General features: G+C 40.3%; 4 protein-coding genes and 1 long non-coding RNA gene across 11 annotated transcripts; 2 read left to right on the top strand and 3 right to left on the bottom strand.

Annotated features, from left to right (window-relative positions):
• Positions 1-6661: 6661 nt before the first annotated feature.
• On the top strand, positions 6662-50205 carry GPR155 (G protein-coupled receptor 155). 3 transcript variants are annotated; one of them, XM_025460231.3, is made up of 16 exons: positions 6662-6913; positions 11237-11733; positions 19116-19515; positions 21596-21761; positions 22963-23118; positions 24922-25005; positions 25565-25682; positions 29502-29586; positions 29676-29766; positions 30827-31037; positions 35384-35488; positions 40238-40374; positions 42436-42531; positions 44466-44530; positions 45807-45944; positions 48273-50205. In XM_025460231.3, exons 2-16 carry the CDS (start codon positions 11268-11270, stop codon positions 48562-48564), a joined length of 2610 nt encoding a protein of 869 aa, XP_025316016.3. In that variant the 5' UTR covers positions 6662-6913; positions 11237-11267; the 3' UTR covers positions 48565-50205. The 3 variants fall into 3 exon arrangements, with proteins under 3 accessions (XP_025316016.3, XP_025316018.3, XP_025316017.3); XM_025460233.3 differs by having other exon boundaries at positions 6693-6913; positions 48220-50205; XM_025460232.3 differs by lacking the exon at positions 6662-6913 and adding an exon at positions 7101-7580.
• A 4132-nt stretch (positions 50206-54337) lies between these two features.
• Positions 54338-78830, bottom strand: SCRN3 (secernin 3). Of its 2 annotated transcripts, XR_004803856.2 has the most exons (9): positions 78584-78800; positions 75718-75890; positions 73122-73303; positions 71671-71870; positions 71013-71225; positions 63906-64068; positions 62753-62933; positions 61272-61439; positions 57556-57692 (listed from the first exon to the last, which is right to left on the bottom strand). XR_004803856.2 is itself a non-coding variant. In XM_025460230.3 (8 exons), the coding sequence occupies exons 1-8, from the start codon at positions 78600-78602 to the stop codon at positions 57522-57524; spliced, it is 1302 nt and encodes a 433-aa protein (XP_025316015.3). In that variant the 5' UTR covers positions 78603-78830; the 3' UTR covers positions 54338-57521. The 2 variants fall into 2 exon arrangements, 1 of the variants encoding a protein (XP_025316015.3); XM_025460230.3 differs by lacking the exon at positions 61272-61439 and having other exon boundaries at positions 54338-57692; positions 78584-78830.
• Positions 78831-78871: 41 nt separating this feature from the next.
• Positions 78872-118412, top strand: CIR1 (corepressor interacting with RBPJ, CIR1). Of its 4 annotated transcripts, none has more exons than XM_049106287.1 (10): positions 78872-79043; positions 83691-83785; positions 90221-90294; positions 91205-91269; positions 91652-91700; positions 92807-92924; positions 103618-103713; positions 114466-114572; positions 115892-115977; positions 117356-118412. In XM_049106287.1, exons 3-10 carry the CDS (start codon positions 90250-90252, stop codon positions 118107-118109), a joined length of 1320 nt encoding a protein of 439 aa, XP_048962244.1. In that variant the 5' UTR covers positions 78872-79043; positions 83691-83785; positions 90221-90249; the 3' UTR covers positions 118110-118412. The 4 variants fall into 4 exon arrangements, with proteins under 4 accessions (XP_048962244.1, XP_025316013.1, XP_048962245.1 ...); XM_025460228.3 differs by lacking the exon at positions 103618-103713 and adding an exon at positions 91108-91118 and having other exon boundaries at positions 78875-79043; XM_049106288.1 differs by lacking the exon at positions 103618-103713 and having other exon boundaries at positions 78876-79043.
• A 9131-nt stretch (positions 118413-127543) lies between these two features.
• Positions 127544-131446, bottom strand: SP9 (Sp9 transcription factor). The gene is made up of 2 exons (XM_025460226.3): positions 131279-131446; positions 127544-130211 (listed from the first exon to the last, which is right to left on the bottom strand). Exons 1-2 carry the CDS (start codon positions 131297-131299, stop codon positions 128775-128777), a joined length of 1458 nt encoding a protein of 485 aa, XP_025316011.3. The 5' UTR covers positions 131300-131446; the 3' UTR covers positions 127544-128774.
• Positions 131447-136736: 5290 nt separating this feature from the next.
• On the bottom strand, positions 136737-138419 carry LOC125754446 (uncharacterized). Its single transcript, XR_007408703.1, has 2 exons — positions 138190-138419; positions 136737-137940 (listed from the first exon to the last, which is right to left on the bottom strand). It is a non-coding gene; the product is annotated as an uncharacterized LOC125754446 (long non-coding RNA).
• Between the last annotated feature and the right edge of the window lie 5760 nt (positions 138420-144179).

Raw genomic sequence — 144179 nt, 5'->3', positions numbered from 1 at the left:
TAGCTCTTAAATAGTGATTTGCATGAGAATCATCTGCAGAGGGGATCCCTGGGTGGCTCAGCGGTTTAGCGCCTGCCTTTGGCCCAGGGCGCAATCCTGGAGTCCCAGGATGAGTCCCACGTCAGGCTCCCGGCATGATGGAGCCTGCTTCTCCCTCTTCCTGTCTCTGCCCCTCTCTCTATGTATATCATAAATAAGTAAATCTTTTTTTTTTTTTTTTTTTTTTTTTAAAGAATCATCTGCAGAATCTAGAAAAAAAGTTCACATCTTGGACCCAATCCCAGGGACGTTGATTTAGTGGGTTTGGCTGCGGCCCTGGCATCTACATTTTTAAAATTTATATTCCCCAAGTGATTCTGGTATGAAGCCCTGATTGAAAACAACTCCTACAGACCTTTGGACTCCTATGATTAAGCATTTTGTTTTTTACCACTCTGTACCTCAGTCCTTATGACTGATCCCCGCCCTTATGTTTTTCACCTATTTGCTCACTTGACTCTCCCATGTCCTCGATCAGTAACCCAATACTTATATGTAAATCAGATTAACAAATAATGTGTACAGCAAGCAGGCAGCCTGTTAGCACCAACTTGCTGGCTTATAATAATGAAATGGAAAGACTGAGAAGATGAGAAAATGCTAAGAGAAAGAATGACAGAGTGCTTGAAAGCATATGAAGAAGAGAGACCTAAAAGAGGAGACAATGAAACAGCGCTTGTCAGATGGGAAGAAGTGTCTAAAATCTAGCCCTCCTCCCTTTATCTTTTTGTAGAATATCATTTATAGCATAATCTCTGCACCAGCTGTCTCCTTCCCAACAGCTTCCCTGTTGGTTGTCTAATCTCAGTGGAACTGATACAAAATTTCTCTTATTTCTCTTTCTGGGAGCAAAGAAGACAAACTCCTCTTTCTCAGATTACTTTGTAATTACTTCCACTAATGCACTGCATTTTTTGAAATGTCTAGCTATGCCCCTGAAAGTTTTTTTCCTCCAACCTCTCTCACCGGCTAAACTCCTTGAAGCGTAAATCACCTTCCTTTCCTGCTTACCACCTTCTCAAGTTAGCACAGGAATTTTAGACATATCATACTCTAATTTTTGACACACATGATTGGATAAGCAAGATTACAGTGTTGAAAAGAGATATTCAGGGAGATGTTTCTTCATTGGGATCACTGGTTATGGTTCCAAGATGTCTAAAAACTGTTTCAATTGCCCTCAAGGATAATCTTCTTTTGCCTCTAAAATATACAACTCCATTCACTAGGGCAAACATTGGGCTTGAATTCTTGATACTTATTCTTGGTTTGACAAAGACCTTTATGTCTATTAAAAAAAAAAAAAAAAAGGCCTTAACTAGCTATGGGCAACACATGAAAGAAATTTCTAAGAACCTTCTAAGAATTTTATCAAATTTTAACATTACTATGAACATCTTGTCTCCAAAATATTTGAGTATAATAAATCCATGTGAGTGGGTTTGAGTTAGGCCATTAAAATGAATAAGTCAGACTTAAGGATATAGGTAACCATCCTACTAGCTATAGAAGCCTAGGTTGCAAGTAAGGCTGTATGGAAAAGCCTACTTATATCAACTTTAATCTCTAAGAAAAATCATCTCCAACTTTAGTGTCTAGGCCTCTTTCCAACTTGGTTCTTAAATAAGTTTTGGAATTCTGGGGACATATAAATATTTGTAGAATTAACTACTGGGACACTATTTATCCTACTTAGTCTATATCACAACCAAAGATGATACTCCCATGAGTGATTGTGTTTCAATCATTGTCAATCAATCATGATCTAGTTCCTCTGTTGCCACACAGAGACTTGAGTTCTTATCCTTCTTCTCTGTCAGTTATTTTGGTTAATAGTTGAAAGAAGTAGAATAAGAGTAGGTATTTCCCTTCTAAGCGATTCTCTAAATACAGAAACTTCACAAACTTGCTTAGCCGGCATTCCAAGAGTTAGTAGGTCAACATATATTTATCAAGTGTCTACTATGTGCCAAGCACTGAGGATTCTATGGAAATTAACACAGATAGAACACCTGCCCATCCAAAGAGGGAAGGAGGCTAGAACTCCTGGTGTACATATTCTACTGGAAGAATGCTTCTGTGGTCTGTGCTTACTTGTTTGCTGAGGATGTGTTAGACTTCTTTTGAGCTATTTACTCAAAAAATTCTACTCATACATTACCTAGAGTAATAATTTCTTACTGCAAAGTCAAATCTAAATCTGCAGTTTTCTCCACTTCCTCTTTATATATATATAAAAAAATTTATATATAACATCTTACATATATAATATATATAAATATATATACAACATTGGTTAGTTTTATAGGTTTTCATCATAGAGATTACTTAAATTACAGAATCCTTACACATTTATGACTCTTTCTTTAATAACAGACTATAAAATAAATTTTGTCTGTGAGCACATTTTTAAGTGAGCAAACCAGCAGTAAAACCAGGAGTATTTTTTTGTTTTTCATTTTCATGTTTCTGATCTCCAACTCTTTTCCAAAAAAAAAAAAAAAAAAGTAGTCAACACAAAACCACAGATATAAAGAAGCTAAGTCCTGAAACAAATTGGATGGGCCCCCAATGCCATCATACTTCTATTATGTGACTTCTGTACCCTATCTTACCTAAGTCATTTAACTTTCAGTTTCATAATCTAATAATTCTGGTTTCATTGTTCTTCTTAACTTCTTAAATGCTTGCCCAGAAAAGCCTCTGCCTATTTAAGCACATTTGAGCCTTACCCAACATTAATAAGTTCAATAACAAGGTGAGATGTTTAGATTCCACTTTTCCTCACTGCTTTTGTAAAAATACACACACATATATATATACAATACATATATACACATATATATTGCATTTACCAGTTCATTATAAAGGAATATGATAAAGGATACAGATGGAACAGATGTAGATGAGGTGTGTGGGAAAGGGCGCTGAGCTTCCATGCCCTCTCCGGGAATGCCAGTCTTGTAGCACCTCCACGTGTTCACCAACCTGGAATCTCTGTAAGAATATTTTAAGAGTAGATTGAAAAGGGGGTAGTAATTATGTATTTTAAAAAAATACAAACAGGGCAGCCCGTGTGGCTCAGGAGTTTAGCGTCGCCTTCAGCTCAGTGCATGATCCTGGAGACCCAGGATCCAGTCCCACGCTGGGCTCCCTGCATGAAGCCTGCTTCTCCCTCTGCCTGTGTCTCTGCCTCTCTCTCTCTGTCTCTAATGAATAAATAAATAAAATCTTAAAAAAACAACAACCATAAGCAGACATCCATGCATATGTGTATATATTTTTTATATGTGTATATTAAAAGGTAAGTTTCAGGGTTTTATCTTGACAGACCAGAAATTAAATTATTTAATTATAGCATTTAAAGTAACCAAACACCTCCCCACAAGAATAATTTGGGAGAATATTTAAATAAGGCTATAAACCTGGGCCAAGTTAAATGCTGGAAAAAATAAGAAATACGGCTACTCTAAAAAAGCTATGCCACAGTTGCTTATATCAGTTAGTTCCAATTGAATAAAAAGTAAGTTTTAACAGCCTGATAGCTTGTAGGCAATTCTGTTTTAGTCAATTATTCAAAAACCATTTACAGGGGCCCCTGGGTGGCTCACCGGTTGAGCATCTGCCTTCAGTTCAGGTCTTGATCCTGGGCTCCTGGGATGGAGTCCCTCATCAGGCTCCCTACAGGGAGCCTGCTTCTCCCTCTGCCTATGTCTCTGCCTCTCTGTATAAAATCTTAAAACACACACACACACACACACACACACACATTTATGGAACACCTAAGAATACAAAGATTAACTTTGTAAAGAATTAGCCTTAACCTTGTATAAATTCATATATTACATGGTTATCAATGCTCTTAAATTGTTCTATTTTACGGATGGATTTTATATACCTACATAGTTTAATATACAGTAGTGACTTTTAAATTTTAGAAAAATACTATATTATTCACCATTTGCACATAACCAAAATATATACTTTATGACTTATTTCATGCTTTTTCTTGATAACATTAATGTATTTTTTATAGAAATTCTGAGAACTATTCTACAAAGAAAAAAATCATGTGTATTTTTACCACTCAGATATACTCTTGGCATTTTCTTTTCTTTTTAAAGATTTTATTATAATGGAGAGGATGATGACAACTCCTTCAAGAAGATAGATTGAGGGATGCCTGGGTGGCTCAGTGGTTGAGCGTCTCTGCCTCTGGCTCAGAGTCTGATCCTGGAGTCCTGGGATTGAGTCCCACATCAGGCTCCCTGCATGGAGCTTGCTTCTCCCTCTGCCTGTGTCTCTGCTTCTCTCTCTCTGTCTCTCATGAATAATAAATAGAAAAAGAAAGAAAGAAAGAAAGAAAGAAAGAAAGAAAGAAAGAAAGAAAGAAAGAAAGAAAGAAAGAAAGAAGAAAGAAAGAAAGAACTAGATAATTTGTTAGGGCTTTAGATTTTAGACCTATAATCAAATTATTTTCTTGTAGCTACTTCTCTCATTTGAAATATTTCTTCATCTTCAGATAATAGAATGGTAGAAAATAATGGAACTTTAGAACTAGGAAGGCTGTTAGAGGCTGTCTGACTCAATTCCTCTTCCTTATTGTAATGGAGTAAGGACTTCTGTTCACTGTCTTATCCCTCTTCTTTGGCCCTATAAGTAATCCAGTCCCATCAGCACTTCCTTTGTAATGTCTCTCAGGCTGTTCCTACTTTTTTCATTATCATCGCTCCAAAGTACATGTTTTCATTTCCTAGTGTGTAGGTTCTTTCCAAAGTCATCTGCTTTTCTTGCCTTCAGTCTCTTTCTCAACTAATCCTGGGAAAGCTTCCAGGTTACATATACAAAAACAATGTGATCATTATGACACATTCCCGTCAAAACATATTTAATGGTTTTACTGTGGTCAGAGGATAAGGCAAGACCCAAACTCTAAGCCTAACCTAAAGAACCTCTTAGGGATGCCTGGGTGGCTCAGCCGTTGAGCATCTGCCTTTGGCCCAGGGTGTGATCCCAGGGTTCTGGGATTGACTCCCATGTTGGGCTCCCTGCAGGGAGCCTGCTTCTCCCTCTGCCTGTGTCTCTGCTTCTCTCTCTCTCTTTCTGTGTGTGTCTCTCATGAATAGATAAATAAAATATTAAAAAAAAAAATAAAGAACCTCTTAGAGGCTGGCTTTAACTTCCCTTTCCAGGTATATCTTCAAGTATTCTCCTAAAAATCAAAACGCCATATTTACCTAGTTGAATCTTTATACTTTCTAAACAAATATCCTTTTAGCCTTGAGATAATATATTCAGAAGATTAAAAAAAAATAGCCAGGTTCAAGGGGAAAAAAAGAAGGCAGTTAAGAGTGAAGATGGAGAACAAAGGTGAAGCGAGAACAGGAAGAGAATGTATGGCTTTTCTATGGTTTCTTTCTGCTCATTTTTCTCCTTAGTTTTCAGAACCTTTAACGAATCCTTAGCTTACTGTGACTTTTCAAATCATACATTTTTGTATCTTTACACAAAGACTACTAAGATGATGGGAAGGCATCTAAAGTTGCCAGACCAAAAAAAAAACAAAACAAAACAGTTAAATGCAAGGCAAAATCAAGGCTTTACAAAGGACAGGTGCCTGTCATATTCAGTGGAATATCATATATATATATAAAGATTTTATGTATTTATTCATGAGAGACACACACAGAGAGAGGCAGAGACACAGGCAGAGGGAGAAGCAGGCTCCACGCAGGGAGGCCCAGGCGGGACTTGACCCCGGGTCTCCAGGGTCACGCCCTGGGGCTGAAGGCAGGCGCTCAACCTTGAGCCACCGGGACTGCCCCGGAATATCCTAAACATCTTAGACTTGAAGAGAATGTTGACTCCAAAAGATTAATACAAATACAGGGTTTCTTCGAGTTTCAAAATGGAGCTCTGCACGCGCGACGCCTTCATTGCAAGCTCAGCAAGTTTCCCAGCCACCGAAGGGGTTTCTTCCCAGCACCCGGGGGATGGACACGTGGTCTCCCCCACAGCGGGGCCGCAGGTGTCCCTCTCCATGTGGGCGCACGTTCTATCCAGATCCAGCCCAGGCCCCTGCTTGGGAAGGTCAAGGGCACACACAGGCCTCGGCGAACGGGGAAAGCAGGATTCTGACCCGGATCTGATTTTTAAACTCTTTGCTATAAAATGACTAGTCACACCGACGTATGAACTAGCGGATCACAAGACGCTGGGCGTCAGGCTGAAAAAAAACCAGAGGCTTCCAATTCCGTCTGAATTTACGGCGAGGAAGACGAGCCTAGCAGGGTCCCCGCGGCAGCCGCCATGTTGGGAGCGCCGGCGGCCGGAAGTGTCGGCGGCGAGCGCTGGGAGGCGGCGGCGCGGGGGCGGAGCCGGGGATCTGTGTTCCCCCCCCCACCCCCGAGCCCCTCCCCTCCTCCCGCCCCCGCCACATCCCGGCTGCCGGGGGCGGAGCCTCAGGGCGGGCCCGGGGACCCTGCGGCTCCGAGCCCTGCGGCAGGGGCGGGGCCTCGTGGCGGGGGCGGGGCCTGGAGGCGGGACCCGCGCTGCGAGGCTCGGAGGTGCCCTGGCGGCGCGGCTTGCGGCCTGGGGCGGGGGCGGGGCCCGATGGAGGGGCGGGGCCTGGTGGAGGGGCGGGGCCTAGGGCGGGGCGGGGCCGCGCGGCGGGCGCGGGGAGGAGCTGACCCGGTCCCCGCGCTCCTGCACCTCGCTTTCTCGGAACGTGACAGAGCTGCTGTAGCCGGCCGCCAGCAGCCCGCAGCTCTCGGAGGAGAGAGCTGGGGTGGGAGATGACGGTGATTTCCTCCCTGCTCGGCCCATCACGAGCATCGACTCCCTTCTTGCGGCCTCGGGGCTGCAGACGTAGCAGGTGAGATGGGGCCCCGGGGGCGCCCCCGCCCCGCCCCGCCCCGCTCGGCCTGGCGTACCCTGGATGCCCCCATCCTCGCCCCGCGGGCCTGGGCCGGGGTGGAGGGGCAGTGCCCCGCCCTTAGCACCCCGGCGTGCAGCCCGCGGCCGGAGCCTACCCGCTGTTAGGACCCCGGGAGCCACCCAAGAAGACTTAGCCTAGGGGAAGGGACCGCTTGTCCCCTCCAGCGACAAGCGCGGAGCCCAGTTCGAGGAGCGCCTCCTTGCACGGCCACGCGTGTCATTCTCGGACTCTGCCTTTTATCCCGAGGGGGCGGCCTCAGTATCTGCCCTCCTGGGAGCTCCTGCCCGGTACCTGGAGCGCTGCACCAAATTTTCTCCCTTGCCCCTTTTTGGAGCATGTCAGGTACCGTGACGTTGTGACCCCCACGCCCCGGGGGAGCTGAGAGACCAACTTTCTATCCCAGGCGCAGACCCCAGGCGGCCTTTCCGCTGCCACCGCTGGCTGCCCGGGCCCTGGGTGGCAGCCGGTCTCGGGGCAGGCTGTTTGGTTAAGGACGCTCCGCATCCTTATCTTGGGGGGCCAAAGTCTGCCCCTGCCGACGCGGGAAGAGGCCGTGCTTGGCTCCCACCCGAGGTCTCTAGGGAGGACATTTGGTCCTCTGCAGGTAGGTGGGAGTGGGCGGGTGGTGTGACTGCTGATGTGCAAGATGCTGTAATAATACCAGGCTGTGTTAGGTTTGTTCCCCCGCAGGATAATGGATATTGGCTGTTTGAGGACAGACAGGCTAAGAGTTTAAAGCTTTCTCTGCAATAAATCAGAACCCTCTTCCCCATTTTCACTTAACAGGGGGTAGTGTTTACGGTTTCCTTCGTGTTATCGCCACCAACTGTCAGTGGCTGGCAGCCCTTTGTATATAGCATTTCTCTCCTCCTCATCCCACTAAGCGGCCACCGAGCAGTCTTTTTTATCGGGACAGGTCAACTTGTGCCATTAGCAACTCTTGTTTTTAACGAGATGAAAAGACTGGATACAATTTTTTAAAACTTCCATTGCTTGTGGTTCCTGTTCATGTTCACAGAATGCTTTAAAAAGCTTATACTCTTCCCTATTGGGGGCAAAAAAAAAAAAAAAAAAAGAAAAGAAAAGAGAGAGATGAGAAACCTTTGTAAGTGCTATTTTGGTTGTTTCGACATTCCCTCTATTGACAAGTATTGCTTTTATACTGTTGAGGAACATTAAAAGAATATTTCGGGGATGGGACAGGTTACTTTTCAAAGTTTTTCTCTTTAATTTTTAACTAACTTAAAGTTAATCCTGGGCAGTGCTACAACTATTTGACCATCACCTTGATAAAAATGAAGAACTCTCCCTTCCCTGCTAAAAACTGTTTTAAGTTCAGACTGGATTAAATTGAATTCCTTTTAGTTGTTCCGTATAAAAGAGAAGCTGTTAATCTATGACCCTTCCCGTTTCTCTTATTTTCTTGGAGAATCTTTAATGCCAAGTTTGAAGAGTGGGCATAAGGCATTGAATTATATTTAATGTGTTACCAGTCTCATTATGACCACACTCCTAAGGTTGAAGAAGCTAAGTTTCAGAGAGGATATTTAATTTGACCAAGAGACTTGATAAGTGATAGGGCCCCAAATTGGGTTCAGGTCTATTGACGCTTTGAAATGAACAATTGCTATTTTTTTTTTTAAGATTTTATTTATTTATTCATGAGAGACACAGAGAGAGAGGAGTGAGGCAGAGACGTAGGCAGAGGGAGCAGCAGGCTTCCTGAGAGGAACCGATGCGGGACTTGATCCTAGGACCCCGGGATCACAACCTGAGCCAAAGGCAGACAGACACTCAACCACTGAGCCATCCACGTGCCCTGAACAACTGCTATGTTAGTTAAAACTTGGTTAAAAAATTATTGTAATAATTGATTTGTACTACATACAATACTACATATCAATTATTACAAATAAGGGGTAGTGAACAGTATGAGTTACTAATATTCCAGGCGAAGAAATATAGGGAACTTTAAAAAATAATGTAAGACTGCAAAAGTTCATCACCTTATTTTTTAACTTGTCCTTTTCAAGTCCACACCTTTTTGGGCTCCAAATGTTTAACACCTTTGTTTACCAGCTTCTTACTTCAACTAATGGTACCTGTCCCAACCATTAGCTTCCCCAGGATATAATTTGATGCTTATTTGGTAAACTTCAAGTATGTGATTATTGTAGGTTTATGTATATTAACCACTCCTATCTAATCCTGGTAGAAAAATACTTGTGCTGATCCAGATTAATTGTAAGGTTTTAAATGGTTCAGTTTATACGAGGGTAGCACAGAGAAAATTATCTTGTCCACACCCCATGTATCAGTTGTTGCTGGTTGGTCTCTGGCCTGCTACCTGAGTCTTCTTTATGTCCTGTGGGTGTTTGAAAACTTACCCGTTGGCATTGTAAATTTCAGGAATCATGAGTGTTTTTACTTTCTACATTATATAAGGCCACTTTAGACGGTTAACCCAGAATAATCACTTAGAAATTGACAATTGTCACCATATTAATTTCAAGTTACTAATTAAGGCTGATTAGTTGTGAAGTTGCCCAAACCTCATATTCATTGTGACCCTGGCAGCAAGAAGGGAGTCTGATAAGTATTGTAATGCTAACATAAAATTTTTTTCCTGCTTTAGCATTTTCTGAACATCGTTAAAGCATTTTACAACACATTTTGTGTTCTTTAACATTTATGAACAGCTTTAGAACACTTTAGAACACATCTTGTGGTCCTGAGTCTGTTGCTATAGTGAAAGCTTATAATGCTTTATTATTCAGGAAAAAGATTTCTGTCCATGAACTAGAAAGTTCCTAAAAGAGGACATTGGTCCACTAAAAGGTGAGAGATTTAAAAGCAGATTAATATTTTAATCATTCATCAAAAATATATATATCTATTTTTTAATATTTTTTTATTTATTCATGAGAGACATAGAGAGAGAGAGGCAGAGACACAGGCAGAGGGAGAAGCAGGCTCCATGCAGGGAGCCCACCATGAGACTTGATCCCGGGTTTCCAGGATCAGGCCCTGAGCTGAAGGCGGCATTAAACCGTTGAGCCACCAGGCTGCCCAAAATTATATATATTTTATATATATAATTATGTAGTGTATATTGATAGGTATATATATATATATACCCACACACTCTAACATATATGTTTGTGTCTCCTGTGTACCAGGCACTGTGATAGGTGTTAGGGCTACAATAGTGAGCAAAATATGCAGAGTCCGTACTTCTGTGGCACTTAAAGTCTAATGAAAAGATAGATGGACATAAATTAAATAGTCACTCTCATGCATGGTATAATTACAAAGTAAGAAAAGTAGCCTGCAGGTAAGGAACATGATTCTACTTGAGAAAGCCCTAGCTATGGGATTAGTGAAGCCTCATGTGGTAAAGCAATTCCTGAACTATATGATTTAGAGGGTGAACAGGAATTATTATATAGACAGTGGCAAGGAGAGAAGAGACTATTTTATACTGAACTGCATGTACAAAGTCCCAGTGACACAAAGGGACTATGGGACATTCAAGAAGCCAAATATATAAGACCGCTATAAAAGGAGCTAAGGGTACCCTGGTGGGATGCCATCACTTTTTTAAAGTTCTCTTTTAATGGGCTACCAAACGTTGTATTTAACTTTTTTTAAGTGATTACTTTGTGCCAGATGTGATTATAAGGACTTGAATAACCTCAAGTCCCAATGAGATAGGTACTATTATTGCCATTTCACAGATGAGGAAAGTTACTGAATAAAGTTACTCTGTGATACTCTTCTATATTCTTCTTCCTGTCCTATATTCAGGTATGACCAGAGAGACAGAACTCTCCTATCCTAAGGTAGTCTTGATAATTGAAATTTCCAGAGAATTTGGATGCAGGTAGACATTCAGGAGAAGCTCTCTGGGTGCCATGCTCTTACCCACAAGGTGGAGCTCAAGTGTGGATCATGGAGAGAGCCATGGGGTATCACTGCAACTGTCGTATTTGTGGATCTTATTTTATTCATGTTTGATACTGAAAATAGGACAGCAACATAAATATTTTGACCCACCTTTGAGAGTAAAGAGGTTATTATTACCAAACACTCACTTTTTTTTTTTCCATTGTATTTTTCTCTGGTGGTTGTTGAAAGAAAATACGTGTATTTCTTTGGCTATTTGATATGTCTGGGCTTACCAGTATATACTTTCAACTAGAATTCTTCTCATTATTGTTTGTCTGAATTGGTTGACTGAATCTTTTCCTTTCTTTCCAGAGATCTGGTTGGAGTTGGAGGGTGAAAGAAAATGGCTTCTTTTTCTGATTTACCTGCAGAGAACCTAACCATTGCAGTCAATATCACCAAGACTTTGTCCTCAACAGCAATGCATAGATTTAATTCCACTAATGACCCACCTTCAATGTCAATAACAAGGCTTTTTCCAGCCTTACTAGAATGTTTTGGCATAGTCCTTTGTGGCTACATAGCAGGAAGAGCCAATGTCATAACATCAACACAGGCCAAAGGACTAGGAAATTTTGTCTCCAGATTTGCACTTCCAGCTTTATTATTCAAAAATATGGTTGTACTTAATTTTTCCAATGTGGATTGGTCTTTCCTATATAGCATTTTGATTGCCAAAGCTTCTGTATTTTTCATTGTATGTGTATTAACCTTATTGGTTGCCAGTCCAGACAGTCGATTTAGCAAAGCTGGACTATTCCCTATTTTTGCTACACAAAGTAATGACTTTGCATTGGGATATCCTATAGGTAAGTTATTTTTTTTTCAAGTTTTTAAAAAAATTCAAGTGTTTTAGGAAGTAGCAAAATATAATCCTTTAATTTGTCTAAGCATTTTTTAGTGACAGATATTTACTTATATCTAAAAAAAAGAAAAATCTCTTGGGGCACCTGACTGGCTCAGTTGGTAGAGCATGTGACTTGACCTTGGGGCCTGTGAATTTGAGCGCCATGTTAGAGGTAGAGTTTACTTTAAAAAAAAACAAAAGTCACAAAGCCTCATTCCAAATCTCTGTACTTTGTACCACCCCACAATGCCTACCCCCAAAAGGGACTAAATCTTAAAAAAAATTCAAATAAAAAGATCTCTTATATTTTTTCTTAAATATTTCTTACATTAGGGTGAATTCTATTTTTTCCTCAAACTCAAGAGTTTGAAGCTCTTTCAGATGTTGATCTAAAATAAAGAGTCATACCTAAATAAACTCTATAAATCATCCTTCTAATACATTCTTTTTCTTCTCAGCAACCACATGAAAGAAGTTTAGGTTCCAGAAGGGATTAGAGTCTGATTTAAATTATACTAGAAAGATAGACACATGTCTGTATAAAAATAGTTATTAAATGTTAGCAGTGCAAATTTACGAGACTTTTCTCCCCTCCATCATTTTTCTTGCCATCCAGAATATATATTGCTTTACATTAAATCTTGTTGTTGAGTTTATTATTTAAAATGTCCGTGTATTTCCATTGAAGTTAATTTCTTGTATAAGAACAAAAATGGTGAGAGCTTTGCACCTTTTCAACAATTCCTTCCTAGCCTTTCCAACTCTTTAGGCAGCCTAATTTTATGTTTCTATGTGTGTTTTCCTGATGAAACCTTTGGGATGGTGAGATATCGTGAATGTATTCTTTTTTTCCAAAACACTCTATCACTAAGAACATATCTACCTAGTAGCTACTTTTTATATTTTTATATTTATTTTTTTTAAAGATTTATTTATTTATTTATGATACACGGAGAGAGAGAGAGAGAGAGGCAGAGACACAGGAGGAGGGAGAAGCAGGCTCCATGCCGGGAGCCCGATGCGGGACTCGATCCCGGGACTCCAGGATCGTGCCCTGGGCCAAAGGCAGGCGCTAAACTGCTGAGCCACCCAGGGATCCCCAATATTTTTCCCCCAATATATTTTTATATTTAAATTAAAGTTTATGTTGTACTTTGACCACGTGTCATGATATGAGGACTTGAATATTATGGATGTAGTCATTCATTCATTCACGCATTCATAGGGACCTGTTACATATTAACGATTGTGCTAACAGATGGGAATATACCAGTCAACAAAGTTCTCAAACATTTTGAACTTACATCTTAATGTGAAAATAAAAGAAAAATTAAAATAAATCAGGTAATGACAGAGTCATAAAAATAAAGTAGCATAGAGGGCTAGGAATGACGAGGTACTATCTGACATAAGGGTCAGTAAAGACCTCTCTGATATATCTTCTGAGCAGAGACTGAAAGAAATTTATTGAAATGGACAGCTGAAAACCACCATTAACTCCCAGATTCCTTATTCAGTAGTTTTAAAACTTTCTCCTCACCCAAACTGTTAATTATTTCCCTTTTCTCCTCCTTTGCCCTTCCTCCATCTCACTAACCAGAAATAGAGCTAAATTATAGAAATTAAATGCTAGGAGTAAAGCAGGAAGTTTATGAGAGAAGAGAAACTGGGCTCTTAGATGAGTGAGCTATAAATAGTAACTATAAAGGTGTTCCTTTAAGGTTATTGAATTTTAAAATTAAGGATGAACCAAGCATTTAAATAAAGACTTTGGAAATAAAATAAGTCCATCTCCTCAGGAGCATTAATAATGTAGATTTGTCAAGGTATTTATGACATAAAGACCTTATAAGTGGCTCGGTATCATAGTGTTAAGTATTTAACAAATATTACATTATCTTAATTTAGTCATGAACTATAAGTATATAGTTTCAGGTTCTCGTAGATTAGTAAGTACATAACTAAACAACTAACATTTGTAACTTAATACTTTATAGAGTATTTTCTTATATACTTAGGTAGGGCAGATACTTTTAATCCTCATTTTCAAATAAGGACACAGGCCTTCAGAGAATTTAATTGTTATATCCCAGGTCACACAGCTAATGTGACTGAGATCCAAACCTAGGTCTTTTGGTTCTAAATCCTAGGCATTCTCTTATGCCACACAGTTATATAACATGCCCATTTAATCTTCGGAAGACCTAACTAGCCTGTAACTCATAAATATCAGAGGGAAGTCAAACATTTTTTTATCTTTAGATTATTCTAAAGGTATTCCATAAAATGAATAGCAGTGGAAAAAGATGTATTAGATGAGCTTATGCATTTTCATGTTAAAGCAGCATCTCCAAATCAAAATGTAGTCAGCCGTTTTCATTACTGTTTTTCTTATGTCCCACCTTGGATCACTGAATCTGGCAATAATCATGTTCCCAGCAGTGTGCTAGTCCAATTTCCCTGATGATTATCCTTCTAAATTTTGAGTAGTCATTTTTTGTTTTTAAGTCACAAATAATATAAGAGCTCTTGTAACATTAGGTTGCAGACAATAACCTTACCAGAAACCAACAGTATACACAAAAGTGCTTACTTATATATCTGCAGATTGGAAGGTGTGGTACAGAACTGTAGGGCTGTGTATCTGCTCCAGTGAGCTTATTTATTATTGCTGCCCATGCCCATCTGCCTTCTGGGGCTTTTCAGGATGAACAGAGAAGACTGTGTCTCTAGAGAGAAGACCCGTTCTTTCTGTTTGTTACGTGATGTCTCCCAGGAATTCCCACTCTCTTGTTAACAGATAAGCATCATAGCTTATGAGAAATGTCCTTTTTAAGACTGCTTTTGTTCCACAGAATCAGTCCAATTTACAGGTGACTCGGGAGAAGGCAGATAAGTTAATGATAAAGAAAAAGGACATTCAAGTTTCCTTTTTCTCTATATTCTGACAGTTATAACAGCCTGTAATATTATATTAAAATGGTGTATCTATATTCAAGTGGAAGAAGGCTGCAGTGCATTTAACAGAGTAAGAGAGAAGCTCGCTGTTTTTTAGAACAATTCTTTTCAAAGGTACTTTAAGAAATACGAGTTCGAGAAGAAACCAAGAATCTACCACGGTGAAATGTTGATTTCAGCAAGTCAGAATGGTTCCCTACCTCTGTCATCAAAAGATACTAATAAGGCATAGTTAAGTCCTATAATTTATTCTTCAAACAATGCTGATAGCATAAGTGCCTCGACTAATCATAATTATGCTCTAGTGCTTGAGCTGTAAACAGAAAGGAAATGAAGCATTTAACTATATGCCATTAAATAATAGGATGATCTTGTCTGGGTCTTTGTGTTATTTGCTAGGGATTGAAGCCCGGCAGGAATCAAAATAGGAGCCGCAGTGGGTGGTTAATTTTGTCTCTTAGTTCCTCATAGTGGGATTCTCTCCTCCTCCCCCCCACCAAGAGCTTTATTTGTAAGTGTTAATTAATTAGAACTTAATAGTTGATATAATCATTATAAATCTAATTTGTTAGTATAGGTCACTGGTTTTCATATGTGGTTTTCATATTTGAAAAATCATCTTTTGATTGGTGATAAAAGCACTGCCAATTCATAGATAAATATGTAACTTTAATTATGCAAACGAATGGCAGAAGTGTACTGAAATCTCCACACTGAACCCTGTTCTAGTGATTTAACAAGTATTTATTAATTCCCAATTTTTGCTCTCCCACTAGATTGGACCTTTTTTACCTTCATATACTTATTCAACTGACTCAAAATACCCTAATAGTAACCTGCTTCATAAGTATTCAGAATATGAAAAAAGAAAAAAATCGGATATAAAAAGAAACAAGTCTAAGAGAGAACAATTAGATATAAATTGCTGTGTGTTACAAAATACATTTTTACTTTGAAAACTTTGACATTCGTTGATGTGATAATTCCATTCAGGGAGTATTTTCAGATTTGCTCAGCCCTGCGCGAGGGACTGGGTGGGAGTTCTGAAGAGATGCCTTCAAGGGACATTGTGATGAGGTGGCACTAGTAGGACACAAGGTGCCAGAGCCATCCAGAAGAGAGGAGATCCATGATATAGATTGAAGACTTGGTGGAGGCATTGGTACCTGACACAGGCCTTAAACTGTAGGCAAGATTTAAGTAAGAGAGGAGAGACTTCAAGAAGTTGGGGAATGATGATCAGCACGTAGAACGGGTGGTTACAAACCTGGTGTTAGTCCGGCATAACTGCCATCTTTGGCTGGTGGAGGCTTTGCCTTAAGGAATAGTGAGAGATGAACTGAGTAAGTAAAGGACCACTTGTGGAGACTGGACTGTGAATGTCAAAAGAAAGGCTTTATTGCTGTTCTTGTGGGAGGTGAGAACTGTGGGAAAATCCTAAGTTTGGAAAGTTAAAATTTAGATGATATTGTCAGCAGCGAATAGAATGGATCCAGGGAGTGGTCAAGAAAAACCAAAAGAATATAAATTGGCAAACACAATTAATCCAATTTTGAGATTTCTGACTAGTGGTTCAAGAGAAAATACAAAAGATCCTGAAAGAAGACAATAGTTGGTGATTGGTTCAACATAGATCATAAAAGACTGCTGCTCAAATTTGCATTGAGCTTTTAAAACAATCTAAAGTCCATTATCAGATGGTGATTAAGTATTAAGAGTGCCGGGAAAGTAAATTTCTGGAAAAAGGCATTGACTTAAGGGACTTTGTGTGCTGAAAGTTGTTAAAGGAAACACCTTATGCATTTAATTTTGGCCACTTGGGAAAGTATCTGTACTCAGATTGAAAACACAAGGCTTTTCCAAAAATTTGCTATTTTAAAAATTGAGTGGTGGGCAGGTATGGAAGGCTTGCTCTTAGAGATGGAATGTCTGATCAGAAGGAGGGGAGCTGTCTAGAAATAGTTACCAAAAAAAAAAATGATGCTTTTTTGTACTTTAAAAGATGAAACCTTAATGAAACATGAAAGAAAACCAGTAGGAGATATACAGCTCGGATATCTAATTTGGAAATCAGTGGAAAGAATTCGTGAAATTTTATGTAATCAAATAGGTTTTGTTTAGCCACTGCTTCATTTCGGGGATATTATAGACCTCTGTATGTGCTTAGCTGAGAAAAAAAAAGGGGAATCGAATCCTACACAAAAGTAGGTTTTAGCTAATGAGAGCCAGGTAAATTTCTAAAGGTTATATAATCTTGTTACATAACTTTAACAGGACATGTGCATGACATTAACTGAACTTATGTATCCTGAGTAAGTAAACTAATATATTTTCCTACCTGTGGAACTTTATCTTAATGTAAATTGAGAAATCTAATCTTTTACATTTTTTCACACGATCGCTTCTGTCTTTGCGAATGATTGTGGCTGTTTTTGTTGTTGTTTTTAATCTTTCTTTCTCAACCTTCAATCATCTATGAATCATCCTTTATATGTATTAGGTTGAATTTCACACCTCGTTGCCAAAAAATGTGCCTAAAGACCAGGTTGGTTACTCTAAGGCTCTAGGTTGCTCTGATCAACCCAAGACCAGGCCACCAACTCTCATGTCCATCAACAAACAACTAGAAGGCTGATCCAACCTACCTGCCCCCTTCCAAGGAGACTCTTTATTTATTTTATTTTATTTATTATTTATTTATTTATTATTTTTATTTTAATTTTTTTTAGGAGACTCATTTTATGCACTGGTTAGGTTCTAAAGTCATCATGTATAGTCAAATCCTTGAAAATCCCTTAAATCACCCACAAAATGCAACGCACATACTTTGTGCATTTTGTACCATTTCTCATAAGTCTAGCAGCCAGATTTGTTTTTCTCTAGCGTTTTTCTTCAATGAACAGGTGAAATAATTAGTTTGCATTTGGGAACATGCCTGATGGGGGAGAAAATAAATCTTTTGTTTTCCTAAGAGTGTATAGTTGAGTTTGTGTTAGTTAAATATGCATTGACATGACTCTATTCCCTTCCCGAATATTCCTTAGACCCACCTTTTCATTCCTAATTCTTCAGCATCTTCACAGGTCTTCCTAAGGCATTCATTCCTTGTTTCTCTCAAATGGAGGCTGTTTATTTTCTCTTCACCTGCATCCCACGTGAGCAATAGTACAATAGGTGATAGGTGGAGCCGGCATCCTCATAGCCATCTAGTACCTCTGCTAGGCCATTATTCTCTGCTCTTTTGTAGGAACTGCTTCTTCGGGGTACGTACTGCCTACCTAGACTGTTCATCCTCCTTGCTGTCATCACTGACCTCATTCTGATCATTCTTCCTCATTTAGTGAAGATTTTAATATCTGGCTCATTGTCATCTCGACTTCCAAGTTTTGCCATTATCTTGTTTGAATTTAAGCATCAATGGGAACTACCCGTTAAATCCTCCCCTTTCTCAGTTCCCTGACTTCTCCATCTCCAGTGATGTTTTCCTCTGCTCCCTTTCAGCCACCAACTCCTACAGCACATCCTGGACCTCAGCATCTAGGAAAAATTAAATTCAGTAGGTCAACTATCTGACTTTGAACTCCTGACCTTCCAACTACTTGTCATCTTTGGATTTTGGAGGGACTCCAGTCCCTGACTCCTCTGCTTTTTATCTGAGAGCCACCTCCCATCTTCATTTCTTTTCCATTAGAGCTTGGACTCTATGCCTCCAGTGCTACTCCCTTCTCTAACCTTTGTAGTCTGGTTTTGGTTCCCTACTCCAGTGCAACCTCTCTCAAGGGAACCAAACCACCTTGTTGCTATTACTACTTGTATAATTTCTTACTAGATTTGTACTTGGAATTGTTTCTTTTAAGAATTCCTGCCCCTTTACTGAGACTAGTCTTAGCCTCTACATATTAAAAATTAGTGGGTTTCACTAACAGTGATTTTTTTTAAAGATTTTATTTATTTATTTATTTATTTATTTATTTATTTATTTGAGAGAAAGAGGGAGAGGGAGGAAGGGGGAGGGGCAGAGGGAGAAGCAGGATCCCCGCTGAGCAGGGAGCCCAACTGAGGGCTCAATCCCCCAGGACCCTGAGATCATGACCTGAGCATAAGTCAGGTGCTTAACTGACTGAGCCACCCAGGGATCCCCACTAACAATAATATTTTAAGTTGATTATTATTTTATAAGCTAAATACCATTTAATATAGTGTGCTTTTCTTCCTTTTCACCTTTATTTCTAAAATTTACTTTTCCAAAGTAGGCTAATGAGGTTATTGTGCACTATTTATATTAATTTAAAATATGTTATAATTAAGCATAGAAAACATTATGTAATTTATTAATGCATTTCTGTGGTGATCATTTTTAAAACACTTTTAATTCATGTTTTGCAGTTGAAGCTTTATATCAAACTACATACCCAGAATATCTCCAGTACATTTACTTGGTGGCACCAATATCTCTTATGATGTTAAACCCTATAGGGTTTATCTTCTGTGAAATCCAGAAGTGGAAAGACACTCAAAATGCGTCTCAAAACAAAGTGAAAATTGTGGGACTTGGACTTCTGCGTGTATTACAGAACCCAATAGTATTTATGGTTTTCATTGGTATTGCCTTCAATTTTATTCTTGATCAAAAGGTGCCCGTATATATGGAAAATTTTCTTGATGGACTTGCAAATTCTTTTTCGGGATCAGCTCTATTTTATCTTGGTCTTACAATGGTGGGAAAAATCAAGAAACTGAAGAAGTCAGCATTTGTTGTGCTAATTCTTCTCATCACAGCTAAACTGTAAGTTTAATTTATTTAACTTGGGAGCTGTATTTTGGGAAAGCCTTATTTAGCCAGTTCATTAGATGTGTCTGCAACTATTTTCTCATTTAAATACTCTGGTAGTAATACTCCCTCCTGAGTAGTTGTGATTTAAAGGAAAATGATGTTGGTATATTGTGGAAAGTTATTGCCTTATTCTGTATAGGCTATTCTTTCCATTTTATTGCCAGAAGATAAAGACTGTTGGCTTCCCCTTAACTTTTATATAGTTTTACTTAGTATCTCCTAATATCCCAGTTTGATCATATATTTAAAGGCAATTTTAGGACAGCCCGGGTGGCTCAGTGGTTTAGTGCCACCTTCAGCCCAGGGCGTGATCCTGGAGATCTGGGATCCAGTCCCACATCAGGCTCCCTGCATGGAGCCTGCTTCTCCCTCTGCCTGTGCCTCTGCCTCTCTCTCTATGTCTCTCATGCATAAATAAATACAATCTTAAATAAATAAATAAATAAATAAATAAATAAATAAATAAATGCAATTTTACAGGATTTCTGAATCTTCCAAATCTTTTAAAACCCTATTAGTAATGATGAAAACAATAATTTTGAATATAAGCTTTTTTTTCATGCATTTTGGAGAAATATTCTATAATTTTGTGGGTAATTGAACTTTCTAAATAGGGAAGTCCGTACAAATGATTATTACTATCTGATCATAGCCTATCAAATGAAGTTTTTATCAGCTCCCTAGTTAACAGTTCCTTAGCTTATTTAGCTCATTAGCCATAGAACTACACTTCATGGTGCAGGTGACATAATTTTACTGCGACACTACCCCAAGGAACTTGGGGCATACTTAAATATCAGAATTAGCTCTTGTATAGACAGTTAAATTCATGAAAGCAGTGCAATATGAAATAGTATCTATATTTTCAAAATAACAAAAATGAATATAACTTTTGAAAATTTTTTATAATGTGGTGTTATGCTCCTTGGAAACAAAGTATTTTTTTTTTAAGATTTTTATGTATTTATTTATGAGAGACACAGAGAGAGACAGAGACATAGGCATGTAGGACTCAATCCCAGGACCCCAGGATCACAATCTGAGCCGAAGGCACTCAACCCCTGAGCCACCCAAGTGCCCTGGAAACAAAGTATTAATTAGAATTGCCTCAGTAATGAACATGATTCTAATGTTAATAGTGTTGTCAACTTCAACTGAAATATTCTCATTTTAAAAATTTTTTGTCTTAAAAAATGTTTTTTTTCTGGATCTTTGATCCCTATTAGATATTTTTAATCTTTTTCCTTAACTAAAAATACATATAAGAGCAGTTTCGTATTTCATACTAGAGCATATCTCTAGGTGCTGCTATGACAATGTTATCAACCCTGGCCTCATTCTTCTTAAAGGAAAGCTTCATTAGCTCAGCTTCCCTTTTATTCTCTTTCTATGGAATCCTGAAAGATTTGTTTAATAATTGACTCTTCACCAGGTCTGGATTTCACTACTTTTCTGCTCTATCTTGGTTGTTTCAGTTACTTCTTTTTGTCTTTATAGTGATGAAGAGGTAATTGTAAGATGTCGATTTTTCTCGTGGCTTTCAGAATCTAATGGAGCCACATTGTTATCAATACCTGAACAATTTAAACCCCAAATCAAAATAAAGATCAGGGTTCTTTCCAAAAAGAAGTTTAGTAATTTTCTTGAAAAAAGTTTACTCAGATTATCAGTCTTTTTCTTTTAACATTTCAATTTTCTAGTAGAGGAAACAAAAATAGCAGTTACAGTTAAAACTTCTAAAAAATTTTTTAAGAAAATTATTTGTAGAACCAAAGCTGAGTTTGTTTCCTCCTAATCCTTGATGTTGAAAGTATTTCTTAGAATATTGTTACATCTAAATGACTTTAGTTGAATTCTTGATTCTTTCAAAATGTTCGCAAGTAGGCATGCAGAGACTCCGTGCATGCAAATAGATATACCTTCTGGGGAAAAGAGGAATATAACCTAATGCCAGGTTCACTAGAACAGTCTCCCCCTTGGGGACCACTGTGCTTTAATATCAAGTGAATGACACGTTACTTGTTTTTTTCAGCCTGGTGCTGCCACTTCTGTGCAGAGAAATGGTGGAACTCTTGGACAAGGGCGACAGTGTAGTGAACCATACAAGTTTATCAAATTATGCATTTTTGTATGGTGTCTTTCCTGTAGCACCAGGAGTGGCTATCTTTGCAACACAGTTCAACATGGAAGTAGAGATTGTATGTATATTACTACTTTCTAAGTTTGATTGTACAGTTAGTAGAAAAAATGAATTTTTAAAACACAGAGATCAGCATTCTTTAATGAGAATTTGATAAGTGAAAGCTACTTCATTGTAAATAAGGAGGCATCATGTAACATCAGGTAATAATAGAGTTATTTAATCTGGGGTCTTTTTTTAGCCATAACTTTTTTTGTTAGTCTTTTTTTGTTTAAGGATTTTATTGTTACGCTAAAGCTTAAAGATTTATTTATAAAGAATGATAACTTTTGAAGTTTTGGGTAAAAATAATCTGATTCATTCACTGATAATTCACCAGATGCAGAACACTACATAATCAATTGCAGTAAATAGCTATAATCAATTAACACTATATTATTAGCTGTGTCTAAGCATATTGTACATGTTATCTATACCATTAAATGTTTTTGAAATATAACATGAAGGAACTTCATTTGTTCTAAATTGTTTAACAAAGGATAGTTCCATTATTTAATCTGTAAAATATTTATGTGGTAATTTTTTTCAAATTGATTTTATTGCTTTATATTTTATGAAATAGTGTGGAAGGAAACTGGCCATCAGTTTTTTTTAAAATTTATTTTTTATTGGTGTTCAATTTACCAACATACAGAATAACCCCCAGTGCCCGTCACCCATTCACTCCCACCCCCCGCCCTCCTCCCCTTCTACCACCCCTAGTTTGTTTCCCAGAGTTAGCAGTCTTTACGTTCTGTCTCCCTTTCTGATATTTCCCACACATTTCTTCTCCCTTCCCTTATATTCCCTTTCACTATTATTTATATTCCCCACATGAATGAGAACATATAATGTTTGTCCTTCTCCGACTGACTTACTTCACTCAGCGTAATACCCTCCAGTGGCCGTCAGTTTAGTTAGATCATTAATATGGCTTACTTTTGAGAACCTAGAAGATAACCATTAGCTTGGGATGTCTAGTTCTGGCTATGTGCAAATATTAATTGAGCATGGATTGGGAGAGGAATCAAAGGAACTTTCTTTTAAGAACTCTCAGAAAGGGGGAGAATGGTATTAGAGAACATGCTGGAATTTAGAATGTCTTTTTATTTATTGACTCTTGCTTTTATTTTAGAATGTACTGTGGCTATTTAAAATTTAGGGTCATTGTTTAATTGAGGCTATGAGTCTTTTCTCAATTTGATTTCATTTTTTTGCAGATAACCTCAGGGATGGTAATTAGCACGTTTGTGTCTGCACCAATCATGTATGTTTCTGCCTGGTTACTAACCTTTCCCACTATGGACCCTAAGCCATTGGCATATGCCATCCAGAATGTTAGTTTTGATATAAGTATTATCAGCCTTGTCTCCTTGGTAAGTACGTTTCAGTGTAAATATGAGTGAAAACAGAATGAGTTTGAAAATAGCTTGGTAACCAGAAAGTTAGGGATTTAAAAATCTATTTTTAAAAATCTCTTATGCCATAGAGAAAGCTAAAGCCTGCCCGTAAAATATAATACCAGCCTTCTGAGTTGTGTCTTTCGTTTTGAGAGTTAGAGTCATGTAGCAGACAAGGCATGAGATTTAGTCAGACCTGGATTGGCTCTTGGCCCTATCACAAACTAGCTGTATGTCTCAGCCTTTCTAAGCTCCAGTTTTCTCAGGTAGGAGCTAGGGATACTAAGTTTACCTATTTCCACAGGTTGTTTTAAGGATTACCTAATGACGATATATGTGAAAAGCATCTGCAAGTGGCAAATCACTATACAAATACTACTAGTATTAGCTAATTGTAGAAGCATGGGGTTGGAAGAAATCGTCCAACCACCCATTTAATGTTAATGAAACTTTCTGGATAGATCTAGTTCAAATTAAATACTTAAACATTTGATGACTAGAGTATCTTGTAGCTCGAGTTGCCTGTGGAGTTCAAGCAATATTCTGGTTGAAAAACAAAAACAACACCTTGTTAAAGGAAGGAGGTAGGGATGAACATGTATATGGACAATGAATAAATGTGTGTCTAATGTATTTTTTAGGAAATTTTACTTCTGTTACATATTCTTAAAATCTGTGTTCTTTGATAAGAGGACAGTCTGGGGAGAGAAGTGATATAAATTTTAATTGATAAGGAGGGGAGAAGAAAGAAAGACATCAACCAGTATACTTAGCTGGGCACTTCAGAAGGAGAATAGAAACTCCATCCTTTTAAATATGAGGAGTGCAAGGCAATTCATCTTAACGTGGGCAATATGTATTGTTTGAAGAAAGACTGCCTGGAATTTAGATACCTCATGAACCAATGGTGGAATCAAAAGAAGAAAACTTAGAAGAGGACTTGTAACTGTATCTCACACTAAAGATCTTTTCCTGAATAGTTGACACTGAGCCTGTGTCCTAACCGAGCCACACAAGTACGGGAAGTCAGAACGTGGCCTTGGTCAAGACATTAGTTCTTAAAGACCTTGTCATTTCTAAACAGTTAATTTATGATAGGATCTCTCCAAAATACAATGACATGTAATTATTAGGTCTTAAAGACCTTGTCATTTCTAAACAGTTAATTTATGATAGGATCTTCCCAAAATACAATGACATGTAATTATTAGTTTCAGGAGAATATCATAGTGATTCAATGTCTTTATACATTATGAAGTGATCCTCATGATACGTCAAGTTACCGTTTGTCACTTATTGAAGTTATTACGATGTTACTATATTCCCTATGCTGTACATTACATCCCCAGGACTTACTTATTTTATAAGTGTACTTCTCAGTCCCTCTCTACCCTTCACCTGCCACCCAACTCCTCCCCTTTCTGGTGACCAGCAGTTTCCTGTATCTATGAGTCTGTTTCTGTTTTGTTTTGTTGGTTTATTTGCACACAGAAGTGAAATCATAGAGTATTTGTGTTTCTCTCTCTATTTCACTTAGCATAATACCTCCTAGGTCCATCCATGTTACTGCATCTCCATGCTATTTATTTTACTTTGGATATAGTAATTTACCTTAATATTCTGTTGGGAACTAGGCAGATTAACATTAAGTAAAATATTGGAATTTCTTTCTGAGCCAAGATAAAGAGAATCCTTTAAAGAAGCTAATCAATGAGTTATTTGATAAGTAGCTATAAAAGTTAAGAAACCTGAATAACTTTTGAACCTTTTGTCTTTAAGATCTGGTCTCTGGCTATTCTTCTTTTGAGTAAGAAATATAAACAGCTCCCACATATGCTCACAACTAATTTACTCATCGCTCAGGTTAGTAAACCTACAGATACTTAGAACTATGCTTTTTTCATTGACTGTTCTACTATAGAGGGGAAAATTATTTTCCTGGGTTTTTCCAGTTATAAGTTTGAAAGTATTTTTTATGAAATGCAATCAATCACAGCTTGATTACAATGAATTTATGCCTAACTTATTATATACCACAGTAGGGCTTGAACTAATAATGTCGTTCAGTGATCACTTTGCATTTTTTAATAGAAACAATTAAGTCCTTAAAAATTGAACTCTCACAATCTTATTCTTCTAGTCAAATCTTTGCAAGTCTCAGTTTATGATGGAAAGAGGTTTAGCATTTTTCATGTAAACCATTACTAAATATAAGGTTAATATTTAGAATGTTTGTTTCAATTGAATATGTATACTGTTAAAGACTATAAGAAGGGCTTTTATCATAAAACTTGAACGTTTAGTATAACTAGCATGATAATCATTCAGCAATCTTTTAAGAAGAATAATTATAATAAATTTGCTGCAAATCAAACATTTGTCTGACTCACATGAATGACTGACTTTGTAATTTTTTCTTTAGTCTATTGTCTGTGCTGGAATGATGATATGGAATTTCGTTAAAGAAAAAAATTTTGTTGGACAAATTCTGGTGTTTGTTCTATTGTACAGCTCCCTCTATAGTACCTACCTGTGGACAGGTAAGATGGATAATTATTGGAAATTTAGGTCTTCTATCATTAGAAGCTATTTGAAATCTGGCAATCCAGGACTAACACATTCTCTCAGGCTCTTACGCTCACTACCATAGGCAGTCTGCAAAGTCAAGTTCTGTTTCCATGATATAGAGAAATAGTACTCTATTTCTGCCTGGGTTTGGGGTTTCCAGTCACATGGTCTTTTTCCTCAGGATCTTTGGCTCTTGGCCACAGTCAGCACAGCTCCCTTTTGGAAACACCAAGATATTTGGTACTAGAAGCAAGTCGAGAAAGGAGGGAGAGAATGGGAGAGAAGTGGGAGATATGTCCCAGAGCTCACTATGAGAATCCAACTGAACTGAGTGAAAAATTCTGACTCTGCTGTCAGCAAACAGTTTAGCTTTTGAAATCTCAGTTTCCTCATCCATGAGACAGGATTATCACACCTTTCAGTTACTTTGAGAGCTAAATGAGATAAGGGGATTTATGCCTGGTACACAGTAGGCAGTCAACAACTGAAACTGTATTATTAAACAGAGGGGAAATGATTACACAAGAACAAGAAAAGTAAGGACTACAAGGGAATGGAAATACAAGAGTACCCAGTAAGAAACTATTTCTCGTTTCAACTGGCTCCAAAAAAAGATACTCAAATATTTTAGCTTATTGTCATTTTGAAGTATAATATTTATTTGGAGGCATACATTCTGGTATGTTTGCCAAACAATCTGTGTGGCTGTTTTGTATTCAGACCACAAACGTGAACCTATAAAATGGCACATAAAAGGAAATTGTAGCATGGTAGGGCTGGTGATAGCCACTTTTGGGAGGCAGGTGTCAGGAAATGGCTTCGAGGGACAGGCCTTTGATTTCATGCCTTCGAGATCAAAAGCAGGGCCCATCTAAGTCAATAGCCTTTTGAGGTGAAGCAACAATGTGGGGAGGAATAATAGAATGAAAAATTCAGTGCTAACAGGAGAAGGTGTGTGCTTTTTAAAGGCAGTACATCTGTAACCAAACCAACGTTGAGTTGGCTCCTTGGTGAGTCACAGATAGAAACCACCAGGTGAGTTGTCGCACAAAGGAAACTTTATTTGCAGCAAATAAGGAGACCACAGGGAATAGCTTCCAAAGCTGTGACTCCCCAAGCAAGGGTGAATGGGTTCCTTTTGTCTAGGGTTAGGGTGAATATTTAGATAGGGAAGCCTTGTCATCATATGTAGAGGCGGACATAAGGTCACGCATGCTCCTTAAGGATATGTGGCTGTACATGCATTGTATGCCCTGTAAATGAGGCTTGTGCTCCTCCTTGGGTGGAGATTTTAGTGTTAGAATGAGGTAAAGGTAAAAGTAGGTCACCCCAGAGGTCACTCCGTAGTCTTTCTGCACGGGTGCATGCAAGTCGGGGATTTTGCTCAAACTGGTGTGGGTGGCCTGGGCCACAAAGCTCTTCCTCTGTTGCTTGAGGGGTAGTTTTGGTTTGCATCAGGCAATGTTATCCCTGGTCCTTTGTCTGAGTTAAGTTGGGAAGAAGAACTTAAGGGAAAATGTGGGACAAAGATCTGTGGGTACAAGCAGATGAGCAGTAAATAACAAAGGTCTTGGGATCTAGCTGGTGACACATCTTGCATAGCATAAGAGTTCTCATGAGATGTCAAGTAAAAGAGCTTAAAGACTTTTATTTCCAAATACACATGGATAACTTGATCTCTAATACTTAGGCTTATCAAGGCTAAATTGATCATATGAATAGGAGAGCAGCCAGTAGATCAGTGTATCAAAAATCCCCAAGGATCCCTGAAATCCTCCTTATGCACACATGCCAAAATCTATCCAGAGACCTTGTTCTGAATTCCTGGATCCCAATGAAGGTACCCTTTAACCTTGAGCTTATTATGCTGAAACAGAATTTTAGACTTACAGTGTCATTTTAAATCATCCTATTCAGCCATTTTTAGTTTCGCTCGTTCGCATACGGTCTTCACAATTTTTGCCGTATCTGTGTACCACTTGTACTTTTTTAAAAAATTTTTCCCCAGAAATTTACTCACTTTTTAAATTTTAATAAATCGAGCCTTATATTAATAAAATCCCAGGGTTCGTGTGCTAGTTTTTCACGCATATGTTAAAATAAACACCCTTATACCACCTATAGTCTCTACACTTCGGAAACACTGGTGTAGTTTACATCCTTTATTTTTCAAGTGTGTTAAATGCAGCTGAAAGAGTTTAACTGATTCAGGCAGGAAGTCTCACCGCTTCCATCTGCAACCCAAGAGAGATCCAGGGCTAGCCTGGGCCTATTTGTCTGTCAGTCTTTTCATAAAGCAAGAACTTTAAAGAGTGCCCACACTACTGGAACAATTGGCACACCGTTGTGTACCTTGTTTCCCTGGCACTTTGAAAACCTACAACTATAGAGTGCACAAAATATATTTAGGAAGGAGCAGTGGTAGTTAAGTGCCTCTTGAACTTGAGTAAGGTGTGGGTTCCCTGCACCTTTGTTCCCTTGAAGAAAAACAATCTTCAAGAGCCTTGGTGTTGATTTGTATTATTCTAGCACAGAATTGTATTAATCTGTCCAATCCTAGGTCTGGGTATGAATTCCTCATATACAGCTAATACACAACTTTAAAACCGAAGCAGATTCACAGATGAGAGTCCCAATTACAAACTCAGTAATTCTGATTAGCAACGTTCACTGACCTGACGTAATCTGAATCACAACCTTGAAATGTAAAATGGAACTCCTTTCTCTGGTTAGGATTTTTTTTTTTTTTTTTTTTTTTTTTGCCTGGTTTGCCTTTACTTTCAGGTGTGGGCTTAGGACCTGGTTCATCTCACTGCTTTTCTCTCTTCAAACTACCACAGAACCTTCACGTGGACAGTGTGTTATGATATCATTTGGCCCTCACTTGGCTCAAACTTAATGTAAAACCAAATGTTAGCTCTGAGATCATGAGACTGTGCTTTGGTTATAAGATAGGCATCTAGATGATTATCATTGAAAATGTACCAATAGACTTAAGATTTCTCACAGAGATTTCCAGATCCTGCAGAATAGGTCTCAAGAACCCGAGGGAGCCATGGTTCTGAGTCTTAGAAACACTGAGAGAGTTGGACTTACCTTGAATCAGGTTGGGTTTGTAGTCCTGCTCTGCCCTCTGCTGGCTATGTGACTTGGGCAAACCCTTGTTTCCATATCTATTAAATGAAGGTGTTAATTTAAAAGTGATTCCTTCCAACTCTGAAGTTCTAAGATTCTGTAACTCTGTAGAATTTATTAAATAAGATATTACTTGTATAAATAATTGGGTTTAAGGTATAAGAAGCCCTCAAAAGTTTTTAAATATCTAAATATCTGTGTGAAGTTCACATTATATTTGTATTAAGTTCTGTCATTTAGACTTGAGGCATTTTCCAAAAATTAAACCTGGGTAAGAATTGCCTATACTTTCTTAGCACCAGCAAATGAGGATGTTCTTATTTTTGAGACTTGCTCTGTATCCAGTTGGATTTTTTTTTTTTTAACAAATATACTTAGATTCCTAACATATCAGACCAAAGAATAAACTGATTTGGGCCTTTGAAGACATCCTCATGTATAAAACAAGGAGATATATGAGTAAAGAAATAATACAGGAGGGAAAACATGAATGACTTTGAGTCAAACTGGCTTCAAAATATTGGGGACAGCATTTATTTGGAAAGAGTAAATTCTAGGGCCCAAACCATAGACTACCATTGAAATAAGCATGGTTAAAGTTCTATGAGGTCTGATCAACATCGAGAATCATTTCAATATCTATCTCTTGTTCCTAGGCCTTCTGGCAATTTCTTTGTTTCTTTTGAAAAAGAGAGAGAGTGTACAAATTCCTGTTGGAATCATCATCATATCTGGCTGGGGGTAAGTTGATAGTTTTCTGTTTGCTTACATGTTTTCCATATATTCAGTTACTATTCATCCTCTTTTTCTCTCTCTAAACCTTATTACAGAATTCCTGCTCTCCTTGTTGGTGTTCTTCTGATAACTGGAAAACATAATGGAGATAGCATTGACTCAGCTTTCTTTTATGGAAAGGAGCAGGTAAGAAGAGTTTATTGACAGTTCAGTTCGTGGGAACATCTCTCTTTAGTTTGTTCCTAGGTTCTGCTATACTTACATTAGAAGAACAGATTTAAAAATCTGTTCCAAAAAAAAAAAATCTGTTCCAATTTATTGCATATCCCACTGGTGATCCTATATCACTTTAAGTCACACCTCAAAATGTGGTAAAGATTTTATAGGTCTATATTCATTTTTAGCTGAGGATTTCCAAATGCTTGAGACTTATCGGGTCTTCTTAAACCCAATAAGTGAGTAAAGAAATAATACAGGAGGGAAAACTTATGAATTATGTTTCCTCTACCGGAAGAGCGATTAATTTAAAGATATTTAATGAGTTAGCAGTAATAATAAAAGCCATGTTCTTGACTTTCAATCCTATTATAAATATAAATTTCAGAATAGTAAGTATCTGGGGAAAAGTGTGCTTAAGAAGCTGTAGTATATCAGCTGATCAGAATTCTCTAGGGGTAGGACCCAAACATGTGTGTTTAAAAAAAAAAAAACCTTCAAAAGATTTTTTTTATTTCTTATCCTCTTTTTTCTGTTTTATAATTTTGAATGTTATTGGGTTGTCATGAGAATAAATAAGATTATACATATAAAAGACTTCGACTGGTGCTGGCATATGTTAGTACTCAATTAGTATTAGCCAGAATTATTTATGTTTAATATTATTACCATTGCAGAGTCTCTAGTTGGAGTATGGTTGAACTGCATATTAAAGCAAGGAAAAACTTTGAAATAAAAAAGGTCTGTAAGCAGTCCTTCAGACTCCTTATTAGAGGAAACCAATGACATTGGTGTATAGTGAAAGAAGCATCTAGAAGTCGTATGATTCCAAGCAAATCCTGATTTCTCTTCAAGTAACTTACATGCCTTTCATACTCTTACTCTTTCTTGAGAACCACGGTTCGGGAGCATTTATAGCTGTGGAGATAATGCATTTCCCACCAAACAGCAGTTCCCTTAAGCTACTCTACTAAGATTATCGACCTGGGATTGTGAAAAGTGGCCTAATGTCTTTTTGCGATGTTGGCAGATGATCATCACAGCAGTCACCCTGTTCTGCAGCATTGTGATAGCTGGCATCTCACTCATGTGTATGAACCGCACCACCCAAGCAGGACGTTATGAAGGTTTCGACCAGTCTCAGAATGACAAAGCAGCAGAGCCTGGGAACGCCGCTTTTGAGGAGAGTTCAGTGCCAGTAAATGAACCGGAACCTTTTACAAGTTCTATCCCAGAAACAAGTATGATCCTTACATATAAAGAAACTCTTACATGCCTGTATAGCATGTCTTGTAAATGTTTGGCTTCGGGGAATTTCCTTGAACTATCTTGAATATCACGTGTATTTGTCAAGTGAGGGGCTTGAATAATAGTAATAGAAAGAGCTTGCAAGTTCTTCTTTAGAGTCGACTTCATAAATCTTTGGTGAGAATAATCTTATGTGAATAATCTTATGTTAAATCCTAAAATGGCTTTGGACCTGAGAGTTTAGGAGAAAGTGACAACTGAAGGACGTCCCTTTGTAGGGAAAGAAGGCACTTCAAACACATGCTAATCTGACAATATTGTCTCAGGTGAGCACCATCAACCAAGTGAGCTGAAGGCCTGTTTTGGCAGAATTAATAGTCAGGAATCGACAAACTATAGTCTACAGGCCAAATCTGAGCCACCACCTGCTCTTATATGGCCCCAGAGCTAAGACTAGTTTGTACATTTTTAAAGCCTTGAAGAAAAATTTCTAAAAAAATATTTTGTGACATTTGGAAGTTATATGAACTTTAAATTTTGATTTTCATGATGTTTCATTCGAACCCACTTGGGCTCATACATTTACGTATTGTGTCTGGCTGCTTTCAGACTATGTTGGTAGGGTTAAGTCATTCACCAGAGACCCGGGGGCCTGCAAAGCCTCATCTGGTCCTTTACAGAAAATGTTTGCCAATCCTGTAAGTGCAAATATGTTCCTAACTAGTAAGTTGGTTAAAAAGTGTTAACAATTGTTGTGGGATTGGCTTCAATTCAGGAAGGGAACTCAACAATAGAGTGTGCATTTTGGATTCACTGGTAGATGTGGAGATTTCATGGACCGAAAACATTGTGCCAGGAAGTCTATGCCTGTTTTGTTCAGAGACTTTGTGGAGAAGAGGGATGACTATCTCAAAACTGTTAATTGTAAATATCAGTAAGAAGTAAATGATTTTAAAAAAAGAGAAAGTTTTGAAAAGTTTAACTATCTTTGTCTTAAAAAGAAGAAGATCCCACAAATCTTACCATTTCATATTGCTTCCTCCTCACACCCTCCCTTCCTTCATCCCAGCCTGGAAGTATAGAGCACAGTGGCTAAAAGTGGAGACTGGAGCCTGACTTCCTGGATTCAGATCCTGACTCCTTGATTTGGAGTTACTTACTTACTGCTTACTGTTCCGTGATTTGAGCAAGTTCCCTGTGCCTCAGTTTCCATATCTGACGCTGATGATCCTTACCTCATGGGACAATAGGGTCCTACCACATAGGACTGTAGGTTGCCAACTCCTGACTTAGACCATCCCATCCCTGCTTCTGTCAGGACTCCTTTAGTTCATATTATTAATGGTCCTCGCTCATTTTTCATTTTTCAGCATTCAGAAATTCATTCTTTTGAGCCCTCTTCAACATTTTCCCTTTTATTTTTTTTTATTTTTTTAAAGATTTTATTTACTTATTCATGAGAGACACAGAGAGAAAGAGAGAGAGAGAGAGATAGGCAGAGACACAGGCAGAGGGAGAAGCAGGCTCCATGCAGGGAGCCTGATGTGGGACTCGATCCCAGGTCTCCAGGATCACGCCCTGGACTGAAGGCGGTGCTAAACCGCTGAGCCACCGGGCTGCCCCAACATTTTCCCTTTTAAAATGGAGATTCAAGCATGTTACTTATGATGTTTTCACTAAAATTTTAAAAGTTGCTTTCCCTAAGTCTGGAGTACTTTTCTGATCCTGCCCAGCACCCTCTTCCTCCTCACTTCCCCTGTGGACACCTAGAATGATCCTATAAAGGATCCTGTAGACTACCACTCTGGCTGGCTCTTTGTGTCTTCGTCCCCCACGAGTGTTTTAGAACTGGCAACAGAAGGCCTGATAATGTGTGTGGGGAACACAAAGTGTCTTAAGCCCAGAGCCTCGTGCTGCCACCGCTACCTGTATTTTATTTTTAAAGATTTATTTATTTTGAGAGAGACAGTGTGAGAAAGCAAGCACATGGGGGAGGGGAGTTGTGCAGGGAGAGGGAAAGAATCTCAAGCAGACTCCTCCCTGAGCACTGAGCCTGGCATGGAGCTCGATCTCACAACCCTGAGATCATGACCTGAGCTGAAATAGAGCCGGTTGCTCAACTGACTGAGCCACCCAGGCACTCTTCTATCTGTATTTTAAAAATAACAAATAAAGTGCACCATTGATGTTCTTTAAACTCAGCCATCATTATCTCCAACAGGAAAACTAGCTTGTCCTGTAATGTAAATAAATAAAGAGCCAAAGGACAGCTATTGCTTGGTTCCACAGGAAATCCTCTGCAGTGTTTCTGTTTTCCTCTCCTCACATCTCACTGTTTTATAATTGCTTTTATTTTATTTTTTTATTTTTTAAAGATTTTATTTATGTATTCATGAGAGACACAGAGAGAGGCAGAGATATAGGCAGAGGGAGAAGCAGGCTCCCTGTGGGAAGCCCGATGTGGGTCTGGATCCCAGGACCAGGACCCCAGGGTCACAACCTGAGCCGAAGGCAGTTGCTCAACCACTGAGCCACCCAGGTGCCCCACATCAGTCTTATTTTCAGTGTTCAGTAATATTTGTTAAATGGATGGGCAGATGCCTGGAAGCTACCCTGCAAATTGCCATAGCAAAGTACTTGTTTATATCCCTACTGACCCATGTTGCTAGGGGGGAAGATCTGTGTGGTTATTCTCCTTCCTCAAATCCTGCTCTCTTCTGCTTCACTAGTAGTGTTAACATGTAACACATTTGATGTCCAGCCTGGCCTCCCCAAATCTCTTTCCAAAATAGTTGACTCACCTCTATCCCTTGCTACACATTTGTCAGAGACCCATGACTTGTGCATGTTATAAGTATGGAATTATGATTGAAAGGGAAATTAACCTATTTTTTTTTTTGAAATTAACCTATTTTAATATGAGATCAAAAGTTTATTTATAGAAGAAAAAGCTAACAGGCTAGTTATTTATCCCTCTTATGTTAGAAGATAAAAACTGCCATAGCACTTCTCATGGTGGCTGTAATCATGTGTGTGTGTGTATTCACATGCATGCCCTGTATGTATGTCATCGGAATGCGCTGGCTTCATATCTGTTTTCTGAACAATTTCATCTTAGCTGAATTAAGTCTTCCAAGTTTCTGAAGATAGGTGGGCTGAGCCAGATGATCTCTGTATTTTCTTTTCTATCATTCTGTGGTTCCATTTTAACCTTGAGATGGTGTCATTATCTTAAATTTAGTAAGACACTTGTAATAGCTTATTATAGGTTATAATTTTTATACTTTGAAATCTTTTTCTGTTAAGAACACTGCTGAAGATTTAAATCATATTATCAATGAAAGTTTCAGCCTAGGCATTATTCCTTTCTCTGTAGCATATTAAATTTCAATACAGTTTATCACTGAAGTTATTATTCTATTAGAGTCCATGTCAAAAAAAAAAAAAAAAGCAACCAGAATCCATGTCGAGGAGTATCATGTCTTATATGTGTGAAATGTTTAAAGGACACTGAATGCATTCTCTGACTATGTAGAGGAATAACTGCAGCTTTATAGCAGATGTCTCAGTGCGACTTCTGTAAACCAATCTACCTATAAAAGCAGAGAGAGATTTTTAGCAGTATATATTTGAAAAGACAAAAGAATAGAATTTTCTGTACTGCATTTTCTAGACTAGCAAGAAACACTTTCTTGAAAGAGGCAAGTCTTGGGCTGAACAAAAAGGAAGCAAGGATTTCAAAGAATTAACAAGAGTGGGAATCCCACGCATGTCTAACTAAGTCTGCAGACCCAAAGAGGCATGGGATTCGTGGAGGACACTAAAGAATTGTCCTGAAAGAAGAGAGAGGCCTTGTTGGATAGTTGGGGTGGTTGGATAGGGAGAGAGGAGCCAAGTCCTTGAGAGCTTTCGAGTTCAGGCCAAGGAGTTTGAATTAACTACAGTAAACAATAGAGCATTAATGCATGTTTTTAAGGAGTGATGAAATAAAACCCATATTTGAAGAAAGTGTTCAAATTCTTAGTTCTCAAAGCACAGTGGTAACTAGCATGAATAAAAACACTCTTCCTTGTCTCATGCAATGAGGAGACAATACATAAAGGAGCCGGTCCTTTGTCTGCTGCTCTTTAAATGTTAGCTTCCGTGTAAACACATGTAAAATCTTCTCAATAGGCATCATGTAAAAACATTCCCATTGTGACAGCATGGGAAATTTGTGTGTGTGTATGAGTGGGTTGGTTGTTTGGTTTGGTTTGAGGTTGTTTTGTTTGGCATCTCTTGAAGTTGTCTGTTTTGTTGTGGTTGGGCCTTAATCTCCTATGTTGTTTCATTTATATAGGTTGCTGCTCCTGCTCCATGGGAAATGGCGGATTACACTGCCAATCCACCGAGCCAGTAGCAAACACAAGCACCAGTGGGCTTGTGACTCCTTCATTTGAGAAAAGTAAGTGCCTCCAGGCTATGAGGATGGGCCAGAGGAACAGAAGATTCCTCTCCTTATACCTTAAAAGAGTTCAGCTTAGGATTTCATTGAAGCTGCAGTGCTTATGTATTCTCAAATAAGATAGGGAAAAGTGCTACTAAGATAACAATTGTGCATAGAGTACTCCTTTTAAAAACTAAAGTTAAAAAAAAATAAAAAATAAAAAATAAAGTTCAGGGAACCTGGGTGGCTCAGTTAAATATCTGACTCTTGATCTCAGCTCGAGTATTAGTGTCAGGGTTATGAGTTCAAACCCTGAGTTGGGCTCCATACTGGACATGGAGCCTACTTAAAATAATAATAATGATAATAATAATAAAATAGAGTAATTGGTACTATTAAACACATATTTTCCAATAGATTTAACCCATGTGGTAATTCTGAGAAGTTTGCCTCAAACACCATTCTTTTAGGTTTTTTTCTTATTTTAGCAGCTGAGACTTTTCCCCCAATCATTTCCCCCAGGGCCAGAACCAATTGGTGCTTAATTATATTTTGAATTTATATATTTTAAATATATTCTTTCATATAAAACAAGAAAAAACGTTGAAAGTAATAACCTTTGACATATAGGGTAAGAGACTGAATTACATTTGTGGTCTGAATTTCAGGTTATCTGTTTATTTGACCTAGAATTGGTACGTGACATTATATTAGTGTAAGGTATATAACATAAAAATTCAATATTTGTAAACATTACACAATGATCACCACAATAAGTCTAGTTGCCATCCGTGACCATACAATTGACCCCCTTTACTCTTTTCACCCTCCCCCTCCCCCCTTCTCTGATAACCGCCTTGCCCTAGCTCTTGGTTGTCTCTAGACCCTTTGTGATTATCTAAGTAGCCTGATTTTTTTCTTGATAGTTCCAGTTTTTGGGAGTGTGTTAGGGCCCATCCAAAGGGAGGGACCTAGATTCAGGCTGACTGGGAAGCCAGATCCTCAGGCAGCAGCTTTTAAAGTACATAAATATATACAATCCTGCTGGACCGTGGTCCTAGACCCTGCTGACCTCTAGGCCAGGAGATCTGAAGGTATCCCCTGGGTGACAATTGCCAAGAATCGGGGCTTCAGACAAGTGTAAACGATCCTTTCTGGAAGATACCAGTGAGCTGCAACAAGGCCCGGGTTGGGGTGGGGTGCGCACAGTTGGTGCCTCCCTGCCTGCATCCTCTGAGAGTGCTTCTGTAGCCTGTAGAGGTGGGGAAAGCCTGCAGCTCATCCCTCAGGTTAAAGCTCCTGGACAATTAAATGGGTCATTTTCATGGGCACCCTGGGCGTATACTTCAGTTTGCTATCTGTGTATTGCCCAGGGTATGGTATCCTGTCCAGAACTATCTTCCCAGTTGTTACAGACAGTGGAGCCCAGAAGCCCAAGCCTCCTCGGCCACCAGAACCAGGCAGTAGAGTGTCCTCCATGTGGACTGAGTTCACCCACCAGCTTTAGCAAGGTTGTGAGAAGAGTGTTGGGTGTGGGGCATGCCTGTCCAGTGAAAGAGCATTCGGGGCAGGGCACACCTGCAATTTTAGCAAGGCTGGAGAAGAGCTTTCTGGGATGGACATGCCTTGGTTTTAGCCCTGTTACATTTGCATACACCTGCCTGCCCCAGCAAGGGAGAGGGAGAGTGCAACAATTGGCACTCTCCAGCAGCTCCCCCTGCAAGGAAAAGTCCAGTGAATCTTTAAGATTAGCACTTGAATCTCCTTCACATATAATCCAGTCACCTCTCAAACTGCTGCCTGCCTTTTTGCTGCTTCCCCAGACGGGTGAGTCCACACATGAGCCCTCAAAAGGAGTATCTCAGATCCCCATAGCCCTGGGGTCCCCTGGACGTAAGCCCCATGTTTCCAAAGCCAGACTTTTTTGGGGCCTCATCTGTCTGGTGCAGGTCCCAAGGCTTGGGTGCCTGATGTGGAGCACAAGCCCCTCACTCCCCAGAGAGTTCTAGGCCTGTCAGATCCTTCCCTATCGTGTGTCACTGCGCCCAGAGTGAGCTTTGTGGTGGGACGGCATTTCTGCCTTTCCTACCTGGCTCCATGTGGCCATTTTTCCCGTTGTTGTGGAGGAAGCTGTTCAGCCAGTTTTCAGTTCTTTTTAGGTGGGAGTGATTCCATATATAGTGGTGGGTTTGGTGTGTCTGAGGGAGATGAGTTCAGGGTCTTCCTGCGTCGCCATCTCAGACCATCCTCATGCACACACCAGTGGAACTCAAATTATTTAAAACAACTGAACACACTTATATGAAATTGCAATGTACTTTAGTTGATTATGCTCATTTGTAATCAGGTTAGAAAGGGAAACCCCTGAAAGTCATCTTCATGATAAAGCATATGTCAACTGTATTGTTGCCAAGGCATTTCATTTTTATATACGAAATGTGAGGATTATGAAAACGAAGTATGCAAATCACTTAGCACAGTGTGGGGAATACGTAGTAAATGCTCATTAAACATGCAGTTGCAGTAGTAGTGGTGTTATCAGTCAAACAGGGTTTATATTTGGCTGCTATCTGCTAAGAATGAATCTTGAATAGTGGAATTCACATTTCTGTAGAAAGAAGTGAAAATATATCAGATGTTGGGCCTTCACTGACTTTCTGCTGGGAAACCCCATTTGGCATTCAGTTAAACTGCCTTTCACTTTTTGTATGCCACTGTCCTGAACTAATGTTTCTTTACATCAAAATTCCCAAGGATTTCCTCCTTATGTTTTCTCCCTACACAGTGCACCTAACAGGAAAGTCTGTCGACAAATTCAATATGTAATTTAATATTTTTTTCTCTGAAAATTATGTTATGCTTTTCTTATCTGTCATTTTCTTAATGAGCAATGCTGATTTCTGAAAATTCTTCTATAGGAGCTTCTTAGATTTTCTGATCCTATTTTGCAAAAATTATGAAGATGAAATCCATATACAAAGAAAGCCATTGTATATGGACTTCATTTACTCACATAACTTAGTGTCATTCCTAAGCCTAAAATAAAGACAGGCTGAAGGGAATCAAACCATGAATAAGTGAGAATTTTTAGAATTTAGCAATATAATTAATTCCTCATCCTCAAAACACTGGCACAGCACAAAGGCAACATCAATATGCAATGTGTGAAAAAGGCAAATGAAAGATAATAAGATGTATTTTTATCCATTTTTGTAATATCTGTACACAGTTTTTTAAGGCTGGATTTATTATACATGTACTCATTGAACTTTTCTACACCAAAATATATACAAATAATTTTTATTGAGGTAGGATCACACTACAGAGACAGTTTGGCAGCCTGCTTTCTTTTCACTTAGCAGCACTGCACACCCCCCATGCCGTTAGCCGTCATGTTACACCATGGTTAATGACAGCATATGTCCTTTTCTGGAAAGCAACTCTCAGAAATACAAACTTTTATTGTTACCTTAAGGGCTGAGACCTATAAAATTGTAATTTTCATCTTTTACTTTTTAAAGTCAGACTGTACGTTAAACTAGACATCCATTTGGTAAAAAATGTTTGCCCCCTGCTTTTGAGGCTATATATGTTGTGGAGCTGAGGCGGGAGAATGAAGGTTTCTCGGGAGAGGCCCCTCCCATCTACTCCAGGCCAGAGAAGGCTCATTCATACCTGTGATTTGGACTTGGTTCTGCGTGTGAACAGAATGGTGTATAATAGCTTTTATTTGATTTCTTGAAGGTCTTTTTTTTTTTTTTTTAAGATTTTATTTATTTATTCATGAGACACAGAGAGAGACAGGCAGAGACACAGGCAGAGGGAGAAGCAGGCTCCATGCAGGGAGCCCGACATGGGACTCAATCCCAGGACTCCAGGATCGGGCCCTGGACCAAAGGTGGCGCTAAACCACTGAGCCACCCAGGCTGCCCTTGAAGGCCTTTTCTAAGGCAGATTTTAAACTCTTTAATGAAAGGCAGCGGGGAGTAGTAAATTTGTGTTACAGTTGGCCAAACTGGGGTATCTGTGACCAGTATGTAGATTTGTTATAGATGAAACATGAGATATTAATTTAGTTTTTAAAAAAGAAATTAAGGGCAGCCCGGGTGGCTCAGTGGTTTAGCACCGCCTTCAGCCCAGGGCCTGATCCTGGAGACCCGGGATCGAGTCCCATGTCGGGCTCCCTGCATGGAGCCTGCTTCTCCCTCTGCCTGTGTCTCTGCCTCTCTCTCTCCCTGTATCTCTCGTGAATAAATAAATAAAATCTTAAAAAATAATAATAAAAATAAAAAAGAAATTAAGATATATATATTTGTAATATATAGTTAATGGCTATAATAACAGCTAATGGCATGAGGGAAGTACCCAGTGTTGGTAAGTTAAAAAAAAAAAAAAAAAAGACTGCCAAATTGTCTCTGTAATATGATCCTACTTTAATAAAAAGTATTTGTGTATATCTTGGTGTGGAAAAATTCTATAAGCATATATAGTAAACACGGTCTTAAAAAAAAATATATATATATATATTGAATAGTGTAGAAGGGAACTATTGCATCCTACTTGTATTTTTTCAGATGAAAACACTTGACAAGTAGAACTCTTGTGAGACCACAGGAAGGAGCCTTCCTCAGATTTCATCTAAAATAATATACTGATGCTGAGCTGAATGTGCATATGTGCTGGTTTTGCTTAGAAAGTCATTATAAATTTAAAATGCATTCAAATAAAAAGCTCTGATTACAAATTGTTGTACTTACTGTCTTATAGATGATCATTGTGTGAGTCGCTGTAACTCCCAGAGCTGCATGTTAGTCCAGGAAGAGGAACAGTATCTACAGAGTGGAGACCAGCAACTGACTCGACATGTGTTGCTGTGTTTACTTCTCATTATTGGCCTGTTTGCTGTAAATGTTTCTTCTGATTTTTGTTTTAGGGCCATTTCCTTAAATGTTTGGCAAAGATTTGATTCAAGCATCTGGGAGAAACTTGGTTGCTGCTTCCGGGGTGGGGGTGGGGGGTGGCAACTAGGCCAACCTGAATCCTGATCTTGAGCTGTTCTGAGGAGAAAAGGGAATGAAGAGGGACACCTGGGTGGCTCAGTGATTGAGCTTCTGCCTTTGGTTCGGGTCGTGACCTCAGGGTTCTGGATGGAGTCCCACATCCTGCTTCTCCCTCTACCTATGTCTCTGCCTTCCTCTCTGTGTGTCTCATGAATAAATAAGTTAAATATTTAAAAAGAGAAGAGGGAATGAAGAATTCACAGCACTCTGTTGCCTAGCTGCCCCAATAGCCTATTTTGCTTAGAGTCACTTACTTGCTCTATTTTCTGAACCTAGAATTTGGTAAGACCAGGTATCTCCACACCATGCGCAGAGCCGCTTATTCAAACGTATTCCTTCTGTGACTGACCTTGGTAGATAAATGCCCACGTGGTCTCACAGAAGATATTCCTCAGATAAATACACTTTTTTTTAAATTTTTATTTATTTATGATAGGCACACAGTGAGAGAGAGAGAGGCAGAGACACAGGCAGAGGGAGAAGCAGGCTCCATGCACCGGGAGCCCGACGTGGGATTCGATCCCGGATCTCCAGGATCGCGCCCTGGGCCAAAGGCAGGCGCCAAACCGCTGCGCCACCCAGGGATCCCAGATAAATACACTTTTAAAAAGAATTTTTCATTTTGAAAATAACACAACCACTTCATACAATAGATAGTTATAAAATTGCTGCCTTCTATTTTAAATACATTTTTCATGGTTCTAATTGTCATACAGATTGATACCCTGTTTTGTCACTTATGTCATCCATTTTCGTGTTGCTTGCTACATAGTCGTTCATAACTGTTACTTTAAATGGCTCCTCAATAAACTATAGAGGAGATACATTATAATTTACTCAACCACTTTCTAATGGATGATTATTCCTAGTTTTTCAAAATGCTTAAATAAACATCTCCATGCAATATTTCCATATGATAGATTCTCAAAGTTGGGAAATCTGGATCAAAGAGTATAAATATTTCTGTGCCTTTGGATGCATTCTACTAAATTGTTTTCTGAAGGAGTAGTATAGGTTTGTAAAAGTACTCTCACCAGCACTGAACATTATAAATTTTAAAATTTGATGATTTTATTTATTTTTTTGAAAAGATTTATTTATTCATGAGAGACACAGAGAGAGAGAGAAAGAGAGGCAGAGACACAGGCAGAGGGAGAAGCAGGCTCCATGCAGGGAGCCCGATATGGGACTCGATCCCAAGTCTCCAGGATCACACCCCGGACTGCAGGCAGAGCTAAACCGCTGTGCCACCAGGGCTGCCCAAAATTTGATAATTTTATAAGTGAAATATAGCACTTTATTTTTCCAATGCATTTCCCTGATTACGGGGTTTTTTTAAAATTAGTTTTATGTCCTCTTTTGTGAATTATCAGTTATTATTATATAATTCTTTGAGATGGTTCAGGTGTAACTTGCCTAGAGATGGGAGATAGGCCAAATAACCTATAAAGGAACTTTTTTACATGGGGATGCTCGTTACATAGAATACTATCAACCAGCACCATTTTAACTGCTATTTAAGAACAAAAATCAAAAAGTAAGAAATGCTGCCAAGAACTGCTGCTTAGTGATGTGATTGTTTTCATTGTGTAGAACTAATTTTAAAATCAGTCCTGTCTTAGGCTAGTCGGCAGTCCTGATGTATTATGTAAGCTTCTGTATTATGGCGCATGTCTTCTTGCTTCAAGTCTGATCAAATTAATTGCTGTTTGAATGACATCTGTCAAAAGGAGAGGTTGAAACCTCTTGTTCAAAAGACAAAGCCTCCATATTCTCTCGGTGTTTTTCCTTTTAGTCTTTTTCTGCCTAATTATTAAGCAGATAAGTTATTGTACTGTGTTCTGGGTAGAGAGAAATGATTTAGCTAGCTTCATTTTAAAACACTATTTTCACCTTCCTTCCCAGAATCTTTCCAGTTGTTTATGGTGGCTATTCAACCAAGAACCTGGAAGACTCTATGTCGAGTTACAGTTTTTCTGTGCTGTGTTTAACTTTGGCCAGGTATTTATTTCCTGGGAATTTTGAGAGCTTTTTTATTTTCCTGGATGGGCTGTTTGGGGGGGTAGCTGTGCGGATCTTGTTGTTTTCTTTTGAATCAAAAGGGTTTAGTTGGTTTGCCAGCTGCTAGCGTGACAGCTGACAGCTGTTGGTCTCCCTGTTGGCTCAAGTCATCAGAATGCACACGGAGTGTTTCAGTCAGAAATACCAAGTCGTTTTTTGCTTTGGTTTTAAAATAAAGAGTGATTATTTAAGCAGGGACAAGATGTTCCCGCTTCTTTTTAAACTTTGTGATAGTCTTAAGAAGTCACTTTGGGAAAAAGACCTACCTTCTCTGAGCCTTTGGTTTAGTCACTTAAATTGAACATCATTTCATTTCAGTGTTTCTTGGACAACAGGTACTTAAATCATTTTTAGAAAATCATGTGGTAGATAAATAAATTTTGGCCAAGGATTGAAGTTACCATACCTTGAGGGCCTCCTATTATATGCCAGCCATTATTAAGCATTTTACATTAGTCATCTTACTTAAACATTGCAAGAATACTTACAAAGTAGACGTTATCATTCTCATGTTTAAAAATTAGAAACTAAAATTCCATGAAAATCTAATAGAATAGGTGCTGTTGTTTTAATGTCACTATTAAAATGGATATTTAAGGATAAGTGATGTTTTATGTATTGGGAAGATATTTTTCTGTGTAAAGTTCAAATTATGATTTTGTTTGCAATCTTTACTTTTTAATTAGGGAATATTAGTCCCCAGATTAAGTATCAGGTTGAAAAAAATACTGTGTTTGAAATCACTGGTTTTAATAATTGAGTCAGTTAATATTTAACAGTAAACACTCCTACACATTGTACCCTAACATTAATTTCTTGAACTATTTCCAGTTTGTTTTACCATTATTGTGGGAGCAAAATGACTATGTCCAGATAGAGAAGTGACCTATTATTACAGGTAGACTTGAGTATCCCAAAGCTACTTGATGCCCACCTCAGTTTGTGATTCTGTATAAAATACTAGGTTGAAAACTCATAGTCTGACTCAGCATTTTGTATTCAGGAAAGACACTCCAGGCTGAGTCACCTCAAGACTGGGACTGAGAAAGCTTCACAAAGAAGCTCATGCCAGGAATGTTGCATTTGAAATGATGCCCCATGACTAATGCCCTAAATATTTCAAGAGAGAGAGAGAGAGAGAAATAAAATCCTCCCCCACAACCACATCCCATATAGGTATTATAGTAAGATCATTCCTTTTTGGTTGTTTCTAGTTTGGGTGAAGAAAGGTAGATCCTTCATGCAATATATTACGTTGCCCATCCCACTTCCCACCAACCTGCATTTAGATCCTTTTCCCATTGAGCCTGACAAATGGCAGTTCCCAACCTCCTGCCCCCCCAAGCTGTCCCAGTTGTCCCAATCTCTGGGTGACTTCTGATGCCAGTTTGCTTCATCACCCCTAAATCCTTCAAACCCTTTCCCTAAGCACCTATCCAATTTCATCTCACATAAAGTTTGTTCAGTTACTTCATTATAATCAGATACTATATAATTCTATAATTTCTGAAGTGTTAACAGAAAAATAATAAATACTTAAGTACAATAGAAGGTAACATCTTTTTTAAAAGGGAAAAAAAGACAAAGGTCATAAATATTTTCATTTTTCTTCAATAAGCTAACATGCAGATGTGGTCGCTCAATACTGGTTTAAACCAGTTATCCAACATAATTAGTAGAATAGGTGACTGGAAAAAGGCAGCCAAATATCATATTGCCTCCAGGCACTAAACTTTTAGAAGGTCTGCTTTGTGTGTTCCATTTAAAATATTGTTCTAATCACTATGGGTTTACTAAATATGGTGGCTTCCATAATCTCGCAGTCTTAACATTCTAGTGTTGAATTCATAACTGCAACTTTTCTTCTTCCATAGGGATTTATTTCCTTTGGCATCTTTGGATTGGACAAACATTTAATCATTCTGCCTTTCAAAAGAAGGTAAATTTAGTTTTGAAATAAATCTATATCTGTCAAGGCAATAATGTCAAGGCCATTCTAGCCATTCTAGTAAGATACTGATATTTTTAAACCTTTAGTAACTGCTAGGAGACCACAGAAAGCTTAAACTAAACACTACAGAAAGGTTATATGTTGATTCACATATTTGTTGTAAATAATTGCAGAGAAAATATTGGAAGAACTCTTAAAAATTCAACATTGTCATTTGCATTTTAACAAAAATTGATGGATGCAGACTTCTATCTATCCCATTAACTACATAAAGCAAAATGACCCTGAAAGTGTATTTAGAAATGGAAATAGTAGATGGTGTGCCCCCAAAGGCCTATATTTGACAATATAGGTTCTCCCTTGACAGTAGGATTTCTCTATCAAACTGACAATTTATAGAAAACTCAAGTTCTCTCCTTTCTAAATTTTTGTTTTTTATATGCTTGGTAAAGAGTTTCTTTGGATTCAGATTAGGAATTTCTTTATAATAATAATGATAGTGTGAATATAAAAATGAAGTGAGAATTCTCCAACTTGGGAGTGGCAGGAAGGGGGGCACAAATATTTGTATATCCTCATTTGTTTTCAAAGTCAAAATTAGTAGAAATGAGAAATGCTAATGGAACTTATCGAACCAGGTATATAAAAAGTGCCCAGTATTTGGTCACTCTTCTTTCTCCTCCTTCTTCTTTTTTGTCATCAACATCATCACATTATAAAGATATACTTGCTGGGTCATAATCACTTCATTAAGGAGGAAAAGTGTAATAGGAAAGTCACTAAACTTAGTTATCAGCTTCATAATGTTGATCAGATAAAATAGTCAACACATCTATTGTCTGAGCTGGAAGAAACAGAATTCTGCTGTATTCCAGATCCCAGTATTGGTCTCTGTGGTACTGAAATTGGAAAATGATTAAATAAAATACTTGATCTCTGTGAGTTATTTTTGCAACTTAAAACAGTAGAATGTAGAACAAGAAAAGAACTTCATTTGTTGGCAGAAACTGAAATGGATCAAATATGTCAGGAAGGTTTATAAAATGTTCAAATCTCCTACCCCACCTCACCTTACCCCCACCCTACCTGCTTGGACCAGGAAACCAAGGGCAGGTTATGTCTTTGCTTTCGAGATTAAAAATATCTGGATGTTGTAGATGGTAGCTTTGGAAAACACATGTTGATGGGGGTAATAGGCAAGAAGGGGTTTTCTCTCCGTGTTTTCCTTTCCTTAAAAGTGGTATCCATAAATTTTGATTTTTAGACTTGAATTCCTATGGAATAATAAAGAGACAGCAGAAAACAGGGGTTCTCCTGTTCCTGAGGAAATAAAAATGACCTGTCAACAGTTTATCCATTATCACCGTGACCTCTGTATCCGAAACATTGTCAAGGAAAGAAGGTAAGTACAATTTCCAGATAATTATATTTTAGATATTAATTTTGGTTTGTAACAGGCTGAGTAATGTGGTTGTAACTAACTGCATGGTTGTTATTTTCAGTAGCACTTTTACATGTAAAAGTTAAAATAGCTTTATAGTTTAAGAAATAACATATATAAGATTTTTACACTTTCTAAATGTTATATAACTTCCAATATCCATATAAAATGTGAAAACTAATTTAGAATGAACCAAAATGTAGTAAAATATTAACATTCACTTTATGTTGGCCATCACAAAACTATGAGAGACACTGGATTTAGGGTGGCTTTCTATTCTCCTGTCTCCTAGCGGTACATTATTTCATATTATTAATTACATTGTCAAGAAAATGAAATGAAATTTCTGTCTTTTAATTACTTCTGCTGCTTATTTTCCCTTTCAAGTCCTAATCTTCAGTCTATGACATCATATTTATTCTTCTAATTCTCAAGATACAGAACATGCAGCAGGAAATGAATGAATCAGTGCCATGATGTTTGGTTGTCATAAAAGAGGGAAAAAAAACATTAAAAAAACCAAATACTTTTATGTCTATAACTGCAGATTTGAAAATTTATGAAGATTACCATTTAGGATGATATATTTACACATTTTATGCCAGTATATTTTATTATAACCAAAAGGTAGCCTGGAACAGCTAGTGGAAAGGGGACTCACTGGTTGGGCACCGAAACTAGGAGCCAGCCCCTGAGTTTGCCACATATTAGCTACATGACATTGGGGCAGTTCAATTCTCTAAACCTTAGTTTTCCTCTTCTTTAAAATTAGATAACCTGTCCTTGAATCAGATGGCAAAACCTACATAATAGGCCCAGCTCAGGTTCTGGTAAACTATGAAGGAAAGCTTCTTACCCTTAAAGAGCCAAAGTTCCATCTATGGATAGTTTCAACAATTTACAATTGTTTTTTGAAATTAAGAAAGGCCCCCTGTGATCACCTGCTGTCAGAAGCATGGCTCTTGCGCTCTGCAGGGCTGCCAGTGGGCCTCAGTCCTGGATGGCTGAACGGGCGCTGGCTGGCAGTGGTGCTCTGCATCCTATATGGCGGCACATTCTCTGCCACTCGGCACAGTCCCATGGGCTGTGATTGCAGCTGCCTGGTCAGTCAGCAGGAAGCAATATTATTCAATTGGTGTCTGGGATATAAGGTGTTGGGCCATAAATTAAAAATCAACAAGCAGGAAGAAGGATCAGACATAGGTTGTAATGTTCATTCAGGCTTTCTGTTCAAAGTGATAGAGTTTGTAGTTGCAAAACATAAATTAAGACATCTTATTACTAAGCAAAACACTGATGTTAAAATATATTGATTTATGTACTTGAGAAGATTTTTCATGTATATTAACCTCTTTTCTAATTTTTATATGAAATGCTGTATTCATTGGTGGTTAAATGTTCTAAAATTTTTGTCGCCTATTTCTCATTTCATCTTGATTTTCATCCGCTGTTTTCCTGTTGTCAAGCACTTCAGGTGTTACAGCTTGACTAATGCTTGTGGACAGATTCATGTTGTCTCTTACATATTTGTATGAAAATGTACAGACTTCATGTAATTGGTTCTTTTACATTTCTCTTCCCTTTGTTTATTTGTTGATATGTGAGGAACCCCACATTTGCATTAGGAAGACAGATTTTAAATTTTAAATTATCAAGAAATAGATTCATCATCAAAGTACATTTTAAAGACCTTAGATTTGTAGCAAGACAGATCACACTTATTCTTTCCTTACTTCCTAATGCAGCAAATTCTTGACAAATACATCAGTAGGATTGTTTTGCTGCTGAAGGCAAGAAGAAAGACTATTTGTGGGCACTGTGAGAAACAGAAAATAATGATGTTCAATTTGAGTAGTTTAGTAAAAATAATTACTTCCTAAGAGCTTGTAAAAAATATTATTTAATGTTCCTAAGACAATTAAATTACTTATTATACCTATGAATATAATATAAAATAAATAATATCCAGCTGTCTACAGAATGGATCTGAGCATAAAAGGCCAGCTACTATAAAAAGAATGCTTCTTTGTAGATGCACTTACATCATTTTTTTTTACATGTTTCTGTTTTCACAAGCATTATTGGCATATTTTATTTTTTTCTGGTGGATCTTTCTAGGGTCAGGTGAGTTTAACAGACCCTTTATATCAGAAAAGTTTCATTCCTGCCACACTTTTAACTGTCATGCTGTGTTTCCCTGTCTCCTGTTTTTCCTTGCTTGTCCTCTATCATGCAGTGCTCATACCAGGTTTACAGAACATATGGGTGAATCATTCCTTTGACATACAGGTGTGGTGCAAAGACATCTACTGGGACTTTCTGTGGCTGTGACCTGGTGAACTGGCTCATTGAAGTCGGCCTTGCGTCTGACCGTGGTGAAGCTGTGATATATGGAGATAGACTGGTGCAAGGGGGAGTCATCCAACATATTACCAATGAGTATGAATTTCGGGATGAATACTTGTTTTATAGATTTCTTCAAAAGAGTCCTGAGCAGAGTCCTCCTGCTATTAATGCCAACACTCCCCCACAGGAAAGATATAAAGAGATTGAGCATTCATCTCCATCCCCTAAGACCTAAATGATGAAGGAGACAACCCTGGGCCATATTCTAGCCCCAGGTCTGTTTCTTATTAGTTGAGTGACCTTGGGCAAATCACAACATCTCTGAGCATCAGTTGCCTCTTCTGTAAAATTTGATGAGATGTGTTCCTACCCCATGCTAACATTTTGTGATTTCATGTGTATGGAAAACACACAGGAAAACTGACTTAGGAAAAAAGAGAAAACCAAGTCAAAATGTAAAGTCCTAATAAATGTAATAATTACTATAAACTAATTATGCCAACATTTTAAGACATTGCTCCCTGCACCTGTTTGCTATAATTTCAAAGTCAACATCCAACATATTGCTTTAAACTGCCAAATTTGGCAAGTATACTGCTAGCAGGAAATGGACCTTAAATTATGACAACTTTGCACTTATTGATAGCACCTCCTGAAAAAGAATTTTAATGATTCTGATAAAAGACCTTCTTACTCTATTTTCCTGTTTTCTTAACAAATAGTAATTAAAAACTAGAGGCAATATTTTTTTAAAGTTTATCTTTTCTTGCTTTTCTAGCCAAAGTACTAATCTGTGCCACAGGAGGCAAATAAGAACCACCATAAATATTATCTCCAAAATCCCTCAACAGAAGTATAATTTTAACTTTTGTACTAAAAATAATTTCAGCAGTTTTGTTTAAATTTTAGCAAGAATATTATTGTCATATATCAATTCTGGTATTTGCACAAAGCATCACAGTGCAGAAGCATAGCCCTATTAATTTCCTGCAGTTAAAAAGAAAAAAACTATATAGTTCAAGTTGATTAAAAAATTCTAAACCTAACATCCAACTTTTACACCTAGAATTTAGTCTTTTTAAGTATCCATGTATAAAAATCTATAAACTTGAAAATTATTCAGTGTTGCCCTCATGTAAGCTTTATCTTCAGTAAATTAAAAAGAGATCTATTCACATGACCTTTGAACCTCTACTTAATTTTATTAGGTGTCAGTGCTGGTTTAACTTATTTAAAACATGTTTTAAGTATTTATTTTTCTCATACTTTTAATGTGTCATGGAAAAGCCATTTAGAAAATGATTTATAAAGTTAAATCATTGCCCTTTTAATGAAACAAATAGATAATTTTTTTAAAAACCTGCATGGAAGCCTAGTGTATTTAACAAGCAAATTACACTTTATTGTGTAGTATTAACCTGTACCAACTTCATGTTATGATGAGGGAATGGGGATGTTTTTCAGCAGAACTGTCTTGCTGCAAGACCTTTTTTTTTTTACATGACCACATTATAACTTTCAGATTGCTCAGGAGTAAGCAAAACGCTTCATTGTTATAGCAGGAGACTTTTATAGTCACAGAAATGCAGATATTAATTCACATGCATGCAGGCAACTCAAACTGGAGAATTTGTTTTGTGAACAAGTTATACTACACATGTTCAGTTATTTGCATGAAGGGAATAAGCAGCATCTTTTTCCACAGAAAACACTAAGAGAAAACCCTGGATCTGAATGATCTGAGGTTTCAGATAAACAAAGGCTTTTAAGGGATGTTTTTAGGATTACGGATATGCTAATTTTATTAAATGAAAATATTTGTAACTTTTACTCTGACAAAGCAAGTTTCTCAATAAAATGCCTATTTTAACTTGCATTGGCAACATCTTTTCTTTGAGTAAACTGAAAAATGCAGAAGCCATCATAGAGGTCTTTTCTATGTTTTCTAAGTTTACATGTTTTGTTTTGTTTTGTTTAATATTTTATTTAGGGCACCTGGGTGGCTCAGTGGGTAAAGCATCTACCTTTGGCTCAGGTCATGATCCCAGGGTCTTGGGATTGAGTCCTGTATCGGTCTCCCTGCTCCACGGGGAGTCTGCTTGCTTCTCCCTCTGTCCCTCCTCCTGCTTGTCCTCTCTCTCTTTAAGATTTTATTTATTTTTTGAGAGAAAGAAAGAGCACAAGCGGAGGGAGTGGGAAGAAAGACACACAGACTCTCCACTGAGTGGAGAGCCTAATGCAGGGGTGGATCCCAGGACCCTGAGATCATGACCCAAGCCACCCAGGCGCCCCTCAAGGTTTTCTTAAATGGGTCTCCTGAGATTGTTCCATTCTTCATGATCTATGCATAGGGATCTATATGCACAGGATCTTGCTCAACTATTCACTCAGTAAGCACTTTTTATTAATAAAAAATGTGACAAGAGTCCTTTTCACATTTCATAATTTTTAATATGCAGGGTCACAGCTGGGAAAATTACCTGATAGAATTCTGGTTAAAATCTACCCCTTTTAGCCTGGCTGGCTCAGTCGGTAGGGCATTTGTCTCTTGATCACGGGGTAGTCAGTTCAAGCCCCAGGTTAGTTGTAGAGATTACCTAAAAAGAAAAAACTACCCCTTTTAGGCTAATATTCAGTATGGTAAGTTCTTTTCTTTGTTCTGATAAATTTCATGACTAGCTTTTATTTAAACTTCAATATTTTAAAAATAAGGTAAAGTGTGCTTGGCATTTTAAGAATAACAATTAATGACAGTAAGTTTGTAAAAGCAAGAAAAATGTAAAACTATTATTTTACATGTTTGCTATGCAGAATAGAGCTCTTATAGTTTTTGCCCCTTCAATTTTCATATGATGTAAAATATTAAATTGCCTTAGACCACTGGACACAGGTAGTCAAGTGATGTCTGATGGTTGGAACACAGTTCAGGATCAGAAGTGTTATCACCATTCTTCAGGAAAAGGTGAGATGAGAAATTTCTATGATTGGTGTGATAAAGCCTGAAGTAATTAAAGAGAGAAAACATTCACTCCATTGAATCAATTTTTGGCAAATTACACAAGTAGGAACTAAACTTCCAAAATTCTAGATTACATAATTGTTTCTGGGACAAGATTTTTGGTTGACCATGAAAATTAAAAGACAACCTACTGAATGGTGAGAAGATATTTGCAAATCACATAATTGAAAAAGAGTTAGTATCCAAAATATATAAAGAACTTCTACAACTCAACACACACACACACACACAAATCAGTCCAATTAAAAAATGGGCAGAAGATGCAAACAGACATTTCTCCAAAGAAGACATACAGATGGTCAACAGGCACGTGAAAAGATGCTCAACATCACTCACTATCAGGAAAAATGCAAATCAAAACCACAATGAGATGTCACCTCACCTGTCAGAGTGGCTAAAATCAAAAAAAGAAACAAGTGTTGGCAAGGATATGGAGAAAAAGGAACCCTCTTACACTGTTGGTGGGAATGCAAACTGGTGCAGCCACTGTGGAAAACAGTATGGAGGGTCCTCAAAAAATTAAAAATTAAAAATAGAAAAAAAATTAAAAATAGAACTACCATATGATCTAGTAATCACACTACTAGATATTTAACCAAAGAATACAAAAACACTAATTCAAAAATCTATATGCATCCCTGTGTTTATTACAGCATTATTTGCAATAGCTAACCAATTGTCCATCAACAGATGAATGGATAAAGAAGATGTGGATAAAGAAGATATGTATATATACATATATATACATATATACACAATGGAATATTATTCAGCCATAAGAATGAAATCTTGCCATTTACAACAATAGGGATGGATCTAGAGAGTATAATGCTAAGCAAAATAAGTCAGAGAAAGACAAATACCATATGATTTCACTTATGTGTGAAATTCAAGAAAAACACAAAAAAAAAAAACAAAAGACAAACTGTTAACTATAGAGAACAAACAGATGGTGGGAGAGTGATGGTGGTGGGAATTGATGGGTGAAACAGGTGAATAGGATTAAAAGTATACTTATCTTGATGAGCACTAATATCTGGAATTGTTGAATCACTATATTGTACACCTGAAACTAATGTAAAACTGTTAACTGGAATTAGAATAAAAAATAAAATTGTTTTGGTTGAAGATTAATACATAAATTGATGTTTTCACCAAAGATCAAACTATCTTTCTCTAAAGTGCTCAGTTCATTAGATTATTGATTTATTACATCATAGTAAATAATAACCACATCATTTGAGGGTTAACCAAAAACAAAACAAAACAAAAAAAAGCTTAATTTTGGCTACTATATTTTTTACTTAAGAAACACATGAATTTTAAGAAAACCTTAAATTTTCTAAAATATGCCACCAGGGATTAATTACCCACATAATTACCAAAATGCAAATACCATATCAGATTTATGAAGTGAAAGTCTCCCAAACTTTTTTTTTTCTTAAGATTTTATTTATTTATTCATAGAGACAGAGAGAGAGAGAGAGAGAGAGAAAGGCAGAGACACAGGCAGAGGGAGAAGCAGGCTCCATGCAGAGAGCCCGACATGGGACTCGATCCAGGGTCTCCAGGATCATGCCCTGGGCTGCAGGCAGCGCTAAACCGCTGCGCCACCAGGGCTGCCCCCAAACTTTTTTTTAAAGAATTTTTTTATTTTTTAGATTTTATTTATTTATTCACGAGAGACACAGAGGCAGAGACACAGGCAGAGGGAGAAGCAGGGGAGCCTGACGTAGGACTCGATCCCGAGTCTCCAGGATCACACCCTGGGCTGAAGGTGGCACTAAACCGCTGAGCCACCCGGGCTGCCCATCCCAAACTGTTTCTTAGTTAACTCATATATCCTTCTAATAATCCTTGTATTTAGGGAGCTGTTATTCCCATTTTGAATATGGAAAAAGGCAACAGGTTGACCTGTGACTTAACAAAGGTACTAAGTTGTACAGGTAGATTGTCAAGGTAATTTGCTCAACTTTACAGAGGACTATATAAATTATTTCCATGAGCACTTGAATGCTCATTTAACAAATATTTATTGAGCATCTAGCTTGTGCCAACACAATGTTGACTACTGAGCACACAATAGTGGGAACAAAGACAGTTCCTAACCTTATAAAGCTTCTATTATACTGTGAAAGACAGATGTTAGACCTATAATTACACTTGTGATCAGGATCACATGTGACTCTGAGAGTGTGTAACAACAGACTTAACCTTGTGGTGTGGAGAAAACTTTCCTGAGGAACTCATGTTTCAGCAAAATTCTAAAGGAATTTACATAAAGGAATTACATAAAGTGGAGCACATGAAATGAATGGTGCAAACAGGGTACAGCCATTGTGAAGGAGTTGGGCACATTAGAGGATTGGAAAGAGCAGCATAGGAAGAGCTTTTTAAAAGGCACCAGCTGGGGCACCTGGGTGGCTCAGTTGGTTAAGTGTCTGCCTTTGGCTTTGGTCATTATCTTAGTGTCTAGGGATGGAGCCCTGCTTTGGGCTCCCTGCCCAGTGAGGAGTCTGCTTCCCTTCTGCCCCTCCCCACCCCCACTCATGCTCAAGCGTGCTATCTCTCTCTCTCTCTCAAATAGTCTTAAAAAAAAAAAAAAAACCGGGATCCCTGGGTGGCGCAGCGGTTTGGCGCCTGCCTTTGGCCCAGGGCACGATCCTGGAGACCCGGGATCGAATCCCACGTCGGGCTCCCGGCATGGAGCCTGCTTCTCCCTCTGCCTGTGTCTCTGCCTCTCTCTCTCTCTGTGTGTGACTATCATAAATAAATAAAAATTAAAAAAAAAACAACAAAATTTAAAAAAAAGGCAACAGTGTACAAGGGTTCCTTTTACACTGTCAGTGGGAATACAAATTGATGCAGGCACTGTGGAAAACAGTATGGAGTTTCCTTCAAAAGTTAAAAATAGAATTACCATAGGACCCAGTAATTCAATGACTGGGTATGTACCCAAAGAAAACAAAAACACTAATTCAAAAAGATATATGTACCCCTCTGTTTATTGCAGTATTATTTACAATAGTCAAAATGTGGAAGCAACCCACGTGTCCAATCATAGATGAATGGATAAAAAAGATGTGGTATATGTATACAATGGAACATTATTCAGCCGTAAGAATGAAATCTTGCCATTTGCACCAACATGGATGGACCCAGAGGGTATTATGCTAAGTGAAATAAGTCAGGAAGAGAAAGATAAACATCTTATGATTTCATTTATATGTAGAATTTAAGAAACAAAATAAACGAACACCAAAAAGAAGAAATGGACAGAGAACTGGTGGCTGCCAAAAGGGAGGTGAATGGGGAGATGGGTGAGGGATTAGAAAAAAAATGGATAAAAGTGTAGTAAGATATAGATGGGAAAGATCAGCAGGATCTTGTTGATAGTTGTAAAGGATTGGAACTCATCTCAATGACTCTTGAGTTTTAGACTCAACAATAAGAAAATGAACAACCTGATTTTTAAAATGAGCAAATGATCTGAACAGATTATCTCACTAAAGAAGACATACAGATGGCAAATAAGCATATTAAAAGATGCTCTGGGGACCCCTGGCTGGCTCAGTGGTTAAGTGTCTGCCTTCAGCCCAGGGCGTAATCCTGGAGTCCCAGATCAAGTCCCACATCAAGCTCCCTGCATGAAGTCTGCTACTCCCTCTGCCTGTGGCTCTGCCTCTCTCTCTCTGTCCCTCGTGAATAAATAAATAAAATCTTTAAAAAAAATGAAAGACGCTCTGCATCGTATGTTATCATCAAATTAAAACAAGGTACTACTATACACCTATGAGACGGCCACAATCCAGAACACTGACAATACCAAATGACAAGGATGTGAAGCAACAGAAACTCTCATTCACTGCTGGTGGGAATGCAAAATGGCAGTCACTCTGGAAAATAGTGTGGCCGTTTCTTATAAAACTAAACATACTCTTCCCATACCATCCAGCGCTCATGCTGCTGGGTATTTACCCAAATAAAATGAAAAACTTAGTCTACACAAAAACTGGCATGCAGATGTTTATAGCAGCTTTATTCATAATTGCCAAAACATGGAAGCAACTAAGATGTCCTTCATAGTGGATATCAGCAACCAAGATACCCAATGTAATATTACTTGGCACTAAAAAGAAATGAGCTCTCAAGCCATAAAAAGACATGGAGGACTCTTAAATGCATATCACTAAGTAAGTTAAAGAGCAAATCTGAAAAGGCTATATTCTGTATGATTCCAACTATATGATATTCTAGAAAAGGCAAAACTATGGAGACAGTAAAAAAGTAGTTGTCAGGGTTAAGCAGAGGGAGAGATGTATAGGTGGAACACAGATGATATTTAGAGCCGTGAAACTACTCTGTATGATACTATGATCATTAATACATATGATTATATATTCGTCCAAACCCATAGAAGGTACCATGAGTGAACCTGATGTAGACTATGGATTTGAGGTGATAATGATATGTTAGTATAGGTTCCTATATGTTAATATAGGTTCCTTGCTATATATAGCAAATATACCATTCTAGTGTGGGATGTTGCTAGCGGGGGAAATTGGAGGTGGGACAGGAGGTATGTGGGAACTCTGTACTCTCTGTTCAGTTTTGCTCTAAATCTTAAATTTGCTATAAAAAATATTTTCTTAAAAATTTCCAGGACAGCAATTCATGATTAGATTTACACTTCTAAGAGATCACCTGGGCTGCAGTGATCTGTATGAATAGAGATAAAAAACAAAAATGGGTGTAGAAAACAGCTGAAATTGTCCAAGTAAGAGATGGTGGTAGTTGAGTCTAGTTTGGTGTGGGAGGAGAAAGGGAAAACATGCTGGCCCAAGGGAGAGAGTAAGATTCAAGTATGTGTCTCTAGATAAATGAACAGCCTGCTTAGTTTCCTCATATTAAAAGAGAGATAAGAGGTGCAGGGGTTGGCCAAGGGTTTTCATGATTTGGAGAGAACCTAACACTGAACCATAACTGAGTACCTGAGATAAGTCTCTCTTTTGTAATGGCAGCCCTCAATTAAACAAGAGCAATATCAGGCAGATTATGGTTTTTATGAGGGAACTTTTTAAGAAACTTCCTGGGCACTCTTTAAATATAATGATTTACTGCTTTAGTAATAATCCTAATTACAATGATAGAAACCAGTAAATATAATATAATCAAGTACCTAAAAGAGATATTTATAGAAACCAATAAATAGTGTTATTTGGAGTTGGAATTTTCTTTTGTTTTAAATTTGCAACTTTGAGTCTTATTTGTAATCTCTATGTGACTTTAACAAAGTTTTATAAGCTTTGGGTAGATATTACTCAGTTACAATGCTTATAATACATTATACACTATAATGTTCTTAATGTTCATAATACACTAACAATTCTATTTCGTTGCCACTCTCACTCGTGTTGCTGTTTTCAAGTGAATAGAAATAAAATTTGAGAAAGATTCAAGACACAGAAAGAGTATTTCCTAAGGTCTTGGTTCCCTTAGCCATTTCCTAATCTCCAGATAAGCTCTTCTAAAAATATTAACATAAAAGCCTTTAAAGGTGCATAGCATAGCTGAAAAACTTTGATAATTAGAGGTAATCGCTCACTGGTCAGCCAAACTTTTTTTTTTTTTTTTTTTTGGTCAGCCAAATCTTGACAAAAAGCATGTTTGAGTTTAATAAAAGTGCATTTGCAGAATTAATACACTGTAATAAGACAATGTATAAACCTATAAAATTTTGCTAGATATGATTAGTATTTGCCTAATGAGAAAAAACTCATTACTCAAGAAACAATAATTTCCATTACTAAAGAAAAATCTGCTTTCTCGCTGTAATTGAGAAAATTATTTGAGGGCTATAATAAACATAAATCCATGCATTATTTCAATGTTTTATACTTTGTAGAATATTTAATTATTTTAATTTTTAAAAGGCATTATGGCTAAAAAAAACCCCACAAAATATCTGAAATACATCCTGACTATCCCATGATATATGTGACTAATTCCAATGTTTTTTTCTTTCTTAATATTTCAGCAAAGCTATATGTAGTTTTAATAGGCCATTAACATAAATTCTATTAAAGAATAATCAGATCTGCTCAAGCTAGGTTCTATCATTTACCAAAGTGATAGATTCAGACTTTGAAGATTGCTGACCATTTATATGACCACTAAGGACTAATGTTTGACTTATAAATTCTAATTTCATCTTTTACACACTGAGGAAAGAGATTAACAATTTTATCCCCATCAAGGTGCTTGTTTTGAAGAATTGATTCTATCTCTTTGAATAGTTCTTTCTCCAGTTTCCTCATGTTATCCAACAATGTTTTGGCTTTTTCCTGAAAAATTAAAAAATAAAAATAAATAAACACACACAAATGTACAAGTCTAACCAAATTCCAACTCACTTCTACAGGCAAGATTTGTTCATTCTAGTTTTCACTTCTATTTTAGTTCCCCTCCTCATATTCTTTAAATATAGAAGGAATGAAATTCTTTGGGAAAAATCATTGTTCTAGATTAAGTTAATGGATTAACCCAAATTTATTAGTTTTTTTTTTAAGATTTTATTTATTTATTCATGAGAGACACAGAGAGAGAGAGAGAGAGGCAGAGACACAGGCAGAGGGAGAAGCAGGCTCTATGTAGGGAGCCTGATGTGGGACTCAATCCCGGGTCTCTAGGATCAGGCCCTGGGCTGAAGGCAGCACTAAACCACAGAGCCACCCAGGGATACCCCTATTAGGTATTTTTAATAGAAAAGATAATAATTGTGTAGGATTAGTCTATAAGCAAGAAACCTAAAAGACAACAAGGACCATTGAAATTATGATGTTGTACATGGGGAAAGTTGCTGAAAATTGAGGCTAGGATATTTTTATGAAGTTAGATCTTCTATTTTTTTTAAAGATTCTATTTATTTATTCATGAGAGACACAGAGAGAGAGAGAGAGGCAGAGACACAGGCAGAGGGAGAAGCAGGCTCCATGCAGGGAGCCCGACATGGGACTCGATCCTGGGTCTCCAGGATCACACCCTGGGCCAAAGGCAGCGCTAAACCACTGAGCCACCCAGGGATCCCAGATCTTCTATATTTAAAACCAGTTTTATCAGATTAAACAAAAGAAAAAGAACAGCAGTATTCAAGGCAAAGAACAACTAAAAGAAAAGACATTTTCTCTATGATTCTTCCATTTCAAGAAGTGGGGGTGGGGGAAGGCCATGGTTCTTACAGAATGAAGCAATTTTTAAGTTATTGATGAATTACCATGACCAGTTATAGGGTAGGTACTGAGAGAAAAAGTATAGAAGAAGAAAGTTATTAGAAAGTGAGCATAATTTTAAAACTGTGAACCATTATAGGGCAGAACTCCACAAAACAAAGATTCTTAACCTTAATGTATACTTTAAAATCAATTGTACCGACTTTTTCTGAAGAAATGCTACATTACATATCAGTAGGGAAAATGTATTTTGTCCACAAATGGTATTGAAATAATTGGTCAGCTCCTAGAAAACAAAGTTAGAATCCCTATTTCAGGGCAGCCTGGTGGCTAAGCAGTTTAGCGCCTCCTTCAGCCCAGGGCATGATCCTGGAGACCTGGGATGGAGTCCCTCATCTGGCTCCCTGCATGGAGCCTGCTTCTCCCTCTGCCTGTGTCTCTGTCTCTCTCTGTGTCTCTCATGAATAAATAAATAAAATCTTAAAAAAAAATCCCTATTTCATAACATACACAAAAATAAACTTCAGACAAATTAAAGAACTAATTTTTTTTCAAATACACACATATACTAGAATAAAATACAGAAGTTATATTTATTTTGAGGTGAGGCTGGCCTTTTGAAGCATGAAATCAAGATGCCTTAAAGGTGAAGACTAACAAATATAATTGACTAGACTTAAGACTTCTGACAAAAAAGTTAATAAACTGAGATGAAAATTTTGCAGTATAACAAAGACTCAAAATTCACATATTTTTTTTCTTTTGAGGCAAAGACAAAAACAACCAAGAAACAGTTGAAAAATAGGCTATGGAAAAAAAAGCAAGTCATTTGAGAGGAAATACTAATGGCCAATAAACATATGAGAAGATTTTTAACTTCTTAGTAATCAAGAAATGTAAATTAAAACTACCAGTAGCATTAACCCTATCTAAGACATAAAAATAGAGGGACACTTGGGTGACTCAGTGGTTGGGCATCTGCCTTTGGCTCAGGACGTGATCCTGGAGTTCCGGGATCAAGTCCCTCATTGAGTCCCTCATTGGGCTCCTGGTGTGGAACCTGTTTCTCCTCCCCCTGCCTGTCTCTGCCTCTCTCTCTCTGTGTCTCATGAATAAATAAAGTCTTTTAAAAAAAAGATATAAGAGTAGAAACCGAGAAAGACAAATACCATATGATTTCACTTAGATGTGGAATCTAAAAAACATTGTAAACAAAAAGCAGAAACAGACCCATAAATACAGAGCAAACAGATTGATGGTTGTCAGAGAGTAAGGGAGTGGGCAAAATGGATAAAGAGGAGAGGGAAATAAATGTGTCCAGTTATGGAATGAAGAAGTCATGGGGATAACAGGCACATAAAGAATATAGTTAATGATACTGTAATAGTGTAGGGTGACAGATGGTAGCTACACTTGGGGTGAGCATAGTATAGGGTTGTCCAGTCACTATATTGTACACCTGAAACTAATGTTAACACTGTGTGTCAACTATAGTTCAATTAAAAATAAGTAGACTAGAACCCAGCTCTTTTACACTTCTTCCCTCAAATTCCATTGTTTTTCTACAACTTTCTGCTATCAATCAATATTTAATGCCTGCTAAATAAAGTCTAAAATAGTAACAACAGCTTTTAAATTTTAATTTCAGAATTAATTGGAAAAATGTCAATGAGCAATTTAACAAATATTTAATAAAAAAGTGTACAAAACCAACCTCCCAGAAGCAATTGTGGGGAAAAGGAAGCTGATAATTCTTGAGAGCTACAGTAAGCAATGAGTGCAGTATGGAGGCTGCTCAAGGAGGAATGAAGGAAAATCCCTCCAGAGCAGACACTCTGGAAACATATCACTCAGGAACTTGAGCAAAGGCTAGAAGAACCAGTGGACTCATCATTTTTCACAGGGGTGTGCTGAGTCTGGAGGGTAAGCCAAGCCCATGCAATGTATGACACCACGGCCACTGGAGTGGGCTCTCATCAGCACATTTAATGGGCTCCTAGAACAAATTGTTTGCCTCTCACTCCATGCCACCAGGCTACAAAAGTGTTTTGGCTCTAAGCTTCTTGTTGGTGTTGTTGTTTTAAAGATTTACTGGCTGGGTAGGGGCAGAGGGAGAAGAAGAGAAACTCTTAAGCAGACTCTGCACTGAGCAGGGGGCCCACACGTGGCCAATGCTACGCTCCATGTCAGGCTCAATCTTATGACCCTGAGATCATGACCTGAGCCAAAACCAAGAGTCAGACACTTAACTGACTGTGTCACCCAGGAGCCCCTATGCTCTAAGTTTTAAGTTAAAACAAAGATAAAACAAAAATAGTGTCAAGAATTCACAGCAAGGGGATCCCTGGGTGGCTCAGCGGTTTAGCACCTGCCTTCAGCCCAGGGCCTGATCCTGGAGTCCCAGGATAGTCCGACATCGGGCTCCCTGCATGGAGCTTGCTTCTCCTTCTGCCTGTGTCTCTGCCTCTCTCTGTGTGTCTCTCATGAATAAATAAATAAACTCTTTAAATAATAAAAAAAAAAAAGAATTCACAGTAAATAGGTCTGGACAGAACTCTCTGCTTTAAGCATAAGGAAAGCAGGGGGGGGGAATGGCAACCATTCTAACATACCACAGACAAAAGTAAATAAATAATTACCTGGAGGACAATTAATTTAATTCACTTTATGTGGAAAAAATGTAAATGTATATACCTTGATGAAGTTAAAGGAATTATAGGCAACAGAAATCAGGAGCTGGTATAAACAGGTGAGAAAAGGTATAAAATGGCCAATCTTTTCCTTCATTGAGGGAAATCAGTTGATAGTTCTTTAAAAAACCTTTAGGGTGCTCTTCCATTTCCTTCTAGTCTATTTTTATCTCTGGGGGAGAGAGGGAAGAGGATAAGAGGACTGAAGAGGTATGGATATTATAAAATTGTCAATCTATCCATGTATCTGTCCCCCCAAAAATGTATCTGCTTATTTCTAGAGATGAGATTTTGCATATGTTAATCTCCTATAATACCTACATTTAAAAAACACAAGCATTTATCTTTTTTTTTTTAACTCCAACTCATTATTATTATTTTAAGTCTAAGAGGTGTTAAGCACTTTGCATTAAAATTCATCTACGGCTATATGATTAAGAACGTTAACTGCCCTCCAATAGCTTTGTTAGGAGATATAAACTAAGCAAACTGCTTAAACTCCATAAGTCTCAAATTCCTTATCAGCAAAATAGACATAGTAATAGTAGTTACTCTTTTTTTTTAATTCTACAGTTTTATTTTTTTATTTTTATTTTTATTTATTTATTCATAAAGACAGAGAGAGAGGCAGAGACACAGGCAGAGGGAGAAGCAGGCATCATACAGAAAGCCTGATGTGGCACTCGATCCAGGGTCTCCAGGATCACGCCCTAGGCTGCAGGCGGCGCTAAACCGTTGCGCCACTGGGGCTACCCAGTAGCTATTCTTAAACTGGTTGTGAAGATTAAATAAAATACTCTGTGTAACAGTACCACGGTGCTGAGTGGATAGTAAATGCTCAGTAAATATTAGATACTGTTATTACACTTAATATACTAAATTTCCCTATAAGACTCAATGCATTCTTAACCATTATTTTTAACCTTTGGTTATAGCTCTCCTAGAATCTAAACTATTTTTAGCATCTAAAGCACCTAAACTTTTTTTTTTTTTGAGACAGAGAGACAGACAGACAGACAGACAGGCAGAGGGAGAAGTAGGCTCCATGCAGGGTCTGACATGGGACTCCATCCTGGGTTTCCAGGATCACACCCTGGGCTGAAGGTGGCGCTAAACCGCTGAGCCACCCGGAATGCCCATCTAAACTATTTTTAGGGATCCCTGGGTGGCGCAGCGGTTTAGCGCCTGCCTTTGGCCCAGGGCGTGATCCTGGAGACCCGGGATCGAATCCCACATTGGGCTCCCGCTGCATGGAGCCTGCTTCTCCCTCTGCCTATGTCTCTGCCTCTCTCTCTCTCTCTCTCTCTCTCTGTGTGACTATCATACATAAATAAAAAAAATAAAAAAATAAAAAAAATAAACTATTTTTAAACCTATTTTTACATAAAGGAAGGAAAGAAAGCTGAGATTCCAAAGTTCAAAATATGGATTGAATCACATTTGAAACTCTTCTTAATGATAAAACAGAATCTAATTTAGTCATACCTCCTTTTTATCTATTACTTCCAATGCCTGTTGATGCTTTTGGTAGAGTGGGTGCCTTCTGTCAGGCTTATGCTGGAAACGTGGCTTCTTCTTAACTGGATCTTCAAGTCCAAATGTTGGTGAACTGGTATCCAATAGTTGTGAAATATTTGGCACAAATATGAAAGGCTTAAAAACGGACCTAGAAGAAAATGTCTTCATTAAATTGGCTTGCGGTGATATAAAAGTATTAAGCATTATTCTAAATCTTTTAAGATTCCCTCTAGTTAGAAGTTTCTATTAATTTGTTACATACTAACTGTTCCTGTCATACTAGCTATACTCACATCGGTCTTTCCTGGTACACTGGGCTCTCTCCTTTGGGGCTGGGGATCGTACTTTCTTTAGCCCTGTATTTCCACGAACCTAACAAAGGGCCTGGCACAGAAACAGTGTCAAATGAAAACACAGCTCATCATTTTCTACTGCAAACTCCACAGGTGAACGGTAAGAGCAACCCACAATGTTATAGATTGAGGATTGGGATTTGGAATGAAAATCAACAGCAGTATTAATAAAGCATTCACAAGTCTCATTCCATCTTCTTGAAAATATCTTTAATAACATGAAAGACTATAACACTAGGAAATAGTGAACATAAGATCATTTCTAATGTCATGTGCATTGAGTTCTGTGGGAGACATTAATGACTAAAGATAGTCTGTATAAATCCGACTTTAGATATAACTTCAGCTACTGATAGTTTAAATTTTATATGCATGTATTTTCTAGATATGAGTAGATAAGTAACCATCTAAATCCGGCACAACTACATCATTTTATCTTTTTACTGTTATTAATCATCTAATATTGTAATGCTGAATCTGCAAAAGAAAACCATCTTCTTTTCTTGACAATTTTAAATATATTTGGAGAAAGAGAGTAGGGATAACTGCATACAAGAAACTATTAACATTTTTGTCCTATAAAAATGAGAATAGTTATGGCAATTATACACATATGGAAATGGCAGGCTACAACTTGAACAGAAAATGCTTCCAAAAATTATTGTCATTTTTGTGTAAGAAATATTTAGCCTGGCAAAATCACCAACAGACTAGTGACTACCCTACTCCCTGAGCCCTTGTTGGTTTACAGTATTTTATGACTTTACCTCTCAGGATCAGGAGTCCCTGTAAAGAAGTGAATGCAAGGAAGGCTGGAGTCTTGAGGTAAAATAGAAACCATGCTTGCAGTGGTCAGGAATTCTCCTTCCATATTAATGCCACTTGGTTTATCTCGGAGAATTTCCATCATTGTTTCAAAAGTTATATTTCCTAGGGAAATCATTTTAAAAATCACCAAATACATACGAATTTGCATACTGACGTAGTGTAAATACTAACTGCTTTCTTTCAATAATATATAACATGAGATAATGGTCTAGGTATAAATTAAATTAGAGATTGACTATAAACAAACATTGTATCATAACTATTAGTTTCATTCCACTGTCGTAGAAAGATTTTTTAGAAAAATATAAAATACAAAGTCTCAAAAACCATTACATCAAATAAAATCTGTAACTTCCTCAGAAGGAATAAAAAAATGCAAAATACATTCAATCTGGTTGCTCTTACAAAAATCTTTAAGGTGTATTTAGTTAGCATTACTGACAATATTCAGTAACTATTATCTGAGTGTATCCATTCTTTTTAAATCTTTAAAAAATTTTTTTTAGATTCTATTTATGTATTTAAGAGAGAGCGAGCACAAGCACAGGGAGTGGCAGGCAGAGGGAAAGGGAGAAAGAGGCTTCCCACTGAGCAGGGAGCCAGCCATAGGACTTGATTCCAAGACCCTGGGATCATGACCTGAACCAAAGGCAGACAACTGAGCCACCTAGGTGCCCTGCTTACCCTTGCTTCTATGGGAGAACATTTTTTTCAACCTGAAGAACGACCTTTAGTATTTCTTTATGCCAATTAGTGACAACTTCTGTTTTATTTCAACTTCATTTTTGGAGGAGATTTTCACTGGGTATAGAGCTCTAAATAGGTAATCATTGTTTTTCTTCTTCACTTTAAAGGCATCCTTTACAGTCTTCTGGATTCTTTTCCTTCTGTTGAAAAGTTATTTGTCAGTCCTATATTTGCCCCTTTGTAGCTTTCCCTCACTGCTTTTAAGATTTTCTCTCTTACTGCTTTTAAGATTTTCTCTCTATTGGTTGTTGTTTGGGTTTTTTTTTTTCCTTCAGAAATCTCACTAGGATGTGCCCGGGTATGGTTTCTTTTTATTTCTTCTTGTGGTCTGTAGAGCTCGAAGCTGGGGATTAATGACTTTTATTAGTTTGGGAAAATTCTTGGCCAGTATCTCTTCAAATATTGATTTTGCCCCTTCATATTCTCTCTTTCCTTCCCTGCCGGGACTCCAACTCCATATGTGAGATCTTTTCACCAAGTCTGAGAAGGCTCTCACACACTTGTCTACATTTTCTAAACTTTTCTCTCTCCATTTCAACCAAGATAGTTTCTACTGACCTTCCAATTCACTAATTTCTTCTGCTATGTCTATTCTGTTATTAAACCAATTGGTATCTGTTGAATTCTTAACTTCAGTTATTAGAATGTTACAGTTCTATTATTTCCATTTGATTATCTTCATAAACTCCAGTTCTGTAATGAAATTCTCCATCACTTCATCTAATTTTTTGAATATCTAAAATATACTAATTTAAGTCTGTCTGATGAAGCTAGTTTATGGATACCAGTGGATCAGTTTCTACTGTCCACTTTCTCTTGGTTTTTAGTCATTTAGTCTAATACCTTGGCATGTCTGATAATTTTTTATTGAATGTTAGACACTATGGATGAAAATTTGTAGCAGCTCTTCATGTTTTCCTCAACAGAGGATTTAATTTTCTTCTGGCAAACAAACAGAATATAAGTAGATTACCTATTGGTCCAGTTGAGACTGGCCTAGTACCTGTTTCTTCTTACTCCTAAGGTGTAGCTTTCCTGGGGTGTTTCTTAGGCCTGGTTGACTATTAGATCTAAGTTTTGTCCCTAAGGCCTTGTGAGATTCCCAAATCTTACATAGCTTTTTAGACTTTTAGCAACTACTTTTGTCTTGATTTCTCAATGTCTCATTCTACATTTGTGCTACTTACAAGTCAACAATTGCTTTCAGGAGAAATTGTGACATAGAAGGTCAGGTGCTTCTCAAAGTGTAGCTAGTCATTGCTCCATCTCTTGGATCTAGGCCCTCATGTCCTGTCTTGGGTGCTCACCTATGTCTTCATATTTTATAGTTTTTATAGTTATTCTTTGGGGGGGGGGGGAGGTTAGCCTACGACCACTTATTCCTTGATAACCAGAAACAGAAATCCGGCTCAGTGCTTTTAACCACTCCACTATTGTGCCTCCCATCAGTCTCTTTTTAGCCTCAAATAGTATCAATTTTCCAATAATAGTAACAAACATGATAGGCCCATATTGTAACAAGCACAGTTAAAAAAAAATTTCCTGCCATCAGATATTTTCAGATACTTTATATTGGAAACATTTAACTACTGCATTAAAACTATTTCTAAAGAAACAAATAACTTTCATTTAACACAGTTGGTTGACCACAGGTATTTGTTTCCTCTCTCCTAATACCCTATGACAATGACTGTAAAGGAATAAAATATGAAATAACTCACAAAGACAAAGAGAGCATGAAAAGCAAGAATTTCCCCCTACCCCATTCCCATGATATATGGGAATAATTAAAAGGAAAAAAGCTTACAGGAAGTCTGTACTCAAAATGTGATTCTATGACATTTCAAATTAAAATAAAATTGACTTCCATATAAAATAATCTAATGTAACGCCCTCAATCATTACATGTTACCAACTGTTTTATGTTAATAGCAAATTTTCTGTTTCTCTTTAGGAGAGCTATGACTTCCAATTCAAGAAAAATAATTTATACATAACTTGTTATAAGAGCAAATTTTTCTGTTAATTTTGAGAAAATGCAGGGGAAAAAAAAAAACAAGACTGCACCTGAAAACAGCCTTTAACTTTAAAACTAAACAATAAAGCAAAAGCCTGCCATCCACACCTATCTATCAGACATATAGCTTCTGCACCTAGTGAGATTTTAAAATGATTCAAATCTAAATTCCTGTAAATGGCAAGTTTTAATGAAAACAGTGTCAGAACCATAACACTGCGATAATACAGGTATTATGAAAATGTTTTCTGTATTCAAAACCTACAATTCTCAAAATGAAGGGAGGATTTACATGATCACTTGAGTAGGATAGCTATAAGTAATCCACTAGCAAGCATTGAATAAGTACTGAGACTGCAGTAGCAGGGTTCAGTAAAATGAATGCAAAACACAGGGTGCAATTTCACTGCAATTTAAACTAGTTATTTAAAATACATGAGTGAATACAGATACAATTTGGATATACATGCAGCACAGTTAATAGCTATCAGGTAGCTGAAAAGAAGAAAGATAGACTCTTCCATCTAGAAAAATCATAGGAAAAATTAACTATAATATGTACTAGTAGACAATTTTCTATGAAAGTATTGGAAAGACATTTATTCCTTTGGCAAGCACAGAAAGCTAGATGAACTGTACTTTATACTTGGGGAGAAAAAAGTTTCATGTCAGATGCAATTCTTGCTGTAATCACATATGCATTTCAAATCTATATATAATTCAATTATTTTGTAAATATAACAGAATTAATTATTATGATTCAGTGGCTAATTAATTTATTTATTTTATTTATTTATTTTTTTAAATTAATTTAGTTACTTCTACTTTTCTTTCTTTTGTCCAATTACTCTAAACCCTAGGATTCTTGACATTTTCCTCTCCACCTTAATTATGTGTTGTTATTCTTCATTTTTTTTTAGGAATACCTGCTAATTTATGTCCCAAGCCTCTAAGTTTATTGCCAGAAAAAAGTATACAACAGCAACCTTTGTTAAATTATTTATCTGTAAGTTACAACTTAATTTAATTCAATTAAATTTAACAATCCTGGGATGCCTGGGTAGCTAAGCGGTTGAGTGTCTGCCTTTGTCTCAGGGTGTGATCACCAGGGTCTGAGATCAAGTCCTGCATCGGGCTCCTTGCAGGGAGCCTGCTTCTCCCTCTGCCTGTTTCTCTGCCTCTCTGGTGTGTCTCTCATGAAAAAATAAATAAAATCTTAAAAAAAAAATTAACAATCCTTTGTTAACTTAATAAAAAAATACTTATTTTTTTTAAAGATTTTATTTATTTGTGAGAAATACACAGAGAGAGAGAGAGAGAGGCACAGGGAGAAGCAGGCTCCATGCAGGGAGCCGGACATGGGACTTGATCCTAGGTCCCCAGGATCAGGCCCTGGGCTGAAGGCAGCACTAAACCGCTGAGCCACCCGGGCTGCCCAAAAAAATACTTACTAAACACATGGAACATACTAATGCAAGACACTGAACTAGCTGCTGAGAGAATAGAAGCTCAAAAAAGAGAGTCTGGGGATCCCTGGGTGGCTCAGCGGTTTAGAGCCTGCCTTTGGCCCAGGGCGCAATCCTGGAGTCCCGGGATCAAGTCCCACGTCGGGCTCCCGGCATGGAGCCTGCTTCTCCCTCCTTCCGTGTCTCTGCCTCTCTTTCTCTCTCTATGTCTATCATAAATAAATGAATAAATCTTTAAAAAAAATAAAAGAGAGTCCATTTTTTTCAGTTTCATAGAGGAGATAAATGAAGAACAGTTTCCTCATTTGTGAAATGAAGGTAATACCTACTTCACATAGTTCCTTAGAGAAGATAATACAATCACTTAGCACAGTGTCTACCCATTAACAGCTTTTAACAAATGGGAATAGGTACTGCTACAATTGCTACTCAGTCTCTACTTTTACAATAATAGTAAGTCTAAAAATCCTTAGAATAATATATTTTAGCATTCTCTACATATCCATCACATGAAAACAAAAGATAGTCTAAATAATCTATTTATAAAATGACAAACTAACATTAAGAAATTTTATTTAAAAACCTTTCAAATGAAAAGACATTCTTCTGGAAAGAAAAATATAAGTAAAATACTAAATATTTTAAAACAATGATATTAAGGCATTCAAAAAACATTGTCACAAACTTTTTTCTGTCATACCAAATAACTAACATATTACTAATGTGTTTAATGAATACCTAAGAAGTAAATATCAATCATTGATCTATCTCGGAGCAGTTGCTTTCTGATTGGCTTAAAGAATCATTTTATCCTTCAAGTGAAACAGAATATATTAGTCACATATTTTGGAATACTGTGGAATGACCCATTAGTAGTTAATTGGTACCCAATAATCTTCTAAATACAAGTTACTTTGCTGGAGATATTTGGAAGCAAAGGGGCAAAGACACACTACAATTTTTTTTAAGAGTTAATAGTAAAAAATAAATAAGTAAAATAAATAAATAAACAAACAAATAAATAAATAAGAGATAATAGTAACTAAATTTAAAAATGGAAAAAAGACATACTAATAAAATACAATTTAAAAATTACAGCTTTTCAACAAACTTAATTCTAATTAAGAATAATTAGACAAGGGGATCCCTAGGTGGCTCAGTGGTTTAGTGCCTGCCTTTGGCCCAGGACGCCTATATCGAGTCCCACAGGCTTCTCCCTCTGCCTGTGTCTCTACCTCTCTCTGTGTGTCTCTCATGAATAAATGAATAAAATCTTTTTTAAAAAATGAAAAAATTCTAAATACATTAAATAGAATCACCTACATTATATATTGTTAACTAAAAAGAAATTATGTGCGGAAAAGTGTATATGGCATACTTCCATTTCTTTAAAAAAAGAGAAAAAAATTACATATATATTTTTTGTTTCATTAAGCATATATTATCTCTGGAAGAATACAGAAGAGATTGCCTATGGAAAAAAGAAATTAACATTTAGGGACAGGATAGGAGGAAATGACTTCACTGTATACTCCTGTGTGCCTGTGGATTTTGAATCATGAGAACATATTTCTATAAATAAAATAATGTCATGGAATATTAAATGACATAGGAAGGGGTTCTGCTTTCAATTAAGCTAAGTAAGCTCCTATCAGACCAACCCTCCCTTAGGTAGCTATAAACTTGGGACAAAAGACAGACTACCTAAAGGTTCTTTACAGTTAACAAAAGTAGGAAAATTATGGACAGGGCCTTTTGGAAGATGGGATGAAGCAGAGGATAAATTTCCTATTTTTGTTTTGGCTTCAGCCCAAGGGAAGGCCACAGTCAACAGTGTGCAATATTGTGCAATTATTTACAGAAAACCTCTGGCCTGAAGAACTAGAGGTCAACCACAGGTATTAGAAAGTGAAGGAGAAATCCCTTAAGAGACAGAGTTAGAGATAAACCCCCCAAATTCTGTGGGGGGAAAAAGCTACCCAAATTTCCATCTGTTTTGTGAATCAGGATGTGGGGTAGACTGTAAGCAGCCTGCTAAAGATAAAAGAACTGAGCTGACGTTTGAGCTGCCCACCAGTAGTTTGCAGGTTGAATACAACCAGTTGTCTAGCAGACAATTATCAAGAGTTACTCCTTTCTAGGTGAGTTTTGGTGGTTTGTGGCTTTCAAGGAATTAGTTCATTTCCTCTAAGTTTGTAATATTCCTGTCATTCTCCTAATGCCATTGGGGTTGATATTTTTCTTGCACATAACTTGTGCTGTCTTCCTTTTTTTTTTTCAAACTGTCTAGGGTATATCAATTTTTAAAAAAGATTTTATTTATTTATTCATAAGAGACAGAGAGAGAGGCAAAAACACAGGCAGAGGGAAAAGCAGGCTCCATGCAAGGAGCCCAATGTGGGACTCGATCCGGGAACTCCAGGATCATTCGCTGAGCCGAAGGCAGACACTCAACCGCTAAGCCACCAGGCCCAAAACTTATAATATTAGTTCACAAAATTTCAGTTTAGTAAAACTATGTCTTACTAAGAATAATTTCTTCAGGGACACCTGGGTGGCTCAGCGGTTGAGCATTTGCCTTCGGCTCAGGGTGTGATCTCAGGCTCTGGGGGTTGAGTCCCGCATCAGGCTCCTGTGGGGGAGTCTGCTTCTCCTTCTGCCTATGTCTCTGCCTCTCTCTGTGTGCTTCATGAATAAATAAATAAAATCTCAAAAAAAAAGAGAATAATTCCTTCAAAACCAGATTTTATCATACCAACCTTATATTCAGGCAAAATATAATTTTTCATTCTGATATTTTTTAAATGATAAAATACCTTTGTGTTTATTCAGAAGCCTGTAGCCTTCACAGTATCTGCCTGGTGAAATCTTCATCTTGGCTGTGTCAAGGTAAGAGTATGTTGCAGCAAAATCAAACTCCTTTTTACCATCCCACCAACCTTTCTGCTTAGCGTAGTTTCTCAGGTCTGGATGTTCCCGATCAATCTTGGTTGTTATAGAAAGCTGATTAGAAATATTACGAACTCCCTCTATTTTCAAAGAAGAGTGGAAGGAAAAAAAAATCACATTTAACATATTGTATTTATTTGTACATTATGATTCCTAATCACTATTTAAATGTGAATATAGACCTCTAAATTTTGTACCATATGCATTTGATGAACATCTATTACATACTCAGAAAGATAAAGAGGGTGCCTGGGTGGCTTGGTCAGTTAAGTGTCTGACTCTTGATTTAATTAATATCATAATATGAAAAAGAGAGAACACCACCTTTTTCTCTTTTTCAGAAAAGCTCTTTGTAGTACTCTTTCACTGTTACATTCTTTCAAATTTTTCATTTCCCCTGCAGTTCAACTCTGCATTACACTGGATTATAAATCTTGAGAAATAATTAAATGTAATGTCTGTAGTTAAGGGGTTATTTTTTTAATTGTAAAACAAATTTAAAAAATCATGAAAAGTAGTCCATACCTTGTACTTTTTCTGCTGCCCAGTACTTCCCTGCAGTCTCCAGAATCCAGGCTTCATTCCTATCAGCTATCAGGAAACTGTTGTGATAGCTAAATACCATCCTACCCTCTGAACAATTTCCACCCTGGCCATATTTTTCTAATAGATCAACAATGACATTGAGGGCTTTTTCAGCTGTATCAGCTCTTTCAAGGCCAAGTCTAAAATAAAAATATAAAAGTTTTCATATTAAAATAAATTTCCATCATTTTTCTTAAATAATTTCATGTACATGAGATTTTTTGTTTCTTTTTTTTAAGATTTTATTTATTCATGATAGACAGAGAGAGAGAGAGAGAGAGAGAGAGAGGCAGAGACACAGGCAGAGGGAGAAGCAGGCTCCAGGCAGGGAGCCCGATGCAGGACTTGATCCCAGGACTCCAGGATCATGCCCTGGGCCAAAGGCAGGCAGGCACTAGACCGCTGAGCCACCCAGGGATCCCCAATTTTTTTGTTTATTTCAAAGTAAAAGTTATTTTAAGTTAATGGATAAACTAAAATCCAACTTCTAAGCCATTCCTTCTGAAGTCAGTTTAGAATCATGAAAACAAAGTTTCTGGAGTCAAATAGATCAATGTTCAAATTCCAACTCGGCAACTTATTAGCAAGTTGCTTTATCTCAGAATCTCATCTATAAAATGATGATAATAATATGTAGTCTATGAAGTTACTGTGAGAATTAATTATGGTCTGATAAAGTATGTTAGGTATTTCATATAATTCACATAAATGAATCATAATTTTCAACTCTTTCCCTTCTCCCAATTAATAACCTTGAGTCTTCAAATTACATGCCTATATAGGCATATGTTGGAGATACTGCAGGTTCAGTTCTAAACCACTGGAATAAAACAAATAGTGAAAAAAAAATAAAATGAATTTTTTGGTTTCCCAGTGCATATTAAGTTATGTTTACACTATTCAATAGTCTATTAAGTGTGCAACAGCATTATGTGTAAAAACAATTACATCCCTTTATTTAAAAATTAATTTTAAAATACTTTATTGTTAAAAAAAATGTTAACCATCATCTGAGCTTTCACCAAGTTATACTCACTAATCACAGATCACCATAAAAATATAATAAAAAGTTTGAAATGTTGTGAAAACTACCAAAATGTGACATAGACATGAAGTGAACAAAATCTGTTGGAAAAATGGTGTCGATAAACTTGCCTGACACAGCATTGCCACAAACCTTCAATTTGTAAAAAATGCAGTATCTATGAAGTATTATAAGGCAAAGTATAATAAGATGAGATATGTCTGTACTCTGGAGCATTTTAATACAAACTATAAAGGATCAACGTCCAAAATATGGGGAAAAAAAGGAAAATAAAACTTATAAGAGTTACACCAAAATTAAAAATTTAGACAAGTTCTATACTGGAAAAATATAATTAAAAAATAACCTGACAAGGTCCATGCCCAGTAGCGCCTCTTCATCACAAACTTCTTCTCTCCCCCATACAGCTTCATTCCCAATGCAAACTCCATGCTCATTGGCTCCCATTTCTGCCCCCCATAACCAAGCTGGGCGACTAAGGACAACAGCATAGGTTTCAGGAACTTGATCAATTTCTATATAAGTACACTGTAAAGAAAGCCATAGCAACAACCAAAAAAGAAAAACTTATTAAATTCCAGAATCTTAAAAATCAAGCAGAAGACATGCCCATTATGAAATAAAGTGCAATTTAAAATTTTCAATCATAAAATCATTACCCTTTAAACATATTCAGAATTTACCCTGAAGCTTTTATTCATTGAAATCAAGCATCTCCTATCACAAAGCATTCTAAGAGATATGGTAGTTACAAAGATGAATCAGATACAGATTTCCTTTCAAGAAACTAAAACTTTTTTTTAAACAATATCTTTTTTTTTTAAAGATTATATTTATTTATTCATGATAGACACAGAGGGAGAAGCAGGCTCCATGCAGGGAACCCGACATGGGACTCAATCCGGGGTCCCCAGGTCACGTCCTGGCCCGAAAGGTGGTGCTAAACCACTGAGCCACCTGGGCTGCCCTTAAAATTTTTTTTTTTTTAAGATTTTATTTATTTATTCATGATAGTCACAGAGAGAGAGAGAGAGGCAGAGACACAGGCAGAGGGAGAAGCAGGCTCCATGCACTGGGAGCCCGATGTGGGATTCGATCCCGGGTCTCCAGGATCACGCCCTGGGCCAAAGGCAGGCGCCAAACCGCTGCGCCACCCAGGGATCCCTGCCCTTAAAACTTATACATTAACTGAAATACAACAAAATATAAAGTATAAGGCCCATGAAGAAAAGTAAAATGAGGTGCTAACAGAAGCTTAAGAGAGAGATGGTTTCTAGTTGTGAAATCATGAAACATTTTTAGAGGAAGATGTATTGACTTAGGCTTAAAGAGAGTAGATCTCAATCTCAATGTCCAGTATTTCTTTTTTTTTTTTTTAATTTATGATAGTCACACAGAGAGAGAGAGAGAGAGGCAGAGACATAGGCAGAGGGAGAAGCAGGCTCCATGCACCGGGAGCCTGACGTGGGAATCGATCCCGGGTCTCCAGGATTGCGCCCTGGGCCAAAGGCAGGCGCCAAACCGCTGCGCCACCCAGGGATCCCTCCAGTATTTCTTAATTAGTGACATAAGTTCCATATAGCAGCGCTTATATACAATAGAATTGCTACAGAAGCCTCTGTAACATGTGGAAGTCACCCATCTCGTGTGTCCACCATAGTGAAAGAATAAGAACCACTGGTTTACAGAACAGGAGAAATTTAAACATAAAGAGAGAAAGTGGAAATGGATTCAAGATGAAAAAATAGTCTCAGAAAATAAAAGGCCTGTATACAGAAAACATCTAATATTTAACATATTTTAGTATTAGAATATCAATAAAATGAAATCTAAAAAATATATACCTTAGCAATAAAAGCATAATATGAAACTTTTACTTTAAGTTCCATGTTGAAAGGAGTTTTTTTGAAAGGATTTTTAATAAAAATTTTTAAAGGTCTTTTAGTTAATGAGTATACTACAAAATGACTGCATAAAATGCATGTGCTTTTTTTAAGATTTTATTTATTTATTCATGAGAGGCACATGGAGAGAGGCAGAGACACAGGCAGATGGAGAAGCAGGCTCCATGCAGGGAGCCTGATGCAGGACTTGATCCTAGGACCCCAGAATCACCACCTGAGCCAAAGGCAAACACTCAACCACTGAGCCACCAGGTGCCCCAAAATTCATGTTAATAGTGTTATCACAGGGCCCCAAAAGCCTTTTTTGAAGATAAAACTTTTATTTCCAGAGACTGTAATTACTTTCCCTTTTCTACACCAATCAGAATCCTTTCTGTCCATCAAACTCCAGCTGAAACCCTAGTTCCTGGTGAAGTCTTCCTTGATCTCTAATCTGAAAAAACTGCTTTCTCCACTGTTGTCACAACTTATTGTTCTTATTTAAATTTAGCATTTAAACCACCCTACTTTATAATGGGGTTAGTTACATGTACATCCTATTACTCTACTAGACTCTAAACTCTTAGAAGACAAAACTAATCTTGACAGCAGGCTTTAAATCCTTGCCCTATTTGACATGCTTGCATAAAATAAATATTCAAATACTTGATCAAAGAAATAACAACGGTTTTTATTGTTATTTCAGCTTCCTTCAAATCACTGAAATAAAAGACCAGATAGTATAGTTCTGATTCAAATTATTTTTCAATTTAAATCCTTGAATTTTTAACTTCTATAATCTCTACCAAATAGCTAGCTAATGATCAATACGAAAGCTGTTTATGGGCAGCCCGGTGGTGCAGTGGTTTGGCGCCACCTGCAGCCCAGGGTGTGATCCTGGGGACCTGGGATCAAGTCCCACGCCTGCTTCTCCCTCTCCCTGTGTCTCTGCCTCTCTCTGTGTCTCTCATGAATAAATAAATAAAATCTTAAAAAAAAAGAAAGCTGTTTATTTTATTTTTAAAGAAAACTTGCTAACAAAACATGTACTTTACTTACCTGAAGATGTTCTCTCGGGTTATCATGAACTGCGGCAGGAAAATAAACTATCTCCTGTACTTCATCGCACAGTCTGTCTGAATTTTTTCCAAAAATAATCCTGTTATCAACCGTTGCCGGAGGTAATGCCACAAAAGTATCACAGGAACAAGGTTCCATTTTTTTTAAAAAAACTATAAAAACACATAGAAAATTCAAAATAAAAAGAGAAAAAACGTTTTTAGTATACACAAAATAGAAATTTCACTCGATGGCCAAGGGATGTTATACCTAATAAAGGGTATTCATTGAAGTTTTAAACTTTATGCTGTCTACAAAAATCAGTAAGAAAATGACTTAGGAATGCATTTTGTAGTACAAAAATCAGTAAGAAAATGGCAATGACCAGTACCTTCTTCTAGTCTACAGGTCAAATTTATTCTCTAAGATCTTCCTTTCCTGATGTGTTCCCTGAATCTCCCTTCACTGTTTCCATACTCGGAAACCCCTGCACTTTACTACTATGTAGACCATATCTGTGTACACATGTGAGTCTCCTTCTAGACAGTAAGGTCCTTGAGGGCTGGGAGTACGCTTTATTAATTTTTGTATTCTCACCACCTGAATTTATGAAAAGTCCCAGTATTTCCTCAAACGAGAATACCCACAGATTGTAAGACTGAGAACACTGAAAGTTTAAAAGCTTTTTAAAAGCTGACTCGCTGAATCAGACAAATACAAAACCATGTCAGTAAAATTCCTAATTGTTGATACTTCCAGGAAGAAGCTCACAGAAATAATTTGTAAATCCTGACTGTAGAATTTAGTATCAAGATTGTGTCTTCAGGGGAACCCTGGGTGGCGCAGCGGTTTGGCGCCTGCCTTTGGCCCAGGGCGCGATCCTGGAGACCCAGGATCGAATCCCACATTGGGCTCCCGGTGCATGGAGCCTGCTTCTCCCTCTGCCTGTGTCTCTGCCTCTCTCTCTCTCTCTCTCTCTCTCTCTCTCTCTCTCTGTATGACTATCATAAAAAAAAAAAAAAAAAGATTGTGTCTTCATTTGTAACTTGGAAAATCTTAAACCCCTGATTTCCCATAGAACGTGTGTGCTTCCAGAGTGGACATACTGTTTTAGAGTTTCCTGCTCTCCTTTATTTTATAATGACCAAACTTTAGAATGGCTTTACACAAACAGATGCTAGCAATTTAAAACAGAATATAAATCTGGTAAATGTTTTCATTCGAAAGAGAACAGAACGACTCAAGAAAGAAACACCATGAGCCTGAAACTCTTAAAGACTTTTTTCTCTTTTCCTGTTATTGGAGGAGGGAGGTCACTAGCCTGCTGGGTGAACTTCAACCTTTGTGTCCTGGATCGCCTTCTATTTGTGTTCTGAGCTTAGCTCTACCACTGCACAACCTGGGGAGGCTCCTTAATCTCCATCTAAGCCTTCCCCCTCCTAGGTAAATCCCTCAGGAGGCTCTTATTAGAATTTAATAAGACAATGTATAAAGCTTTTTTGGATTTTTAAAAATATTTAATATTTTAAAAATATTCTATTTATTTATTCATGAAAGACACACAGAGAGAGGCAGAGACATGAGCAGCAGACTCCCTGCAAGGAACGCGATGTGGGGGGACTCGATCCCAGACCCTGGGACTGCACCCTGAGCCAAAGACAGACGTTCAATCGCTGAGCCACCCAGGCTTCCCCCCGCCCGGGGGGGGGGGTGCATATTTTATTTTATTTTAAAATAAAAATATTAAACATTTAAAAAATATTTATTTATTTATCCAAGCTTTTTTGCATAGTGCATGGAACAAATCAATACAGGCGAGCTCGGTTCTTGTCTCTTGTAGTCCAAGAATGAATCTTGCGGACAAGAGAGCGAGCAAAGCGATGGAACTTTATTAAGCAGAGATACAGAGAAAGCTCTCAAAAGGGAGAGGGGTCCAGACAGGGTTACCACCCAGGGCTTTTAGGGTCTGTCTTTATAGGAAAGTGACCAGGGAACTTGGTAAATTTCTTATCAATATCACGGTGGATATTTAGAAGGAACACAGTGGGGGCCTGTGAGCATCATCACAACAAGATGTTTTTGTAAATGTCACGAGCTCAAACCAGGGGTTCCCCTCTGGTTAGGATCTCCTCCATAACATCCCTCTACATCTGGATCTCTGGGATCGCTTAGCAGCCAGGTAAAGGGGGATAACTCCCTAACATTTTGGAGCTAGGGAGCTAGGTTTTGTTTTTTTTTTTTTTCCTGTCTTCACCGTCTTATCTGTTTCCTCGGGGTGGGTAGGAGCCCGACTCTGGGGGCCTCTCCCTTATCCTTCCCTGCAAGCTGTTATTATTATTGGACAAAAGGGTAAACTGCTCCCAAGAGGATTATTCTCGCTATCGCACCCCCCGCCTCCCTGCCAGAGGGCTTGGTTGCTGGAGCCCCTGCAGCAGTAGCAGCTCCGGGCACCCAAAACCCTGGGGTCTCGGGGCAGCCCGGGTGGCTCAGCGGTTAGCGCCGCCTTCAGCCCGGGGCGTGACCCTGGAGACCCGGGATCGAGACCCACGTCGGGCTCCCTGCGTGGAGCCTGCTGCTCCCTCTGCCTGTGTCTCTGCCTCTGTGTGTGTGTGTGTGTCTCTAATAAATAAAATCTTAAAAAAACATGGAGCTGCACGACGGGGGTCGCAGGAGAGGCTAGGGAACAGGCCACCTCGTTGGTAGAGCAGTGGGGGAAGCTCGGGAGCCCTTGCCAGCTCCTAAATACGCATTCATCATTCAACAAATGCCTATGCACATCAGGCACACGGTACAGCCGGTAACAAAACATAAACCCTCTCGCTCCTTGTGGACCTTGGCAATTTCCAGGGCACAGGCTTTAGCTCACCGAGAGCTTTCAGAAGCATCCAGAGTTTGCACGAGAATTCGCTACTTCCACAATGCAGACGAGACAATCGGTGCGGAGACTTTAGGTAAGTCGAGTCAGAGTCCGCGGAAGGGACACCTTCGCACAGCCCTGCCCACCCGCAGCCGACCCCCTCCCGGAGCCCCCGGGCCGCCACGCAGCACCTCCCGGCTCGGCAGCTCCACTGCGCACGCGCCCTCTGACAGGGGGCGGGGCCTGCGGGGCGGGCGAAGGCGCGAGTTGCCGGAAGTGGTCACCTTTGACCGCGGAAGTTCCCGCCGCCCCAGGCGGCGCACTTCCGGTTAGGCGGCCGCGTTTGTTTACGTTGTTCTGAGACCCGGCGTCCAGCTTCCCCAGCTCGGGCTTTAAGATGGGGAAATCTTTCGCCAATTTCATGTGCAAGAAGGACTTTCATCCTGCCTCCAAATCCAATATCAAAAAAGTGAGTAAGAAAAAAAAAAAAAAAAAGTGAGTAAGGGAAGCCGGGGAGGGTCCCGGCCGGGGGTGCCTGGGCTGCCCGGGGCTGCTGGAGCTGACCGTGGCGGTGTCTTGGGATTCCCGGGACAGTCGCCTCTTCCCCGGGCTGAAGCCCTGGTCTTCTCGCCCCTTCTCCTCCCCGGAGAAGCTCGCCGGCGAAGCTGGCATCAGCCAGGAGACGGGCAAGCCTTCGTCTGCTCGGTCGGCTCGTCAGCTAGAATGTAAATCTGTAAGATAACGAAGAAGTCTGATCGTAGTTACTTCCTCAAATGATTCTGGTTTTGTCTTTTCGGATCCCAGGGATCGTGGCTTCTGAGCTCTGCCATCCTGTCCAAAGGTGATTCCCTGTTTCCTTCAGATCTTGAAAGGGAAGTAAGATCACCTCTTGCTTCCCCTTTTTTTAATTTTTATTTTTTATCCCACCCGAAAATGTAGCGTCTGTCTCATCTCTTTGAAGTTGGGCTATTTTACGTAATATTTTTAAATTGAGGTGTACACAGTGTTACATTAGTTTCAGATATACAACGATGTTTGGCTTTATTTATGGAGTTAATGATTTTTTTTAAAGTAATCTCTGACCCGGGATCGAATCCCACATCAGGCTCCCGGTGCATGGAGCCTGCTTCTCCCTCTGTCTGTGTCTCTGCCTCTCTCTCTCTGTGACTATCATAAATAATTAAAAAAAAAAAAAAGGAATTAGACTGCCTAAAAAAAAAAAAATAAAATAAAGTAATCTCTGGGGCAGCCCCGACGGCCCAGCGGTTTGGCGCCGCCTTCAGCCAGGGGTATGATCCTGGAGACCCGGGATCGAGTCCCGCGTCGGGCTCCCGGCATGGAGCCTGCTTCTTCCTCCTGCTGTGTCTCTGCCTCTCTCTCTCTCTCTCTCTCTCTCTCTCTCATGTCTCTCTCTCTCTCTCTCATAAATAAATAAATAAATCTTTAAAAAAAAATAAAAAAATAAAGTAATCTCTGCACCCAACCCGGGGCTCCAGCTCACGACCCCGGAGAGGAAGAGTCACATACTCTGCGGCTGAGCCAGCCAGGCGCCCCTGTTGGGCTTTTTAAATGATCAGTTACAGGTCTACTCGGTGCAGTACGGAAAAACCCGTGCTGAATAGTATGGCCGTGGAAAGCAGAGTGGTGAAGTAGGAAATAGGAAAGTCTGACCTTTCTGGAATCCGACCAGGATTGTAATTATTTCAGTACAGTCACTTTTAAACTCCAGACCTTACACAAATATTTAAAATCCCTTATCCTCAGTCTCCTAATTTGTAAATTTAAAATGACAAGTATCCGTTACCACGAAATTGTTAGGAATAAATAAGATGGTGCAGATAAAGGCTGTGAAACAAAGCACCACCTAGCACCGGGCTCACCACATGGAGGGATTGCTCAATAAAGTATTAATTGCCCCCCCCCCCCCCCCCCCCCGCCTCCATACACACATTTATTTTTAGCCTGCTCTTAGAATACATATGTTATCCAGAGCTTCATCCTTGGCCTGTGCCTTACTTTGTTTACCTTATATGCTTTCCCAGACAGTCACATCCACTTTCATGGTTTTAACTACTACTTTACAACTCTGAAATCTGAAGTCTCACTTTTCTCCCCCAGCTCAAGGTACAAGACAACTGTATGATCTAGACAGTATCATCCTGGCACATTACAGGCATCTCAAACTCAGGATATCTGAAATGAATATATATCGCATCCTAAATCTGCTTATCTTTTTATACTTCCTATCTCATATGGGTAGGAAATAGAGGTAGTAACACATTCCTTCATTCTGTTACCCAGGCCAGAAATTCAGATTCATCCCTTTTCCATCACCCCTTTATCTAGGTAGCTAATAAATTGTTTGTCTTACCTTCCAAATATCTTTTGAATTCATTTCTCCTCTTTGTCACTACAGCCTATTTCTTAGCTTAGACCTTCATTATCTTCCACCTAAACTTAAATTTCCTATAAATGGAATCATGCAGTATTTGGCCTTTATGAATGATTTTTTTTCTTAGTGTGTTTTAAAAGTTAATCCATGTTGTAGAATGTATCGGTATTGTATTCATTTTTATTGCTGAATAATTCCATTGTGTGGATATAGCACATGTCTTACCCTGTATTTTCCTTGTCAAAATTTTGAACTTCTTCAAAACCCTGCTTAACATGTATAAAGTTACTTGTGTATGGGGTTATTTGTTGAAGCAAAGTTTATAATAGCAAAAGATTAGAAATTGCTTAAATGCCCATCAGTAGAGCGGGAGATTGGTTAAATAAATGGTGCGATAGCTCCACGGTAGAATGATATTTGGCCCCTTCTCCACCCAAAACCAAGAAAGTTTTTTTTTTTTTTAAACTAATCTAGAAATGATCTCCATAGTATTCAGTTTTATTTTATACATATTTTGTGTGCAAGTATGCAGTATATGTTACCATTTATGAAAAGATTGAGAAAAGAATGTATGTTTGTTACATATATTGGGTGTGTGTGTGTGTGTGTATGTGTATATATATAATCATATATATAAGATTATGTGTATATGCATTAGAACATCTTTGGAAAGATATATAAGAAATGATAACTTTGGCTACCTGAAAATATAGTTACCTAATTTAAAAATTAGCTTCTAGAGATACCTGGGTGGCTAGTTCAATATTTAACACTTGGTTTCAGCTCAGGTCATGGTTTCAGGGTCATGAGATCAAGCCTGCCATGGGGCTCTTCAGATTCTCTCTCCCTCTGCCCCTCCCCCCTCATGTGAGCATGCTCTCTCCTCTCTCTCTAAAATAAACAAATCTTAGAAAAATTAAGTCTAAAAAGCAAAACTTGCTATAAAGCATTCCATTATACCAGCCTTCCTCCTGTCCTCCAGTCACTGTCTTGTTTTATTTTTCTTGTATATATTTCTATTATCCAGATATCAAACTTTATTATTATTTGCACAGTTCATTTTCTTATCGTGAAATAGTTTAAACATACAGAAGTTAACATGATTTTTTTATCAGCATATTCTGAGCATTTTGAAGGCAAAAATGTATTTTATTTTTATTTCAGTCCATGGTACTCAAAATGTATTTAAGCACTTGAGCAATTGAGATTAGTAAAATAACTTTGTAAAATTTAGAGCTTTAAATAAATGGTAGTTATTCTGTTAGAAATAATATGTTCTCCACTTGAAAGTTATTATTAATGTGTTATTCTATGAGACAGTGACACCCTGCGTGTCTTTGTTGCAGCTGTTTTCACTTTGAGCTACAGTAAAAAATTCCAAATGTGCCTATCTTAAATGTAGGTGTTTCTTGTACTGTAACATTACATTGCTAAGTATGAAGTCAGTGGGAGAAACTTTCAGGGAACATACCAAAAGAAATTTCTGGTATATTCTGTCCCTGGAGAATTGCCTTTCCATTTCTTTTTTTTTTTTTTTTAACTGTATACTTTTTTTTTTAAGATTTTATTTATTTATTCATGAGAGACACAGAGAGAGAGAGAGAGGCAGAGACACAGGCAGAGGGAGAAGCAGGCCCCATGCAGGGAGCCTGATGTGGAACTCGATCCCAGGTCCCCAGGATCACACCCCAGGCCAAAGGCCACGGTAAACCGCTGGGCCACTGGGGCTGCCCTGCCTTTCCATTTCTGTTTTTGCTTTTATTTCCATATGAATTCCTTCTTACCCACTTCTAAAACAGTGTCCCCTAGAACATTCCTATTTCATCATTATTAAAATACTGGTAACTACACCTGTTTTGCTTCTAGAATTTAGTAATGGCAGTCTTGTCCCACACTCTCCTCTGCATACCTATCTGCCCCCATAGTTAATAATTATAATTTTATCAATGTAAGTATTTGTCCTCCAATTTACCTTCCTAAAACAGCATATTTAGAGAGAAAGTCTTGACTTCTTGTTTACATTGAATGGTTGTCAAATACTGTGTCCTTTACTGTAAAGGCAGTAGGAAGGCACTGATACCTTTGAAACCAAGAAATAACCTGATTAAGTATTCTTGTATAAGTTGTGTGGGCTTTTTACCTCCAGTACTTTTATGATTTTGAGGATTTCACCTAGAGACACAGTCAGCCTGTGGTTTGATACCCTTGAGCAACTCAAGACATTTGACACATCTCTGTTACCTGTTTTCTCTCTTGTCTCTTTCCTTTTTTCTACAACTACCTTTCCATCTCTTTTTTTTTTTTTTTCTATTCCTTATCCTCCATTTCTCCTCTTTTGGAGTGTCTGTGATACTCATGGGCATTGTTTATTCCTACTGGTTGTGCCGTAGGTGTTTTCTAGACTAGACATATTCCATATAGAGAGATGGTCATTCTCTTCTCTAGGATGATATGGAGACTGCATGCGAGAAGCTGTTGTACTGCAGGTGCTCAAAGTGGTTCTTAAGTTTGATAGTTTTGCATGGAAGTTTAGCTATTTTGAATGACTAGATTTAAGGACCTGTATCAAGGCACAAATCAGACTTTTTAGCTGTTATTTTGTGGTGATGTCATTATGGCCAAAATAGGTTATGTTGTAAACCATATATGATAGCATTTTATATTTTGTTATAAAAGAAAAGAAAACTTAGTATTTAACTTAAATTTCTTACTTCACTAATTTAGGTATGGATGGCAGAACAGAAAATATCATATGATAAGAAGAAACAAGAAGAATTAATGCAACAGTATCTTAAAGAACAAGAATCATATGATAATAGGTAAGAAATTTCACTATGCTAATGTTTTTAGAATAATCAGTTGCATGAGAATAATCACTTACTAAATCATACAGTAAATGAGCTTTTTTGAATTGAATTCCCCAATGGTAGGATTCTATTTCCTGTGTACCCTCTTTACTCTTATATCTGTACATTGCCACTTTTTCCAGCCTTACCCATAATTCACATAAAACATATATTGATGTGACTCCATCACACAGTTGGTGATCAAATCCCAACTTAGGTAAAGCTTGGAAGAACAATGAAAGTCTACACTCAAACTACTGAGATTGCTTACAAAGATACTTTTTTAGCATACACCGAAATAAAAAGATGTACAGGACGCCTTCAAAAAGTAAAATGAAGTGTCTCTACTTGACCTGCATGTCATTGCCCTATTAATGGCAGAATCATAGTAGAGTTCTGTTTTGATGTATTCCAGCAGAGTACTTGCCCTTCATCTATTGTCATTTTATGTTTATATTAATATGTCTAACTCTGAAGCTAATTGCTCTTGATTAATTAAGCAAGTGAATGATAGTGCTTTAATTACATAGACCATACTATCTTCAGTTCATTTCTGTTTTTCATCAAACTATGGAACATAAGTGAAGTACTACTTAACTCTTACTAAATATTCTCTTTAAATATAGTATATCAAGGGGCGCCTGCATGGCTCAGTTGGTTAAGCATCTGCCTTCGGCTCAGGTCATGATCTTGGGTGCTGGGATCAAGCCCCACATTGGGCTTTCTGCTCAGCAGGGAACCTGCTTCTTCCTCTCCCTCTGCCTCCTTGTACTCTTGCTCTCTCTGTCAAATGAATAAAAATCTTTTTAAAAAAAGTAAAATAAAAAAATATAGTATATCAAGAGTGAAATTATAGAAATAAAACTTTTAGGTCAATTAAGTACTCTTCTCACTAATTCTATTTAATTTGGTTAACTTTTATTGAGTACCTAATTTCATGCAAGGCCATAAATAGCAGGCTGTTTAAATAGGGGCCTATACAACTGTGATATATAGTTTGTCTCTGCCCTCAGAAATATCTATGTACACATAGTTCAAAGCTGAATATAATAGCTTGACATATTAAAAACACAGTGTTTTAAAAACTATAGCATGCTAATGTAGGACAGATGATTCCATTTGGGATAACAAAGTAAAACTTCATGAAAGAAGTGACAATTGAGCTGAACTATGAAGAATGTTAAGGATTTAGATCATCTGAAGGCCATTATTTCCCCCCACTGGCCACACTCCTGCCAGGGGACATGTGACAGCATTCGGACACTTTTTTGATTGTCAGAACTCAGAGGTTGGATGCTACTAGCATCTATCGGGTAAAGACTAGGGATGCTGCAAAATATCCTACAGTGTATAGAACAGTCCCACACAGCAAAGAATGATCTGGTCCAAAATGTCAGTAGCACCACTGTTGAGAAACCCTGATTTCCATATAGTAAAAGCTTATTAAAGATCAAAGTGGGAGAGTAGAGAGGGTGTTTGGGGAAGCAGTCAATAATTGAGTTAGGCTGATAAAAAGATAGTGGAGATGGAAAAGTAGGTTTGCAACAGACTATGCTGGCTCTTCTTCTTCTTCTTCTTTCTTCTTTTCTTTCTTTTTCTTCTTTTTCGTTCTCTTTTCTTTCTTCTTCTTTCGTTCTTATTCTTCTTCTCTTCTTCTTTCTCTCTCCTTTCTCCTCCTCCTTCTTCTTCTTCTTCTCCTCCTCCCCTTCTCCTCCTCTTCCTCTCCTCCTCCTCCTTCTCCTCCTCCTTCGCTTTTCTCCTCCTCCTTCTCCTTCTTCTCCTCCTCCTTCTCTCCTTCTCCTCCTCCTCCTCCTCCTTTCTTCCTCCTTCTTCTCCTTCTCCTCCTCCTCCTCCTCCTTCTCCTTCTTCTCCTTCTCCTCCTCCTCCTTCTTGCCTTCTCCTCCTCCTTCTTCTCCTCTCCTCCTTCCTCCTCCTCCTCCTCCTTCTCCTCCTCCTTCCTTCTCCTTCTCCTCCTCCCCTTCTTCTCTTTCTCCTTCTTTCTCCTTCTTCTCTTCCTTCCTCCTCTCCTTCTCTCCTCCGTTTTCCTCCTCCTCCTTCTCCTTCTTCTCTCTCCTTCTCCTTCTTCTCCTTCTCCCTCCTTCTCCTCCTCCTCCTTATCCTCCTCATCCTCCTCCTCCTCCTCCTCCTTCTCCTCCTCCTCCTTCTTCTTTCTTCTTCTTCTTCTTTCTACTTCTTCTTCTTCTTTTTTTCTTTTTTTTAATTAAGTAGGCTCCATGCCCAGCATGGGGCTTGAACTCAGAACCCTGACATCAAGAGTCACACATTCTACCAACTCAACCAACCAGGTGCCCCCTGTTTATTCTTGATCTTAAAAAAGAGTTACTTTATTCTCTTTGTAATTAAATATTTGAAGCTATACAGATATCCTGGGTTTTTTTGAACATTTGTCCACTAAGCTAGCATTCACTGGTGGATATTGCCTGCATCAGTTATTACTGTGGTATTCCAATAATTCTATTCCTCTCATTCCCCCTATATTTTAAAATTTGAATTCCTCTGGAAAGAAGAATTTTCCCTTTCTCTCATTTAGTTATGTATGTAATTACTTCTACCAGTATGGACTCAGTGATACTTATTCAATGGATTATAATACAGTATTATTGTTACTTATTTTGTTGCTCAGATTGTGTCAGTTTTGGCCTTTGACTGCTCTACCAGCTTGGTTCCTAAATCCATTTCACATGCTGCAACCTTTTTTTTTTTTTTAAGATTTTATCTATTTATTCATGAGAGACACAGCGAGAGACAGAGAAAGGCAGAGACACAGGCAGAGGGAGAAGCAGGCTCCCTGCAGGGAGCCCAGTGTGGGACTCGATCCCAGGACTCCAGGATCACACCCTGAGCCGAAGGCAGGTGCTCAACCGCTGAGCCACCCAGATGTCCCGCTGCAACCTTTTTTTAAAACCACTTCCTGGCACCAAGATGGGCCAAACTTGTCTTTTGTTTTTCCCTGCTCTAGCATTGGAATCAACCAAGTTCCAAGGAACCTGGTTCCTTTTACTGAAGAAAGATATTTAGAAACCAGGTTCTGGATACTAGGAGTGTTCATTGCTTCTGGGTTTGGTTAGTTGAGTACAAATTTATGAGTAATTGGTGATTGCAAAGTTTTTTTTCCCCTTCATTCAAAATGGTCCTTTATAGACAATTTTATTCTTTAGTAATCTAATTTTTCTCTTTTAAGTTGTTACTGCCATAAATGATTCTTAATGTTTATGAATGTCAATTTGTACATACTTTTTTTTTAAAGATTTTATTTATTTATTCACAAGAGACACAGAGAGAGAGGCAGAGACACAGGCAGAGGGAGAAGCAGGCTCCATGCAGGGAGCCCGACGTGAGACTTGATCCCGGGTCTCCAGGATCATGTCCTGGGCTGAAGGCGACGCTAAACTGCTGAGCCACCCGGGCTGCCCTGTACAGACATATTTTTTTTTTAAGATTTTATTTATTTATTCATGAGAGACACAGAGAGAGGGGCAGAGACACACAGGTAGAGGGAGAAGCAGGCTTCATGTAGGGAGCCCGATGTGGGACTCGATCCTGGGACTCCAGGATCACGCCCTGGGCCAAAGGCAGGTGCTAAACCACTGAGCCACCCAGAGATTCCCCACCCCCCGCTTTTTTTTACATACTTTTTTTTAAAGATGACAGTCACATTTATTATTTTGACTGGATAAAAACAGATTTATTGGAATGTCAATACATTCACTCTGCATATAATCAACAGCAAAAAAATAATAATTTTTACAAGTTTTTAATTGAAATTAAAACAAAATGCCAGTATCATATCTTTACCTTTTATTTTGTTTACTTGTTGAATTTTACATGAAGTGGAAATTGGATTTTCCAGTTTTTATTTTATGTTATTTTTGTTTCAGTATAAACTAAATGTTTTTTTTTTTGTTTTTTTTTTGTTTTTTGTTTTTTGTTTTTTTTTTTTTAAGATTTTATTTATTTATTCATGATAGTCACACAGAGAGAGACAGAGAGGCAGAGACACAGGCAGAGGGAGAAGCAGGCTCCATGCACCAGGAGCCCGATGTGGGATTCGATCCCGGGTCTCCAGGATCACGCCCCGGGCCAAAGGCAGGCGCCAAACCGCTGCGCCACCCAGGGATCCCCTAAATGTTTTTTTGCAGGGGTAAAATATATAGAACATTTTTAAGTGTACAATTCACTGCCATTAATTTCATTGACAGTGTTATGTTATCGTTACTATTTATTTCCAAAACATTTTCCGTTACACCAAATAGAAACTCTGTACCCATTAAACAATAATTCCCTATTTCCCTCTTCCTTCAGCCCCTGGTAACCACTATTTTACTTTCTGTTTCTATGAATTTGCCTATTATAGGTGCCTCCAATAAGTAGAATCCTAAAATATTTGTTTCTTTGCAACTGACTTGTTTCTCTTAGCACAGTGTGTTCAAGATTCATCCATATTGTAGCATGTGTCAGAACTTATTTTCTTCTTATGGCTATATAATATTCCATTGTGTGTATATACTGTATTTTATTTACCCATCCATCCATGAATGGACACTTAAGTTGCTTCTACCTTTTGGCCGCTGTAATGCTGCTATACACATTAGCATGCAAATATCCATCTGTTCAAGTCCCAGTTCCTTTAGATATATACTTAGGAGTAGATTTGCTAGGTCATTTGGTAATTCTGTGTTTAGCTTTTGAAGAACCACTAAATTCTTCCATAGTAGCTGCACCATTTTATATTACCACTAGTAATGCACGAGAGTTCCATTCTCTCCATGTCCTTGCCAACATTTATTATTTTCCTTTTTTTTTTTTAAATAACAGCCATCTTAATTAGTGTGAAGTGCTATCTCATGGTTTTTATTTCTTTTTAAGATTTTATTTATTTATTAGAGCACATGTGAGACAGAGTGAGCAGGGGCAGAGAGAGAGGGAGAAGTAGACCCCCCACTGAGCAGAGAGCCTGATGCTCAGTCACAGGACCCTGGGATCATGACCTGAGCTAAAGGCAGACACTTCACTGACTGAGCCACCCAGGTGCCCCTAATTTCTATTTATCTGATGACTAGTGATGTTGAGCTTTTCACGTGCTTGATTTTAACTTTTAAGATGGTGTTAATCTAAGATAAAATTTTTACAGTTGTTGAAAGTGTACATTGGCTTTAAGTATATATCATTACAGAGTTTGGGAGCCATCCTAATCTAATATCAGAACATTTTCATCATCTGAAAAAGAAATATTGTACCCGTTAGCAGTTACTTCCCATTCTTATACCCTGTGCCTTCTACTTCTCAGCCCTAAGCAACCATTAATTTCTTTTCTGTCTCTATAGATTTGCCTACTCTGGGCATGTCATATAAATGAGATTACACATATAAATGGTCTTTTGTGACTGGCTTCTTTCTCTTAGTATTATGTTTTTGAAGTTCATCTATTTTGTAGCATGTTTCAGTAGTTCATTCCTTTTTATTGCAAAATAATATTCCATTATATAGATAGAGATCCTGTCATCCTTTTGCTGTCTTTTTTTTATAGTTCCTTAAAAATTCCAATGGAAATAAGTGAAGAATTATAATTATGTAATACATCCTTTGTGATTGCCTTTTTCAAATATAAGAGGTGATTCTATTCACTCTTTAGCTTTCATCTTTATAATCAGTACTTTACTTGGATCTTATGAATTAAAACTTTAACTCAACCAGTCATTCAATTTATTGCAGAGCTTTTTAAAAAATTATATCTCTCTAAACAGAACTCAAACTGGGAACTTTCAGTGTTAGACTATAAGGAAAATGATTTTTGAGGTGCAGCAGACATTGATTCTATCATAGTGATTAACCTGTTGTAGGATCTCTTTAAACTGTTCTCTCCTCTGTGGCCTCATCAAAGAATTTGATTCTCCTATTGACTTTGACCCTTATTACAAGCACTAATTGGATTGACTTTCTAAAGAAATTCCAGAGAGACTCATTTTTCCAAATGGTTTGATCCTTCACAATTAAGAAAAAATGTTGGCACTATTTAACTTAATTCCAAATTTCTGCTGGAATATAGAATTTCAAAACTGTCATTATTTCCATAGCATTTCAGGGTTTAAAAAAAGTATGTGAGGGCGACCATGGCATTTTTCTCCTTTTCTGTTGGGAGGGCTAGGATCTCTCAGGTAATGAGAGAGTCTCAAAAATTAAAACCAGTTACTAAAGAGGCAGCACTGTTTGAATTTCCATTCATGTATTTCAGAAGTTATCTAATCAGTGAAGTAAAGTTTTGGAACTTTATCTCCAACAAAAATATTTTCTCTAAATTTCCTTAGAGTTTTAGAAGATGGAGAACAGTTATTCTGTAATTTTTTCCTCCTATATAAAATTGTTAATTTTATTTCTTGTTTTATTTAGGTTGCTTATGGGCGATGAGCGTGTAAAGAATGGCCTTAATTTCATGTATGAGGCCCCACCAGGAGCTAAAAAAGGTACTTGCCTCATTCCCTTTTTTTTTTTTTTTTTGTCTTTGATGTCTTTACAACTAAAGCTTGAGCACTGTTAGAACAGACATTTTTTTAAAGTTGTTCTTCATCTTTGGGGCTCCTGGGTGGCTCAGTTGGTTGTGTCCAACTCTTGATTTTGACTCAGATTATGATCTCAGTATTATGAGATTGAGCCCCCACTTTGGGCTCTGTACTCAAGACTGCTTGGGATTCTTTCCATCTCCCTGCTTGTATTCTCTCTAAATAAATAAATACATAAATAATCTTTAAATAAGTAAATACATACATAGGTACATAAAAGTTGCTCTTCATCTTTAAAATTGCTATTTTTTCCTGTAAAGATAATCGTAAAATACTGAATTCAGTGCAATAGAATAAATACTAAAAATACCTGTCTAATCTAGTAATATTTTGTGACTTGACTTTTTTAGTGACTTGACCTTTGAGGAGGAAAAAATGTCAACATCAACAGAAGTGCATTTATTCTTTTATACTTTGTGTATACATCTTTAGTTCTTCCTGCTGAATATGCTTATAGGTAGCATAATATTTTTTCAATGAAAAATAAAAAGGTTTAAAAATTAGGAATTAATGTGTTATAACTATCTCACTCAATATTGTATTTATCCTTTAGCAATTTGAATTTTATCTTGTGAAAGAAGAAAAAAAGTCAAACCAATAATTTCTTACAAGTTACAACTAAATACTGTGATATCATAATATATGATAGGAGACTTTAACGTTGAAGTTTTTAACTTGAGCTTTTTTTTTCTCCTATATCTTTGATATGCAATCAAGAAAACAAAGAGGTAAAGTACTATTTAATGTGCTTCAGTTTACTTGGCAGTAGATTGTAATTTTATGAAAAAATTGAAAGACTTCTTAATGTTTTTAGAAAGAAGAAACAGAAGGAGAGACTGAATACAAATTTGAATGGCAGAAAGGCGCTCCACGGGAAAAGTAAGAGCCAGTTTTCTTTTAAGATGAAATATATATCATTAACTTTATCTGATATCCCATCTTACATCGCCTCTTCGTTCACTAGAGTAGGTGACTAATGTAAAAAGATATTTTACATGATTTGTTTTATACAACTAATTTACTTGGTCATAGACTTTAATTTTACATAGTTTTCCATTTTTAAAAAATCACATATCAAACTGGATAATTAGTAATAAAGTGGTATTTGGAAATACTAAATATATTTCATAGTTCTGTGTATTTATTGAAGTTACACATTTTATAATGTATTTAGAACCATAAAACTATTTTCAGGATTACTGCTCTCTAATTTATTAAACTGTTCTTAATATTGTGTTTATACATATTCTCTACACAATAGATATGCCAAAGATGACATGAACATCAGAGATCAGCCCTTTGGCATTCAGGCAAGTGACCCATATTTTACTCTGTAAAAAATAATTCTTACTTAATAAATACTTCTTTATACTGTTGTCCAAAAGGTATTTCAGCTGAAACAGGGCTCTGTGGTTTTCATTTGTATCCAGATAGTAAAAGGACTCGGGGATAAAACATTAAATATAGTAGACAGATTAAAGATAGGAATCAGAAATTTCATGTCCATGTGGATTCTCTTTACATATGCCTATTAAATTTGATTTTCTCCTGGTAAAAAAAAAAGAGAGAGGAATCAAAGGTTTGTATTGAGGGTTATAATGATATGGGTCTCTGTAGTTTTCAGGAATTTGGAGAATTAGCTCAAAGTTAAGAAAAGATGTTAAACTATTTGTTTAGAATTGGGACAAAATATTACCAGAGGGCCAGGTTCTTGTTGGAAATAACATTTTTTGGAATCCTGCCTTGCTTATTCATTTACATATTGTCCGTGGCTTCCTTCTGCTACATTGGCAGAGTTGAGTAGTTGCAACAGAGACCTCTGGCCCATAAAGCCTATAATACTTACTATTTGGTGTTTTACAGAAACAGTTTGCAAACCTCTGGTTAGGCAACTAAAACTTCAAAGGTTAACTATTATAAATTAGAGAATTTAAGATTAAGCCAGGACATAATTCTTTTTTGATATTTTATCATTTCTTTTTAGATGACATTGTTCTATTGTCACCAAGTAACAGTCAAAAGGAAACAGGATTCAGGTTAGCTTTTAGGCAGAATTTATAGAAGATTTTAGTATTTATGTTAAATTACCAAATATAGTCAGGGAGTCTCTTTCCCTGGAAATCTTATATGAATGATACTACTAAGAAGTAGGGATTTGAACATTTGTTAGATTCTTACAATCTGGGCAGCCCCGGTGGCTCAGCGGTTTAGCGCCGCCTTCAGTCCAGGGCGTGATCCTGGAGACCCCAGATGGAGTCCCACATAGGCTCCCTGCATGGAGCCTGCTCCTCCCTCTGCTTCTGTCTCTGCCTCTCCCTCTCTCTCTCTCTCTGTCTCTCATGAATAAATAAATAAAATCTTAAAAAAAAAGATTCTTACAATCTTAATAACTGAAATAATGTTCACGATTTCTCAGGTTCGAAACGTGAGGTGCATTAAATGTCACAAATGGGGTCATGTCAACACAGATCGAGAATGTCCTCTATTTGGTCTTTCTGGAATCAATGCAAGTTCCGTTCCCACTGATGGCTCAGGTAGGCACTAGACATGATTTGTTTGAGAATTTGTATCAAGGACAAACAAGGAAAGAACATTTTTCTTTTTTTAATCTCCCTGGGTGGTGGTTTCCTTTGGTTTGGTTTTTTTGGACCAAGTCATGTGCTCAAAATATGACCAGTGGGAACTCTGGTCATATATTTTGAATTTGAAATGCTGTGTATTAGAATTAAATTTAATTTTTCTAGCCAAGGGCCCTATAAGCTTGATTTTATTTATTATTTATTTATTTATTTATTTATTTATTTATTTTAAAGATTTTATTTATTTATTCATGAGTGACAGGGAGAGAGAGAGAGAGAGAGGGAGGCAGAGACACAGGCCAAGGGAGAAGCAGGCTTCATGGAGGGAGCCCAACATGGGACTCGATCCCGGGTCTCTAGGATCAGGCCCTGGGCTGAAGGCAGCGCTAAACCGCTGAGCCACCCGGGCTGCCCTATAAGCTTGATTTTAAAGGTAAAAGACAGATTAAGCATAATCAGGTTAGTAACCTAAAAATAGTTATTTTTCATATTCATGTCTCCAGAATTATAAATGTAGGCTAACTAGAAGACTCAGCAATTGCCTCATTTTAGTTCAGAGATAAAATCAAAACTGAATTTAAAAAGATGTTAAACATGTTAAAATTGAGTTTTACTTGAAAGTTATTTACCTTCCTGCATATTATTAACTACTTAAAAAAACTGGTCTAATTTGGTTTGGATCATTTGCACACTCAGATATTAAAGCTGAGAAGTTTTAAATTTGCAGTGCCATATTAGTATATTACTGATATAGCCACACTAATCCAACTGTAAGTCATAATAAATTATAAATAGAAATAACCAGAATAAATAGAAATAATAATACTTAACTGTAACCTTAAACAAGTTACTCCACTTTTATGAGCTTTACCTCATCTTAAAATATGGATGATAGTATAACTCAAGAGATTTTTCAGCATTATTTAAGAAACTGCAGAACCTTTTTAAAAAAGAACTCTTATGTGAAACCCCAGTATATAGAACATATATAAGGCAGAGCTGCTGTACTGAAGCAAGTGCTCTGAGCATTAAGCCCTATCCTTCTCACTAGCCCTGTGATGCACTTTTTTGGACTCCCTATGGCTTTCACTACCACCTTTGAGCCCAGGGTTCACTGTCAATCAGCATATGACCTTCAGCTTTTATTCTCTTACAAGAGATCCTGCTTCCTTCCAACAAGCCAGAGGCAGGCTTTATGATTCAAAATGCTAGTTCTCATATTAAGATTATAGGAATTTGATCCGTTGTCAAGTTTGACACTGGAGTTTTTGTTTTTGTGGATTTTTTTTTTTTTTAAGTTTTTTTAAGGGCGAGGAGCCCAGTATGGGGCTTGAACTCATGACACTGATTAAGATCTGAACTGAAATCAAGAGTGAGAGGCTTAACCGACTGAGCCACCTGGGCGCCCCTTGATGCTGTTCTTAAATGGCATTATGGATATTAGAATGGGTAGAAGAAGTACACAGAATATTACAATTGATTTTTTTTTTAATCACTGCTCTAAAGAAGGATAAGAAACCACATTTTACATAGAGGGAAACCATTAGCTCAGTGGTGAGAGAGTATTAGTACAGACCTTGGTCTGGCAATCTCTGACAAAAGAACACTCCATGATGCCACTGTGCAGGTACTCTTATAACCCACATATTGATGTTCCCTCCCCTCCCCTGCCCCCACTAAACTGGTGAAAGAAGAGGGAGAGGTCCCAAAAGAAAGCCCCAAAGAACATGAGGGTAGACTAGGTCATATATGAAGAACCCATTGTCTCAAATATTTCTGACTACAGTTTTAGTAGTCATAGGAATCTAAGTTATTTCTGAAAAGTATATATGTTTTTTGGAAGGGGTTGCATCATTCTCGTTTTTCCTTACAACTGCATGACTTACTTCTGTATTGGCTAGGGGCAGACAGTAGTAATGGCTGCCTTTGTAATCCCTAGCCTCATTTTACTTTGATCCTGCTTCTGAGAGGATGAGTAGGATAGACTCCAGACTTAGCCTTTTATTGAGTAATCAGTAGACCTGCTTTGTCTTGATTCTATATTAGGGAATATAACAACCCTTGAAAGAACATACGCCATTGACTTAACCTCTTTTTAAGAGTATTGGATGGTGAATTCAGATACAACAAAGCTGGTTATTAGCTCTTCTCCAGCCGTCTGTTTACATTCATAGACTTTAAAGTATAATCATTCATTTTATACAAAGTTTTTGGAGCGCACTTATGGTGGGATTATACTGTAGTTCTGTTCTTCAGTCAAATGAACTTTTTCAAAATAAAGTGAACCAAGTAGAAAAATACACTATTTGTGGCTCCTACTAAGTCTTAATATATATGTAACCAAGCCTGAACTGTCTACAAATTACTATTACTCTGTATCTAAATGAATTGAGTAGTGGGTGATAGAGGTTAAAAATGTATTAACTTTTTTGAAATACTATAGTTGATAACCCTAATATATAAAATGCTCTTTCGGGATGCCCAGGTGGCTCAGTGGTTGGGCGTCTGCCTTTGGCTCAGGGCATGATCCTGGAGTCCCCGGATTGGGTCCCACGTTGGGCTCCCTGCATGGAGCCTGCTTCTCTATCTGCCTATGTCTCTGCCTTTCTTTCTCTGTCTCTCTCATGAATAAATAAATAAATAAATAAATAAATAAATAAATAAAATCTTTAAAAATAAATAAATGAACATACAAATGGGAAAGGAGCAAAAGATATAAATACAGGTAGCTTACAAAAGGAGGACTGCAAATGGCCATGAAACCTATAAGGACATTTTCAACAGCATTAATAACCAAAGAAACGAAAACTAAAATAATATATTATCTTTTTGCCTATCAATTTTGGCAAAGATGGATCCCTGGGTGGCGCAGCGGTTTGGCGCCTGCCTTTGGCCCAGGGCACGATCCTGGAGACCCAGGATCGAATCCCACATCAGGCTCCCGGTGCATGGAGCCTGTTTCTCCCTCTGCCTATGTCTCTGCCTCTCTCTCTCTCTCTGTGACTATCATAAATAAATAAAAATTTTAAAAAAATTTTGGCAAAGATTTATTTTTATTTATTTAAATTCAGTTAATTAACATACAGTGTATTATTAGTTTCAGAGGTAGAGGTCAGTGACTCTTCAGTCTTATATAATGCCCAGCACTCCATTACAAAGATTTATTTTTTTATTTTTTATTTTTTTTCCATTACAAAGATTTAAAAGAAGTATACATCCACTGTTGAAGCAAGTGTGGTAAATGAACATTTTAATCCACTGTTGATAGATTGGAATCGCCTTTTTTTTAATATTTTATTTATTTATTTGAGAGGGACTGAGAGAGAGAGAGCGCACAGGCAAGGGTATAGGGGCAGAGGGAGAGGGAGAAGCATTCTCCCCTCTGAGCAGGGAGCCTGCCTGATGCAGGCCCAGTCCCAAGACCTCGGGATCATGACCTGAGCCAAAGGTCAGGATGCTTAACTAAGCCATTCAGGTGACCCTGGAATAGCCTTTTTAAAGAGTCATTTGATGATATGTATCAAAAGCCTTAAATGCATGTCCTTTTACTTAGAAATTCAGCTTCTAGGAATTTAGAAGAAAGTGATAAGAGGGGCGCCTGGGTGGCTCAGTTGGTTTAAGTGTCTGACTTGTGATTTCGGCTCAGGTCATGATCTTAGGGTTGTGAGGTTGAGCCCTGTACTGGGCTCCCCACTGAGCACAGTGGGGAGTCTGCTTGAAATTCTCTCCCTCTCTGTCTGTTCTCTCACCCTCTGCTCACAGGTGCATTCTCTCTTAAAAAAAAAAAAAGTTAAAGATAAATATTGGTTCCCAAGCCCCTTTCAAATCAGAGTCCCGAGAGAAGTCTGAGACTGTCACCCCTAGAGGATGATCATGATCTGAAATTTTGGGAAAATGAGCTTAAGCAAAAATGATGCCATGGAATATTCTCTGTGGTGTGGTATGTGTTCTTTTTGGAAGCAGGATAGTACAGTGGAGAAGAAAAGATGGTAATGTGCTGAAAAACCTTTTTTTTTTTTTTTAAGGGAAATGTTCATTTCAGCATCATTTCTTGTTTTTCACTATTATAAATTAAATATCCAGCATTAGGGGAATGCAATAAACTGTTGATATATTTAGTGAATTAAGGAGTACTAAGTGAATCTACATTATTTTGGTAATGTAAAACTACATGCATATATATTAGGACTGGAAGGAAACACAGAAGAATGAAAATAGTTTTATAATTGATGAAATTACAAGTAACTTTCTTTTATGTTAAAATTTGTGGTTAAGGGGATCCCTGGGTGGCTCAGCAGTTTAGCGCCTGCCTTCCGCCCAGGGCGCGATCCTGAGTTCCGGGATCGAGTCCCACATCAGGCTCCCAGCATGGAGCCTGCTTTTCCCTCCTCCTGTGTCTCTGCCTCTCTCTCTCTCTCTCTATCATTGAATAAATAAATAAATAAATAAATAAATAAATAAATAAATAAATAAATAAATAAAATCTGTGGTTAAAATTGGGAAAGAAACTTAAAATTTAGGCTTTACAGATGCTGAATATCTCATGATATGCTTCAAAAGGCAAATGTTTTCCTTTGTACTCCTATATTAGATTTATTTTCAGAATAGTTGTAACAGCTAAAGGAAGCAAAAAGTTACTGGTATGTTGTAAACAGTATGTTTATGATGAGAAATATAAGTAGCAGTCTGAATTCTTTGCCTCATTCTTTTTTATTTTTTTTAAGATTTATTTATTCATGAGAGACATAGAGAGAGAGGCAGAGACATAGGCAGAGGGAGAAGCAGGCTCCTCACAGGGAGCCCGATGTGGGATTCAATCCTAGATCCCAGGATCATGACCTGAGCCGAAGGCAGACGCTCAACCACTGAGCCACCCAGGTGTCCCTCTTTGCCTCATTTTTTATAGAAAAAAGTATTAGGAAAATTTCCATTAACAGTTTTTCCTTTAAAACTGGCAAATGGGGATCCCTGGGTGGCGCAGCGGTTTGGTGCCTGCCTTTGGCCCAGGGCGTGATCCTGGAGACCCGGGATCGAATCCCACATCGGGCTCCCCGTGCATGGAGCCTGCTTCTCCCTCTGCCTATGTCTCTGCCTCTCTCTCTCTCTCTCTCTCTGTTACTATCATAAATAAAAAAACAAAAAAAACAAAAAAACTGGCAAATGTAAGTGTGAGAACAAATACTGACAAATACACAGGATATTTTTTATTTCTTTTAAATCCTATATCTTACTCATCTGAGAATATCTCAAACCTCTGAACTCTGTGATAAAATTATGGTAAAAATGGATCACTAGCTTTCACCATCTGTGATACCCCAGAAGATGATGAAGATGATGAAAGTTACAATCTATTCTAATGCACTATGAAGGTTGAGAACCATCAGCTTCAGCTGTGTATAAGAACAATTGATATGATAAAAAGACTTATTAATGATATTGATGTCCTTAACATTTGGTCAAATAAAAAAAGCAAGTTCTAAAACATAGTAGCTACCTGGATTCCATTCCTGTTTCTCTTGCTATCTTTAGGTAGATATATAGACAGATACTCGTGGGAAAATGTCTGGCAGGAAGTAGATGAATATATTAACATTGATTGTACACTTATAAGTTTTATAAGTGAATATTAGAAAAATTAAAAATTTTGTACATAGAAGTAAATTATTTAAAATTTTATTGCTCAGTTAAAACATTTGAAGTTTGACCTGAATTTAGCAGTGCCACTTAACTAACAGTAATAGAAACTCTTAAAGGTTTCTCAAAAACAAAATAAAAAACTCTACAGTATCAAATAGAAAAGCAAATAATAAAGATGTATTCTGAATTTGAATGCAATGAAAAATAAACTGGCCAATTTCCTAATCCACTTGCTGATTCAAGCTAAAAAATCTTTTCATTTTAAAAAATCACCTATTGAATAATGTCTCACCAGTGAATAGAGCTTATTTTTGCAATAATGCAATTTCAGTGGATGTGGTTATCATGGGATAATCACACCCCTGGGGTACAGCCTTGTGCCTGTAATCTCCCAGGAGTGTAATTATTTCATGATAACCGCACCCCCTGGTGTTGCATTATTTCTATTATGAAATTCTTAGTTTAGTATATAAAGTAACTTACTTTGATCACTGGAAACTGCAAGGTGCTGTTAGAATGTTCCAGCTGTGAGGTTTACAGAGACCAGCTATAAGATTTACTTCTCCTTTACAAAGTTAAATTAGGCAATCAAAATGCTTCTTTTGGCTAAGCTGTTTAGAATATCTTTTCTACGGATAAGATCATCTTAACTTTGTAAGTTTCTGTGCACTCTAAATACATCAGAATTATATATAAAACTTGCAAGCCTCAGTGGTGACTGAATTTTTATAAAATATTTTTATATTACAGTACAATCAAATGGCCTGCCCACCTTCCTTTTATCTACACTCTTGGCCCTTAATTTTATCATTGACTCTTACTATCTGTCATTTAAGTTTTTAGTGTATACTGAAATTAAACATTTTTTAATCCACAGTGACAGTTTTCAAAGTAAGGAGTATTTTTGTTTTTGTCTTTTGCTTTCTTAATAGATTTAATAGTTACATATATCTGTGTGTCTCCTACTTAATCTTTTTGTTTTGTTTTTTGTTTGTCCTTTTAATAGACTTTATTTTTTATAGAAGTTTTAGATTCAGAGAAAAATTGAGAGGGAGGTACAGATTTCCCATAGCACCCTGCCCCCACAAATGCATAGCCTCTCCTATTATCACCATCCTCTATAAGAATGGTACATTTGTTATAATTTTTTAATATTTTATTTTTAAGTAATCTTTATATACCCAATATGGGGCTTGAACTTACAACCCTGAGATCAAGAATTGGCACACTCCACCAACTGAGCCAGCCAGGCACTTCACGTCTATTATAATTGATCAGCCTACACTGACCTATCATTATCTCCCAAAATCCGTAAGTTTACATTAGAGGCACAGAAACAAAACCAAACATGAACTATTGGGACTTCGTCAAGATAAAAACTGCACGGTGAAAGGAAACAATCGACAAAAGGCAGCCTGGAGCCCCTGGGTGTCTCAGTCAGTTAGGCGTCTGACTCTTGATTTCAGTTCAGGTCATGATCTCAGGGTCATGAGATTGAGCCCTGCATCAGGCTCTTCACTCAGCATAGAGTCTGCTTGTTCATCTCCTTCCCTTTTTGCCATGCCCTCTATTTGTCCTCAAATGTGTGTGTGCGCGCTCTCTCGCGTTCTCTCTCTCTCTCTCAAAGAAAAAGAAAATTTTCGAGGATTTAAAGACTCCCTCTGAGGAACTGGGGACAAAGTCTAGCCAAGTTCTTTTTCATTTAGTTCAAACTATTTTAAATTTTCTCTTGAGACTTCTTTAACTCATGTGTTATTTAGAAGTATGGTGTTTAATCTCCAAAATACTTTGGGATTTTCTGACTGTTACTGATTTCTAGTTTAATTACATTTTGGTCTGAGAGCTTTGTTTGAATGATTTCTATTCTTTTATGTTTGTTAAGGTGTGTTATATAGCCCAGAACCTGGTCTGTCTTGGTGAATGTTCCATATGAGCTTGAGAAAAATGTGTATTCTGCTGTTGATGATGAGATAGTCTATAGATGTCAACTAGATACAGTTGAAGGATAGTGCTGTTCAAGTATATCCTAATTTATTTTGCCCACTGGATCTGTCTACTTCTGAAAGAGTGGCACTGAAATCTCCAACTATAATAGTAGATTTGTCTATTTCTAAAAACGTTATCAGTTTTTCCTTATATTTTGATGCTGTATTGTTAAATGCATACACATTAGAAATTGTAATGTCTTACGGAGAATGAACCCCTTTTTTCGTTGTGTAATTGTCTCTATGCTTGATAAATTTGCTTGGTCTGAAATCTGCTTTGTCTGAAATTAATATGTATACTACAGCTTTATTTTATTAGTGCTAACATGGTATATCTTTCTCCATTACTTTAATCTATTTGTGTCTTTATATTTAAAGTAGGTTTGTGGGCAGCCCTGATGGCCCAGTGGTTTAGCACCGCCTTCAACCCAGGGCGTGATCCTGGAGACCCGAGATTGAGTCCCACGTCAGGCTCCCCGCAGGAAGCCTGCTTCTCCCTCTCCCTGTGTCTCTGCCTCTCTCTCTCTCTCTCTGTGGCTCTCATGAATAAATAAATAAAATCTTTAAAAAATAAATAAAGTAGGTTTGTTGGGATGCCTGACTGGTTCAGTTGGTAGGGCGTTCTACTCTTGATCTTGGGGCAGTGAGTTCAAGCCCCACATTGGGCATAGAAATTACTTTTAAAAATTAAAAAAAAGTGGGTTTGTTATAGAGAACATTAGGTCTTATATATATAATAACATATTAATCACACAACTGAATTAAGATCTATTATATCTATAATCATTTTCTATTTCTTGCCCTCATTCTTTGTTTTATTTTTTGTGTTCTGCTCTTTTGCTATTTTCTTTGGTTTTAACTGATTATTCCATTTTCTCTCTTCTCAGTGTATCAATTTTACTTTGTTTTGTTTTGTTTTATTGATTGCTTTAGGATTTGCAATATCGGGACACCTGGGTGGCTCAGCAGTTGAGCGACTGCCTTTGGCTCAAGGCGTGATCCCGGAGTCCTGGGATCAAGTCCCACATCGGGCTCCCTGCATGGAACCTGCTTGTCCTTCTGCCTGTGTCTTTGCATCTCTCTCTGTATCTCTCATGAATAAATAAGTTAAATCTTTAAAAAAAAAAAAAAGTTTGCAGTATAAGGACACCTGGGTGGCTCAGTGGTTGAGCATCTGCTCAGGGACACTGGGATCAAGTCCCACATCAGGCTCCATGCACGGAGCCTGCTTCTCCCTCTGCCTGTCTCTGCCTCTCTCTCATTGTGTGTCTCTCATGAATAAATAAATAAAATCTTTTTTAAAAATTTGCAATATGCATTTACAACTAATTTGACTTTAAAATAGCAGTGTACCACTTCACAAGTAATACCAGTACTTTATAACAGAGCAAACCAACTCCTTTATATAATACAATTCCTTTTTTCTGTCCCATTTAACATTGCTGTCAGACATTTATTCATAGGCTATAATCGTCCAATATATTGTTGCTGTTATCATTTTCAAAAAGATATTATCTGTTAGGTCAGTTAAGAATAAGAAAGAATATTTTTCATTTATTCCTTTTCAAATGCTCTTTATGTAGATCCAGATTTCTGATCTGTGTCATTTTCCTTCTCTCTGAAGAACATCTTTTAATCTTTCTTGCAAGGCAGGTCTATTGGTGACAAATTCCTCAATTTTTGTTTGTCTAAGAAAGTCTTTATTTCTCCTTCACTTTTGAAGGACAGTTGCACTGGATACAGAATTCAGTGTTGGTAGGTTTATCTTTCAACACTAAATATTTCTCTCTCCTATTGCTTGCATGGTTTTTTAAGAGAAGTATGATGTCATTTTTATCTTTGTTCCTTTCTAGGTAAGGGTTTTTCCCCCTGTGGCAACTTTTAAGATTTTCTCTTTGTCTTTGATTCTGCAGTTTGAGTATGCTATACCAAGGTGTAGATTTTTTTGGTATTCATCATGCTTGGTGAGCTCTGAGCCTCCTGAATCTGTGGTTTGTTGTCTGTCATTAGTCTTGGGAACTCTTATCCATTTCAGATGTCTTCATTTCTCTCTTTTCTCTCTTCTGGTATTCCTGTTGTGTATATGTTGTACCTTTTATAATTGTCCCACAGTTTTTGAATATTCTGGTTTTCTTTTTTTCATTTTCTTCCCCTTTGCTTTCAGTTTGAGAAGTTTCTATTCACATATCTTAAAGCTCACTGATTCTTTCCTCAGCCTTGTCCAGTCTACTGATCAGAGGCATTCTTTATTTCTATTAAAATCTTTTATTTCTAGTATTTCCTTTAGATTGTTTATCTTAGTGTTTCTATCTCTGCTTATATTACTCATCTGGGTTTGTTTGTCTTTTTTTTTAAGAATTTATTTATTCATTTGAGATAAGAGAGAGCATGAGCAGGGGGGAGAGGCAGAAGGAGAGGGAGAAGCAGACTCCCCACTGAGCAGGGAGTCCAATAAGGGGCTCGATCCCAGGACCCTGAGATCATGACCTGAGCCAAAGGCAGGTATTAACCATCTGAGCCACCCAGGCGCCCCTACCCATCTGTTTTTACATGTTGCCCATTCTGTCCATTAGAGCCTTTAGCATATTAGTCTTCTTTAAATTCACAATCTGGTAAGTCCAGAATTTACATCTTAGCTAAAAGTCTGATTCTGATGTTTGCTTTGTATTTTAGCATACTTGTAATTTTTTTTGTTGAAAGCTAGACATGATGTATCATCAGGTAGATGAAACTGAGGTAAATAGGTCTTTAGTGGGGATCCCTGGGTGGCTTAGCAGTTTAGTGTCTGCCTTCAGCCTGGGACGTGATCTGGAGTCCCGAGATCAAGTCCCACGTCGGGCTCCTTGCACGGAGCCTGCTTCTCCCTCTGCCTGTGTCTCTGCCTCTCTCTCTTTCTCTCTCTTTCTCTCTCTCTCTCTCTCTGTGTGTGTGTGTGTGTGTGTGTGTGTGTCTTTCATGAATGGATAAATAAAATCTTTTTAAAAAATAGGTCTTTTTTTTTATTTATTTTTTTTTTTTAATGATAGTCACAGAGAGAGAGAGAGGCAGAGACACAGGCAGAGGAAGAAGCATATGCCTGGGAATATTTCAGAATGATTACTTTTGTTTCTTACTGTTGGAAGGTAAGTACAAGGAGATATTCATAGTGGGAACCTGGTGAGGCTCCTGGAAGTAAAACTTCTAGAAGTGGTTTTAGTCCTCAAGCTAGTCCTTGCTCAGTCCAATGTTTCCCTTTTAAGGATTCCTAGTAGTTGCTGACTCTATTGGTCGTTCCTGGTCCCATTAAACTGTGATTCTGTGTGTCACCTATCTCCTGTTTTAGGGGCAGTGTTTTTACCCTGTGGCCTCAATTCTCGAATACCTCTAAGAAGATTTGTTTTTTTCACCTCTTTGTTGTTGGAAAGATGAGAGGATTTTAAGGCTCTTTATATATTGTACCAAAATCTAAAAGTTGTTAAAGTAACATAACAGTGAATAAACATTGAGTCCAAATTTGTTAACATGAGTTTCATATTCTACTAATTACTTGACTTTTGGTTTTTTAGGCTTAAATTGCTATATATGTAAAGTACTTTGCCTTTTTTTTTTTTAACTTAGCTATGATTTTTTTTTAAATATTTGGGCTTTTTAAGATTTTATTTATTCATGGGAGACACGTAGAGAGAGAGAGGCAGAGACATAGGCAGAGGGGGAAGCAGGTTCCATGCAGGGGGCCGATGTGGGACTTGATCCCGGAAGTCCAGGATCACACCTTGAGCCAAAGGCAGATGCTCAACCACTGAGCCACCCAGGTGTCCCGATTTTTAAAATATTTGGAACTGACTTTATATAATATGGCAAATTACACATTTTTAATAAAAGTAAATTTCAAATTCAAAAAGGTGTCACTGGATAATTTTGATATATACAAAAAAAATTTTTTTTTTTGGTGTGTTAGCATTTTATTTCTTAAGCTGAGGATGGCTTTACAAGTTTCTGTTGCAGTGTTCTTCAGACCATTTTGAAATCTTAAATGTTGCAGACAATTCATTGTCATTATTAATGATGCATATATCAAGATAATATATAAAAGAAACAGAAATCACCCGTGTTTCTGCCAACATGCACAGGAAATACAACTTTTAACATTTTGGCCTATGTCCTTTCAAGATTTTGTGTTCTATTCTCTCTATATATGGTATATGTGTTTATTAACATATATAGTTCCCTAGTGAAATTTATTCATATAGAAAGAGACAATATACAATACATAAATGGGCCATACTCTATATTCCATTTTTATAACTTTTTAAAAATTTCATTGTGGAATTAGTTATACATTAATAAATATGACTGTATTATCATTATAATGGGTACATATTACCCTACATATGGGTAATTAACATATATTGTATTATTGGTTTCAGAAGTAGAGATCAGTGATTTATCAGTCTTATATAATACCCAGTGCTCATTACTTTATGTGCCCTCCTTAATGTTCATCACCCACTTATCCTATCCCACCATCCCCTCCCCTCCAGTGACCCTCAGTTTGTTTCCTATGATTAAAAGTCTCTTATGGTTTGCTTCCCTCTCTAATTTTGTCTCATTTTATTTTCTCATTTAAATTCTACTTATGAGTGAGATCATATGATAACTGTCTTTCCCTGATTGACTTCTTTTGCTTAGCATAATATCCTCTCGTTCCATCCATGTTGTTGCAAATGGCAAGATTTCATTTTCTTGATGGCTGAGTTGTAGTCCGTGGTGTGTGTGTGTGTGTGTGTGTGTGTGTGTGTGTGTATACACACACATATACATACACCACATCTTCTTTATCCATTCATCTGTTGATGGACATCTGGGCTCTTTCCATAGTTTGGCTATTGTGGACATTGCTGCTATGAACATTGGGGTGCAGGTGCCCCTTCAGATTATTACGCTTGTATCTTTAGGGTAAATGCCCAGTAGTGCAGTTGCTGAGTCGTAGGGTAGCTCTATTTTGAACTTTTTTAGGAACCTCCATACTATTTTCCAGAGGGGCTGCACCAACTTGCATTCCCCAAAATTTCTTTTTCTTTACAATGTCTACGCCTGAGAACTTAGCCACAAATGGCTGAAATGATGTTAGGTGGGTATTTAATGTTTCACATGTCTCTATCCAGTCTTGTTTACACGATAGTTTTTAGTGTGTTTCATTCAATATGAAAATGAATAAATAGTTTAAATTGAGGAATGTATTATTTTACACTTATTGCAAAGATTCGTTTGCCTATGAATGCTCTTTTCTGGGACACCTGGGTGGCTCAGTGGTTGAGCACCTCCCTTCGGCCCAGGGTGTGATCCTGGAGTCCCGGGATCGAGTCTCACATCGGGCTCCTTGCATGGAGCCTGCTTCTCCCTCTGCCTGTGTCTCTGCCTCTCTCTCTGCCTCTTTGTCTGTGTCTCTCATGAATAAATAAATAAAATCTTTTAAAAAAAAAAAGAAAAATTGGGGATCCCTGGGCGGCGCAGCGGTTTAGCGCCTGCCTTTGGCCCAGGGCGCGATCCTGGAGACCCGGGATCGAATCCCACGTCAGGCTCCCGGTGCATGGAGCCTGCTTCTCCCTCTGCCTATGTCTCTGCCTCTCTCTCTCTCTCTCTCTGTGTGACTATCATAAATAAATGAAAAAAAAAAAAAAGATTTAAAAAAAAAAAGAAAAATTCCATTGACATTAACAAATTAATTGTTGTGATCCTGTTCTATCAGTAAATGACTCTGGTCTGTGTTAAAGTCATGTGTGGGGCAATGGGGGCTACACTTTCCATAATCTCCAAGGGGTATTACAATTTTCAGATCACAGTCGTAACTCTCTTTTACATGATTCTTCCTATTAACATCATTCTGTCTACTCAAGGTCTGCCAGCTTCAAGTAAAGGAAATTAGCTAGTGATTACCTGGAAAAGGAAAACGAATGAAATGTAGTCCACGTAGTAAATATTAATTCTACGCAAATCAAACTTAATGAAGTTAACAATCTTCATCATGTTCCACTCACTTAGAATGCCATACTTTTTGCCTTTTCCAAAATTGTATGACAGTTTGAAAATCAAATTCAGTTTCTTGTTCTTTCCTGGAAAGTCTAAGTTTTTCTGAATTGGGGACTGTATCTTATTTATCTTTGTATCCCAATGCCTTGTACAATGTACATGCTTAATAAATAATAGTTTACTGGTTGAATGGAAAGGTTTTGCTAACTATTATAAGCATCACTGTTTATCATCTCTCAATATATCTTATAACACAGATTTATAATTTATATTTTTCCTGTTCTTTGATATGAACTAGTGTTCCCCAAAAGCTTATAAGCTTGAGGACAAAAATTAAGTTCTCTGTTCTCTAAGAGGCCTAATGAAATAAAATAATCTTGGATTCCTGGGTGGCTTAGCGGTTGAGCATCTGCCTTCAGCTCAGGGCATGATCCCAGGGTCTAGGATCAAGTCCTGCAAGTCCTGCACCGGGCTCCTTGTAGGAAGCCTACTTCTCTCTCTCTCTCTCTCTCTCTCTCTCTCTCTCTCTCTGTAACCCTCATGAATAAATAAATAAAATCTTTAAAAATAAATATTTAATAATAATAATCTCAATAATACATGATTTTTAAAATCACTTTGTATGTTATATAGGAGGGATGAATAAGTTGAAATTCCCTATGCCAGACTCTCTCCATAGTTAGAGATGTAATACAGAAATGTAGTTAAGAGTCTATAATTGAGTAATTACTGTTGACTGGTTTAAAATATCATTTGTAACTTTAAGCCAAATGCACTGGTTCTTAAGTGTAGAGTTCAAGTCTGACTAATGTTATGTACCCATGTAACCAATGTCTCTGACAAAGATTCAGAGCATAGAGTATTGCCATAACCTAGACAATCCCCTTCTGTCCCTTACCAGTCAGCCTCCTCCACCCACAACTGCTGTTCTTATATCTAATTTCATATGTTAGTTTTACCTGTTCATGAACTTCATATAAATGGAATCATACAGCATGTATTTTCTGTGTCTGACTGCTTTGATTCAGCATAATGTTTTTGAGGTTTGTGAATGAATAATTTTCAAGAGCTCTCATATTCTCTCTCAGGAGCATTCATATTCTTAGAACTTAATTAAAACATGGTGCTAACTTCTAGCACTTCATGTTCATCACAGCACAAATGATTTTTCTTAGTCCTCTATGGACTGTGAATTCACTTTATTATCACTGGATATAGCATCACTAAAGTATTTGCATGTAAATTAAGTTGAAGATATAAAATGTAAGTCATATATTTTTAACTATTCTGAAAGGGAAGGTTGTTTTTAATAAATATTGTTCTTTACTGACATACAATAAGAGAAGTTTTATCTTACCTTGTTTCTGTGTATTTTCCAGAGACATAGACTAAAATGAAATGTTCAATTTTTCCTTTACGTTGTATGTTTTAATATAGATCAAATTAGCTGTCTTCAGTATGAACTTGGGATAGGGCAATAAGAAACCCTATTGTTTCCAGCCTCCACTAAGCTAAACTGGCAGTGTGTCAGGAAAATTCCCAGTATGGAGCAGTTTTATTGCAATTCAGTACAATTGGTTCTTGCATAACCTTTAGAAAATCATACATAAAACATTCTCATCTATATAAATAAAAATCACCCACACACTTTATTAATAGCTTTGTTCACTGTTTCCCTGGGACTTGTGCTGCATGTTCCCACTGTGCCCCCTTTTTCAGTCTTTTTTAAGATAACTTTCTATAAGCTTTCTTAAAAGCAAAAAGGTTAGGTAATATTAGGAGTCATATATGAGATTCTTGATAGTTCCCACTAAACACAGATCTCCCTCTCAGTTGTGTACTCTAGTGTCTCTGTGTATCCTTTTTACATTTAGTAACAAGGAGTGGCTTTTTTACTAGATATAGTCAATTTAATTTTAGGAAAGAAAGAAGGTTGTACTTTCACAGAAATACAGATCATATTTTATTTGTGATAATGTTAGGGGGGTTATTTTAAAACACATATTTTGGGGATGCCTGGGTGGCTCAGCAGTTGAGCATCTGCCTTTGGCTCAGGGCGTGATCCCAGAGTCCCAGGATTGAGTCCCACATCGGGCTCCCTGCATGAAGCCTGCTTCTCCCTTTGCCTCTCTCTGTGTCTCTCATTAATAAATAAATAAAATCTTAAAAAAAAAAAACACATATTTTTAAGGTTCTACCACTGTCACTATGACTACATGGTAGCACCAAAACATACTGGTTTGAAGTCTCAGCATTTTTTCCCTTAGTCTAGTTCATTAACCAGAAATGTGTTTCAACTGTCGTTTTTCTAAATCTAAATTAAAGAATATTTTCTATGTATTCTCCAAAGTATATGGTATACAGTGCCAAGGTAATTTAATAATAAACCTCTAGATCTAACTACCGACTTATAGAAAATATAGTGACTAGAAGAACACATTAAATGACATCACTATCCAGAATATGGAAATTTGCAGAACAAGTGACCCAGTTTTCTCAACAAATGAAAGCAGGTAGAGGGTAAGGGTGGTGAATTTTTTTTAGATTAAAACAGACTTAAGGTATGTGTCACTTATACCTCAATTTAAAAAGTGAGAGGGGGATTTAAGAGATACATGAACTAGATGCAGTGTGTGGACCCTGCTTGGATCCTAATCTGGACAAACCAACTGTGAAAAGATACTTGTGAGACAACCTGAATGATGACTGGATATCAGATGATATTTTTAAAATGCCAATAGGGACAGTTGTAATAAAGGTATTAGGGTTTTGTTTTTAAGATATACTCCTTGGAAAAAAAAGAAAATGAAATACTCTTTGGTGGGGCACCTGGGTGGCTCAGTCAGTTAAATGCCTTCGGCTCATGTCATGATCCCAAGGTCCCAGGATCAAGGTCTTCATCAGGCTCTCTGCTCAGAGGGTAGCCTGCTTCTCCCTCTGCCCCTCCCCCTGCTCATGCTTGTGCTTTCTCTTTCCCTGAAATAAATAAATAAACAAACAAATAAATAAATAAATATTTTTTTAAAAAAACGCCAAGATATGGAGAAATACTCCTTGGGGGACCTGGATGGCCCTGTCAGTTGAGCATCTGCCCAGTTCAGGTCATGGGATCAAGCCCCACATTGGGCTCCCTGCTCAGCAAGGAGTCTGCTTCTCCTCTCCCTCTGCCCCTCCCCATGTTTGTCCTCTCTCTCAAATAAATAAAATCTTTAAAAAAAAAAAACACCTCCTTGTTTATTAGTAATTACCAAAGTGATATCTGAGATTTTATCTCTATCAAATAAACTTAGCTCTATCAAATACTCTTATCAGTAACTCTATCAAAAAGTAAAGGAAGTTAGAAGTAATAAGAATGGCAAAATATCGATAATTGTTGAAACTTTGAAAGGAGTACATAGGGTTCATTACATTATTCTCTCTAGGTTAGGAATTCTTCACTGTATAAAGTTAAAATCAATGGGAAGGAAAAAATTATCATTTTTTAAAAGATTTTATTAATTTGAGAGAGAGGGAGAATGCAAACAAGCACAGGGAGTCGCAGAGGGAGAGGGAGAGGGAGGGAGGGGCTCCATCTCACGACACTGTGATCTGAGCCAAAATCAACAACAGAGGCTTAACTCTGGCTGAGCCACCCAGGTGCCCCTACCAGTTTTTTTTTTCTTTTTTAAGATTTTTTTTATTGATTTTAGAGAAAGAAAGCATACCAGTGGGAGAGGCAGAGGGAGAAGGGGAAGGAATTCCAAGCAGATTCCGTGCTGAGCCTGAGCCCAATGCAGGACTCAGTCTCATAACTCTGAGATCACAACCTGAGCGGAAAGCAACCTGACACAACCGACTGTGCCACCCAGGCGCCCCATCACACTTTAATAGCAGCAAAACTATGTTCACTTTAGGAATAGCAGAGATTTTTCAGCAAACAGTAACATCCCATAAATTAAATTGATGTGTTATATTTAGGGGAAGGAGGAAAAGGCATTTGTAATACAGCCTTACCTAACCTACTATTATTCAGTGCCCTCCCTTCTCCCACTTAATACCATGAAATTGTAGAATGCTTCATTTGAAAGGAATGATACATCTGTCCTTGGGAAGAGCAGATGGACTGTGCTAGCAGTGAAACACGTGTCTTTTCCTTCACCATTTAGCTTTCTCCTTGGGAGTCACTTGGGACTGCTATCCAGTTTTGTGAAGTCAGTGATACGGCCTTTCTCAAAGCCAGAACTTTTGGCTTCCTCTGTTATTCTCTGATAAAAATATCTGTTTTACTATGGAATACTTTTTACCTTCCATTATTTTTACTTAGTTCTATAAAAAATGAATGCTCTAAATGAATAGACTAGGGCCTTTACATAATTTTGTACAACATAATTTGCCGCCTTTTTTTTCCCCAGAGACACTGACTGCATGGTATTTTCCTAGTAGAAAATAGTCTAGGTCTAATTGGGACATAAACTGAATACATTAATCACAATCAGTATTTTGACGGTTTCATATATCACAGCAAAGAAAGTTTGCAAAATTAGTGAAAGTTGAAAACAGTTTCTAAGTTGTAACATTGGTTTTCATGCTGTGGAGGCTTATTAACCCAACCTGACTAAAGTGATCTAGAAAGGAGCCCTAACAAATCTACATTTTAAAGCAAAACCCTTTTCCTGAATTCTCTAGAATTATTCAACCATAGCAAATCTAAGAGCAAATCAAACATTCCTGAACCCCAAATCCAGTTGTCATTTAAATTATTAAGGCACTACACATGAAAGTAGTCATTTTGCATTTGAATATATTTTTAAAATCTATTTTTCCAACATATCTGTATAATCTATTGTATCAACTAAATTTTGAGTTCTCAGAACTAGAGTCATTTATGTCAATTTAACTCTTCATAGCCACTGTCACAATAACGGGAAAGTATAAAGATATCTTGCTAAATATATCTTCATTAAACCTGACTTGTCACATCTTCTAAACTCAGAACTTTTGATGATAGAAGGTTTAAGTAGGGGTGCCTGGGTAGCTCAGTTGGTGAAGCGTCTGCCTTCAGCTCAGGTCATGATCTCAGGGTTCTTGGATCAAGCCCAGCATCAGGCTCCCTGCTCAGTAACAAGTCTGCTTCTCCCTCTTCTCTCCCTCTGTGATCTCTGGCTCTCACTCTCTCTCAAATAAATAAAATCTTAAAAAAAAAAAAAATAGAAGAAGAAGGTTTAAGTATTAGAATATGTGAATAAGACTGAATTATGGGCAGCCCTGGTGGCTCAGCGGTTTAGCGCCACCTTGGGTTCAGGGCGTGATCCTGGAGACCCGGGATCTCGCGTCGGGCTCCCTCCATGGAGCCTGCTCCTCCCTCTGCCTGTGTCTCTGCCTCGCTCTCTCTCTGTCTCTCATGAATAAATAAATAAAATCTTTAAAAAAAAAAAAAAAACACTGAATTTTAAGAAATACTACTCTAAAAGTACTTTTTAAATTTTAAAGAATATGTCAAAATAATTAAATGTTTTATAGGTACTGGTAAAAATAGTAATTGTTACTGTTTATTGAATATGATTTGTCAGGTAGTTCCCTAAGTATTTAGTCTTACAGTGTAGAAGTATATGCCAAGCATATGTACTACACAGAGTTCACTTGAGGTTTTGGAGCAATATAAATGCTGGAAGAATAATGTTTGTTTCATAACCTATATAATCTGTCAGACTGGCTAAAGGGAGGTCATTTTCTTGAAGTAGTTTTAACTACTGTAATGAAAGTGTAAAAAGCATGTTTTTTAAAAAAATTATTAAAATTACCCATTTTTTTAAGATTTATGTATTTATTTATGATAGACAAAAAGAGAGAGAGAGAGAGAGAGGCAGAGACACAGGCAGAGGGAGAAGCAGGCTCCATGCCAGGAGCCCGACACGGGACTTGATCCCGGGACTCCAGGATCGCGCCCTGGGCCAAAGGCAGGCGCCAAACCACTGAGCCACCCAGGGATCCCCTAAAATTACCCATCTTTTGATGAAATTAGTAGCCTCTCATCATAATGGCCAAGCTCTTTGGCCCTTTACTGGAGTAGTTTTTATCCTAAGTCTTAGCAGGTTTGTTTTCTGGATTCGTTTGACATCTAAAAAAGTTGTTAACAAGGAAATGTAGTTTTGATGCTTCAGAAACACATTTTCTTTTTTTTTTTTTTAAGATTTTATTTATTTATTCATAGAGAGAGAGAGGCAGAGTCACAGGCAGAGGGAGAAGCAGGCTCCATGCAGGGAGCCCGACATGGGACTCAATCCCAGGTCTCCAGGATCACACCCCGGGCTGCAGGCAGCGCTAAACCGCTGCGCCACCAGGGCTGCCCGAAAACACATTTTCTACTTTATAAAATTATGTTCCTACTTTCAGTTGTTCTTGGTGGTATGAATAGAATAGTAAAGCCCATAGATTCTAATAAAAGATAGTAACATACACCTGAACTTTTCTGACCAAACTTTTTATTTTTTTATTATTATTTTTTAATATTTTATTTATTCATAGAGACACACAGAGAGAGGCAGAGACACAGGCAGAGGGAGAAGCAGGCACCCTACAGGAAGCCTGATGGGGGACTTGATCCCGGGTCTTCAGGATCACACCCCAGGCTGCAGGCGACCGCCGCACCACCAGGGCTGCCCTGACCAAACTTTGTAAACAAAGATGTTACTAGCATTTGAGATTTGAATTTTGTCTTTTGTTTTCCATGGTAACATGTAAGTGAACATGCAAATAACTAGTAAAAGATCAATAAAGTAGTGAAAAGACACACAGATGAAGTATTTAATCAACAAACTAGAGAATCTGTTTCTAAAGTTTATCCCCCATCCTCCCTTATGAATTCCTTCTTGGCAGGAACTTTCTTATTCTTCCTTATATTCTGGATAGATTACCCAGGGAAGTTCATTTAAGACAGTATAGATAATTTAGGCCAGAAACTTCAAACAGCTTCATAAAATGTCCTTATATGCTACCTGCAGCAGGGAAAACGAAACTGAAATAATATGAAAGAAAGAGGAAAGGATCTCTGCTTCCATATGTTAAAGATAATAATGTTAAGCAAAGGGCACAGACTTTTTTTTAATTGTTTTTTTAATGTTATCTATCTTTAGTCCATGTTATTTATCTTTAGTATATACTATGTGACCCAAAAGAAGCTTGCTATTCAGTTTGAGATTTTGTAAAAGTGGAAACAGCAGCTTGTGAAAAATATAACACACACACATACACACACACACACACACCTATAGCCAGCCTAAAATTATCATCAACTCCAAATTAATAACTAGAAATTTCAAACTCTGTATATATGAGAGATTAACAAAAGTGCTTAATAGTGATGGATAGTGTGCGTGTACATGCCTGCATACATACGTGTTTGTGTGTGTGTTCTCTTGATAATTAGCAACTACATGGCAGTGTATTCAGTATTGGTACTTGATAACTAAGGGTGAGGAATTTTGAATTGGAAACTACAATAACAAATTGCTCATATACCTTTAAAAGTATGTTTTTTGAATTCTTACTATGAGAATAACTATTAAAGTTTAATCGCAGTTTTTTACTATTTTTCTTTGATTTTATCCTAAAAACTGCCAAGCAGCTAAATGTATCTTTTTCAATGTGACAAAGTTTCATAAGAAGAGAATCCCCTAGCACGTAAAGAAAAATGCAATTATTTTCTATTCTGAATCTCCAGACTGCTGTTTTAGAAAATCATATCTGATTATTTGCTCAGCAGAAGATTATTGAGTTGATTTAGCTGTGATTTTACTTAACAAAGCTTCAACTGCATTCCTACTGTGGAGTCCAAAAAAGGTAGAGAGATATAAATGATACATTCAAACTGCGATTTTTGTGAACAGGGCCATCGATGCACCCCTCGGAGCTAATAGCGGAGATGAGAAACAGTGGGTTTGCACTGAAACGAAATGTACTGGGGAGAAACTTGACCGCAAATGATCCATCACAGGTAATGATCTTTTTATCGGTAAGCTGAAAATGTCTATAAATCTATATGTGATTGCTTGTGAATTGCTACTTAATGTTTTCCAATATGCATATATCCATAGGAAAGCAAGATAGAGCAAAGAAAATGCCTAAAATGTATTTTGATTTTGGTTCTTTATTATTTTAACCTAAATGAGAAATTGTTTTTAAACCTATATTTTAATAAATGAAACTGCTCCTCTAGGTTTGTGTGGATAAAATCGCTAACTGAACTGGTGATAAGGTTGGTTTTTTTCCTTCCTGCTAACTTACATTAAATAGAACGAAAGGGAAGAAGTGTATGGAAGCAAACTCCTAAAAATTATTGAAAATATTTTAAATTTACTTAATTTATCAAACTGGACATAGATCCAGAAAAATGATTGCATTTGAAGGATTGTTGATATCCTAATGCAAACTATTTTATTTAATGAGGAAACTGGAGCCCAGAGAAGTGAAATGATTGCCCTTGTGGAGCATGTGGTTGTTGAGAGACAGAACCAACGTGAAAATCCAGACTCCCATTGGCAGAAAGTTGTGGTACTGTGCAAAGAGGCACATTACTTTCCAGGCACTGCTCGGGACTGTACATATAACCAATATAGTCGTTTATTTGTACTGTTTGATACATTGGTATGTGTTTGATAATCATATATTGGATAATGTACTGTTGAATTTATAAAGGCTAAAATTGTGGATGGTTTGACCTTCTTATAAAAGTTCATGGTCGGGATCCCTGGGTGGCGCAGCGGTTTGGCGCCTGCCTTTGGCCCAGGGCGCGATCCTGGAGACCCGGGATCGAATCCCACGTCGGGCTCCCGGTGCATGGAGCCTGCTTCTCCCTCTGCCTGTGTCTCTGCGCCTCTCTCTCTCTCTCTGTGACTATCATAAATAAATAAAAATTAAAAAAAAAAAAGTTCATGGTCTTCTTGGCTTTAACATTTCATTAAGTTAAAAATAAAATCTTAAACACTTAAGTGTTTAAATTCAAATGCAAGAGATGGAGAGCAGAAGCTATGCTATAAATGGTTTTGTCTGTTTCTCTATCTTCCTCTTCCTGGGAAAGTTTGTTAATGCCAACAAAGCAGTTATCTCAACCTCTTAGCGTGTTATAATCCTCTTTGGCAGGCAGACTATAAAACATTTTTTAGTCTACCCCCCACCCCACTTCCCAATCCAGGATGTCATACTCATCTATAGTATGTCCCTAACACAAAATTTCTTATTTGTAAATGTTTTCCTTCCCATCTGATAACTAATCTGTCTTGAATCTAACAATTTATTGATATTTTGTCGACTCAGGAATATGTCGCAAGTGAAGGTGAAGAAGATCCAGAAGTCGAATTTTTAAAGTCACTAACAACCAAACAAAAACAGAAACTTCTCAGGTAATTAAAAAGTGTATATTAAATGAATTCAACTATTTTCTCTTATATTTCATCTTAGAATCCTATTTAACCCTGATCCTAAGAACATATGAAGCTACTTTAAGCCACGCAACACATCTTTGATTTGTTCTTCAGCTTAGAAATACAATTTTGTCTTTCTTTCAAGGAGTGTAAGATTATATACTCAGATTATGACACAAATTCATTATACTTTTTAGAACATTTAGTTTGGAAATAGCTTTATTTGTAGGTTTTACTTTTCATAAAATAGATTTGTATATATCTTTGCACACAGTTCTCATAAAATATAGGGCCATGGATTACTCTTTTTGTAAGATTTTATGAGCAATGCTGAAAAATATTTAAATTTAAGGTAAATATGAATCTTGTTAAACAGACTACCGCTGGATTAAAGAATCCAAGAAATGTCTGCTGAGTCCAATAGAGGGAGCTCATGATGTTTCCAGTCTGTGAATTTTGAGAATGGCCGGACAGAACTCAGTGAAAACATTTATTTCAGACTAACTCAAACACATAAACAAGTTACTCTTCTGAGATGTGAAGTACTCTTCAGAAATTCAGACTGACTTAGTAAAATTGTCCTAATTATTTTTAAATCTAAACCGTTATTGAAAACTAGTATGTGATTATTTTATATAACAAAACCAAGAAACAAAAAAGTGTAAAGTGTATTCTTTTTTAGAATTTCTGGAGAATATACCCTTAAGTTTTGGTAATGTAATATTGGTTAGTATTTCCATACTTTAAAATAGTACATACATATAATTAATTTTTCATCTGATTATAGCTATATATTTGAGTTTACGTTACCACGTAACTAACGTTATAAAGCCTCCTTGAGGTCAGGCTGACCGTTCATTCAGAGTGCTATATAATTTCAAATTCTGATTCAGTAAGAATTTTCTTTAATAGTCATTACCATTGAAGGAAGTATAGTGAGAGAATTGGGCCTAATGCATTTAATTTTGTGTGTGACTTGAATAATTTAAAGAAAGAAAATTGTTATTTAATAAAGAATGCATTTATATTTGAAAACCACTTTCAATAGTGTCAAAGAAAATATATCGTCTATTTAAAATTTTGTATTTGGGGCAGCCCCGGTGGCGCAGCGGTTTAGCGCCGCCTGCAGCCCGGAGTATGATTCTGGAGACCTGGGATCGAGTACCACGTCAGGCTCCCTGCGTGGAGCCTGCTTCTCCCTCTGCCTGTGTCTCTGCCTGCCCCTCTCTCTCTCTCTCTCACTCTGTCTCTATGAATAAATAAATAAAATCTTTAAAAAATAAAAATAAATAAAATTTTGTATTTGTCCACACAAGGACTATTTTTACATAGTGTGTTACTATTTTCCCAATAACAGGAAATTGGACCGACTTGAGAAGAAAAAAAAGAAAAAGAAAAAAGATAGGAAAAAGAAAAAGCTTCAGAAAAGCAGAAGTAAACACAAAAAACATAAAAATAGGTCTCCCTCCTCCTCATCCTCCTCCTCCTCCTCCTCCTCCTCCTCTTCTTCCTCCTCTTCTAGTGAGACTTCAGAAAGCAGTAGTGAGAGTGACAACAAAGAAAAGAAAACACAAAAGAAGAAAAGAAAGAAAAATAAGTGTTCAGGGAATAACAATAATGATTCTGAAGAGAAGGACAAGTCTAAGAAGAGAAAACTTTATGAAGAATTTTCTAGCAGTCATCATGACAAGGATGAAGCCAAGGAAAAGCCTAGGTTTTTAAAACAAGAGAGTGCTAGGGAGAATAGCAAATGGGGCCATTCTGATTCCGACAGAAAGTCCAGAAGCCATAACCAGAGCCCAGAGAAGAGAGGATCTGAAAGAAATGAGAGGAGCAGCAGGAGCCAGAGCAGGGATGAGAGGGGTAGGAGAAGCCGAAGCAGAAGTCACAGCAGTTACAAGCAAAGGGAAAGCAGAAAACGGCCACAGCGAAGTCCCAGTGAAAAGCGGAATGGAAAGAATGATACCAGGAGCCATGGCACAGATGCATATAGAGGAGGAAAAACACACAGGGAGAACCCAGGAGATAAGCATACCAGAGTGACACAAAGAGAACGAAGCAGAAGTAGAGAGAATAAAGAGAGACTATATGTGACGATTACCTGGGAATAAAAATATCTCCACTCCCTCACTGAATACCTGTGGCAAGGGCTAAATTATATACTATTGTCTTTCTAATAAAAAAGCTCTGTTTTAATTTTCCATTCCTGAAAACTGTCATATCAAATACAAAAACCATAGGAGTCCTGTAAGAATGAACTCTGCAAATATTTCTAAGTAACCTCTTTTGGGGCTGTAAAAATACCTTCTGTTGATGAATGTTTCTTGTGCTCTATACTAGATTAAAAAGCCCATATAACTCTGTAACATTTTCTTTGTTCTGAAACATCATTAAAAGAATGACAGTACACTGAATTGATTTAATTTTTGTTTTTTTCTGTTCAAACTTAGTATTTTTAAGATTTGAATTTACTTGAAGCAAAGTATAATCATTGCTGAAATTCTTACAGTATGAATTCAGTAGTGGAATTTTTAAGGTTTTATTTATTGGAGAGAGAGCACAAGCAGGGGGAGCAGCAGACAGAGGGAGAAGAAAAAGCAGGCTCCCTGAAGAGGAGGCAGCTGACACAGGGCTCCATCCCAGGACCCTGAGATCACAGCCCAAGCTGAAGGCAAACGCTTAACCAACTGAGCCACCCAGGCGCCCCTCAGCAGTGGATTTGATCAGTGTTTCCTTAAAACATTTAAGCTCCCTTCAGGTGTTTTTGTTCTCATGTTTACCTAGGGATACATCCTAGTTTTCTGTGCTACCATAACAAATTACCTCAGACTTCAAACACCACCAATATACTGTACACTTCTGGAGATCAGAAGTCCGAAATGGGTCTCCCTGGGCTAAAATCAGGGTTCAGCAAGATTGGTTCCTTCTGGAGGCTCTCGGAGAAAATCCATTTGCTTGCTTATTTCCAGCTTCCGGAGTCCCGGCTGCACTCCTTGGCTCCTGGCCCCTTCTTCCATCTTCAGCACTGACAAGGGCAAAGTTAAGTCCTCACATCTGATCATTCTGACACTTTGATATTCTGCATCCCTCTTGCACTTTTAAGACCTTTCTGATTAGATTGGTTCCACCGGAGAAACTCCCTATTTTTTTTTAAAGATTTTATTTATTCATGAGAGACACAGAGACAGAGAGGCAGAGACACAGGCAGAGGGAGAAGCAGGCTCCATGCAGAGAGCCTGCCTGACACGGGTCTCGATCCTGAGTCTCCAGGATCAGGCCCTGGGCCCAAGGCGGTGCTAAACCGCTGAGCCACCAGGCTGCCCAGAAACGCCCTATTTTAAAAGAAACTGATTAGCAACCTAATTCTGTCTGCAACCTTAATTCCCCTTTGCATGTAACCTAACATATTTACAGTTCCAGGGATGAGAACGTGTACTTCTTAGAGGGCCCATTATCCTGCCTACCACTTGATGGCCTTTCTGCTACTAGCATAGACTATTAAATATTAAACATTTTACTTCTAAAGGTTATGCATTTATATAATGTCATGAACGGACTATTATAAACTATTAAATCTATTTCATGAGCATAGGTGTATAAGGCATATTTAAATTTAGCTGCAGATTTTCCCTTGTGCTTCAAAGGATACGGTACAGAAAAACTGCAGAAAAAAAATTTCTTAGTACAAATTACAAGTAACATGCAATTCCAAAAAACATGTAATAAAACATTTCGGACTTAGTATTTCTGTTTTTAAGGTTCCACATTTGAAAAAACATCTGTTATTTAATACAATTTTAATACAATCCGAATATTGGTTAGTTTGGATGATTTTAAGGGATGGCAGTCATAATTTCATAAATTCTATAAGTAAGTTTGAAAGGAGTTATCGCGCCAGGTAGCCTGATAGATATGTCTTTGTCATGTATATGCACACACACAAATGCCCTCTTATTTAGAAGAAACTAAAGGCATAAGGAGCCCTTTGATTACTTTAGATTTTTAAGAGAGTTGGTGGGAGAATTTGAGTGCCTTCTACAGTATTCCTTACTTAATAACTTAAACTGTGCACCTCAAAGATCCCTTTCCTTCATTTAAAAAAAATATGCATTTGAAGTTGATAAAGACTGCTAATTTACACCTTGAGTTCATCAGTGTTGCACTGATTATTTTCTATCTTCCGCCTTTTTAGACTTTATAATTTTTATAATGTCAAAACCTATGCAATACTTAACTGCCTCAAAGGGTTCCTGAACCAGTACAGTGTTCATGAAGAGAAATGTCAAAATGCATCCTATAATTAAAAGTGAGTTAAAGAAACACACTGTCATTTCTTACACTTTTTTCATTTGACTTTCACAAAAGTGTGATCCACTTTTTAAGAACTTTGTAAGTGGCCATTAAAAACAAAGTGGCTGTGAGGATTTTTTTTAAATCTCTGGTTTAAAAATCCTTCATTGTTGAGCTTGAGAAACTATCAAGCCTTACCAACAGCCCCAATAATCTTGCCCATCTCCTGGTGAGAAAAACTCCTCTGTGGTTATCAAAGATGTTGATTTGCTGTTTGGCTCTCAGCTTTGGTCACTGAAAGGTGCTGGACAGCACCCCGGGGGCCAGCATTCCAATTTTGCAAACTTAAAACCCGAAGGGAGGAATTTTCCCGTAGAATCATAACATGGTAATGGCTTTAAAGAGGTTCATTTGTCCTTCCTACTTGTAATGATAAGGGTATAAGGCACTGAGAATGATTTTTTTAATAAGAAAAATGTTACACATCTAATTCTGCTTTTGTTTTTGAAATACAAGGTAGAAAGTAAACACCACAATGAAAAGGATGTCTAGTTGTATGTGTGGAGACGCCTGTAAGTTGTGAAAGCCAAAGAGGCAGCCTCCAAGTTCAATGAATCCATGATTCAAGAACCCAAACAAGTCTTCAACGGTGACATACTGTAGAAAACCACCAGAAAAGTCTGGTTTTAATGTTTGTCGTTCTCAGCCTTACCAGAGAGATTCTTGTCAAGAAATGCTGGGTGTGCCTCGAGACGTCTACTTGTCTGTGGGCCTGACACGGGGCCAGCTTCTGGGGTGCGCTCCCCGCCCCTTCCCCTGGCCTAACATTTAACATAATTTAACACTAGCAAATTAATTCCTGTAGGAGGTGCTGTCGATTTACAAATGGCCAGGAAAGCTCAGGTTACTGGGTTAGGACTTGTTTGTTTATCTGAACGTCTCTGTGGTAAGTTAGTCCTGACTCCATTTAATGAATGTGCCCAATAGGCCGAGGCCGCCGCAGCAGAGCGGCAGGTCCGCTTACCTTGCCCTGGGAAGGGGGAACCTTGGTGTGAGCCACGTGGTTCTAAGCCGAGGGACGCCTTTTCTCTGCAGGGCCCGGAGACACCTTTCTGGCCGTTCTTCCTTGAGACGACGGCGGCGGCGGCGGCTGCTGCTGGATCGGATCAGGCCACGCTGCCGGCGGCCCGCCCTTCCCAGCCTCAGTCACCGAACATTTCCTGTTCCTCACACCGGAGCTCGAAGACTGCAGAATCCCCCCGAGCCGTCTCCCTCTCCTGCCTGCGCGGTGCCCACGGGCCCGGGTCGCGGGGGGCGCCGCTCGGGAAGGCCGCGTCCTCGGGCCTCGGGGCCGCGCTCCGGGTCAGGGAGGAGGCTGCAGGGCCGCTTCAGGAGCCGAGGGGCGCGCAGGGACCTTTTTTTCTCGGTTTCCTGAAAGAAAACCTTGGTAGTTACCACTTCTTAAAAAGAAAGGCGTGCAGTAGCTGCAGGCCTCGGGGAGCGGTTTTTTTGGTTTTGTTTTGTTTTTTTTGTTTTCTGACTAACAAGGAGAAACGCTTTATAAAAAGTTGGGAGAAACAGGACGGAGGGAGGCCTGGGGTCTGAGAATTCTCCCGCCCGGGTTCCCGCCGCCACAGAAAGGGACGCGGATACTCCTCACCTCCGCCGCCTTCTCCTCCCTTCACGCGCCCCGCGGCTTCCCTCGGAGGCAACCGTGACGGCGACGGCGACGTGCGGGAGACCAGGGGCGCCGAGGACCCGCCAGCCCGGCGCACCGCCCGCGAGCGGCCTTCCCGAGGGGGCGGACGCGCGCAGGCCCCGGGCTCGGCCGCTGCTGACCCGCCGTACCCGAGGGGGCTCCCGGAGCGGGGGGGGAGGGGGAGGGGCCGCGCCGGGGTCGCCCGGGGCCGCCCCAGGGGCCACGCCAGCCCGCGGGCGGCGGCGCTTCCCTCCTGGACGCGCGCCTGGCGGCCTTGTGATCGCACCTCAAACCCAAATGCAACCCGGGGATCGGGGGGCGCATCTTGCCCCCTCCCTGGAGGATGCGCCGAGAGGCCGCCCCGAGTGTCACGGGGAGGGGCCCCCGCCGGTGCCCCCCCCCCCCGCCCGGGAGCGGTGCCCCGGCCCCTCTGCCCGCCGCGCCCCGCCCGCCCGCGCTGCTCCCGCGGAGGCCGGACGGCGCGCTCGCCCTCCGGGGCTGGGAGAGCGAGGCCCCCGCTCCCGCCGCCCCGCTCCGCAGGTGAAGAGGGCGCTGGGGGGCGCTCCTGCTGCTCTCGCCCCGCGCCCAGGTGGACGCGGCGAGTCCCGCCCGCGCTCGGCCGCAGAAAACCGCCGGGGGGAGACGGCCTGTCCCCGCGCGTTCCTTCCTCCCTGCAGGAGCCACCCAGAAACGCTTAGGGGCCCGCAAAACAATGCAAAATCCCTGACAGGCGTTTCCCAAGGAAGAGAGCGCAGGGAGCTTAGAAAAATCTAACAACTTCGGTGTTTTTCCTTCCCGGGTCTCAGGGAACAGGCCCCGGAGGAGTGCGTCCCTCCGGACACCCTGAAACCTTCCCCTTCGCCGGAGTTGCAAACACACTGTATATATATTTATATCAATAACATATAGGGTAGGCATGTCTGTATGTATTTACCTCATACATATTTCTATAAACTCCAGCGTCTAGAAGGGGTGGGGGGTAAATAACACGGAACGGTTAAAATTATGGAGAAGGGATAATAACTGATTACTAATTTGAAAGTAAATAAACAGGTGACTTTTTCAGATCAAATTCCTCCTTGGATCGTTACAATAAATATCTCTGAAGGAAGCTCTCTATTTATGTTGTCATTGATTAATTCTTCACTACCTCATTTGATTTCGATTTAGAACGATTTGATTCTAATTTAATTAGCATGTAATTTGGATGTACATAATTACTGTAATTATGACATTCAGGTAAGGCAGCTTTAGGCTGAAAGGCAATTTCAAATTTTCTAGCAACCTACTTTGTACTGGGAAATGGACAAGGACTTTGCGCCCTGCTATCCAAGTAGTAATTAGCACATCTTTGAAATAGGCAGTGCGGCGGGGTTTGTATTAAAACAGCAAATACAAACCCAGCCGAGCTCCTCGCCGCAAAGGTGGCTGCGAGTTCCCGGAAACGCACCGCTTCCCCCGGCTGCAGAGCGGGGGAGCCCGGCGCCCTAGCGCCTCGGCGGACTCTGGCTGGCGCGGGCCCGCGCTTTGGGCGCCCTGGGCGCGGCATCTGGAGGTGTAGCTTTTAAGATCAAAATACAATAAAGGCGCGGGGGGGGGGGGGTTCGGGGGGCGGACGGGGGGGCAAGAAAGGAGGGGAAGAAGCCACCGCGCGACGTCTGAAGATGAGGGGTGGGGTAGTGGCCTGGGGAAGAGGAGGGGAAAGGGGCGGCGGGGGGAGGGCGATGCACAGCCTGGAGAGAAAATTGGTCAACGCCTCCAGCTGTTATCCGATTTTTAGATTTGGGTTTCCAAGGGGGAAAGGTGGGGCCCCGAGGGGTCCGTTTCCGCCCGTAGGCAATGCGGACCCTCCAGGAGGGGCTGGGCGAGGGGTCCGGGGGGCTCGTGGCCGCCGTCGGGGGGGCCCTGCGTGCGCCTCCAGGCCCGGGCCTGCTCGGCAGCCCCCCAGCACCCATCTCGGGCGGGGACGGCTGCCTGCAGGGCGCCCGCGAGGCAAGGGGATGCTTGGGCCATCCCCGGGCGGCAAGAGGATGCTTGGGCCTCCCCGCGGGGGCCGTCTGGGGACGTGGGACGGCCTGGTGGCCCGGCTTATCCATCTCGGCTGCGGTGGGTCCCGGGGAGTCCCCGCGGACGGGCCTCGCCGACCGGGAGCGCTCGGATCCCGGGTCCTCGCGCCTGGAGCCCGGGGGGCTGTGCCCACGCCGGGGTCCGCGCGGCCGCCGACAGCGCCCGGCGCGCCCACCCGCGGGTGCGGAGACCCCGCCGCTCCCCCGAAAGGCGTGTTTACGCGCGACCGCGTCTGCGAGTGCGGCCAAGCGGGGCGTGCGTTTTGCTGGTTTTGTTTGCATTTTCAGTTACTGCGGCCCCAAAACGACCTCCTTCCCGGAAGCGGTCGTACCGGGCATGGCTAAGTGGCGCCCCCCCACCCCCCAAGAAGCGGGGCTCGTCCGCCTCCCCCTGGCACATACACACACAAAAAACTCGCTTTTCTTTGCCCGCCTCGCTGGGCTGCGGCGTCTCCCGGCGCTGCCAGCGCGACCAGGCGGGCGGACGGCGCGGCCTTCCCGGCCCCGAGCTCTAGGTGGCGCCAGCGAGCCGCACTCGCCGGGCTCCTCTTCAGGGAATCAAGAGCGACTGTCAAACATAAAAGCAAATCAGAGTTTTCAGTTTTTTTAATGTGTTAAGAATGTTATTCCTTAAGAAAATTTGTAGCTAAATTATTCTCACTTAAAATAAACACTTAGTATACCAATTACACAAATGGGCGGGATTTATGTGAGATTTACTTCATCTGCATTTTTGTAGTGGGAGAGAGAGCCTTGGTGAATACAGATAATAGATGCAAATAAGATTAGAGTTAAAATAAATAAAGTTTCCATCTGAATAACAAGAAATTCAATTTTACACGACTTATAGCTATTCGACGGAGTGTCCAGACACGCCGCTCAGGTGCACAATCTAATCTCGTCAAAATAACGTGGCTGTCTCTCCTTGAGGATAGAAAAATCTTTCCCTTTTCTTCTCTTTTTCTCTTTTCCTCAGCAGGTAGGCTCCAGTGCATTCCACGGTGGGGTGGGGGGGCACACAAATAAGCAGACCCAGGAAAGGTGACCTCGGGGAGGTGGGGCGGTGTTGGGGGGCTGGGGGGGCCGCAGGGTGATGAAAAGTCGCTCTGCGTTCCTGTGCTGCGCGGGCAGCTCAAGATCAGGAACCGCTTGGGAGAAACCGGCTAAAGCGAAATCGCATTTCAACCTCGGCCCGGCCGCGCGGAACTCGCAGACCGCGCCCCCGCGCCCCCGCGCCCCCGCGCCCCCGCGCCCCCTCCTGCAGGCGGCTCCCGGGCGGGTCCCGCGGCCTCCCGCTCCTCCCCGGCCCCGGAGCCCCGAGGTGGCCCTGGGGAGACGCGGCCCCACCTCGGGCGGACCCCGAGCGCGTCTCCCCGCCCCCGCGCGCTGCAGCCAATTTGCTCGGCCTCGGCAGGTCGCCACCCGCTCGGGTCCCCGCGTCCCCGCGCCCCCCGGGAGCTCAGGGTGGGAAGGACGGGGGCCGGGGGGGTGCCGGGATCTGTTTTCGCCCGTCGGTTTGGCCGGGGGTGGGTGGGGGTGGGGTGGCGGCGGCAGGGGCCCCGCTTCCTTCGGGTGCAGCCCGGGCGAGCGCTGGTCCCCGGCTGGACGCGCCGCCCGCCGGCCCGGGAGCCGCGGTGATGGACGTCCGCTGACCCGCGGGGCAGAGGCCTTGATCACTGGGCTGCGGAGGGAGCCGCGCGGCGAGCGGACCTGCACCGCCAGGCCCTTTGATCTGCCTTTATTATCCACGAGAAACAAAGCTGCCTGGGACAGACGCCCGGGCGCCCTCCCGCTCGGAAACCCCACCGCACGCTCACCTCCGGGCCGCCGGCGCGCGGCCCCCAAACCGCCGGGCACCCTCTCGGCCTCCAGCGCCGCGGCCCGACCCCCGACCCCCCCCCTCCGCCCCCCGGAGCAGAGGCTCCCCGGGCGGCGTCTGCAGGAGGCCGGGCCTGCCCCGGGAGGCGCGCGGGGGGCTGGGCTGGGAGGTCCTGGCTCTGAACTGCTTGAGCGGGGAGACAAAATGGTCAAAGAGAAGGAAAACTCGAGGAAGCAGAGCGGGGTAACCGAGGCCGTGGGGACCGCAAGAAGGAGGAGAGGGGCGAGGACACCGAACCTCACGCTGCAAATGCCCCTCTGGGGACCTCAGCTCCATGTGTTATCGCTACTTTGCTACTTGGCTTTGCAGAGCAGAGTTTGCGAGAAAACATTTTGTTGGCTGTTAGTGACAATAATTTCTTTTTTTTTTTTTCTTCCCTAAAAATCATACCTCCATTCAAGTTCCCAAGATGGACAATAATTAAAAAAAAATTCCACTGGGGGCTGACTTTGCTTGTGTTTCCTATTGTGTGGGGAGCCTTTCAGAAATATTTTTATTCTGTAAATATGTACTTTATTTTCTAAATTAACATTTTCGAATTGCGAAATTATCTCATTTACCAATTTTCTTTTTCGTCTCTCCCTCACTTCTCCCTCTCTTTTAAACTGGGGCTGTTAAGTTGGTGGTCAGAAGACAAAGAGAGTGAAAATAATTTTCATTTCAATAATTGCCTTCTGGTCAATTTAACTGTGCCTTATTTTGAAAGAGACTGTCTAAATGAGATTCCTGTCCCAAATGTGTTCCCAGGCCTGATCCCAGCCTTTAATTATTCCTGAGTTTTTTTTCTTCAGAATAAGACGCCGCACTGAGTAATCACAAAGAAGTCAGAGAGCATCCTTGAACCTTTTCAGAAGCAGTGCCACTGATATTCAAATAACCTGCGAGGGCCATTTGACGGCGCGGGGACCTAGGCATTTCCAATTCACTATTTGCATAGATCAGCCGTCTTTGAAAAGGAAAGGAGCAGTTGTCTTCCATAACATTAAAAAGCCTAGTTATCAAATCAAGTGCTTAGTTTGGGGGCTTTTAAAACGTTTACATTTTATCTCAGGTTGCCCTTTACCGTTTGACATGCAAATTTGGTGCAGTTAATTTAGACAATTAAAAAGATCTTCAAGGGAGCTTTGTCACGGAGAATATTTGGAGTTTTCCCCGTGGACCAGCTGAGATAAAGTTGGCCAGAACAAATGATGTCTAGGAGATTAATTAGATATTTGATAAGACATGAATCCCTAATAAGGGAATACAAGGCACAGGGGGCTGCTGTGTGCTCTAAGTCAAAATTAATAACATTTAACAAGATTTTCATTTAGGCATGAAATGTCTTTTCCGGGGTATTGACTCTAGCGATTTATTCCCCTGAGTCGCCTCCCAACGTAGAGGGCCTTGGGAGCTAAAAGACTTCTTTTAAAAAGCTTTTTCCTTTCACAGATTGTTTTTAAATCGCTTTTTAAAAACAAACAAACCCACTGGAGTTTTGTCCGACCCCTCCGGGAGGTGTAGCCACCTCCCCAGTTAAAGCTGCCAAGGATCTTTGCTTTATTTTAGGGGCTCCAGAGTTTTAAAATGTCACCTTTTGAGAGCTGTCTCGTTAAGTAATACAACTACACGTTCTTATAACCCAATTTAATTTACGCTATTGATATACAAATAAATAATTTTGACTTCTCAAAAATGTATATGTATTATGGCTTTTGTAACTCACATAAAACCTTACATTACCTAAAACTAACATTAAGGGAATTTTTTCCCCAACAACAAAAAAAAAGTCGACCCATGTAAAGGTTATTGACAGGGGAACAGGATTAAAAAAAAGGAAGTGTATTGTTCAGAGTCCTTTAATAATACCAAAATGAAAATATGATGTCAAGATTTTCTTCATACAGATAAACGCATTTAATTTCTTTAGATGACCTTAACTTACGTGTTTGTGAGTGAAATGATAACTCAACATTTTAAATATCTTTTACATATATACTGACTTTCACAAAGTGCATCAGAAAATTAAAAAAAAAAAACTCCCTGAATTTCAGGAATTCACCAAAAAAAAACCCTCTATTCGAATGAACATTTACAAGAAAATAAAAAAGAACACAATCTTTTGAACCCTATTTATACAGATGTTATGAAATACAGAGAAACTGTCACTAGACTTCCAGTTTAATTTCTCACCTTAAGCCTTTTTTTGATGCTTCCTTTTTTAGGAAAAAAAAAAGTCTCATTGTAAGTAGATATCAAGCAGGACTTGGAGCATTTTATATATAATATAATCCACACAAAGGGTCTGTTTTTATAGGTCCCGTTTGTTTTCAAATGTTCTGACAGTCCTTTGCAGAGTGGTGGCTTGGGTTTTGTTTTTTTTGTTTTTTTTGTTTTTTTTGTTTTTTTTTTTTTTGAGAAAAGGAAAGAGAAGGGTAGTGGAGGGGAGGGTGGGCGGTGGGGGAGGAGGGAGCGTTTCTGTGTATTGCTCTTCGCTGGAGAAGTTTGTGTGAGTGGTGTGTGTGTGTGTGTGTGTGTGTGTGTGTGTGTGTATGCGCGCGCGCGCACGAATGTGCGTGCTTGTGGTTGTGGGTCTCCGGTGTGTGTGTCTGCCTGTGTGTGCAGTTTTTTAAAGTGGTGTCTGTGTCGGAGGATGGTTTGCTTTTGTTCCTGGACCACGCGTTCGATTCCGGTCGGGGCTGGGCCAGCGAGCAGGGCCGAGGAGCCGGGTGCCGCTCCCCTCCGCGCCGGCCCGGGCGCGTCCCTGGAGCCCCCGCCCGTCCGTGCCCCGCTCGCTGGCCCCCCGAACCTCTCGCTCGCTCGCGGCGTCTCTACTCTGTCGCTCGCGCTTCCCGGCCGGCCTCTAAGAGTCGTTGGGGCCAGACGCGCCTTCCTTGCCTCCCGCCGAGGCCGCCGCGGCCGCCGCGGCCGCCGCCGCCGCCGCCGCCGCAGCCGCCGCCCGGGCGGCACTGACGCTGGAGTCGTGCAGGATGAGGTCGGGGGACTCGGAGCGGGGCGTCTCCAGGTTGCTGGCGTCCGTGTCACTGTCGCTGCCCTTTTTGCCCCCGCCGCCCCCGTTGTGCGTCTTAATGTGTTTGCTCAGGTGGTCGCTGCGCATGAAGCGCTTGTTGCACACCGGACAGGCGAAGCGCTTCTCGCCCGTGTGAGTCCGCAGGTGCCGCTGCAGCTCGTCCGAGCGCGTGAAGCGCTTGCCGCAGAAGAGCCAGTTGCACACGAAGGGCCGCTCGCCCGTGTGCCAGCGCAGGTGTGCCTTCAGGTGCGACGTCTTGCCGTACACCTTGCCGCAGCCCGGGATGTGGCAGCTGTGCAGGCCCTTGCGTCGCAGGCTCGCTCCGGCCGGGCCCAGCCGCTCCGCCTCCTGGCAGTTGGGGCAGTCGCAGGTGGCGCGGCCGGAGTAGCGGCGGGCGGAGCGCGCCGAGCTCCCCCCGGCGGCCGCGGCCGCGGCGCCCGAGATCATGGCGCTGGCAGCTGCAGCCGCCACGGCGGCGCTGGAGTCCGAGTAGGAGGGCAGCACCGGCTTGAAGCCGTCCTGGGCCAGCAGGTGCTGGCTGGTGGAGAGCAAGTGCGAGGCGGCGGCGGCCGAGGAGCCGAGGCCCGTGGAGCTGAAGGCCGAGTGCGTGAGCGAGCTGAAGTCGGGGTTGTAGGTGCCGAGCTGCGAGTGCAGCGAGGCCTGGGGGGCGCCCGAGTGCAGCGAGCTCTGGAGCCCCCCAGCGGGGTTCTGCACCTCCAGCCACGAGCCCGGGCTGCTGTGCACGTCCCACCACGACGACGCCGCGCCGTTGGTCACCTCGCCCGCCGCCAGCGTCGAGTGGAAGCCTGACTTGTACCACGACTCGTACGGGTGCGCCATGCCCACGCGCGGGTACAGGCCGTCGGCCGCCGTCGTGTGCACCTTGGAGATGAAGGCCGACTGGCCGCCCGCCTCCTGCGGGGACACTCCGGCCGCCGCCGCCGCGGCCGCCGCCGAGTTGGAGAAGAGGCCGCCGTAGTCGCTGCTGAAAGCGGACGACGTGGGGGACGTGGAGGCCAGGCAGAAGGCGCTGTTGGCTGCGCCCGAGCCGCCCGCCAGGCCGCCCGAGCCGCGGCCACCGGTGGCCACGGCGAAGCCCGAGAGGCTGGAGCCGAGGTTGCAGCTGGACGAGGAGCGCTTCCAGGGGTGGAAGCCGCCCTTGGCGAAGGCGCTCGACTCCGGCAGCGTCGTCAGCGGGCTCGTGTTGCCGATCTTGTTGCAGGTCGCCGCCAGCATGGCCAACGGGGTCGTTCCGAAGCGCGGCTCTTCCTGGAGTGGGTGGGGTGAGGGAGGGAGCAAGGAGAAGGAGGGCAGGAAGAAGTGGGAGGAAGACACAAAGTGCACCCGTGAGCAGCCTCGTTTCCCCGCGGCTGGTCCCGGGGGGTCGTGGCTCCCGGGCTCGCGCCTCCTCCCCGCGCGCTCGCCAAGGATGCGCCGCGCCCCGCGCGGGGCGGAGGCGATCCCAGGGGCGAGGGGCCCGGCGCTGCAAAGTTGTGTGCTTCGGTGGGGGCTACAGATCAAAGACGTCTCCGTGCTCCCCGGCTCGGCCGCTGCAAGCCCTACCCCGGGCCGGACTGGGGCCGCTCGCCTCCCGCGCGCCGTGAGCCCGCTCCTCTCCCCGAGGCCCCCACATCGCCCTTCGGAGCAGAGCGCGGAAGTAAACACAACGACGACCAACGCCGAGTGAGGGCGGAGGCGGCCGACACTGCGGCTCGGGGGCTGGAGAAACTTGGGACACTGCTTCCCGGCGTGGCTACGGCTTGACTCTTTTTTTTTTTTTAATAGAAAACACTGGTGTGTGTGTTTTCTTTTTTTTTTTTTTAATGTTTACACCCCCGCCCCCAAACCCTCGATTATGAAAACAAGAATCCGCGAAGGGGACCCAGCGATGGATTTCAAAGTCACAGGCGAACTGGGGAGCCAGAGAAGTGTAGATGTTTGTTAACGTGACTACACGGACTGCAAAAACGATTAAGGCTGTTTTCTGGAAACACCACTGTCGCGTAATTGCAACAATCCCCGGAGCAAGGGGGGATGGGGTATAAATCACCAGGGGGAAGAAAAGAAACCTCTAGGTTTTCTTTAAAGCCACATTAAAAAAGGAAAAAAAAAAAAAAAGACTTGCTTAACAAATCATTTCCTTACAAAGGCATCTCCTAGGTTTCAATAACTTGGAAAGAATCAGTCCCAGAAACGTGGAAAGTGCTAAAAGGAGCTGAAGCTGCAGCTTGCAGTCCGGCAGCAACAGTTTCTCCAGAGCCGCGGACGCGGAGAAGCCATAACGAAAATTCACTGCAGTTAAAGCAAGCAAGCGCCTTGCCGCACTTCCGACTTACCCCGAGTATAGACGTGGCCATAGCAGGTCCCTTGGGCTGCGCGGCGGGGCCGGGAGCGGGGCTGAGCCTGGCGGCTGCTCCGGAAAGCTGCTCGGATCCCGCGCAGCTCCCGCGTCCCCGCGCTCGCGCCGAGCGGACTCCGGGCTCCCGCCGGCTAAACTCAGCCTAAGTGCGAGGAGCGCCCGCTTTGAAGTGCCGCTGGCTGCGCCTCTCGCCCAATGAGGGCGCAGGCGGAGCAGACGGGAGCTGCCCCGCAGCCAATCAGACGCGCCGAGGGGCCCAAGCCAGGGCTCCCGGCGCGTGCCAGTCAAGGCGGCTAGCGAGGTGTCGGGAGGGGAGGGGAGGGGAGGGGAGGGGGGGCGCGGGCTAGAGCCCGGAGAAATTACAGTGCAATTAAACATTTACACACACGCACCAAGCCAGGTTGAAGTCGCGCCGAGACCCAGCCACAAGCCCCCCGAACCACCCCGAGATGATGCAAGTTAGAACTGACAGCCCCGCTCCACTCCCCACTTGTGGGAAAGGAGGCAAGAGGGGAGGGGGCGCCGAGGCGGAGGCCGCAGCAGCGAGGCCTAAGTAAAGACGGAAATGTCAACGCTCACTTGGTGTGTCTAGGCTCTCGCCTGCAAAGCACAACTTCAGCTGGAATCCATCATCCTCGCTCGCAGTTCTATCGTTGTCGTTTGTCTTCTACCCAGTTCGTCTCTCCCCACCCCCCACCCCCGGTCCCCCCACCCCGCAACTGGGATTCGGTTTTACCCACCCCGGAGTCACATTGAGGAGAGGGCGCGAAAGGACAGCTCCTCCGAGAGGAGAGAAATAGGCCTCTCGGTCCAGGTCTACACCCACAGACTTGTTGGGAGGGCCTGGAGCCTGCGCATCCCGCTCCTTCCCCCAGAGGTCTAAGTGACTTCCTAATTGTCGCTCTGGCCTCTGACCCGGGGGGTAATACAAGTGCCACTCACACCAGAAGCTTCTAGTGGTAATTGAGGGCACCCTTTGTACCGTTTCGCCAGCGCCTAGATACCAGGTTAACCCAGTTGTCAAATACGACTAAACAGTGGGAAGTGCTGATTATCTGCCGGGTTTCGCAGGGGGCCGGCGTGGGGGTGGGAGGCATCAACCCATACAACACGCTGCACGAAGCCGCTTATTTTCACGCTGTAACAACTTTGGAAACATAGACCCGCGCGAGCTGCGCCCGCCCCCACCGCCACCCCCGCCGAAGCAGCAGCTTGCTCCGCTGTTTGTTTAACCCGGTGAAGATTTGCACGTCACGTTTCAGCCTGGAGTCGAGTTTTCTTGCCCCAGCTTCCGCCCACTCCCAGCCCAGACCCCCTGGGCCTGGAGGCTCTCCTGCGCAGCCCAGGCACTGCGTGCAGAGATGGGCTCTCCCCACGCAGCGCCCTGCTTTCGTGACCGTGCTCCTGGAGCCTCTCCTGGGGACCTCCATCCGCCAGCGCGGGGCACAAGGCCACACGTGGGCGCCTCCGCATTTCGCAGGCTGGAAGCATCCTGAAGTCCTCTCCGGATCTTGTCGGTGTGCAAAGAGGTGTCCCCAGGCAGACAACTGCGCGTGCTGGAGCCCCTCAGCGAGCGCTGAGCTGGTCGCTTTGCTCTCTGGGTCTCGCTTTCTCTTTCTTCTTCAGGCCAGTTGGAGCTGCTTTTGAACCAGAAATACCAGCGTCCTCGGACAGACCTGGGGGCTGGTTTTTAATGTACCACATTCCCCCCTCCAAACCCACATCCAGCTTTTCAGAAGACATTGTAACCAGGACCCCCGAATGCTTGGGTGCAAGAGAGGAGTCGCTGCTGAGGGGACCCAGTAAGGAGGAGTGGAAGCGTGCCCCGAACTGTCTTCTCTCCTCTTGGCAGTATGGCTTGGCCCAAAAGTGCGACCCCTGGGGCTCTTCCCTGTGCCCTAAGATGGAGCCTGCGTGCATCCCGGTGCACTCGGTGGGTGGGAGGGCTGCATAGGTTGCTTTCTTTGCTTTTCGTTATGATACCTTTGCTCAGAATGGTCCCCCCCCCAACCCCTTCACATACACACATTGTTTTAAGGGGGCGAAAGCACCGAGGAGATTGTGAAGGAGAAAGGGGAAGGAGAGGAGAGGGGAGAGAGTGAGGAGACCCGCGCGGCTATCCCGAAGCACTGTGCCCTGGGGGACTGCGGTGCAAGGGAAGGGGGGGTGGCCTTGGAGAAGGTGTCAAAAGCCCCTGGGGGACTCAGGCTGGAAGGTTAAGGGGCGGGGGGGCATCCAGGCAGCCTGGAAGAGCCGGGAAGCCCGGCAGGGGGACCCGGGAGCCGTTCCCAACAGGTGACTTCTGCCCTGGAAGGGGAGACTGGTGCTCGGCTTCCCGTAGAGTCTCCGCGTCGATTTACTAATAGGGGGATTGTTAAGTGGCAGCGAGGCGTTTCCGACTCACCCACTGCAGCCGGGGTAGGAGAAGCGCGGAGGTTTCCCCTTACCACCTCCTCCCCCACCTCCAGCACACCCCCTCCTTAAGGAAACCTGACAACGTAATAAATAAGACAATCCGAAAAGCCACTTAGCACTAGTGACATTTTCAAGTCAACCATTTAAAACAGCTCACGCTGGCACCTCGGGCTCCGGGAGCCCCGGCTGCCTTCCTCTTCTTCTTCTCCGCTCCTCCCCTCCCCCTCCTGCCGTTTCCAACGTGGTTCCAGCTGTCAGACTCCCTACGTGGGCACTCGGATATTCCTTTAGATGCACGCGTCCGGATCACAATAAAAGTTAGGGAAATCTTCCAAACGAACGCAGGCGGACACCCGGGCCACTTCAACTCTAAGGTGGGGCCCCAAGGAAATCTTCCCAAAGAAGTCCAGTTTTTTTTTTTTTTTTCCGTGTGACAGATTTTTTCATCCTCTAAAAAATCTAGTTTTTAAACAAAGATCAATGTGTTATGCTAAAGTGTTGAGCTGACTGTTAAAACATTTGGGGAAATAATGACAATGTAACAAAGGCCTGGTTTGGAGTGAATCATCACCCTTTTAAAAGTTAAAGCAATTTTCGGGAGAATAGCTTTCAGCAAACGCTTTACATTATTCAAAACGGCCAAATAATGCTCTATTATAGCGCCTGAATGCTGCCAGTCAGCCCCTAAGTGCAATTTGTGCAAAGGCCCCGGTGCCTTATCTCCACTTCTTTATAAAGAGGTGAATATAAAACAATTTCTTCCAAACCCAGACAGAGAGCACGAAAATTGCTTCCCTTTCTGCAATCAGGGCAATTTAACTGGAGTGCAATTAGCACTATTAAATGTCGATTCTGCATAAACAAATCTGACTGAGCAGCGAAAGTGGGGTGAGAACCTCATATACACTGAAACTGATTTTTTAAAATTATGTATCCGGGTCCTTTACAATTGATCCGTGACGTTTTCATCTTGGAATATATTTACATCGCAAATACACTATGGTTAAATCAACATAATTTTTTTTTGCAAAAAAAAAATTCAATAGGAATCCTAATAAAGAAGAATAGGGTAATTAAAGGGAAGAGTTCACTTCCTTTGAACAAATATTGTTTCTCCCATCTTGCCTCTCCCGAGAGCTTTGATCTGAGCAACTGCTCAAGTTGCTGCGTTTAGAAGGCAGAGCCGGGGAAACAATTCCGTCATTAGCGCTGATCCGAAGGACTGGAGCTCCTACACTACAGGGGAAAAAAAAAAAAAAAAGCTTCTCCCCGAAGCACAGGAAGCAGGGTGGGGACGGGAGGACCATCTATCTTCTGAATATTTCGAAATATTAGGTGTCTGCCCAGACTCCCCGGGGCTTCGGCCACTCGCAGAGTTAGCAGCGCACGTACAGCACCAGGGTGGGGGGGGGGTGGACTTGGGGAGACTTGAAGATGTGGGCGGGAGAGGAGGCGTTGGGGGAGGAGGAACCGAAGGTTCTCGCACGGGCCCTGCTGGCTGCTGCCAAAGCCTCGACCACCAGGACCGGGATGCCCCGGGGGCGGAGACAGGGGAGAGGGAAGAGAGAGGAGCCCGGGAAAAGCATTTATCTGACCTGTCCTCCTCCCACCTGCCTTTATTTACTTATTTGGTAAGCCACGGCGCTCCCTTTTTGAATCATTTGCTCAGTTAATTATGCTTTTCATTTGCATGATCTACACTAGAGCAGTGATTATCAGGTCAGCACGATGTGGGGATTGGGGAGATACATTAATAACTTGGGTTAAAAAAAAAAAAAGCTGCCCCCTGTGTACCATAGTCGCCTGCCACGAACAAGGGCGAAGGAAACGGGTACAGACGGAAGCGCCTGTTGAGTGCAGTGAATCCTTTCCACAGTTGGAGCTTGCCAGTTGTGGGTGCAAATGAAATGCAGCTTTTGATTAGAAGGGAATCTTTTCTAGTTAACACATATTTATATTTTAAAAAGCGCAAGGCTTGAGATCAAATGAATGGAGAAAATTAATTGAAAATTGAGGAACTCTCCCACAATTTCTGCTGAGCTTTCATTTAATACTTGTTCTATAACGCCTTAATTCCAACCCAACCCTCGCATAGAAAAGAGCCTGGAAGGATCTTTTCTCTACCTCAGAAGTGATACTGCTATTTAGGGGTGGCAGGAGATGCAAATCCTTCTTGCCTGCGAGGTCTACTGGAGAAAGTGAAAACCCCTAGTGTATTAAGTACACTCCAAACATTTGCTACACAACTAATTTTCTGCTGCTGGATGTATCTGGGCCTTATATTTTAAGCCTGCCTTGATCTGTTTATCTGAGCCAAAAATGCATTAACAATTAAAGGAAAGACTCTGGTGTGTCAAAGGAAGGAAGGTGACTGTAGACTGTGTGATGATTTTAATGACTGCAATTATTGGAAGATTATTCAACAAGCATCATAGATTTGTTTACTGCATTACTCGGAAACTATGGGGGGCCTATTCGGCTAGGAGTTTTACCTTCCTCCCTCCATTACCAACTACCACAGAGGGGTCTCAGACCTAAGCAAATGTGTCATTCGGTGTTGGCTTTCTTCTTTTTTAGAGCATCTCTATTAAAATAAGGCACAATTTGTTCAATTTGTTGTCTCAGCCAACTTAAATGGAATCATCTTGGGAACATTAATCTTTCCAGCTAACAAAAAAAAAAAAAAAAAGCCAAAGGCCAGAGGATTCCGATGATCATCGTTTAGCAACTTCCAGCCAGGGTACCAGTTTCCTCAGTTAGACTCTTTCATAGGCAACTTTTGAGGATACTTCCAACTCAACCTTCTCCCTCCAGGGCTTGGAGGAGACACTACAAGCACAGGATGTTAAACAGGAGTGTAGGCATATCTCCAGGACTCCATACTGGAGAAAGTTTGGCTGCTTCTTCCTTCTTTTTAGCATGCCCCTCCCCCCCTATGATTTCCTATCACAGCTTCCCGGGGTTACCATGTTAGAAATAAATAAATAAAAAGAAAAGGTATGCCTAAGACAATACCAGTGTGCCGCCAAGGAGATTTTTACTGTACAGACAGACATAAAGGATGCAAATAAGGAAGGTTTCTTGTCTGGTATAAACAATAATCAATAAATCATAGCCTGGGCTTCGCTCATTAGAGAATTAGTAATTTGTTAAAGAAAAGGAGAGAGAGAGAAAATTGCTAATTTGGAAGTGGGCTTTGAAAAGAAAAGAAAAAAGAAAAGAATAGTAAATATCTCCAGCAAGCCCCCCCTCCCCTCCTCCCTCCCCTGAGGCACTGAGACTGCAGTGGCCTGGCCACTGTGTTGCTCTTCCTGGGTCTGTAATCATCCAGCCTCAGGATTAAGGTGGGCTTTGGCTGGAACCGAAACCTTCCCTGTTCAAACAGGAACCTGCAGAACCCTGCAAGTGGCAATTAGGAGCCTATTACAAGCCATTAGATTGATCAATGTACCTTAAACAATGCGAATGATTTATATGGCTGATTTACAGGGGGGAAGAAAAGGGAAAGGCTGGGGGAAGGACGGCTCCAGCTTCTTTACATCCATTGCACTGTTCTGCAGAAAGCCCCCGGGTTCAGCCTCTGTTCATCACCGCTTGGAACCACCAGAGCAATTTATTTAGAAAACTTTTCAAGCACAGACACAGGCTCGCCTGGCTTGTCCGGTGGGTGGCGAGATGCACATTCTTTGCCCCTTTCTCTACTTTCTAAGGAAGAGCTTAGAAAGACCGAGGCCGGGAGGAGCAGCCGGGGGTCACAGCGAAGCCACTCCCCCAACGGAGGACACCGCCCGGGGCGGTCCCAGCTGCCGTCCTTCCCCGGGTCTGTCCCCGGAGAGGGGGAGGAGGACTCACATACTTGTGTAACGCAGTGCTGGAGAGCTGTGTGGCCTCCTAATTACGGCAGGAACACAGGACCAGGAGCCCTTGAAGTTTCAGGCGCGACTGGGGAGGAGCTGCGACCCAGCTCCCCGCGTGCACAGGACGCGGGGGTGGAGGGGTGGGGGGGAGGGGACTCCGCCGAACAGAACCCCTAGCTAGGGCTGACTATTTTGGCTAATGTGGAGAAGACAAAATTACAACAGAGTTGAAGCGATCAAAGCTGGCCCCCGCCACCCCTCCTCCCGCCCTCCTCCCGGCCCCAAGTCTGTTTGTAGTTGTCTCCACCGCTGCAGACGCCCGTCGGTCTTCTCACGACAAGGAAATTCCTGCCAGTGTTTCCAGAGCCTGCAAGGAGAGGACAGATGCACTTGGCACTTCCCGGAGGAGAATTCCCTTTGTCTTATCTCCCCCTCCCCCAGTCCGCTCGGGCTCCGCGGGCGAGGGAGACCCCGGGCGCCCAGGGGGGCGGCTGCGCCCAAGCCCACGTCCGCGCTGCCCCTGCTGCTCCCTCCTCTTCCTCCTCCCTCGCTGTCTCTTTCCCAACCTTCTCTCTTCCTTCCGCCTCCCTCCTCGCGCTGCTCTAGGTCCTCTCACCCCTCCAGTCTTCTCCCGGGTTCCCACTCCCGGAGTTGGGGCAGGCGCTGCTTGTCTCCCAGCCTTCCGTGGTTTGGCGGGAAAGGGCTTCGTCCTGGCTTGCTCGTGGACGTCTGGAACCAATCCTTGAACGTGTGCCTAAATGTGCAATGGCAAGCAGAGCGGGCTGATAGTGGGGCTCAGAGGGAAGAGGGAAAAACAAACAGGGAAACCACTTGCTTTGGGAGAGTTGCTACCCGGGTCTTTTGCAGCCGGTATAAGGTGGGAATCCTGGGTTCCTTAGGAACCCTTCTAAGGGGATCACGATTTCACACCCCCACCCCACTACCAACTGCTCTCATCTGCCCTTTATTTTTTTTTAAGAATTTATTGATTCATTCATGAGAGAGATAAAGAGGGGGGGGGCAGAGACCCAGGCAGAGGGAGAAACAGGCTCCGTGCAGGGAGCCCGATGCAGGACTCGACCCCAGATCTCCAGGATCACGCCCTGGGCTGAAGCTCGGCGCCCAACCGCTGAGCCACCAAGGGATCCCCCCATCCTCTGCCCTTTATTACCCCAGATCTCGCTCTCCTGAGTTCTGCTCTCAGTTCCTTCCAATCGCCTGCTTCCAGGGATTTCTCAGGGCCCTCCTCCGGCTGAGGAAGGAGTTTGGTTATAAGCTTCCCACCCAGGAGCCCTGTACTGTGATATCCCCGGGAACAGGCCAGTCCGGGGGTTGGAGGGCGGCACCCGTCCAGGCCCTCCGGGGTCCTCTCCTGTCTCACGCACCGAGGGATGTCACACCCGCCCCCGGGGCGAGACCAGACTGACCCCTCCACCCCGACTCGCTTCCAGGCGTACACGGGGGCAGAGGGAGGCCCGCACACAGCAGCCACGTGCGCCCCCGCCGCCGCACACTTCCGCGGGCACGCGCCGGCCTGGGGGCAGGTGACACCGCCGCGGGGAGGCGGGCTTGGCGCTCCGGGCGCCTCTCCGGGCGCCGAGACCTTCAGGTCCCGCAGAGCCCGCCGCGCCCCCGCCCCCGGCCTCGCCCCCGCCCCGCGCGGGGCCCTGCACCTCTGCCCGCGGAGCCCCCAGCGCCCCTCTTCCAGAAGCCTGCGCCCGCCCCCTGGCCAGAGGCCCGGCCACATCTGGGATGCATTGCCCCCTAATCGCCAACCCCATTATTGTGATCAAGCGAACGTCGCTAATCTCTACACTTATTGTTTAGGTAAATAGAGGCTGCGTTTAATCAATACGCAGGGCCCCAGCCCTCGCTGCGCCAAGTAACTTAAGTCAACGGTGAAGATTTCAGCGTGTGCGCAATTACCGAGCCCAAGGAATAGTCACTCCAGCCTAATCCCACGGCCCCCTCCGGGCCCCGGGGGGCGGGAGGACGCCACCGGGGAGCCTCCACCCTCCACGGGATCGAGGGGCCGCTCCCTCCCGGGAAGAAAAGGATCTTGCGGCCGCGACGCCGCGCGCCCTGGCGCGGGGGCCTGCGGCTGACCTGGGGGCCGCCCTCTCCTGCGGGCTCCGCGCTCCCGCCACTCGGAACCTGCAGCTGGGGGGGGGGGGTGCTCCGCCCCCCGGGCCCGGGCGGGCGGGAAGGCCGAGGGCGGGGCGCGGGGGCGGGGCGGGGCGCGGGGTGCAGCGCGGCCCCCGCCCGCAGTCTCGCTCCCCCCTTCCCCGCCCGAACTCCAAAGCCGAGCCTGGGCGCGCGCAGAGCGCGCTATTTGTGCAGCTTCTTAAATAGCTATTGTTTCTTAATTAAGAGGACTTTAGCCCAACCCATTGGAGGGGGCGGGGGGGTGGGGTCGGGGATCCGCAGCGGGGGGTGGTCGGGCCCGGGGAGGCCGGCTCGGGAGGCGGGCGGCTCGGGCGCAGCCTGGCTGCTGCAGCGCCTGAGAGCGAGGGCGAGGGCCTCGGGGCCACGGCAGGGAGAGTAGGTCAGTGGGAAATCTGCCCGGGGGCTGCAGAGAGAGCCGAGCTCGCCCGCCGCTCTGCACGGGGGCCCAGGAGGTTAACCCTACAGTCGGAGGCACTAGCGCTTTCTCCTGGGGCATTTCGTCGCGGGCCTCATCTGTGTCTCCTGGTGCCTCTCTCTGCCGCTGCATCCCCGGGATGTTGGATATAAACAACCAATAACTCCGGTTGTAATCAGATACCCGCCCTTCGTGGAATGGGCCCGCTTGATTTAAATAGGCCGGATTCTAAAGTCAACTCATCATTTGCAAGTTTAGGGTGTCGGCGCAACCACCGAACTAAATCACAGCTGGAGCTGGAAGGAAGGCCGACAGTATTGGATGGCGCCTGGCTGTTTTTAATTTTTGGATTTGAACAGTTCTCCTATAAGGTATCTCTCTGCTTTCTCTTTCCCTTAAAAGTTAAATAGCATTTAGAACACGAGGAAAATTAAACACAAATGTCAGTGCAATCCTGAAATCCTTTTTCTCTCTGTTCCTTCTTCCTGAGTCTCCCCTCTGCGGGCCCCCAGCTTCCACCCAAGCCCGTGACTCTCCTCATCAGACATTCAGATCTTTCACCACCCTGTTGCCAGTTAGTCCAGAGGACATAACTATGACTTCAGACTCTTAATTGGGAATATCGACTTAACTTTTTCTGGGCTGTGGTTGTTTTTAAGCTAGGACAAGGAGAAGAGAGGCAAGGGGGCTGAAGGCCAGGACTGCTCAGCCCTTTGGGACTTTTAGGAGCTCCATGTGAGTCAAGGTCCACCACTGGAGGCTGTGATCCTGGGCAGACCAGGAAACTTCTCAGTTTCCTCCTCTCCTAACAAACTAATAATTTAGACTTGGAAGGATTGTTACAAGAGTTAAATAAAACTATGTAGGACGATCCTGGCAATATGCTCAAAATGTAATAGTTGAACTTTAAAAAAGTTCTTGCCTCCTATTTTCCACTGAAATAGCATTCCCACCTAAAACTCACTGTGGAACTAAAGCCAAAACCAATAGCTTACCTTAAGATAGAACTTTTGTTTGTGTGTGGAAAGCCCAGGGCCTAGTACAAAATCAGGTTGGGTGAAGATGAACATAGAAACAGTTCAGAGTTTCTGTTTCGGAAGGAGTGAGGTTTTAGCTGCTCCAATCTGCCGCACATTTCATGGGCCAGCTTTCAGGTCTGCACATGGAAGAGAGGAGGCCCTGTCTCTACTAGAGATGGCTAACATTTATCCAGCACTTATTATATGCCAGGCACTCTGCCAAGTGCTTTACACACAGCATTTCATTTAATCCACGTAATAAATCTTATCAGGTGAGTATTATTGCTATCTCTCTTTTTAAAGTTTTATTATGGAAAAGCTCAACTATATATTTGAAAGTAGAGGAAATATGCTAATGAGCCCCTCTGTATTCTTCAGCCAGCATCAACAATTGTCAGCTCCTTGCCAACCTTGTTTAATCTCTACCCCATCCATATCCTCCTCCCATATTTTAATGCAAATCTCAGACGTCATATCATTTATTTGTAAATACCCTAGTACGTCTTAAAATATCAAAAGACTCTTTTAAAAAACCAGAACCGTACTACTACGTTTTAATCGTACCTGAACACATTTGAAATAATTCCTTAATATTATCAAACATCAGTGTTCAAAGTCTCCCCAGTTGTCTCATAAATGAGTTTTTACAATTGCTCTTTTTCCTTTCAAATCAGATCTAAGCAATATCCACACATTTAGTCTCTCAAATCTCTTTTAATCTATAGGCCCTTCTCCCTCTATTTCTTTCCTTGCAATTTATTTATTGAAGTAACCACATTTGTCCTGATATCCTTTTTATAAATGAAAAAACGGATCAGCAAAAGGTAGAAAAGGAGTTCAGTCCTAGCTATGTCTGACTCCAGAGTCCAAGCCCTAATGGCTTTATTATATTCCCTTTAAATCAAGTGATGAAAAGCAAGACACAGGAAAATACAATCACCCATTAAAGATTTCAGAACATGCATGACTCTCCTAAGTAACCAGTTCCTTTACCAAGTGCCCACAGAAAACCATTCACTTAAAACCCAGGCAGGGTTTGAAATGTGGGAAAAGAAATTGAAAACAGGGTAGCTCAGTATCCTCCTTATGTTTTGAATCTAACTAAATAATTCTTGTATGCAAATGTATCTGTAACATGGTGAAAGGATTTTTATTTCCAACCAATATTTGGCGAAGCAAAAACATCTCTTGAATCTACCAGTTTCCTTTTCCTCTCTTTGCTTCCTTTAGTTTCCTGCTATTCTCCCCTTTTTTTCTGCCCTCTATAGCTAGATAAGGAGAAAATATCTCTTTTAAGTAGTTATTTTAAAATACCAGTCAAATTAACAATTTGGTAGTTTGATATGTGATATCTGGCTTTTGTTACAGTAGTTTTGAAACCACAGTTACCCTAGCAACTGTGAATACATTTTTTTCTTTAAAAAATTTTTAGCTGTCGAGGAGAAAAAAAAGAAAAAGAAAACTTCTTGCCAGAATTTTCCCATAATAGCTTCCATTAACTGCAGTGACTTCTATTGGAGAGGCCAGCACTGCTGTCTCCTGCTGTCACCAGTCATTCACTGATCTAGCAGATGTTTTGTTTGATAAGGCCAATTTGAGCTTTATAAAACATTTATTTTTTCACCTCCAAGGAGCAAATACCAGTAAGGATGGGATTCAGTGTCTATCACTGCATACCCTACAAGGGCCTCAACCTGCCAGTGGAGTTTCTAGGTGAGAAGAAATACTAAAACAAACCTAAAGGCTTCATTTATTTTTTTTTAAAGAGGGGGGATGGTTAAACACATTAGATCAGTCCCTAGAGACTTAGCAAGAGGAAAAGAGTGAGAAGAGCCAACAGTCTACTATGGAATCTTTCTGGAAAACACCTGGTGGATGTGTGCCCAAAGGTGATGCTAGTTAGTGAGATGAGGGAATAAGATAGAGAGTGATGCACATTGCATTGAGTTTTATAGATTCGAAAAACCGTGTGTTAGCATTTCCAGGAGGTGAAGTAGAGAAGAATCAGCAAGGGGAAAAGGTGTCCATTGGAGCTTTGGGAGCAGTAAACTTTGAGCATTTGTGAGAATATTCACTTGCTTTTGAATAAAATTCCTCTCACAATCGTGCTCCTAACACACGTAGCTCTAGATTACTTTCTTTTTTTAAAAGAATTTATTTATTTATTCATGAGAGACACAGAGGGAGAGACAGAGACATAGGCAGAGAGAGAGAGAGAGACAGAGAGAGGGAGAGAGAGAGGCTCCTCACAGAGGACCTGCTGTAGGACTCGATCCCCAGGACCCCGGGATCATACCGCGAGCCAAAGGCAGACTCAACCACTGAGCCATCCAGGTGCCCCTAGATTACTCTTTCCAAAGAAACGAAACAAACAAATTAAAAGAAGTGCTGGGTGGTTCTGTTCTTATTGGTAAGGTGCTTCCTTTCATGAGTCTTCTGTGGGATTGTTTATTTTGTCCTTCTGCAGAAGACCAAATAAAAGAAATCTGGTTCAGGAAGTCCAGAACCTCTGCAATATAATGGCTCAACAAAATGAAGGTTCCAGTTCTTCAATTTCACTTTAAATTGCTCTACCTAGGTAAAATAATGTGACTTGAGGGGCACCAGGGTGGCTCAGTCGGTTAAGGATCTGCCTTCAACTCAGGTCATGATCCCAAGGTCCTGGGATCAGCCCTACATTGTCCCGGCTCCTTGCTCAGCAGGGAATCTGCTTCTCCCTCTGGCTCTGCCCCTCATGCTGACTCTCTCTCTCTTTCTCTCATAAATAAATAAAAATCTTTAAAAAAAAATCTTTCAACTCGAGGAATTACATTTTTAGGCAGGATGAGAACTAAAAAGAGAGAGGAAGAGAATATCAATTCCATTTGCAGAAAATGTAATTTCTCTACTGTAAACTCATCCTGAACAACAACAACAAAATTTTTGCAAATATATGCACATTCCTCTCTAAGTCAAAATAGAAGATTTAAAAAAAAAAAAAAAAAGCAGAACCGGCAATGTCCTAGT

Source organism: Canis lupus, chromosome 36 (genome assembly GCF_003254725.2).
Source record: "Canis lupus dingo isolate Sandy chromosome 36, ASM325472v2, whole genome shotgun sequence".
In the NCBI taxonomy this organism is placed as follows: Eukaryota; Metazoa; Chordata; class Mammalia; order Carnivora; family Canidae; genus Canis; species Canis lupus.
The sequence above is the reverse complement of the archived record's forward strand: the minus strand, read 5'-3'. Positions and strand labels throughout refer to the sequence as shown.

Bases quoted from the DNA above. Each gene is read 5' to 3' on its own strand.
- GPR155 (XM_025460231.3), top strand. From the start codon at position 11,268: ATGGCTTCTTTTTCTGATTTACCTGCAGAGAACCTAACCATTGCAGTC. The intron at 35,489-40,237 runs GTAAGTGCCTCC...ACTGTCTTATAG, and splicing joins GACTCCTTCATTTGAGAAAA to ATGATCATTGTGTGAGTCGC. The intron at 44,531-45,806 runs GTAAATTTAGTT...TTTGATTTTTAG, and splicing joins ATTCTGCCTTTCAAAAGAAG to ACTTGAATTCCTATGGAATA.
- SCRN3 (XM_025460230.3), bottom strand. The intron at 71,871-73,121 runs GTTATTTTTTAA...TTTTTATTTTAG, and splicing joins CTGGGCATGGACCTTGTCAG to ACTTGGCCTTGAAAGAGCTG. The intron at 71,226-71,670 runs GTATGGACTACT...CTTTGAAAATAG, and splicing joins GGCAGCAGAAAAAGTACAAG to AGGGAGTTCGTAATATTTCT.
- CIR1 (XM_025460228.3), top strand. From the start codon at position 78,972: ATGGGGAAATCTTTCGCCAATTTCATGTGCAAGAAGGACTTTCATCCT. The intron at 91,270-91,651 runs GTAAGAGCCAGT...TCTACACAATAG, and splicing joins AAAGGCGCTCCACGGGAAAA to ATATGCCAAAGATGACATGA. The intron at 91,701-92,806 runs GCAAGTGACCCA...ACGATTTCTCAG, and splicing joins ATCAGCCCTTTGGCATTCAG to GTTCGAAACGTGAGGTGCAT.
- SP9 (XM_025460226.3), bottom strand. From the start codon at position 131,299: ATGGCCACGTCTATACTCGGG. The intron at 130,212-131,278 runs GTAAGTCGGAAG...CACCCACTCCAG, and splicing joins TGGCCACGTCTATACTCGGG to GAAGAGCCGCGCTTCGGAAC.